At 43.0% G+C, this 131448-nt stretch overlaps 2 protein-coding genes across 2 annotated transcripts; one reads left to right on the top strand and one right to left on the bottom strand.

The window, feature by feature from the left end:
* The first annotated feature begins 1886 nt into the window (after positions 1 to 1886).
* LOC134519803 (amine oxidase [flavin-containing] A-like) lies at positions 1887 to 42789 on the top strand. Its single transcript, XM_063344448.1, has 15 exons — positions 1887 to 2028; positions 14896 to 14990; positions 17629 to 17766; positions 24532 to 24636; positions 25894 to 25985; positions 29015 to 29156; positions 30981 to 31130; positions 33254 to 33413; positions 34652 to 34748; positions 36313 to 36366; positions 37285 to 37342; positions 37755 to 37852; positions 39319 to 39430; positions 40904 to 40966; positions 41429 to 42789. Exons 1-15 carry the CDS (start codon positions 1950 to 1952, stop codon positions 41582 to 41584), a joined length of 1599 nt encoding a protein of 532 aa, XP_063200518.1. The 5' UTR covers positions 1887 to 1949; the 3' UTR covers positions 41585 to 42789.
* Positions 42790 to 51079: 8290 nt separating this feature from the next.
* On the bottom strand, positions 51080 to 109796 carry LOC134519724 (amine oxidase [flavin-containing] B-like). Its single transcript, XM_063344253.1, has 16 exons — positions 109666 to 109796; positions 89517 to 89611; positions 88428 to 88565; positions 72757 to 72861; positions 71897 to 71988; positions 68887 to 69028; positions 67532 to 67681; positions 66721 to 66880; positions 65208 to 65304; positions 64405 to 64458; positions 60135 to 60192; positions 59050 to 59147; positions 57850 to 57961; positions 56140 to 56202; positions 55563 to 55723; positions 51080 to 52565 (listed from the first exon to the last, which is right to left on the bottom strand). Exons 1-15 carry the CDS (start codon positions 109709 to 109711, stop codon positions 55568 to 55570), a joined length of 1566 nt encoding a protein of 521 aa, XP_063200323.1. The 5' UTR covers positions 109712 to 109796; the 3' UTR covers positions 51080 to 52565; positions 55563 to 55567.
* Positions 109797 to 131448: the final 21652 nt, after the last annotated feature.

A 131448-nucleotide genomic window follows, 5' to 3' on the forward strand; every position in this document is an offset into this window, starting at 1 on the left:
ACTGGGGCCAGCAGAGCTGTGAGAGCGGGTACCCCTATCACCGTCAAGAAGCAAAGACTTTTTTCCCCAATAAGCGCAGATGGCTGTTAGCACATTGCATTTTTCCATTTCGGAATACATATCACTCTCACAGTCTCAGACTGTCTCCTTTTTGCTCACTTTACTCTGGTACGCAAGCAGCAGCAATCCTGGTGATAATGAGCTTCTGTGTCAGCAGACAATCCCTCAGAGCAGTAGGGATCCTCCTGTTCCTCTTATTTGCTATAGCACCTGGTACTTTTGTGTGTGCAGCCAGTCCGCACACTTAATTAGCACTGCAAGTCTACTTTACTTTTTTAAGTACCTGATTTTACTTTGAATGAAGATTCATTATTCTGTCTCTTGTATTGTCAATCCACGTGGATCCTGATGATTTCAGAGATGTTTCTGCCTTCAGTCACTGTTGTCATAGAATCATAGAATGGTTTGGGTTGAAGGGACCTTTAAATATCACCTAGTCCAACCCCCCTGCAATAAGCAGGGACATCTTCAACTAGATCAAATTGCCCAGAGCCCCGTCCCCAGGGATGGGACACCTCTCTGGGCAACCTGTGCTGGTGTTTCACCACCTTCATTGTAAAACAATTCTACCTCGTATCTAGTCTGAATCTGACCTCCTTTAGTTTAAAACCATTACCCCATGTCCTATCACTACAGGCCCTATTAAAAAGTCTTTCCCCATTTTTCTTATAAGACCCCTTTAAGTACTGAAAGGCCGCAGTAAGTTCTCCCTGGAGCCTTCTCTTCTCCAGGCTGAACAACCCCAGCTCTCCCAGCCTGGCCTCATAGCATAGGTGCTCCAGCCCCCTCATATCTTTTGTGTCGCTCCTCTGGACCTGCTCCAACAGGTCCACATCTTGCTCATTCGGCACGATTAGCACAACGCAAAAGTCCTACTTTTTCCTCACTGTAAGAAAGCCAAGGCATTTCTGAGGACACCAACTGTGTAGTGTTGCACTTTTATTCACTTTGGTCATACTCAGATATGGCATATGATTGCAGAACTGGGCAACTCTCAGAACTTATCTCAACATTTAACATAAAGTGGCATTAGGATTTTCTGTAATTCTATGAATTGTAAAGGTCTTCTGTGCTTACTTGTAAAGGGATGGACAGACTCTCTATTTTTTCTACTTAGTTTCACAGAAGTGACATTTACACTTTGGCAATAAAAATTGTACGAGCTGTAAAACGCACAAAAAAAAAAAAAATCACAACCATCATGTATTTCAGAGCCGTAACAGTAGAAGTACAAACAAAACTGGTATTTTGGCAACCCGTTATTATTTCAGGCATTGTCTTTGGGAAGCTACTTTCATGCAAAGATTAACCCATCATTCCCTGGCTCACGGATGGAGTGCTGTTCGATTCCGGGACATAGTGAGGCTTGTATACTGCTGTAACCTGTGACACTGTAGCTCCGTGGATCTCCTCCCCTTCTCCCACACTCACTGCTGGCATACTTTATAAATTTTAGTAAATAAAAAGGACTTGGTGGGTGCAAGCAGCCAGAGCTGTTGCATCCCGCAGCAGGGATGCTGTAGCCTATCAGCCTCCCATCCTTTCTGGTGGACCCGGGAGGGGCTGGCGGGAAACCCAGCCGGCACCGAGACTTTCCCAGGCAAAACCTACACCGGCAGGCAGCGTTTGGCGCCGGTCTTCTCCGAGCTGGCACCGTCGCACTCCCGCTCCTCCGGGACCCCGCACCGCCCCGTCGGGCCGGGCGGAGGGCGAGCACCCGGGGAGGGGGCGTGACTACGTTAGACCCCGCCCCTGAGTGATGCCCATTGGTGGAGGCAGCTTGGAGCCCCGCCCAGGGGGCGTGTCCGGGGCGGGCGGGACGGCGCGGCGCTGCCCGCCCGTCCGCCACAGCCGGATCGGAGCCGCCGCCGCCGCCGCGGGAGGGCGGGATGGAGACAGCGGCCAGGACGGGGGGCAGCGCCATGACCGAGAAATACGACGTGGTGGTGGTCGGGGGCGGCATCTCAGGTGGGTCCGGAGCGGGTGGTGCGGCTACCGCGCATCCGCCGGCCTCCCCCGTGGCATCCCAGCCACCGGGAGCGGTCCCAGAGCCCGCCCTGCCCCGGGGGGCACCGGCGCTCGGGGCCGGGGTGCTCCCGGCTGGGCAGCGCGGGAGGGCCTGGGGGCGGCGGGGCCCGGGGGTGGCTGGTCCCCATGGCTGGCTTGAAGGCTTGGGCGATGGTTAGAGAGGTGTCGGGTCCTCAGGGGTTTCGGGTACACTTTGGGGGGGGAACAGGAAAAAATAATCCAGGTCGCTTTTTTAGGAGGTAATTGCTGTTTCTTGCATTGTTTTGTACTTCGTGCTCATCGGAAGAGAGTCTGTAGAAAAACTGACTTTATAATGTCCACAGGTGCAGGAGGATGCAGGGATACGGGCTGGGATTTTTGCATCCCGAGAAAGATGGTATTTTGAAGTTGTGGGGTTTTAGGCAGGTCTTGCAGGGATAACAGTTGTATTATTTTGATAAATGCTTTAGAAAGACGTCTGGGAATATCTATAAAAACAGTTTGGGTTTTGTTACTGTGAGAAGAGTTGAACTCCGTAGACAGCCAAGTTCTCCTGATGTAATGGACTAGGAAAAGTACTTCCCAAAATACTGTTCAGATTCAGATCTACTTTAATGCTAGCAAGTGCACTGTGGCCCCTGATCCACCTTCTTGAAAAACAGAAGACGTTTTTCTTATGGCACCTGATGGTACCTAAGATGATAATGTTGCTACATTGGAGAAAATCTGTCTTTGGTTTGTCTGTCAGATAAATACTGTGTTAGCAGCTTTGGCCAGGTTTCAGTTTTCAGGGAGTCTTTACTTTACTAATGGTTCAGAAAAGGTGAATTATGTGACTGAGTGACTTCAGTGATACTCCAACCATTTAAAATTATTTTTTATTAGAATTGAGAAGGAGTCAGAGGCTTTCCTTTCTTTAATCTGCAATGAATTAATGCACAAAACAACAAATCATTTACTTCATTACATTGTTTCATTTCCTAAAATAACAGTAATTGTTTAAGTATTTTTTGTGACAACGTAATTATATAAATAATCCATAGTATCACTGAACAGAAGGAAAGAGTTTGGACTTAGTTTTGTTTGGATTTTAAATTTTACCAGATACCTGTGTATTTTCCCGCTAGCACAAGTCATTTGGTCTTCATCCTTAAAGTTTCTGTAATGCACAGAGTGCCCTTAGGGAATTAACCACCCGTACCATGTGCAGGTGATGGCGATGTGATCTTAACGTGGCTTTTAGGATTCTGAGAAGCTCCTCTTATTGCGAGTCCCTTGCTTCTCCGGCTTTCCAAACTGTAGCAGTGTTTTGGAAACCACATCGAGCATTTCCAAGTGGTATCTTGCCTCACTAGTGCAAGAATCAGTAAGTTACTTCAGAACGCTTATGCCTTGGATTAAAGCCTGTTGTGGAGTCTGAAATGGAGCCAAGCAGGAAATTTCAAGGTGTTACAGCCCCTGAAAATTTGTCAGTGGCATTAGGAAGACAAATAAACATGTCACAGCACTCTTGGGGTGCAGGAATATTGTTCTTGCCAGTGGCAACGCTTATGTCATGCCAGTGGCATAGAAATGGGTGTTAGCCTGTTATGAATTAGAGCAGGCATCGTTTTAAGAAAGCAGCCTTAGAAAAATGGACAATAAATGCCTTATTTCATAATCAATCCATCTTGAATATACAATACCTTTCATAGCTGGGCACTATAATTCCTATCAGCTCCTGGTTTGTTTTGCTTTTCACACAGCTTCTCTGTCGCTGCTGTTCCTGTACCAATAGACCTACACCTCAGTTCTGTAAGAGTTTAGACAGGGCTGCTTTCTGGTCTTAAAAAAAGTAATCTGTATCTGGAATTTTGGTTCTGGTGAGAAAAACAGTAAAACACGCTCCATTCAGACAGGGTTTCCCCTCCACGTCTTTCTGACTCCAGTCTTGACTTGCTGCTGCTTATTTCTCTGAAGATATATTTGCAGTTGCCTCGTCTGGTGAGATTACTGTCTTCTCTCCTTCTGCTGTATTTTAGATACTAGTTATCTGATGCTTGCAAGAAAGGATGGGAAACTCTCGGGTGAACTCGTTCTTTACTAGAAATATATTAAATGTATATCAGGTATAAGCAAGCTGCTTATTATATTAGGTTTGAGCTTCCCAGCAGTGAGATTGTGGCTTTTTCAATTATTTGTACAATATTTGCAAAATGAAGCTCAAATCCTGTCTGGCACCTCTGGAGCTATCTGTTCCTCAAAGCGAAGCATGGTCTTGAGAGCCAGCTTCTGTACAACCTGACAGGCTCTTCTCGTCCGTGCTCCTGGCCTCTGTGTGCACACACACGTCTGTACGTGGTCATTCACAGGGACACAGAATCGACTCTGCCTGGTAGGAAGCTGGAATCCAGGGAGCTTCTGCAAAGGGTGCTTCACGGTGGGGAAGCTCTTGGAAGACGAACTCAGCCCTGGTGGCCTCCACCGCTGAGACTTTCCTGCTGTACCCTGTGGAATCGTGTTCGAACTGTTCAGATTGCATCCGCAAGTGTGACTGGACACCCTACGGAGAGGGAGCTGCAGATCTTGAGCTAGATTCCTCTTTTCACATGGGCATACATGTTAAAAATGTGGATGGTGGCCAGGAAAGGCCCCAGGCACATGTTTGTATCATTCTTAATAAATAGTGTCCCTCGTAATACAGTTAATATTAATTATAATATTTTATACTCAAGCATATTAAACAAATGGATGCCTGAAGTTAAAGACTTTCCCCATACCCACAGGAAGTCCTTGTTTTTATGCCTTGAATATTGCTCCCATTTTCTATTTATAGGGTTTTTCTACTGGACTGAAGCGGGTGTTCTAGTTTGGATTGATAGTGATCTTTTGCCTGTGCGTTTTGGTTTAGGCTATGTAATCTCCTCATTTGTTAAACACAGCAAGCTGACAGCACGTGACGTGCCATGGATGCATGTCTGATTAATCGGCAGGATCGTAACCCTGACATCCTGTCAGAGGGTCTTCTGACACTTGAGTTAAGCGGCTACACTAGTTGAGGACTAGGAGATTGTTATCCTCTCCGTGGACAAACTACTGTATTGATGGCTTCCAGAAGTTGTCTCTTTTATGCACCAAGTTGCTGCCATACTTCTTTTGACACGTTGTCCCCATCTCAGCTCCATTAGCTGCTCTGCAAGCTAAGCCCACAATTACAGGGAAATTTAGGTTTTCACAGACTGACAGGGGTTGGAAGGGACCTCTGGAGATCATCTAGTCCAACCCCCTGCCAGAGCAGGGTCACCTACAGCAGGTTGCACAGGAACGCATCCAGGCGGGTTTGGAATGTCTCCAGAGTTGGAGACTCCGCCACCTCTCTGGGCAGCCTGTGCCAGTGCTCTGCCACCCTCAAAGTAAAGAAGTTCCTCCTCATATTTAGATGGAACTTCCTACGTTCAAGTTTGTGTCCATTACCTCTTGTCCTGTCACTGGGCACCACTGAAAAGAGCCTGGCCCCATCCTCCTGACACCCACCCTCTAAGCATTTATAAGTGTTGATATGATCCCCCCTCAGCCATCTTTTTTCCAGGCTGAAGAGACCCAAATCCCTCAGCCTTTCTTCATAAGAGAGGTGTTCCAGTCCCTTCATCATCTTGGTAGCCCCCACCATCTCCAGCACTTCCCTGTCCTTGTTGAACCGGGGAGCCCAGAACTGGACACAGTTCTGGTTCCATAGCCCTAGGATGCAATGTGCACTGGTGCTCTGAGATACGAAATGGGTTGTAAGGAGGTCCAGGGTGTCTCAGTCACTCCTTAGGGACTGCTTGTTAATGACTGGACAGCATGAAGTCCTCAGAGAGTTTTGACAGGAACCTCAGCTATTTCAGCTTTTCAGATCTAGAAAATGGCTGCTGCCTACACGTGACCTGTAATTCCTCAGAACTTTCTAACTGACCTTATTGGGGCATATTTTCACATGGATAACAAAATGCACTATGTTGACTCAAAGGCTACTTCCTTGCCAAATTTCAAGTGGCTGCTAAAACTTCCAAAATAGGAAAGGAAAAAAAAAAAAAAACCATCATCAATCGAAGAAGAATGTTTCCTGAAGGTTTGGAAACAGCCAGACAATTTTGACCAAGATTTTCCAGCAAAAAATAATCAGCCTGAAAAACACGCTCTGAAAATTCAAGCTTAAATAGTTCAAAATTTGGCAAAAAAGAGTGTAAACAAAACACCTCAACTTTTTCAGTGGGAAGTTTGGGGTACGTTTGTATGCCGGCCTGGCCTTAGACATGAATTTTGGACACCAGAAAGCCCAGTTTATCAGAAGAAGGCATGGAGGATTAAGACTGTTTGTCTACATAATGCAAGCCAGAGACATAACAGATACGGAGAACTATGTCCAGAAGCAGGCAAGTCCAAGAGAACTTGTACGCAAACATCTTTTGGAAGAAATTTCAGCACATCATGTTACAAGGACAAAGCACAAGGGAAACACAGCTATAATTGAAACTTGCACTGAAGATTAGCATTCCTTGACATGGATAGTTCTTATTTCCAAATAAACCCACATTTGTTCTTAGCTCGAAACAAGGAGATCTCATGGCTCAGTAAAACAGATGCTTAGGTTTGCCAGCAGTGTGCAGGAAACAGCAGTGTTTTCTATTGCACTTACGGAGGAGGCCAAGGGCCACAAATTGTAGGAGAAGCTGGCATGTAAAAATAGTAGTAATTAGTCTTTATATTGAAATAAAACATATGATACACTATTAACGCTTTTTTTTTTCCCCTCTTCATGGAAGAGCGCTATGCGTTGGCATCTCCTGCTCCGCGGTGTGTGATCGACAACCTTACCACTTGAGCTACCTACGCATTGGCTGTGCTCTCCGAGTGAAAGACTGAATAACGAGGAAATGCAGATTTTCCTTACTTGGTATTAACGGCAGCACAACTTATGTTGTATACTGCTCTGTTTGTTTTGACAGCGTGCCAAGCTGCTGGTGGGTGGTAGTGTCAGATAAACTGTCAAATACACAGTTACTGGTGGAAGATATTATCAGTCCCACCTGTGTAAATCTGGAGCAGTTTTCAGTAGATTTTTTTTCGAGTGTTACTTCTAAATTTACCCAGAATTTGACCTGTAGGAATGCAATAGCTGGTTCATAAAATGTACCCTGCGTTTATCTCTTTACATCTGCCCTGCTCTGGGCTCTGGCTACCTGTTTCCTTCATGCTTTATCATACAGTCGTAGAATCGCCTAGGTGGGAGGAGACCTTGAGATCATCGAGCCCAACCATCAACCTAACTCTTTCAAAAATCATCACTAAACCATATCTCTAAGCACTCTGTCTACCCGTCTTTTAAATACCTCCAGGGATGGTGACTCAATCACTTCCCTGGGCAGCCTTCTGATAAAAGGTGATAATATTGTCCCTTGGTACCAGAAATTCCTAAAGGCCATTTTTTGGGATGCAGAATTAAATAGCAATGTTTCATAGGGCTGTCAGTTCCCCATGTATTGCTAGCAAGCTGATTGTCATTATGACAAAAATTTACAGCCGGAACAAAACTATCAGACCCCCATATAAAGTGTAATAGATGTTTTATACAATACTTGCAAATAAGCAGAAATACCAGTTTCCATTTATCTCCTTCATAATGTGTTCTAAAGTTTTGCTACTAAAGATGCAAAACCTTATGATGTGGGGCATGGGTTTTGGTTAACAGGCTCCTTTGTGTTATGCTCACTGCCAGATATTTAGTTTTGGACAAAATATGGTTGTGATGTGATCATTATGTAACCAGATGTAGAAATAGTATTATTTTCTTCATCTTCCATTGTATTCTTCATGTGGTTTTCTATGATAAATGCATCATTTATAAACATTGTCTAACCCAGAGGGTGACCTCAGTAATCACAGCTCATTCTGCTCTGGAATGAAGAATGCGTCATGCTTGTTTCTGGCAAAAACCAAAATGTACACCAGCGTGATTCATAGGTTAGCAAATTCAAAACTTCTAGGAGAGTGCTGTAAACCTATGGTTTGTCCTTGAGGAATAGATTTTGCACCATGCTGAGGTGAAAGGTGTTGAAAGGTAGGAAAGAGTATTCCTGGTAGTAGGTAGGTCTGAAGTCTTAAGAGTGTTATTTACTCCAGGGAGCAAAAGAAATCGCTAAGTAGTTAGGACAGATCTCTATGCTAGCATAACAAAAACGGGCATGGGGCAGGCATTATGTCCTTCCTGGGAATACCAATGCTGACGTTCTTGATATTTGTGGCAATGACATTGACTGTAGTTTAGCAGCAACATTTTTTCACATACTTATTTCATTGAAGATCACCATTTAGCTAACAGGAATTTATTCTGCCTACTGACCAAAACAATTATCAATAGTTAGAAAATGTGCATAATTACCTTAGATGTTTCCATTAACTAGATGGTATCAAACCATCGTCATCTTAGCTGGGGCTACTCATTTTAATATGTAAAGGGAAGGAGGATGCTACATTTCTAACTCCATGATTATACTAGTTAACTTCTTTCCGCCTTTGTTTTGGGGGGTGGGCATTATTCTGGGGAAGAGATGTTTACTGCAATGGGCTTTGGACTTGAAATTCCCAGTGGGTGTGTACAGAGGAGTGGATTCATCCTCGTGATACAATTCCTTCTTCCTGCCCACTGCGTTTCTGTTAACACTGTCCATGAGAAACCGTCTTTGTCCCCTTCAGAACAAGGCTTGCATCTGTTGAAAGCATTTAGACAGTAGCACCATTGAAACCAGTTAGAGTGGCTTGGTCTCAGTTGGACAATGTACTCTGTAATAGAAAATATTTATTCTCTGATGGTTGAAATCTTTGCTGAATCAACTGGATTATTTTTGCTAGAGGGGAAAAAAAAGAATTGATGTAGATGAAAAACATTTACCCGAAAATGACAAAATAAATAAACACAACCTCATCCCCAGTATCAAGTATACTACAACAAGTGTTGTGAAAGAACGTAAGGGAAGATAAAATACAGTTTCTGACAAACAGAAAGTTAGTGATGTTATGTTATTAGGCAACATTGAAAGAAGAAATGAATGTAGACTTGCAATCAGCACTGCATATTCATGCTGTTTTGCGCAAATTTAAGGGGTTGTAATTGAATTAGTAAGTTCTTTTTTCATTTACAGTGGCAATTTTAAATCTTGAAAACCTTGCTCTGTGAAGGAGAACAGTTCTTTCATTCTTGACCTTATATATGTTGTTGTCCTTTAGGGAATTCACTGGAGTTAGTCTAATGTAACCGAGTACATTTTAACTGTATTTTAAAACTTCTTTAAATACCATGGTATGCACAAAAATTCAAATGAAAAGAAACTCCTGGGGGAGTAGAAGGAGAAAAAAGGTGAGGATGGGAGATTTTACCCTACAGTCATGGTGGAAATGTTTTGTGCCTCTTATTGACAGGTTCATGTTTACTTGGCAAAGAGACTTCTAGCTGAATAATGAGAGTTGATTCTAAGATGGCCATTGCCAGATTTAATTACTCAATTGTGTTAGGAAAAAGTTAGGTTTTCCATCGGTGAAACAGTAAAAATAAACACAGCATTAGCATGCTATTACAGTGGAACTTTAATGAGGATATATTGCCAATTGTCTTTACTGATGGATATTAGAATAATGAGCAAAAATGTTTTAAAACTATTCCCCTTCTTAAGATCAGATAAATGTAGAGATTTTTCCGGAAAGATTTTTTTCTGTGTGTTATTCAATTAAAGCCTGCTAGAACACTACAGTAATGGGGTAGTCGTCTTTCACACAATGTAATCATCCCACTCCATGTAGAGAAAGGTGGATTAGGAAGGATTTTGGGAAGGAATGTTTTATTAGGTTGGTTTTGATAACCTTTCAGCCTGGTGGCGGATGCATAAAAGGCAAATGCACTTTGTCAAAGAAGCTAGCAAGTGGGCAAATAATGCATCTAGGTAACCATCAGACAGTTAGCTTTTCAATAGTAACAGGTAACTTTCTCTGCCTTTGTTTTGGTGTGCTCAATATGGCACATACATAGTGGCCTTGGTTTGAAGGGTTAAAGAGTTAATGGTATCAGACTGTCATCACTCCACTGCCCTTTGTTACCCTGTATGGGCACTGCCCTTATATGTTCTGGAGGTGTTCAGCATACCTCATGTGAAAAGTTCTGTCTCTGTGAAAGATGCTGGTGATTTTTGCTTCTGATCATGGTGTATCAGTGAATCTGTTTGATGCTGTGGATTTACAGAGCCTGGATTTTGAAAAGTAGAGTTACTGTCACATTTCTGATAAAGTAATTTTTTAAAAACTGCCACCATTTGTGCTGCAGAACTCGTGTCTGCTCATACACCCTGTATCAAGCCCAGTACTGAGGCAACTTGGAATTCTTCATATAAATGCCACCCTTATAAATGCTTCCCTGTGAAACAGGGAAACATTTCCCACGTGACAGGGCTTTGTTGGGAATAAGCTCGGGTCTCTTAAATCCCAGTCTTGTGTACTACCAGTAGAGTTGAACCTTTCTCTCCTGTCAAGTAGGGACATGCTTTCTCTGTATTTTCCATCATGCTACATACAAAATTCAGTATTGTTCAGCATCTCTGTGCTTCAGCCATAGTGTAAGTCTGGTAGCCTGCAGATTGACATAAATTCATTTTACTTTCTTCTTTTTTTTTTTTTTTTTTTTTTTTAAACAGTGTATCCAGTGTTTTGATGCACTTGAAACTGCTTTGCTTGATAGGATTGTGGCAGTTTTCTGAAATGAAAGCAGAGGCAGTATGATCTGTAACAGCAGCAATTCTGAGTCCTTAATAGCGCTGCAGAATCGATAGGAACAGAGCTTTCCTGCATGGTGTCTTCAGACGGGGGGAGCTTGGTGTGAGATTGCCATAGAAACCCTTGTGGAGGATGTATAAGTCATCTTGCCTTGTTTATTCTCATCTAATAACAAGTGAATTTCTACAGCCAGATACTTCAAATGGGGCATGGTTTTGGCAGGCTCCTTTCATCTTCCTGACGCAAGTGGTATATTTCTCATTCCTAGAATTAGAGTGGTGTCTGTAAGGAGTGCGGCCGGTGATTTGGGATGGTTTGCAGCTTTATCTCTAGGCCACTCTTGCAGGAGGTGGAGGCGGCAATGGGGCACAGCAGCGGCCTCAGCTGCGACAGGCATGTCTGTGACACAGCCATGCCGGCATCCACAGGTGTCTTTTAAAATACCTCGCCTGCATCTTGGCTGCGGCCTAGGGGGTCACAGCCCAGTGCCCGGTTTGTTCCGGTGTGGCGTGCTCGCAGGACACTGTGGATATCCACAATATCCCAGGACATTGTGGCTGGTGCCAAAACCCAGGCATGGCGGAGGGCTATGGCTCTAGAGTAGTGCTCACGTTGCGGGAGGCCCTTGTGGTATGAAGGTCCTGCCCTCCCCCGTGACAGCTGTCACAGAATCGTAGAATGGTTAGAGTTGGAAGGGACCTTCAAGATCATCTAGCTCCAACCCCCCTGCCACGGGCAGGGACACCTCCCACTAGACCAGGCTGCTCAAAGCCCCATCCAGCCTGGCCTTGAACACTTCCAGGGATGGGTAGTCCTCTGGGGAAGGAGTGGAGATGTTGGAGAGGAGGCGGGAGGCCAGCTCCATGTGGCCTGAGGGGAGCTGAGCAGGCAGAGAGAGGGTAAGGAACTGGAAAGGAGAAGGTCTCATTCCTTCCTCTCTCTCATTCTCACCCCATTGATGAAACAGAAATAAATGGTCACTCTCTGGTGTCCAGTCCTGCGGAGGGTACTGGAACAGCAACAAAAGCATTGAAAATTCAAGTTATGGAGAAGATAAAGGGAAAATCATAGAATCATAGAATCATAGAATCATAGAATCATAGGGTTGGAAGGGACCTCTGGAGATCATCTAGTCCAACCCCCCTGCCAGAGCAGGGTCACCTAGAGCAGGTTACACAGGAACACGTCCAGGTGGGTTTTGAATGTCTCCAGAGATGGAGACTCCACCACCTCTCTAGGCAGCCTGTTCCAGTGCTCTGCCACCCTCAGGGTAAAGAAGTTCCTCCTCATGTTTAGGTGGAACTTCCTATGTTCCAGTTTGTGCCCATTGCCTCTTGTCCCGTCCCCGGGCACCACTGAAAAGAGCCTCGCCCCATCGTCCTGACACCCACCCTTTAAGTATTTATAAGCGTTGATAAGGTCACCCCTCAGACGTCTTTTTTCCAGACTGAAGAGACCCAAATCCCTCAGCCTTTCCTCATAAGAGAGGTGTTCCAGTCCCCTAATCATCCTCGTAGCCCTCCGCTGCACCCTTTCCAGCAGTTCCCTGTCCCTCTTGAACCGGGGAGCCCAGAACTGGACACAGTACTCCAGGTGCGGTCTCACCAAGGCAGAGTAGAGGGGGAGGATGTGCAATCTGTTTTGTGCAATCTGTTTTGAGATTAATTGTGTATCAAAGGCATGTAGGCTTCATGTCCTGTGGGATGCTTAAGACATACCTGTGGAAGCCCCTGTATCTGGTGCACTTCAGTCACACCAGAATGGAGCTAAAGAATTTGGTACAGTAGACAGCTACATAGAGAGATCCCGTGCGTCGGTGTTGTTGCTAGTCCTCCATTTGAAAAGGAAAATATTTCCATGCTTTAAACAAATAAACGTGTAGTAACAATCTTTAATCAACATATTTTGCATTGGTTTTATTTCTGCGTCAGACCCTCTCCCAGAAGCCAGTAAGCCACTGCTGTCCTGATATATCTCTTGCCTTTTCCCAATCTGTGTAGCTCTGAAGCCTTTTTTTTTTTTTTTATTAGTGTCTACAGTAACACTTGGGTTAACAATAATAAAACTAAAAATCTGTAAGGCTGGAGTGCGAGAAGTACAGTTTAACAAGAAAACAGATTAGAGAACCTCAGTCATATTACTGCATGTTCTTCACCCTTTAGCAGTCCTTCTTTATTTGGATATATCATATAATTAAGCTTTAAGCTTAATGTCCAACCCAGTACAGTGCAAACATTATTCTTCCTAAATAGCTATGACGTGAATATAGCTATGGAATACAGCAGGACATTATGGTCTTAGGAATGAGGATTTGCATACAATTTTTTTTTATACCTGGACAAGATTTTTCACTGCTGCATGTTCCATAGTGCAACACGTGAACACGCTATGTGTATTTTCAAGACTTGTATATCTACAGTAAAATTTCTTATAAAAGAATTACGCGCTCATGCCTGAATGTCCAGTGGTATTTGTGCAGAATAGAGAAATTCAACTTTTTATTTTTATATATGTAGGAAATCCACTTTTTTTGTGACAAAAAACACTGTATATTTTGAAAAATCATTTTTCTTCATAAAAAATAAAAGTATTTATAAGAAAATGCTGCATTTTGTGTTTCCAACATTATAGACTTGTGTCTTCTCTTTGTGTTGAGGAAGAAGAGAACATCACCACCAAAAGCGTTAAAGAATTAACTATATATATAAAAAAAAGTAAGATGTTCCCTGTAGTCTTTCACACAGGAAAAAGTAATCAAAAACTATCGAAAGAAATCAGATCAATTTATAAGATGTTTACTGTCAAATGGCTAGCATTTTTAAAAATTAGAATATTAAATAGGTGGAAGAATTAAGTATACTCCTGTTCCAGCACCGATCTAAAGAATATTGTGTGGCACAAGGCTGTGAAGTTATTCTTAGATGAGTATGGAAATCTTACATATAATTTTTGTCAATGTAAGACATTTGAACTTCCTCAGTTCTGGTTTCCAGTGAATGGTGTTCCGCTTCCCCATTAAAAGATTATGTGGCAGAAGCTTATGGGCTATTCTGTATTGTCCTCACAATAAATGAGTACACTTAATGCTGCCCAGAATGATTCCTCTCCTCTGGTCTTTTCAGATGTGCATTCTTTGTGGGATCACGAACAGTAGCTTTTAATCACATTTCAGGGTAGTGTAATAAACATGGGCATAATATTATTATGCCTTACTGCAGGGTATCTTGGAAGTTCTGATCAATAAGGCTGGCTTTCTTATACTTAAGGAGGGGAAACAACTCCAAAGAAACAATGCTTCAGTGCCAAATTGGCCCGCAGGGCAATAGGATAATCTGATTTCACAAACTCATAATTGCTTTTTACAATTTCAGCTTGCATTTGTCAAAAGCAAAGAGGACTTCTGTCCTATTGAATTTCCAGTTGTCTCTAGTGCCTCCATCACAAAGTCCGATAATTAGATGATTTTTGCTGAGACCATAATTCCTTTTATAAAGTATCTACATACAGCCTGTTTGATTGCCATGGTCAAACTCCATTGCTTAAAATGAATCTTGACAGAGAAGCAGACTTTCTGCGTGTCAATGGGGACAGCAGATAGCAATAGATTGGAGAGGTCATGAGTGAGATAAGAAGTTGGAAGCCTACCTCTCTGGAACATGCCTACTTAATATATTATTATTTCTATTAGTTTAGCATTGCAAGACCCACAAGCTGGGTTCTGCCTTTCTATGCACAGCACAAAGGAAGAGTAAGATTAGTGTCCCTTAATGATTGAGATTTTACTGATTTTAAAATGCCAAAATGCTAATCTGAAGGAGGAAACTTCAGTCTGTGAATGCTGCTTATGGAGATGGTTATAACGTGCAGCTAAGCTGCAGACACATAATTTCTGTGGTAAGATACCATGAAAAGTATCAGGAATTTTTGAAAACAAGGTCTGAAAGGGATTTGAAAACAAATCTCTGACCTTGAAGCTTTGGTTCAGTTGTTGACCATTAATGTGGCTGGTTGCTGCCATTTGCTTTAAAACTCTTTCTCTTATTCTGGTAGGTTTGTCAGCTGCCAAATTGCTGTCTGAGTCTGGGGTCAGCGTGGTAGTTCTTGAGGCCCGGAACAGAGTTGGAGGACGGACGTTCACTATCAGGGTAAGTGCTTTGTGAGATGCTGGACTCTCACTTGTGCTGCTCTACAACATGGCAAATGTCACTCCTATCTTCAAGAAGGGCAAGAAGGAGGACCCAGGGAGCTACAGGCAGGTCAGCCTCAACTCAGTCCCTGGGAAGGTGATAGAGGAACTAATCCTGGACACCATTTCCAGGCACATGAAGGACAAGAAAGTCATCAGTCAGCATGAATTCACCAAGAGGTGAAGTCGTGCTTGACCAACTTGATAACCTTCTATGATGAAATGAGACTTGGTAGATGATGGAAGAACAGTGGATATTGTCTACCTAGACTTCAATAATTCAACACTGTCTCCCATAAGATCCTCATAAACAAGCTGGTGTAGTGTGGGCTGGTTGAACAGACAGGGAGATGGACTAAAAACTGTCTGAACAGCCTGGTCCAGAGAATGGTGATCAGTGGTACAAAGTCTAGTTGGAGGCCAGTAACTTGTGGTGTGCCCCAGGGGTCAATACTGGGTCCAATCCTGTTCAACATCTTCATAAATGATCTGGATGATGGAGGGACTGGAGCATCTCTCCTGTGAGGAAAGGCTGAGAGAGCTGGGACTGTTTAGCCTGGAGAAGAGAAGGCTCGGGGGAATCTCATCAGTGTATAGAATGGAGGTAAGGAAGCGTGCAAAGAGGATGGAGGCAGGATCTTTTCAGTGGTGCCCAGTGGCAGGAGAAGAGGCAGTGGGCAAAACCTGAAACACAGGAGGTTTGAAGCATCTGAACATTAGGAAACACTTTTTTAGTGTGAGGGTGATTGAGCACTGGTACAGGCTGCCCAGGCATCTCCCTTCTTGGAGATATTCAAAAGCTGTCTGGACGTGGTCCTGGGCAACTGGCTCTAGGTGACCTTCCTAGAGCAGGAAGGGTTGGACCAGATGACCTCCAGAGGTCCCTTCCAACCTCAACCATTCTGTGATTCTGTTGGGTTTGACATCATTAGCTAGGGGGAAGACAGGGAGTAGAGTTCCCAAAGAAGACAGGTGTTTCAAATTGCCATCACTTTTGTCAAGTAATAGAGTTCTGTTTGGACAGGTTGCATTGCAATGCATGCCAGTGGGCACCTCTTGACTGGAGGTTCTTTAAAATTGGTCTGGAAGCAACTCTGAGAACACCAAATGGGAATTGGGTGCCTAACCAGAAGTGTGCAGTGCCATTTTAGCTGCCCTAGGACACCTTGCCTGGCCTCCAGCTGCAGTTCTTCCATATTTCATGAGTCAAATTTGTCAGCCTTGCACAGAAGTCTTGGATACCCTGGGCTGTCTAAATTGGTGTTAAACATCTGTATTAAGGTAATTAAATTCCACCCACATAGTTCGCACCCTTTGTCCACAGCAGGATCTGCCCTGCCTTTAACATTACAGAGGGAAACTATCATCTGAGACTGTGAGTGCCAAAGCATTTCTCCTCTCATTCCCATCTCACTTTGCATACTGTAACGGGCATGGTAACTGAAAGTCCTATAAGAAGCAGCTTGAGCAGGGCCAGACGTCATTACAGCTCAGATGTGCATTTTAACACGGCTTAAAATTATCTGAAATAGCACTCCTGCTTCTAAAAATGGACCATGTCTTGATTGCCATTAAAGAGAAAATGAAAGAAATGACGAGTCACCTGTGTCAAGGGGTAATATAATACAGATACTACCTCTGCTTCCCACCCTGGAAGTAAAGGAGGTTTAAATTATCTCAGATGCCATTGCTGGGGAACCAGAGATAAACAGTGGTGTTTCACCAGAAAACATTGTACATGAAGCATAAACACCATCCTTCTGTGACACTGAGAATGCCTAGCTTAAAATACTCACTATAAACAGTGTTAAAAAGAGTTACTATCTTGGGAAATCAGCCTTCTTGTAATAGTATGCGTCCCTGAAACTTTTTTGCTTTTTTCCTTCCTCCCAAGTGCTCTTGATGCTGGTCTGAGAGGTGTGTGGAGCACCTTCATAGACTCATAGAATGATAGAATGGTTTGGGTTGGAAGAGACCTTCAAGATCATCTAGTTCCAACCCCCTGCCATGGGCAGGGACACCTCCCACTAGACCAGATTGCTCGAAGCCCCATCCAGCCTGGCCTTCAGTGTCAGGATGCGCTGGGTTAGAGCCAAGGTGTGCCATGCTGGAAAGATTACTCTCTGAATAATGCAGTGCAGGGGTCAGCATCTACAGCATTAAGTCTAAGCAGATATCTACGGTGAGAAAACAAGCCTTTGGTGCTGGAGATGGTTTCAACTTGAGAAATGTTTTGCAATGACAAGAAAAGTTACATGAATTCTGAAAAAGTGGGGTTAGACTTAACCAAAGCATTGATTTGGTTGGATGTTTCTTCATTATCTTTTGTGAGACTGAAAAACCAATATTGAAAGCTATGGTGAAATGTAAACAAGAGTTAAACCCAATGGCACACATGGGTGCTACAGAGTAAAGGCACTGTGCTATGTGTGTCTGTCATTACACAGCTCAGCACTGCCTACTTTTAACTCAGTCAGTACAAGTTTTCTCCTGTGCATATTGTTGCAGTGATAGTATGGAATAATTATTTCTACTTCTAGAGGTTTGTGTTGAGCTTCCTGCTTGGCTTCTGATTCCTGTATTCTTTATTTTGACAGAACAATAAAGTTAATTACGTAGATGTTGGTGGATCGTATGTGGGACCTACTCAAAACCGGATTCTCCGATTGGCAAAAGAGCTGGGTGTTGAGACCTATAAAGTGAATGTTGAGGGCCATATGATCCATTATAAGGGGGTAAGTATCGTATCTTTCATGTTGAGATACCTAAAGGTACCATTGAGCTTTGGAAATTACTGACAGTCATTAAGGAGGTTTCATTTAAATCTTGCTTTTAATAATCCAGTAAGCACGTGTTTGAAGTGTTGTTATTCTATTTTAACTTACTGGGAATGGGATCAATCGTTCTTGTTTTCTTTTGAAAAGTGTTCAGAAAATGAGACTGACAGCAGTTAAAAAATTTGGGATACATTTGACACCTGATTATTTTTTAACATATCCTCTAAAGAGTTTTTGCCTGAAATTCAGGAAATACTTGTTCTGAAATGAAAGCCAAATTTAAATAAGAAAAAATAATAATAAAACTGTTGGATACTGTTGAATGACAATACTAGACAACAGTACTAAGGGACTAGTCTGGGAGCAGTATAACTTATTTGCCCCACCTATGTCACTAGATTCACATGATATCTCTCCCAGTCTGGTAGTGTGGGATTCACCTTACTTACAAATGGGCGTCTGGAAGTTGGGCGTCTAATCTGAGACTCATTGAGATTCCCTCTCTAGCTAACAGTAGGAAACAGGCGCCCTTCCCAAGGCTTGCCATAAATTTCATGTCTGAGACATGGGGCAGCGGGGATTCCTCTTGAGCAGGTGCTGGTGTCACTAAAGTGATCTGGAATGAAACTTGTCTTCAGAGGAGCCCTGGTCTTAGTCCTTTAGCTCACTGAATTTTTGCAGAGGTCCTAGTCAGGACCTACTGCCCAAACCAATGCAGAGGGAGAACTGTTGGGAGAGGGATGAAGAGAGGCCTAAGATCCATAGGTATGAGGTACAAGCGTCTATCTCCCTAACTCACAAACTGCTTTACTTTCCCAAGACAAGACCATCAGTTTCGTATTTTTTTTAATATCTTTTGGTTTTGGTACTTCCCAGACATCCACAGAACAAGGCTTGAAACCTATGTGCATCAGAGTTGACATATTTGATAAAAGGAACACAGTGTGATGGATCCTTAACTGGTTTCATTTTTATTATCTTCTCACTTTTTCTTCCTAGGATTAGAGCAATGCGTTCATACTGCAAAGTTTTACCATCTGGTTCTGTAACCTCTCCTGATTGGGCAGATTCATGTCATGCTCATAAAATAGTCACTCCATGATACTCAAAAAAATTATTTTATACCACCTGATGTAAAACTGGTGTAATTCTACAGCAGCTGGGCTGCACTGATTTGTACCAGCTGAATGTTTGTCCCACTCTATTTAATTTAAGCTCAGACATGTATCTCTTAGCATCCTAAAAGGCACTTTTCTTCCTTGTGTTAAATAAAAGGCTCTAATGGGTTACATGAATTTGAGCCCTTAATCCATTTTGACACTGAAGCTGCAGCTTTTTTTTTGTCCCACGTTACATTATGCATGTCCTTGCTAATGACCACGTAATTTTGTAAGTTTTCTTTGAAGTGGAAGCATGTTCCTAAGCAAGAGGCAGCATTACCAGCTATTCAGCTGGATCACAGGCTGTGGTTCAATTCTAGATTTGCTGAGCTAACAGGGTCCCCAGGAAATTGTAGTTGTTGGAACAGGGTGAGAGCAAAGGGGCTTTAAGGTCTCCCAGTGTGGATAGACTTAGGCACTGAATTAATGACAACGATGCTTTTCTTCCAGTAGGTATCATCCCTCCCACGTCCTCTTCCCATGAACTGCAGGCCTTTTGTTTTCTTTCCCTGAGGTTTTCCACTGCTTTTTCTCCTTACTCTTTCCTTGAGACACCATGTTGTCACCGTGTCCTGTGATTTAGGGATCTGTTGTTGAACCCTCTCTTACACCCCACGTCTACAAGAACTCTCTTGAAAACAAGCTGTGCAGTCCTGGCTATTGGGTGGGTTGGTGAGCACTCAGAGACCTTAGGGCTTGTACGTTTTCCCTACCTGCTACACACCGTTATCGTGCTGGGATGGTGAGTTGGCTGGGTAGGGATTTGTGCTCTCCTGGCTATAGACGCGTTCCTCATATTCATTAAAGATGCTGCAGGAGCCCGAGCATCTGTGGGATTTCCTAGATGATAGAAAATGTGTTCACAAAGGGATGATTTGATATTAAAGGATCATTGCCCCAGAAATTGAATATTAATCTGAAAGATGGATGTGTTCGGCTTCTTGGGTTAATACGCTGTCAGCCTTGGGCCAGCTGCTGCCTTTCAGGTTTGAAAAGTATGACTAAAACTTTTCACCTTGCATCTCATCTGCTATTTCTATCAGCTGATGGCTGCCGGGGAGCGTGTAGCTGGGGCCAGACAGGAAGGTCTCTTCCCAAGGGCATTTCTCCAAAGCCTGCAATGCCGTGCGGTTTTTGTCAGAGGCGAGAGGGAGAGTTGTTGGAGGAATGACTAAACGTGGTTTTAGATTTTCTTGTGACAGTCATTCAACTGTATATAATCCCCATCATCTTCAGATTAAGAGATTTTTTGACTTTTGTTTGCCATACTTATCAGTTAAATTTGGCTCATTCTGAAGGTTTCCAGGATACTGCTTGGATTGAGTTAGGGGAAAGCGGAAGCAGCCAAGGGAAAGTGGAAAACCCCGGAGGGATTTATTAGCTTCTTTGCTCTGAAAGGAATTTTTCCCATATGTGTGTGGAAAAATTCCATGTACCGCAAGCTTTAAAAACCATGTTGCGTCTTGTGGGCAGGTTTCCTTTGTAGTTACAGTTTATTTGAAAAATCCAAATGTGTAACTATTGTTTACCTTTTGTTTTATTTGTTCATTCTTTCCCATCAGTTAGCATGGTAACATGGACTGCTTTGATATTAGCCAGGAATTTATTTGTATCCTGTCATCGTAAATCTGTAACTTCAAGCTGTAGATTTTGTTACAAGCCCCAGACTTTCTTTACAGCCAAATTTGTCTGTGGCTACTATCCCGTAATTTATCAAGAATGCTTTAGGACTGAGAAAAGGCAGATGTGCTGGAGTTCTCCCTTCCCAGAAGGGGCAGATAGCTCTTTATTCTTACACAGGTCCTTTAAGGTCACGCTCTGCTCCTTTTTCGCCTTCTCTTTAGTAGAAGACCTCAGAAAGTAAAGGCGTTAGGACCTTGGTGTGTTATTAACCTTCTCATATAACTGTAGTCCTCCAATATCTGGCTGCAACACCCAGCTCGGGTATACGTAACATTAGTAAATAAGGACTGGTTTTGCTTATTTGTTTGCTTATGAATTTCAGAACAAGGTAACACTTGACAAAAGATGAACATTCGTATGCCATGCTTCACACTGGCCGTTGAGTCTTTCGTTTCCTTCATCTAGCTTTAAGATTAAGAGATTAGGGTGCAGCAAGTAAGTCTGTGACTAAATCTGTGCAAAGCGCTGTGTATCTGCAGTTTGGACACGGGAATCACAGGCAGTCCAAGGCACTGCAATGCTCGCGAGGCTAGACCTGCTGCAGAGGCTGAGCAGGGAAGGATGTTCACACCACAGAGATGCTCACACCGTCGGAAGCTACTGCTCTGGCTATGTGTGCTGTGCGTGGTCCGAGGGCAGGAGCAACGCCTGCCCTGGGGAGCAAGGAATGTGCCTCCTGTCAGTCCTGATGCGCAGCTCGTCCTCAGCACAGCGAGCAAGAGCCACACTTGCCTTTCTCAACACTGGCAAGATTGTCTGCTCCTCTGGCACAAACTGAAACTTGGAGCGGTGTCACAGCTGGGGCAGCTTGGGCTTAGTTCCTGTAGTTATGGCTATAAGCCACAGCGTAGCCCTGGGTAAAGACAGACCTCGCAGAGCACATCTCTCTGCTGCCTTCTTTCTAACCACCGAATTACGGTGCTTGGGGACATTGTTTCCTTTGGACTGGTGTGGGGTAACTAATCCAGGCAGGCAGCAGGACTCAAATCTGAGGTCTGCGAGAAAGCATTCGACCCACCAGGAAATGAAAAAAAAGTTAGATAAACTCTGTGGGTCAGTCAAGCAGCCTTGTGTTAGCATGGGAACAAAGCCAGTAGGTTATTTTCCTTTCAGTTAAGGAACAGTAGTTCTCAAAATAATACACCCAGAACTCTATAAACTTGTTTAAAAATGGAATATTTCAAGACCTTGCCTGCTTGCAGTGAGCTCCTCTGTGAAACATGCTGCCAGAGCTCCTCTGCCTAGTAGGGAGACAATATTAAAAACAAATGAATAACTCACCAGCCCCAGGTCATTTGGGCTAGATTTATTCCCTGCTGTGGAGATATTTGTGCAGAAGATGGAGTTGAAAAACGGATGTGGCTAAGGCTGTTTGGGTCATGCTCTCTGGTGGGCAATGGGAATTTGTCTCCTGGAATTTGTTAGAATTGGGCTTCACTCCGGTCAGCTCCCACCTCTTATAGGTCCGGCCCCCCTGCACAAGGAGTTAGTCCGTCTGTAAACTATTTCAGGCTCTCTGAATTCAGTCTCGGCCTCTTCCAGGTCTGCTAGCACTGTTGTATTTTTCCAGCTTTTCCTCACCTTGGTCTTCAGTCTTACTGAAATCATGGGGGTTTGAACGCAGAAGAGTGCAACAGGTAATGCAACTTTAGGCTGTTAGTTAGCAGTTGGCATTTCATAGTTCTCAGAGGATAAAATGTTTTCCCATTGATCTTCCTGGGCTATGCCATTGACCAAAGATGTGGGGATAATATTTTCAGATCAGTAATGAAAGGATAGTTCTTTTTTTCAAATAGCAGATAAATGAATACTAATTTACGATACGTGTCATTACGGTGGCTGAGGTCGTAAGATTTCTTGATCCGTTCTCAGCAGATTGTGATTATGGTGGTCTAAAGCTAGTATAGAGGTGGAAAATTTGGAGGAAAATATTAGGTAGCCAGGCAGTGGGCAAGTTCTCTCATAAATTGCCCTGTCTACAGCAAACAGGATAGTTTGGGAGCTCCTGAACCTGTAGCTGTTGAACACGGTAGAGTTAATACTGGGAGCTGGAAAAGCTGTTTTGATGCAAAGCTCGGCATGGAGTTACTGGGGGAGATTTTTCTGGGGCTGTTTTTTCCAGCAATATAAGTATTAGGTTTGGCTGAAAACAAGAGGAGGAGAAGACCCTTAGAAGAAGCTGCTTTTTTGGCTTTCTTTTTTATTTAAAAAGAAAGTCCTTCTTTTTTTTTTGAGTGAAGTTAGCCAAGGATAGGTATTTGCAAGTTACACCACTCAGTACAAGCACGGTCACTTGTCAAAAAGCTGCGTGAAAAGAGATGTTACTGGAACAGGGGGAAAAACTCTGGGAAGTTTTCCCTGCTACTCCTGAATAGCAGGCTTATGTTTTCCCTTTGTCCCCTTGGAATATTGACATGACAGAACTTCAGTAATAACTTATCTTCACCTGTTGTTGGGTGGCCTGACAGTACTGCACCTCATCTCTGCCTATAAGGGCAGGATTATTGGTGTTAAAGCTTGTCAAGGAACACACATTGATGGCACCTGCATTCCTCACCGGAATAAAAAGTCTAGCAATAAATGAACGTTGAAGGAGCAGTATTTTATGATCTTTTTGAAAAACAAAATGTTATGCAATAAGAAGAAAATTATTAGCAATTTATTAGTGCTTTGTATCAGGATTTCCTTGTGTGATACAGCATCAGTTTATGGCAGTAAAAGCTCTAGCCATGCAGTGTATCGCTTTGCATGTGGTTTTTGGTCCTCTTTTCTGTGGTTGAACACACAGTGCTCCAAACTGGCAGCGAGAAATCATGCTCAAGGAAAAGGAAGAGGCAGTGTCCTGCAGAGCAGTCCTTTGCTGGTAGTTCACAGAAGCATTTTCTCTGCTCTTGCCATGGCAGCAGTGTGTTTGGCATACACGCATGCACCTGGAGAAGGCTGGAGCAGCATTCCTTACCCACCCTCCTCCAATGTAGCTCTCTAAAGCAGAATGAAGTGGGGATGCAAACTTTTAACACACCTGGAAGGGCAAACATTTAAGAGGCCTGATGAGAACTTTGCCATTGACTTACACGGGGGAAGGTTCAAAGCGATTTAATAAGAGAAAATATTGCCTGCTCATACAGTCCTCTTTCAGATTAAAGTTATCACAAAGAACCAGCTGCTGTTAGATTGTTCGCTTATCGTTATATCACAGGATTATCTGAAACGGTCTTTATTCCTGTTGCAGCTATGTGTCATGCACATTGTAAGTACTGATACCGTTTTTGCAAGTGTACAATTTTTTTTTTTTTCCTGCAGCCAAAAGCTTTCTTTTTGGCAATTTTTTTTTGTTTTTTAGCCTAGCTTTGTCCCAAGGTACCTGACATAATAAAGAGGTACGTTTGGTTTTTATAGGTGAGGTGTACCATAAAGGTGTTCAGACACTTTAAAATGCATGCAATTTTAGACCCATGCAAATTTTGGGATGCACATTTTAGCAAGCAGGCAAATATTAGATTCATTCATATGTAATAACAAAGAATGCTTAGGAACAAGGAATATTATCCGCTTTGCCATTGCCTGAGTCTCCTTAGCCCAGAATTTGACAAGCTGCTTAGAACCTATGTACCTCTCACCATCCCTGTCGACTAAAAAAAAAGTGTTATTGTCCTTTTTAATGTCAGCCCAACTGCCTTTTCCCCTCATACTTAGCTTCATGCATTCCATTGCTTACATGCATATGCCAGGATGGGGGGGGGTGGGGTGGAAGGGAAAAATAATAGGTCTTTTGTGGCAAAAGATCAACCATGTGACGACTTTGAGAATTTTGTGTTCTTGAGTAATGAAGATATGCTTTGTGGTGTTTCAGTTACTTATATTCTTATGCGTATTTTAGGGAAAGTCACGCTATTTCACGGGTATTTCCCCTTCAACATGGAATCCCTTGGTTTATCTGGATTACAATAACTTCTGGAGGACCATGGACAAGCTGGGAAAAGAGGTAGGCTGTGTAAATTGCATCTGTTTCATACAGTGCTCATGTCACCGTGAGTAAATCTGAGTTTGGTTTGGTTTTGGCAGGCTTTTTTATGGCTTCTTTAACGTAAGAAAAAAGAAACTTTCATCAGGAAAGATATCTCTGTTGCCCAGGAATAACGGGACTTCCTCACTGAGAGGGGGTTGGACTAGATGACCTTTGAAGGTCCCTTCCAACCCAAACCGTTCTATGATTCTATGGGAGGATACAAAAAGATCTGGAGGTGTCTGAGATATCTGAATAAATGAGGTCGAACCTCAGTGTATGTACTTTCTCATGCCAGGGAAAACCATTCCACAAGAAGGGTTTTACCCCTTCCCCAGTGGCAGCGTTTTTGAGTAAGGATGATTCTTTTCTGTAGCTGCCTAAGCTGGGCTCCAATTTGGCTTCATAGTAATTTTGTTTCTAAAATTTTATTTCTAAAATTCTGAAACCATAAATGCCTTCAAAATTCAAGGAGCACAACAGCAGATCTTCCTGTGAGCAAAAAGTAGCCCCTGAAGCATCATGCTGTCTTTCAAATATTTATCAGTTGCCTTATAATCTGGCTGTAAGTAGGAAGAAGTCCTACCTTACAATAAATTTCAAGCATAACTAATTGTATTCCTGCAAAGTTCATGGCGTTTGTGTGGTTTTGCAGAATCCAATTTGTATATGATACTACACATTTTTTTTGTCAAATAATAATATTTTTTTTTAAGGTTCAAATATATGATAGTGTCCTCACATGTCACGGTACTTACATGCAATGGATTATAATTGAGTATTTAACTGTTTAAAATAATTTAATGGTATTGAGACATTTTTCCTCCCTCTGTAGTTAACAGAGAGACATATAAGCCTTTAGATACCCATCTGGTAATTGACTGAATCCCTGACTGGAGAAAGAATTTTTTCCCTCAGTTGTTAGAGGACACCAAGACAACTTAATTAGAATAGACACCTCAATTCTGGACGACTAAAGGCGAGGTGAACTATACCCATACGCTGGGACTCACCGGTCAGACAAAGACAGATTTGGTGGTCATGGTACAATTCATGCCCAAAGGTGTGAGTGAAAAGTATTCCGTTTAGTGAATTTATTCCAAATTTAAAGCTATTTGCAGGGGACAAGAGCAACTCCTGGCCAACATATCAATCAACTCTGTGCTACTAACTAGCTATGACCAGGCAATGACATAGTACTGAATAATTTCTTGAATATTTTCCCTCTGTCTCCAGATTCCTCTTGAAGCACCATGGGACGCTCCGCATGCTGAAGAATGGGACAAAATGACCATGAAAGAGCTGATAAATAAGATTTGCTGGACCAAGTACGTGACACTCTATTCATTTTGAAATCCAGCCACAGAATGATAGTGGCTTCCTGGCAAATTCTGGGGTACAGCTGAGGACAGCTGGGGTACAGGCGGTGAGAACACAGGAGGTGTTTGAAATGAGGCTGGTCTTTGTGATGGGCTGTTGTCAGGCGATGGATGAGGGCCTGTGGAGGATAAGGCAGTACGCAGAGCTTGGGCTGGCTGGCAGGTGGGATTAAAGGTGCTGGGGAAACCTTGGGTAAGCTTCAGCAGGCCCATGCACACAGGAGTGACAACGTGCGCTCTTCCCACCACGCTTTCACTTCACTCAGTTGGAGAACATGTACCTTTGTCTTTAGGAAAAGCAACATGCAAATAAAGCTCCGCTTGGCAGGCATGAATAAAGGTCAGTTGCAGGCACAGGCACAGAAATGGAGGCAGAAGGGGGTGAGGGGGCTTCCCCAGCCCCATGGCAGGCTAGGAGCTGTGAAGTGATGTCCTCTTCTGTGCAGTTATCATACGTGTCTGCTTTTACGGAGTGAGCTGTGTCGCATGTACCACGGAGCAGGCAAGTGCAGCTGGCACATCGGAGGGCAGCACGCCATGACAGAGGGCAGCTGCTTTCCAGTGGTCACTTGATGGATGGGGCAGCGTGAGACCCGAGGAAGGGGGAAGTGAGCAGCTGTCGACTCTGGAAACTCTGGAGAAAGTTCAAATGCTGCTCCTTGTTTCAGCAGTAGTGCCTGCTGGGCCTCCAAAACCCTTGGAGAGAAACAAGGCAGCGGAGGCAGACTTTCTTGTTGCCTTTCACCTCCCTGGCTGGTTTGTGCCCGCTCGAGAGGTCCGTGTTCGTCCCAGCAAGCCGGGTGCTGTGTTTGCTCAGCTCTGCCCATTGCAGTGCACCCTCCCTCTGCTCCGGGGAAGCTGCCCTTGAAAGCCAGCCAGCTCTCCTGGGCCTCTTTGCCCAGCAGGGTAGTTTCTCATGAGACGCTGCCAAGCAGATCCTTGAGGAGGATAAAATCTGCTTTTCCAAAATCCAGGGTTGCAATTCTGCTGGTTTTCTTACTCCTGTCGGGATTTTAAACTCCACAGTGTCGTGGCCACTGCAGCCAAAGGCTGCCCTTTACCTTTGCATCATCTGACAGGTCTTCCTTGTTTGTGAGTAGCAGGCCCAACAGAGCATCAACCTTAGTGCGTAGGAAGAGGGCCCAAGGTGATGTATCGCCTAGAAAATGGCCATTGTGTTTTATATGTCGATGAGGGACCACACTGTATGAATGAAAAAAAGGAACGATGCTCAACGTGAGGTGACGACAACTGGAAATACTCTTCTCTGCCTTTCCTTTTTCAATTAATTCTCTTTATGAGGCAAAGAGAAGTGTGCTCATATGAGCACTTGTGTCCCCGCTTGCTGTGCCAGCCCCTGTGCTATTCTCTAACGCTCTCCTCCCTTGTATTCACCATCTTTTATTTGTGCGGCTGCGCTCTGCTTGCCCTTTCATTTTGACTGTGGTTTAGCACTGTGCCTGCAGCTTCCTGACCACAACTTTCCATTTGAAATTTATTTTGCTGGCTTAAACTTTGTTCCAGCTCCATGTGATACGAGGTACGGCCATTTGGACTTTCTCTTGCTCTCTGTGGCATTGTAGTTTTCTTTACAATTAGTTTCATGAGCCATTTGCCTGCAAACTCAGTTATTTTGAACTACTCTTTCTGCTGCAAGTGCACTGTCTCTTCCTCTTCCAGTTTTTACTGTTCCTCTTAGTCAGGGAGCTGGTGGAGTATAAGCAGAACTGGGTTTATAGTGATCTCTCCTGTAACATGCTTCTCTGCAAGACTGCTTCTACTGCCGATGGCTTTGTGGCATTCCAGTTTTAATGGATCTGCTCGGCTGAAATACATTGAAAAACTCAGTAAAAAGCCCTTTCAGATCTTCAAGGCGAGCCCGATTTTTCTACACATAGTTAAAAACTGTAGTGCCCTAAACAGAAAAGCTCTTCCGCAGCATTTTCTATGTGACTTGGGTCAAGATTATAAAAGAAGATTTGTTTGTCATGTGTCATAGATCAGCATCTAATGATTCTGGAGACTCTCTTCACATTTCTCAGGTCTGAACCTACTACAACTGTTTAGCGTCTTGGTGCGTTCAGAATTGTGGCAGAGGGTTCTTGCTTGCAGGATGTTTTCATATCCTGGCTAATGAAATAGAGGTGGCTGGACTTCATACTCAGGGAAATGAGGTTATGAAAGTTTATGTGTTACATATTTTAGCCCAGATAACTTGCAAAGTTCCTTCCTTTAGCAGATGATTATAAATTCATGTTGTTTTATGAAAGTTCACCCAAGTCAAAGACCTTTCACCTTCTTCGCAAAATGATCTCAATTCTCTTAGCAATCTGTAGCCACAAATAAAAGAAATGTGAATAGCCAGGTCCTCGTTTCCTGCTGCTGTAACTCTGTTTATGTTCAGAGGACTTATTGTAGTAGACAGCTGACCCTTTCCTGATATTTATGGCAACGATTGCCAATTTGGCTCCTCTGGGTTATTTGCTGTGTCTGATTCTTGGTTTCACAAAAGGTCTGTGCAGCAGTGTTACATGGGCGATGGGGAATGTCTCGGCCGCATGGCTAGTTGAGTCCCGCGGGACCCATCAGACCTTGGAAATGATGTGCCCGATGAAATCCCCATGGAGGAGAAATGCAGAAGAGTTTCACTAACTGGTTACCAAATGCATTCTCCTGTTGAGAAAAATATTAGCTGTGACGAAAGGAATAGAAGCTGGGAAACCATTTAAAGCAATAACTAAGGTGAAATCAGTGGGATTTCAAACTGAATGGGTAAATGCTGTTGGAGGGAGGGACGTGCGGATAGAAACCCATTGAAACAGTCTTGCTACAGGCTAAAAAATGAGATGGATATAAATCATCTTGGCTTTTCTGACATTGGGAAGGCAGCCCTTATTGAGAATAAAAAAGACAATCCTGACAGCAGTCAGGGAGTCGCATTTACTCAGTGCCTGTTTCTGCTCCTGTGTCTCATGCAGAGCTGCTAAAGAATTTGCCACCTTCTTTGTGAATGTCAACGTCACATCTGAGCCTCATGAGGTCTCCGCTCTCTGGTTCCTGTGGTACGTGAGGCAGTGTGGGGGCACAGCCAGGATTTTCTCTATCACCAATGGGGGCCAGGTACAAAACATCTCATATTCTTCCTCCTCTCTTGAAACCAGAAAGAGCAAGTGGAGTGTCGTACCCATCAAAGGCCCTGCAATTAATGAAAAGAGGTTGAAACACCAAGTTCATGTGGCATGGGAGACAACTGTGTTCTCACGGGATGGAACAGCCCTCTCGGCTAACTTTGTACAATGGGGACTTTTATTAGCTAGGCTTTGGGATAAATGGGGGCAATTTAGTCAATTGTTTTTTCCTGCATTCACTTCAGCACAGTCCTTTTGTTTTGTTGCTTTTTTGCCAATTTGTTTTTATGGGTTACTTAGCACATCTGAATGTTTTCAGGAGTTCAAAGCAAGGGTACTTCAGGGTGAAATGTGTTTTTTTGGCATTGAAGCCTCTTATGGCAAGAGTTGGAAGTAGATAGTAAAAGGCCCTTCCTTCCTGGGAGAGCTCACGTGGCAGCATGTTTTATGAGCTACTTCAGACTGTTTCTCGCCTTGGCCATGGCAGATGCCTGGTTGCCTGCAGAACATCATGGTTTTCATGTGATCATTCTGGATGAAGCTTCAGAAATGGGGAGAGGGAGCTGTCAAAGTAATCTGGATGTGGTATGTCAGCACCCTTTACTAGCCTCTTATCTCAGTTAACGCGGCCTCAGAAAGCACACACAGTATTTCAGACTTAAGCTACCAACAGCAAAAGTGGAAATAGCACCACACCCTTCCAAGTGTGCCGGGAAGGGAGACATTACAAGAAGTTGCCTGGAGAGATGTCTGTTGGGGTAAGACTAGACAACGATGTGTCAAGAAAGATGTAAGTAGAGCTAATGCTGCTCTGAGGTAGGAGCAAGACCTAAGAGCCTTCCACCTCAGGAGCCCCTCAGCTGCATTTGCTGTCCCACATCAGCAGCTGCTAGACATCGCAGCTAGAATTAAAAGTAAAATTAATCCCAAGACACTCGTAGCTAAACAAGACACGTGGAGAGGGGAAAGCTAGACTGGGAAGAGCACTTCTTTTTCTTTGTGCTTGGATAGGGCAAGCTGTCTTGGTTTCTACCATCCTTCCCTCTCCCCTCACCCCAATCAGTATCAGTTGCGCAAAAACGCTAAGCGTTTCTGACGTAGCGGCCACGATGAGTCTTATAAAACTTCTTCAGACAGCCATTTCAGTCTTGCAGCACAAGGCTTTGTGAATCCTTTCCTCCCTGCCAGTACCAGCATCTTATATGTAAAAGTGAGCTGCTTGATATAACGCTGGTGGCTGGTAGATAAAAGAGGGTTAATGCTTCCCCTGAGCCTCTGCACAGACATCACAAGGAAATATATGTCACAGACTGTGCTTTTTTCCAGACAGCAATGTCTTTGTGTCTTCCCAGGGACAGATAAAGCTCATTGCCTGCTGCAGTCGAGGCCAAACCCAGTTAGAGATCTGTCTTGCTTCTGGTGCAGCCTTTCGCTGTACAGATGCGAGTTGCTGCCTGTGTCACACATCACAGTTTTTGTAGTACGGTGATGGGTAAAATACTCAAAACCTCTTTTTAATGAAGTGATATGCTTAGCCTAGCTAGAATACCTGCATTATATGTGTTTGTTCTCTAAGCTTCAAGAGTCTTTAAGCCAGCTAAATTGAGGAAGCCATTGCAAAAGTGGTTTAGGCAGCAATCTCCATTGAGGCTCAGGTTTATGCCTTTGCTCTTCTGAAAGTCTGGGCCTCTTTATGCACCCTTAAGACTTGCAGATTTGGCCTGGAGTTTCTTTATTATGAGCATGTCATATTCAATGTCATTGTGATTAATGCTGGTAATCTTTTGTTTGTGTTTCTTTTCTGTTTGTTTTTTAGGAGAGGAAGTTTAAAGGGGGTTCTGGTCAGATATCAGAGAAAATAATGGAACGCCTCAAAGGCAGAGTTAAACTGGAGAGACCTGTGGTCCGTATTGATCAGACAGGTGATAATGTCATTGTGGAGACTCTAAACCATGAGATATATGAGGTAATTTGATCAGAATAAAAGTAGAGTATGCATTTAGTGGAGGAATACATCTGCTGTAGCTCTTAGCCAGATGTAATCAGGAAGTATCCATTTGTGTTCGTCTATTTCCCAGACTACACTGACACTCTGTGAAACCTGCTTTGCAGATTTATTTATGACTGGGTCTCTTCTTGGTGTTCTGCTAGTTGGTTTCTGTCATTACTGTGCCTTTTCTGCCTTTTTCTGTGATTATATATTTTTACATAGAATCATAGAATGGCTGAGGTTGGAAGGGACCTTTAAGATCAAGTCCAACCTTTAACCTACCCTGACAAAAGCCACTTCTAAACCGTGTCCCTAAGTGCCCCATCTACCCTTTTTTTAAACACCTCCAGGGATGGTGAATCCACCACCTCCCTGGGCAGCCTATTCCAATGTTTAATAACCCTTTCAGTGAAAAAATGTCTCCTAATATCCAATCTAAACCTCCCCTGACGTAACTTGAACCCGTTTCCTCTCGTCCTATCACTTGTCACCAGGGAGAAGAGGTCAGCCCCCATCTCTCTACAACCTCCTTTCAGGTAGTTGTAGAGGGTGATAAGGTCTCCCCTCAGCCTCCTCTTCTCCAGGCTAAACAACCCCAGCTCCCTCAGTCGTTCTTCATAAGGTTTGTCCTCCAGACCCCTCACCAGCTTTGTAGCCCTTCTCTGGACACGCTCCAACACCTCAATGTCCCTCTTGTAGCGAGGGGCCCAAAACTGAACGCAGTACTCGAGGTGGGGCCTCACCAGTGCCGAGTACAGGGGGATGATCACTTCCCTAGTCCGGCTCACCACACTATTCCTGATACAGGCTAGGATGCTGTTGGCCTTCTTGGCCACCTGGGCACACTGCTGGCTCATATTCAGCCGGCTGTCAACCAACACCCCCAGGTCCTTTTCTGATGGGCTGCTTTCGTGCCACTCTGCCCCAATCCTGTAGTGCTGCATGGGGTTGTTGTGACCCAAGTGCAGGACCCGGCACTTGGCCTTGTTGAACCTCATTCCATTGGTCTCAGCCCATTGGTCCAGCCTGTCCAGATCCCTCTGCAGAGCCATTTTAGTTCTGCATTGAGACTATTTCAAAGAAAGGAAGAATAACGTTCCTGTTCATATCCAAGTTTGTGGTTTGGAGAAGAAAAAAAAAAAAAAGACATTTCAAACGCCTTTAGTAAGACGTGAAATGCTCCGTCAGTATGTGATTACCCACAGTGGCACCCACGGGGCGGCAGCTCCCTTCTGCACACAGGGCCCAGCCTGCCACGGGGGTTTGCACAGTGTTTGCGAGTGGCAGACCCAGTGATGGTCTCACCAGTCTCGCCAGCAGCAGTGTTTGGAGGAGAAAGGGAAAGGGCTGTTTGGCAGAGAAGCCGGTCTAAGGATGTTCTGGAGGAGGGACTCCCTCCCTCCTCCAGGCGTGTCTAAACCCTGGAGTTAAAGCCCATGCTTCTCCCTCTGTGCTGGCTGAGCAGCAGCCAAGTCAGAGGAGACAGGCTTCATGCACTCAGTGGCCCCACCAGCGTCAGAGCGCCTGAGAGCAGCAGCGTCTGTTGTGATATAGTGTCACCCTGAGTCCCAAAGCAGAGCGTCCATTGCTCCAGTCAGACACAGGACCTGCAAGAGGGATGGAGCGCGTTCAGGAAAGCTGAAAACACCATCAGTGTCGCTTTTTCTGAATTAGTATTCTGTGAACATGCACAAAAGTTTTTTGGGGTTTTTTTTTGACAGCTTATAATTTCGACAAATGTGTTTCACCTTTTCCTGGGGGTGGTGAAAGGCACTCTTACCTGTGCCGTGAGATCTATCTATCTTGTCCCATTCCCCACCTGTCTCCAGACAAGTTTCGTCTCTAGTCCTGTAGTGTCTGGAAAGCTGTCAAGAATCATCTAACCACAAAACAACATTTTTTTTCCCAGCTTTTTAATCTGAAATGGCAGAATTATTTGGGTCACCTAGAAATATCGGTGTGGGACAGCTAAGCAGCAAAGTCAGGTGTGGGAAAGTTGTTAACAACTGATAAGAGCATCTTCGAAAGGTGTCCTGTGGGCTGAGCTCAACGAGAGGCAGGCAGTGCCTTGTCTGTACTGACTGTGTTTTACGTTTCAGGGCAAGTATGTGATCAGTGCTATCCCTCCCATCCTGACAACGAAGATTCATTACAAACCAGAACTGCCGACAAAGAGAAACCAGTTAATTCATCGTTTGCCTATGGGGTGTGTCATAAAATGCATGATGTACTACAGGGAAGCCTTCTGGGAGAGGAAGGGTATGTGGGGAAAGCGAAGGGCTGGGGAGCCCCATGCTACACTAGTTTTGAAGCTCTGCTGTCTCTCAGGGAATAAATCCGAGGCAGGGTTACATGTGCAAAACCCCCAAACCAAACACACAGATAAGAGAAAGGTGAAGCTCCTTAGAAAGAAAGGAGAGCTCTTCCTCCAAGCCTGAGTGCTCACCTTTTCCCGCAATGAGTTCAGACCCGAATATGATCCCGAATCTCACTGTTGCTAGTGAGGAGGAACGACTGAAAGAACAAGCAAGGTTTCCGCAGGAAGCGTTGCTGAAACCCGCAATGCACGGAAGCGGTGACCCTGCCGCAGTAAGTCCATGCTTCTCCCTGCCAGGGGCAGAGTAAGGGTAGCCAAAGAGAACTTACAGGAGATGACAAGGAGAGCTTAAGGTGTAAGCAAGACTTTTCCCTGTTCTTAATTCTGTTCTACAGACTTGAAAAACTGGAAAAACTGGAAAAAGTAGGTTAGCTTTTTGTTTAAATCAGGATATTTTTTCCATTACTGCAACATCATGTGTTCTGCAGCTTTAATTGATACTGTTTCCAGAGCTACTTGTAGGACCAGATTAGTTTCCACCTCCTATGTAATGATACTGAGAGTTGCACTGGGTGAGACTATTTTTTCACCATAAGAATATAATTTTCACGTTTCAGGGCAAAAACTGGGATTAGAAAGAAATGTAGGCAGATTTATACATCCTTGTCTATATGGGGGGTTTTGTGTGTTCGTCTGAAACATGTACTGATGTGATACTAGATTAGATGGCCCATGTTTCTGCTGCATTACGATTATGGGACACCATTTCTGACAGCCTTATCGTCAGCAAAATCAGTGACCAGATGTAATTCCACTGGGTTTTCTTGCTGCTGTTGTTGTTTTGGCCAAAGTTATTCATAGAATGAATCATCATAGCTCTTGCTAGATTATTTTTAATGTTTATTGCCCCCCAATATAGAAAGGCAAAGGGACTTGCAACAATCCACAGAAATTCCTTGCTAAGTAATAATGGAATTTAAATGTGACTTTTATAAGTCTGTGTACAAAATTTCCTAGAGTCATAGGGAAGCAAAGAGAGTGAGTTACAAAAACACTTCAGACAAGTAGGTATTATTGTACAATTCCTTTTATGGATAATTTCCCTTGCTCGTTACTATCAGAAACAATGACCATCAACAAGTTTCTCTGACAAACATTTCGGTTTCTTTTCCCCTCTTAGGTTATTGTGGTTCCCTCGTCATTGAGGATGAAGAGTCTCCAATTGGAATAACCATAGATGACACGAAACCTGATGGATCTTTCCCTGCCATTATGGGGTTAGGAGCTTCTAGCCCATACTTACAGATGTGTATTTCTTTTTGTATGAAGGAGTAGGAGAAGGAGGGAGAGGGGAAATGGCCAGGTTACATCAGGGGTGCCCACTCCCACAGTCCTCGTAGATGGAGGAGAGCACTTCTGACAAGTCTCTTGTGCTTCTCTAGTTCGTATAAGCTTTTAGGAGAAGCTTCTGCTACAAATAGCCTGATACAAAGGAGATGGCTGGGAAGGAGTTGCTGAATTCAGCTGTAGTTTATTTTAAGCATTCAGTTAATGTTTTTTTGCTGTGGAGTAGATTTAGAAATAAATCCCTTTCTTACCTAGCTTTGTGAACCCGTGTTCGGCTTATGTTGGGCCTTGCATTTAGCTCCTGGGCCAAAATGAAAATCCAGTTGTCCAAGAAATCCTCGTTTGCCTCCTCTTCCCATTGATCTGAGGCGGGACAACAAGCATCAGCTGGTGGTTGAGCAGGGCAGCAGCTGTGCAGTGAAGAAATCAGGATTCTGAAGAAACTGCCAAGTAAAAAAGTTATAGTTGGACAAACAGATGGGAAAATATGTAAAAGCATTGACTGGCTTTTAAAATGGGTTAAGCCAATATGAAAAAACAATATCTACAAATGTTTCCACTGTAATCTGAGGTGAGACTGACAAAAAAAGGCCAATATAAATGTCAAGCAACTACTCCTTAAGTATCTGGCAAGGAAAGCTTGCCACTTCTACTGAGCTACACATGTTTATGGGCATGTCCAAGGCTTAAAAACTTCCGTGACCTGAGAGCAATAAGCTGCCTCCAAACCCCATATGGCAAACAGTTTCCTGCTTTCTCCTGGTGGATTTATGCAACTTTCTAAAACAGCACAGGAACATACTTCATCCCCCAGGTATCTCCACTAAGGTCAGATGACCTAATCACCAAATCTGTTTCCTTCAAGCTAAATAAATATTAATGCAAGTTCTTACAGGACTGGTCCGTGACACTGTGTGGTGCTTGTCGGGGCAGCAGGCTCCCGTCGCTTATTACCACCTAATGACACAGGCAGTGGTACGGCCAGCTGTCTTCGAGACTTCAAAGGCTCAAGAAAACTTAGGGTCTCAGTCCTTTTGGATAAGACTTAGGTATAAAAGGGTTGGCAGTGCAGGCTAATTTGCTGGACACTGTTGTCTCTCTGCCCACTTTGGGTATTACTTTGCTTTCCCTTGTCAGTGGGGATGGGGAGTTCATTCCCACAGAGCGAAGTGAGGCCTGTGCTGGCAGCTTTGAAAACACACTTGCAATCTGCAACTTTCTCATCTGGTAGCTGCCAGGCAGTCCTCTGCGCCTGCCCCTGGGAATGCCTGCTCTCCCTTTCAATTAACTCCACAGGGTGCCCTGCACAGGCCTTCTCACCCGTGTGACTTGTAATTATTAAGTGATGAGGTATGATGATAAAATGTCAAGCCCATTACGTACCGGTAAAGTGCTTTGCTTGTCTTTTTTTTAGAGTAATTTCAAGCAAGAGCTTGCGAATCAGCCGGGGTGCTGACACTGCATGATATTTATATGCCATATTTTTCTTTTTAGTTTCATCCTTACCAGAAAGGCTGTTAAACTGGCCCATCTCAGTAAGGAAGAGAGGTAAGAGTTCAGAAACTGTAAATGTTTCAGAAGTCAGTCAGTTCTCTGGGATGCTTCCCCACAGAAATGTGTGTGAAAACACGTGTGCATCTGCACGTATACACGTGCTCAGTGCAACTACCAGTACTAGAAACTGGGGCAAAAATTGAGCTTTTGGCACAAACAAGCCAAGACACTAATAGTAATATCCATCCAGTTATGGATATTTCTCAGTTTCCAAGTCCTGCCCACTCTTCCATGTTATGACTTATCAGCTCTGTATCTCTGTGTGAACTGAGAAGATTTTTTCCAAAGACGTTTCCTGACTGCATCCTCACTGAATGATGCTCCACCCCAGGGATATAGGGAGCTGACATACGTAGTTTTGGGTGTCCTTCACGTTCAGACTGAGTGATAAAATTTTTAAACCTCCGTGTTTACAACAGTATGGTTCCTTCATTAGTCTGTGAAATGAACAAACGGTACTTTCTAAATGCGATTTTTGGTACACATGCGAGGAGTTCTACTTAGGAACGTGAGTAGTATTCTCCAGCTGATATTTTGTTCTTAGCTATAGTAAATCTGTAGGGATTTCATTGATTTATATTGCTTCTCTTCTGGTCTTACACCAGTGAATGTGAGAATGAATTGGTTCTGCATCCTAAAATAACTGTACAAAGATTTATTTTTTTAGGGATCATTGCCAAAATCAACCTACATTTCCCATTCCCTGGGTCCACTTTGGATGTCACATTTAGGCATCAGCATTTGAAATATGTATGTTAGGATAAGAACTTGAAATCAGACGCAAAAACAAAGCCAAACCCACTTTCTTTCCAATGTATTCCAATAAATGTGATTATTTTTTTTAAGAGCAATAACCAAGAGGATTTTTTCCACCGTTTTTTTTTTTCTGACTCTGATTTTATTTTCATCTAGGAAGAAGAAGATCTGTGAGGCATATGCCAAGGCAATGGGGATGGAAGAGGCTTTACATGTAAGAAATTAGTGCCTGTTTTCACCTCTGTTGTACAGATGTTGTACATCTGGAGGAGGAAGCCAAAATTCCTGCTACCTAAAATTGCATGTTGTGCCATACAATCTGTACTCTCAAGGGAAGGACAGCAGCATCTAGTACAGGAAGAAAAGAGCTGCCAGTCTCACTCTTTACAAGAAAAGAGAAGGCAGTGTATGCTTTTATTTGTCCTGTCATTTCCCCATGGGAGGCTAGTGCTTCTGTAAAAATGCAAAGATGTGTTTTGTGCGGATGAATGACATTAGCCAGGTGACACGGCATTCCTTTGACACATATCCTTAGCCTGTTTTTCCCCTTCTTCAAAGGAAATCGGTTTTTTATTTCCAGTTTCTCTGCCACTGTTTCACTCTCTAATATTTGCTAATTCTTGCAGCCTGTGCATTATGAAGAAAAGAACTGGAGCATGGAGCAATATTCAGGGGGTTGTTACACAGCCTACTTCCCACCAGGCATAATGTATTCTTACGGAAGGTAAAACAGAGAATGCTTTACTTTCTAATTTACATTTCTTAGCTCGTGTACAGTGATATACCTTATGCAACAAACTTACGGCATATGTAGCATACTGGGGGAACTCCAACCCTCTTTCTGTTCCCTTGCTCCCCAGCTAACAAGGATCTTGCTATTGACTTTAGTAAGAGCAGAGTTTCTTTTGTGACTTTCAACAAAATAAATGCATAGTCACAAAGGGACCTGCTAGAGCCAGGAAACCTTTCCCCACGAGGTTACTTACAGTATTCGTTGCTACGCAGTATTTGCAGTAGATCCCTTTAAGGCTTTCTAAGACCTTGAGGGCGCATATCTTGAACAGATGAAGAGTCTCCACTGACTGCTTAGGAGGAGCGCCGGGTTCTGGTGAAGCCCATTGAGTCACATCACAAGGGGAAGACACAAAACCCTTACATGAAACCTCATTCGCTCCTCCCACTCAGCAAAGCCTCCCATACCCTCCCCACGCAGAATTGCTACATTCCTAAAGGCAAGTATTAGATAATACTGATTAATACTTGGTATATCACTGAAAAGCGTGTGGAAGGCACGGTTCAGCACATAATAGGAACAACCAGACAAATCTTGTATCCGTAGCCAAAGACCAGACAAACCGTGTGGCACATTGCAGCGTGAGCTCCTTAGCGTGTCCATCACGGAGTTACACCCTGCCTCTGTGCCAAGATGCGAGTGGGAAGAAGCCATCCCGTGCCCAGCCTCTGCAGTTGTAATTTATCTGAACACTTGGTAGTGATGGGTGAGGCCTCTGACCTGGGGAAGCTCGTGTCAGGCAGACAGGGAAAACCTAATTGGGGTTAGATGGGAGCCCTTAGAGGAAGCAAATCTCTCTATGGGAAAGGGAGCTTATTACCTATGGCTGGGTTGACTGGGATGTTTGTGCAGCTTGGCACGGCTGAAGGGCTGGCTTATATGACCTTACGGGGCGAATACAACTCTCTGAATGCTGAGGCCTTCAGCTGCTGTCCTCTTTTGGCAGGACCTGCAGCCAGGCAAGTCCAGCCTCCAAACAGAAGCTGGTATTAGTGACCCATCACTGCAAAAACATCATTCACGTCCCATTGTAACGGCAGGATAACAACAAAGCTGCCATGCAGAAGACATAAATCTGTCAGCTGCCACGCATTTCTGGAGGCTGTTAGGATTATCCCTTATCCCAGCGCTAAAATAAGGCTCCTATTACTTTGCAGAGAAACTGGGCACACTGATTTATGCCTTAGATTTTTTTCTTTCCCAGATCTCGAGTTTTGTGTACAGAAGCAAGTAGGTGGTCATGCAGAGACAGCTTAGTGCACCATGCTCTCCAGCCCAGGTCTGCAGGAATTCTGAAGAACTGAAGTTGAGCACTCCATCAAAGCCCATAAATTGCTTTTAGAAGGATCATCACCTTGCTGCTACTTGTCATCTGACATTCTCCATTTGTTTTGAAGGATCATTCGCCAGCCTGTTGACAGAATCTACTTTGCTGGCACAGAGACAGCTACCCAATGGAGTGGATACATGGAGGGGGCCGTACAGGCAGGAGAGAGAGCAGCCAGAGAGGTACAGACTTTTGGTTTGCTTTCAGCATCTCTAGTGGAAGGTTAAAAAGGATTAAGTACAGCTTGGAGGCTCTGATTTTGTGCATCACACTCTGTAGTTGTGCAGAGCCTCCTAGAATTGATGGGAAAGAATCCCAGAAAAGGATGTGAACCAAAGCCTTTTTTTTTTTTTTAACTTTACTAAGTTTGTTATTGAATAACATGAAGCCAAGAATCTTACCCAAATCAGAACATTACACAGTGTGTTGCTGCACTGGAGACTTAAAACGAAGCTCATGTCTAGATGCCTCATGTCTAGAGGAAAAAACCCTCCAACCTGATGCTGCCCTTAGATATACTACCTCAATTTCTAACAAATTAATCACTGTATGTTTTAAAAGTAATTTAAGTCATTACAAATGCTCACAGCCATTTCCTGTGTAGCAATCTGGAAATCTGAGCATTGTTCTCATTTTTCATCTATCCCTTCTGCTTCTCCTTTTATGAGAGAGTACCATTAGCTCAGCTTTATGAATTCACAATGGGCGGCTCTGATAATGTCTAAATCTCCTCAGAATGACACGCATTGGGCTGGGTTCCCAGTCACAGTGAGATCCCTTTACAACAGTCTGGAGGGAGGGGAAAAAAAACATTAAAGGGCGTACGTTAGAGTTACAACTGCTGTATGACAGAGCCATGGAGCTGTTATTTAAGGGAAAATCAGCCCTTTGCTTCCATTTGATAGAAAGTCATATTCACCTTATAATCCTCATCACTTGCTGTTTCAAGTCACCTAATTTCTCTTTTCTCCATGACCGTGAGCAGTAGTTACAGAGACGGTTCGCTGTCTCTTCTGGAGACATTAATTTGCCACTGAGAACGTCCATGATTATTAACATCAGTTTATTCTCAAGAAAAATCCTCTAACAGCTTTGTACTGCCTGAATAGCCAAGAGAGAACTTCATAATTGTGTACTTGGAAAGCCCCAGAGTTGTATCTCTCCTCTTTCTAGTTGGTGATCCAAGCAGCATCACTTCTAACAGGCTTTGAGTCCCAAGTGTGTGGCAGTAACCTCACCTTGCTATTTCTCAAACAGTCATGTGAAAAAGCATTTTTACTTGTACTCAGGAAAAAATTTTAAGTAAACATCTGGAGAAGCTGTAGTTCGTGTGGATTTCTGAGTGAAGTCCTGCTTTTTACAAATGACTCTGTGAAACTGTCCTTTTATCCTTAAAACACTGATTAGGCCCACAATGGTTTGATGACCAGCTATCATATAGTTACACAAACAACCAAAACTGCTTCCTTCTTCTCTCTTTGCTGATATAAACAGAGAAACCACTATACAATTTCTGGTTCAAAGCACTTTCAGCTAGTCATAGTTATGCCTTTTATCAACGTCACTTTGCTCTGATTTGCTCTGCTTTTCCAAAACTGAAAGTAGTGTGGGTTTTCATTTCTTCTCGCGTGGTACAAATATCTTTTTTCTTCTAGATATTGCATAGTATGGGGAGGATCTCAGAGAATGAAATTTGGATGCCAGAGCCAGAGTCAAAGGTAAGCCAGACTTTCTCGTTGTCACCCAGTCAGGTGTGCACCCCTCAGGCTGCGGTCCCTGCTTCATCGAGGTTTCAGTTACCTCACATGCATCATCCTTTTTTTGACTCATCCAAGGACTGTTGTTACCCCTGTCTGAGGGGTGGATGGCCAAGACCCAGGGACAAGGATCTCAGAGCCCGGGGGACTGCAAAATGCGGGAAATCAGCCTAGTTCTGCTCAGTCCTAGGCCATGGTTTTAAGCCAAATATAACCTCCTTCCAGTCACAAGTCACTCCAGCTTTGCTGTCCCATGGATGACAGAAAATATGCATTTGACAGCCCTGACCCTCCTTCCCCGCCCCGCGACCTGGTCCTTGGGAAAAACCTGTGATCTGCCCAGCCTAGCAGGGGACGTTTGCCACGTCCCTGCTCCCGCGGTGAGGGAGACCCTGCTGTGGTACCATCTCCTCTCTCCCGCAGGATGTCCCAGCCCGACCGTTCACCACCAGCTTCTGGGAGAGGAACCTGCCGTCCGTGCCGGGACTGCTGTGCCTGCTTAGCTCCACCGTGTGTTTCACCTCTGTGGCTGCTGTGGGGCTGTTTGCCTATAAAAAGGGACTACTAATTAGAAACTAGTGGGGACCACACGTCCTGTGGAAGCCGCGTACTCCCTCCTCTTCCCTTTTACCAGATGAGTGTTATTTTTGGAGAGAAGTGGCATGGACAGCTGGAAAGGGCAAAAGTTGTTCTCCTTGTGATTTTTCTTTTTAGTACCATAATTAATGCATCAAATCTACTGCAGTTGCTACCAGCTAAAGAGAAATAAATCAATTGTGGGGGTGTTTTTCAAATTTGCCTTTTCCTGTCCATTTGTTTTGATGGGACATGATAATATCGATGTTATATTCCTAATACAGGCAAGGCAAAATGCAGTCACACCTTTCCTGAAAGGCAGAGAGACCTTGAAGAATGCATTCATTTCCACTTGCTGCTTTATTTTTTACCAGATGAGATAATAAATACCCTTATGTATTCACCTCGGTTAGCGGCTCAGAATATCTGAGACTATTCCCGTAACATCCCCGCTGCACAGAAGAGATTAGCATGCCAATCAGACATAGAATTGCCAAATTAATTTTCAAATGCATTTGATTAATTATTAATCATGGCAACATGAAACTGAACCGCGAGCTGGTTGAAAAGCGGTAATTAGCACGAAGCAGCTCGCTAAACGGTGAGAGAGGAAGCCCGAGTGGACTTTATTCTGCCCGCTACCCAGCAAACATCTGCGCTTATCTGTTTTGCAGGGTACCCGCATCGCTGCGGCACGGCCACAGCCACGGCGCGGCTCTCGGTTGCTTCCTGGCCCGAGAGCATCCAATCCAACCGAGCCGTTCGCTGTTAAAGCGGAGTGAAAGGAATTAGCAAAGTTAAAGCCCCTCCAACTTGCAGCAGGTGCTGGCTGTTATTTTCCGAATGGCAGCAGCTTCCTGGCTCCCTGTCAATTCCTCGTTTTGCTCGTAATCTGTACCGCCTTCCTCCAATAAGGAGAAATATATTTGGGGCTTGAATTACTGCCTTGTAAATTACAGTAATTGGATGCATCTGCCTGTTCCGCTGTTATTATGTACATGATACACTTAAAATAATCACTTTAGTGTTTAACTGAAGTCTGGAATATATGTTTCACAACGTACCATCATTATGCGGTCTTTTTGCCATGAAATGTGAGCGTTGTATGTGTCCATGAACTCAACTGTCATTCAACATGGGTAAAATGTGCCTTGCAGTAGCCCTGCAACCTTGGTAAGAGGAGCTCTTCTATAAACTTTTCTTCAGATTCTTTCTCGTGTTGTTTTTTTCTGAGTTTTTGGAAGGTGGTGTTCCTCTAGTGCATTAAATCACTCGGCACATCACATGCAGCAGCCACGAAATCCTTCCCCTGCTCGATATGATCCAGGTCTATATGCCAACAGAAATATCTGCCTACCTAAGATGACTTCACTCCTGGCCTCTGCTTCAACCACATTCATGTGTCCTCTTGTTTTTTTTCTACAAAAGCCTTGTAGACACCGTGAGTGCAGACCAATCTCAGCTGAGGTGCTGGTGGGTTCCAACCCAGAAGCTGTTTCCAGAGGGAAGGGATGCTTCAGGTGGCCCCTTGTCATCGGATGCGAGCAGGTGCCCACGGTGCCGGTGTTAAGCACCGCACAGAAAAGGTTGTGCAGACAGTACATGTCCCCTGAGCTACTTTGTTCATTGTTTGCAGGCATTCTGTGCGAGGATCAGCCAGCCGCTACCGGTTTCTCTGGGGGTAAAAAAAGCATGAACAGATTATTTATAAGACTATCTACATTTCCAGCTTCGGCTTTCCCGTCTACCTTGAACTTACACATGCACTTCGGGCTACACACGCTAGAGAGAATAGTCTCAGTAGGAAGCAGCAATGTTGAATTTTGAACACACTAAACTGTAATATTAAATGCTTGTTTAAAGGATTTTTGACAGGTCGTTTGACAGGTTGGTTTTGCATCCACTGTAGGAACATTTTAAAGGGCGGAAAAATGACTAACGTGAATTACTGTTCTCCCCGGCTCCAGCCGTTACTGACAAGGATTCCTGTGCTCCAGGACTACCCCTGCATGCAGCCTGGCACAGCCCCAGTGCCCGCCCCAGGGCTCGGGAAGGGAGCGCAGGCTCGCTCCTGACAAGCCTTTTGTGGTGTGCAAAGGTTCTGCACCGTTACACGCTTCCCCCCAGGGGCATATTTCCACCACCTGAAAAGCACTATCTGTATCTGTTCAAAAATATTCATCCATATGCGTATTTGCAGCAATTAGAGCCATTCATTACTTTCCCGACTTTAAGCTTGACATCTGAATTTCACAGCTTTTGTGTGCGCGTGCAAAAGGGACCCCAAATCATCTGGAATACACCCATGAGCCGACACCATCCAGCTTGGCTTTTCACCTTATCCACGATAAGGTGGATCACTCGATTTGGCTGAGCGAGTTTCAAACTGTTAAGCAGGGCCAGGTACTACAACGTTCCCCGCTTCGCAGGGAAAAAGCACGTCTCGCTGCTGTGGGAGTGGTAAGCGGCAAACTGAAATGAGAGAGGTTGATTAAAATTGGCATTTGTGAAACTCCTGCAGCTCCCAGGCACCACGCTGCTGCAGCAAAAGGGCAGCATTTGTCAGAGATTATAGACCAGTTTCCATCCTGCTTTAATGCCCTTTCTGACAATCAGAACAATTTCCCTGTTTAAACATTAAACATTTAGCTTAAATATTAAACAGCCAGGCATCTTTCTTAAACCAATTTTGAAACGGAATGGGACTGAGTTTATCACCGCTGACAACTCTCCAAGCGAGCTGCTGCTGTTATTAAAACCATGAGGCTGAAGCACCGTGGAAACGCCTCTTTCTTCTGGGGACCGAGCGGAGTCCTCACGCAGGCCGTGGGGTGGGAAAGCCTTTGGTGACCTTCCCTAACCAGGGGCGCTCAGCGTCCCAGTTTTTGGAGGGAGAACCTCCTTGGCGGAAGGAGGGAGATGCTCCGTCCTCCTAAAGTAAGGGGTGAGACGGGAGAGGCCAAGGTCCGCGCCAAGTCCATGAGCACCAGGGTGGGAACTGAATGGCCTGGGAAAACGGGAAAGCCTCAGGTGAAAAGGCTGCTGTTTGGTGCTTGGGAATAAAGCCAAGACCAGAGCGAGCACTGGCAGAAGGAGCAGCAGAGGGGAAAGAGAGAAAAATAATTTAAAAAGTACACTAATCCTCTGTACTAGCAGTGAAATAAGAAGTGCCACAGAGCAGATAGTTCAGGCGGTGCGAAATAAGCAAGTGGAGACGGTACATGTGAGAGAACCTGCCTGTTTTTTAATTAAATTGCAGGTTTTGCTTACAGATACCACAGCAGATGTGCCCCAGCCCCTGACAGCGTGTCACATAATTAGCCTTTCAACACCTCTGAGAGCCACCAGAAATTGGCACAGAAAAATACTCCTGTGAGACTCTTGTGCTTCCCACCTCCTTCCTGCCCTGCTCCCCTCGGCTGCCGCTCCTGCCTGTGCAGGGCAGCACGGCTGCCCCCTCCCCGCTGCCATCAACCAGCCCCGTGGGGAAGGAGACCTTGAAACAGGGCAGGCTGCTGGGCCACCAGGAGCTGGGTGGGCAGGAGGTGCAGGAGGGGAGCCGCTGTCTGGCTTTTTTTGCGTCATTGGTCCCGCAAGGCTTTCCTTCCTTCATCATCCACCCATCATGCAACCTCCAAAATGCCCAGTGTGGGAACTGACAACCTGAACCCCTCTGGCTGCAGACCTACTGTATGAGAGGTCTGGGAAGGGGCCACCATCACGAGGATGAAGCGCCCGGTGGCAGGGGCTGCATGCTTTGGTGCAGTGAACGTGAACCTCCCCCAGGTCAGGCAGCGTCCCTCCAGCCATGCCCCTCAGCTGGGGCAAAGGGGAGGTATGGCCAGACTCACCTGGGTGACAAAGGTCCATCCAGACTCAAATCCACCCTGGGCAAGGAAGTGGTTCCAGCCTGTGCTTGGTCTCTTCAATAGTCATTCACCAGCAATACTTTCCAGTCCATGTTTGATCCAGCCCCCAGCTTCATGCTTGATCTTTTTGCCCAGGATCAAACATACCCCCAGCCACTGGCACAAATTACCATTATATATTTGAATGAAAATACCACCTGGGGGATGTGCCAAGGTAGCACAGTCTGATGGGCCGGAACGTACAGGTTTCCCACCAGTCGGTTCCCACATCCCATTGACCAGGTTCTGCTGCCTAACAGCAGGAGCTTTCCCTGGCCAGAAACCACGCCGGGAACAAGCTGGGGCCTGGTCTGATGTTCTCTGCACAGAGCTCAGCTCCCAGTTCCTGACAGCAGCATCAGGACACAGAAAAATGGACACATCCAGAGAGTAGTCTTCTCTGGAAACATTATTTTAGTTGGTTCTTTTCCTTTTGGGTTGTTTCTCTTCCAGGGAGCAGTTGGAAACAAACAATTTTGTTATGTAAATGGTCCCTGCAACAGTTGCTTTCCACACACACAGCGAGAAAGCAAATTTCATCTTGGTGAAAATCCAGAAGGGGAAATTAAATGTGCTCTTTGTTAGTGAACTGTAACTTTTCTCACTCAGCTCCTGTGCTTGGCAATCAGTGTTTCAGGCTCTGGTTGCAATTCCTGTTCTGCTCTTTATTTGTAGTGCTTGGCTTACCAGTTTCTGTTCTCTATTTCTTGCTCTCTTTGGTGTTGCTTTTTTGTTTGTTTGTTTTTTGGGTTTTTTTTGACTCATCTTACGTAGCAGAGAGAATAACCCAGGACACAAAGGAGGAGCAGGGAGAAAAAGTTTCACAACTGAGCGTGCATTCCTTATGAGAGGGAAGGTTTAGCAGAGCGGTGCTGGTCACTTGCTGGGTGCCAGAGGAGTCAGCAGCGCCTCCAAGCTGCCCCTCTCCTCTTCCAGGGGTCCCAGGAGACGTGATGTACCCCAGCCTACACCCATGAACCGCTCAGACAGGGGTGGGAGTTTGCAGTGCCTGTGACCTTGCCAAGCACATGACGGTGTAAGGCAGAGGTCCTTTGCCATCTCTACCTGCCCACAGTTACTCTTTCTCTATGAAATATAACCGTGAGCTCTGCTGCCACTTACAGTACAAGAAGACAGCTTCCACTCGAGATGGTGTAGAAAATGAAGCAAAGGATGTAATTACTGCTTGTGTTGGCATTTGGACTTTCACGGCCAGACCGTCCACTTGAAAACTCCTTGGATTATAGCCTGAGCACCATCATTTTCATTAAGACGATGGTTAAATCCAGGATGTCCGGCTGAATTCCAAAAGGCAGAGCCTAGCACTGGGGGGGGGGTGGGACAGGGACATGGGAACACACACACTCTACTGTGAGTAGGCCCCAGCTGCAGACAGCTGTGCTGAAGCGTGGCCAGCCGCCCAGCTGCTGCAGAGCAGCATGGCACAGCGGGGCTCACGGCTGAAATAAAGGCTGCCATCTTCTGGCTACACAATAGCAGTATTTTATCACCTCGCAAACAAAAACGTGGCAAAAGCTCAACACTTTGACTCGCAGAAAGGTCTCCGTGGGTATTTCTGCACCGGTGCTTACTCTTCCTGTCGGGTACCCAAAATATCAAACTCTGGAATGGAAACACACTGAAGGGAAGGGATGCAAGTCCCTGGCATCAAGCCCCAGTTCTCACCATCTCCAAGCTCCGATACGCCACATTGGAGGAAGCAGAGAAAGGCAGGCGCCATCCCTGCAGCCTCTCCTTCCTGGCATTAGCCGGTCCCTGGCACAAATCAGGGCAACGACATGGCTGCGGCACCACCACTCTGCCGCCACGGCAAGACTTCCTCTGAAGGGCGGCTGAAGTCTTTTCTGCTGCTTGGCAGCATGAAGAAGCTGGGAGAAAAGTGTGAGCACAGACCCTAAACGCACCTGAACGCTCCCCTCCTCTGGCAAGGGGTTTTCTTTGGGGACAGTTTGCTTTAAGGGTATAGACAGAGGTGTTGACTCAAATACGCAGCCTCTGAAAAAGCACTCCGGCCAAGCTCCGGCTCATAAAAAAAATGATTGGGAAATAACATAGTTTCTAATTTAGTTTAATATTCTCATTCCACTTTGGGCTGAATTGGCAAGTGGGGGCTGGAATAACATCTCCCCTTGATTTTGATTAAGTGAAAGCATGCATTTCAATTGTTTAAGATAATGACTGCACAGCCCAATGGGACATCTCACTGCCTCAGACCTGGAATAGAAGTTTCCACATCTGAAATTATAATGTAATTTCTGCTAAATGCAACACTGCTGTGCAAAGTGTTTTCTTACAACTTGGAGCATATGCAAATTGGGAGCGAACAGCCTGAGAGCTGACAAGGATGCTTCGGTGCATTATTAATACACTTCCTTTTGTCCCCTCCTTCCCATGCAAGCGTTACAGCGTATTCGAGTGCAGCGTTGACTCCCATGAGACAGCGGTGCAGGCGGGAACCCAGCCATTTGACAAACCCAATCAGCCAAAGGCTGGTGTTTCTGCTGGGTACCGCTTCCTCGAGCGCTTCTTCAACAAGTCTCTGCTGCTGCAGGGAAACGGCACTCGATGAGACACCCCTCAAAGTTACTACTGGCGTTCAACGACTTTATGCCCTAGGGTAGATGAGGCTGGTCTGTATGTGCTCAGAGCCTTTCTGCTGCAGGTCAGACGAACGGATTGCTGGGCTTTTTTCCCCCCCTCAAAGTTGCGGGAATGCAGGGAGGGAGTCTACAGAGCCTGTAGAAGCCAGAGTAAATGGATCTGGATAGATACTGATTATTTTGTTAGGGCTGTTCCGCTAAGGAGGGATTGTAAAAATTGCTAACAGAAAATGCCCTGTGCACATAGCAAAAACCAGCCCTGGGTGAAAGCTAATAACCCTTTACTTCTAAACTAGAAAAGGTATCCCTCACACTCTGTCAAAACACAAAGGGAGACTGTCTTTGACCTACAATGGACATGAAACCTCAGAACAACTTGGTTTGCCTCTTTCAGCAAGGTCAGGAAGAATGGAAAACTGGGATGAGCCAGCACGGCCCTAGGTAAAGACCCAGCGGACAAGACTCTTAGTCTGTGTTTCACAGCTTATCACAGCTATTTAAAATTAATTTTTGAGCTTTTTCTAGCCTAGCTTCAGAATAGCTTATTGCTACTGACTGTCCTAATCATGCAAACTAAAATCAACTTACAAACCCTCTTACTCAGGTGTATTTTTTTACAGCTTAACTTGGCACTCAGCTGCTAACCGAAGGGTTTTCTAGTAAACACCACTAAATAACACTAATATTCTAACTGACTAGAGTATCATGCCTTTGTTTTTATTTCCAATGACCAACAAAATCATTGTGTAGCCTGCCTGTGTAAAGGACAGCTATGTACTAGCACACCACATGTGCAGCTGCCTATTAACATCCAATTTATTAATTTGCGTCACATTAGATTCACAGGGCCTGCATTATCCCTGTTTGCATTTCTCCAAAGCTAAATATCCCAAGGAAGCATTTAAGTACCTAATTGCCATCAGCAGTTGGTGGGAGGTAGAAGCTGCGTAGTTTGGTATCCAAAGAACACCTGTGCCACCTGCACAGGGCTTGTTTAGGACTCATGGCCTCTGGAAGAACATGCTGCCTTTCGGAGCAGCAGCTGGAGGCTGGACAAGGTGCCCTCGGATGTCCGAAAGGCACAAGGCAACTGTGTTTTGGTTCATGAATTACTCTCTTGGTCAGTAAATATCCTGTGTTCTTCAAAAACATCTAACCTTGTAATTAATATCTTTGCAGAGCAAGCGAAACGCATGCATTACATTCAAAATCTCTTCTCCTAACCTGAGTTCATCCCATGGATTTGAAGCACATAACTGAGATACCAAAGTTAGAAACCCCATCTATTTAGGTATCCTCCTACACGGAGAGTGAGAGAGAAGGAGGTGTCCGTAGGACTCCTCCAGTCCTGCATGGGCTGAACCACCAGGCGAAGAGCCCCTCTCTCCCCGCACCGAGGAGGACCAGCCAGACAACAACTGTGTCTTGGGAGCCCTGTTGATGGAAGCACGTCCAACAAGGTGGCAAAAACTTGGACATTAATGCATTGGTCTAAATTAAACAGAAAGCCTCCACCCGTTTACAGTAGATACCAAACTGTGTCTTGGTTCTGTACAACCCAAGGCCTGTTTTGCCTTTCATTCTTGGATGTTTTTTTTCTGAGGCTACTCTACAGGCCCAAGGGGAATTTATGCTGCCATGAGCCAGAAGGCAAAACTCGTCAGTCCCTCAAACATTTTGGGATTTGCTTCAGATGAGTAGACTGGTATAATTATCCAGGGGAGAGGGAAAAATGATCTTCAGTTCTCCTGCTAGAAGTGAGTTTGGTATGATTTAGCCAAATCATTTGCAAATACGTCCTATCCTCTCCTAAACAATGAGTGGGATTTCTAATTGGTTTCTCAGGAAATCATGTTAGCATCTTCTATAGATGTTACACAAAGCATATTCTTCCTGTGTTAATCTGTCTAAATTAATTTTCCGTACACTGGACTGCTGGAAATACCGAAGTGCCCCCTGGCTGACTTAGTGCCTTTGACAGGCACACGGAAAGCTTTTAAAATAAATTAATAAATACTACTACTACCATCTCAGTACCTCCTCTGGGATGCCACAGGATATGTCTGAACACAGGGTTAAAGAGGTAGTTCACATCTGACTCAAGGCAGCAATGTTTAAGAGTCATAACCATTTGAGAGCTGCTTTGAGGGCCTGTGAAATGCATTGCTGGTTCTGATACGTTTCTTGGGGGACGGATGCTTTATAGAGCATGCAAAGGATTAGTTGAGGATATTTGCTTTCATGGTATTTATGCCTCTTTATAACTTGTAAGTAATCCTGAAAGTTAAGCCTGTACAAATAGCACCGTATGCTTTTGATGTGTTTTTCACATGGATGGTTACGCTTTTTCCAGTATTGACAGACTACGTTTTTGTGAAACACAGATCCCTACCCAAGGCTGAATTTGTTCTTCAGATACATTATCTCTCTAGCACTGACACTGAGCTGCTGGATTAAATTAAACCAGTGATTTCTGTCTCTCCTTCTAGGTTTTTTATGTTTACACCATACAGTACTCGGTACAAGGTCTGTTTCTTCCCATGTTCAGCCACCCTTGACTCTTATGAGCAGCTATAAAGAGTGTCCCTGCCCACATGTGTTCTGGTAAAAAAGGTGAGAGAGGTAGGTTCATGACAGGGACACTCCAAATCCACCTACAGCAATAAAAATTACTTCTTAAGTGTAAGACAGTAGGCCGCCTATATGTTAGGATGAATTATTACCAAATGTAGTTTGATTTTTTTGGTGTTTGTTTTTTGGGTGTGGGTTCTTTTTGGCTTTTTCAGAGTTTGTTGGTTTGGTTTTTCTTTTTATCCTCTCCCTCTTTACAGAGCTTTCTTTACTGAGAAAAGCTGAATATACCTCACTGGCTTCAGTATGAAATGCAAAATGTTGTGTTACTAAGCGATATGCACCATCACAACCAAGTCAAAAGGGGCTTCCACAAAAGAAAAGCCTCAAACAGTAAATGTGACATGACAATATTTATTGATTCTAATTAAGGTTAAAAAAAGTTCACAGCTGTCAGATAAAAATATCTGCAGAGCCTATTGAAAAAGGAACTTAAGAAGGAAACCAAGGGAGACAGTCACCACAGAGGCACTTGAGAAAATGCTACAGTTATAAAAGGCACAAATTCATCACACACACAGCATATATATTCCTGCAAAGTGAATTCACTCTTTTTTTTCCAAAACACAGAGGCAGGCACCACTGAACACTGACCTGTACATGACCAGAGAGGACACGCTATAAGCAGCAGTCTATGACAACGCCTAAACGACTTGACTGTAGAGATATTTTGAAAGCAAGAGTGCTTTGGCCATCTCGTTTTTATCTCTATCGAAGAACAGATTGCAAGATTAAGGTGGTGGAGATGGGAGAGGGAATGCTAGTCCATTTAAACACAGGTCAGGTTTATTTGGGGGCATTTGTAATCTGTGATTTAAGTGGTTTTGCTTCTTGTCTGAGAGCAGTGGCAGATCTGTTGCCATTTAATACTGGCTCCCTTTTGCATCCAAATAGTTTCGGAGGGAATACAATTCCTTCCTCCTCAAAAATATTTTTCTTTCATGTCTCAAAAAAAAAAAAATTTTACATTTTCTGCACTTCTGTAAAGTCTACCTCAGTGAAACAATAGTCCCACTAAGGTCACAAGAAGATTATTTTAGTACAAGTCCCTAGCTTCTCCTCCAGCCCTTGGGTTTCAGTGATGGACATGCTCAGACATTCTTAATTGTCATTAATGTCTTTGTTGTATTGACAGCAGATGTGCTATTTGGAATCAAGATCTGCATTGAGAAAAAAAAATGCACTAGTTAAAGGAAAGACAAGGGGCTGTCTCAGATTGCTCACTTCATTGTTATTGTTGAGTAGTGTATACAATTAGCTTTCAAGTATTTTGGTTAACATGGATTTTCATGCCATGACCCGACATCCTCTGCAATATACAGTTGCTATCAGAACAGTGTACAAGCAAATAAACCTTTTTTTTTTTTTGCAAACTCTTAAGAGCCTTACAAAATATGCATGATAACACAAATCAGTTCATAAGAGACAAATACAATTATTTCCATGGTTGTTCCTATAATACATTTTACGAAGCTGGTAAACTGCTGGAACTTCCATGGTATCAGATTTCTCATCAAACATGTTAATAAATTAAGAATATAGCACAACTGGTTACCCGCTAAACCAGACTTCATTCCTCTCTTTGAAGGGTTGGCACGAAGGAAATTTAAAAACGTAAACCGGTGCTAACAGCTCCCTCTACCCGTGGGGAAACAACTTGATTCTCTACCTACATTTGTCAGTTTTCTCATCCCACTGGCATCCACATACACAAAGTGCCACATATTCCTTTTATGTGGAAGATGTTGAGAAACCAGCAGCAAATCCTTCTTTTTAATCCCATGGTGGTGATAAACTCCACAGCATAATCGCAGCAAGACACAGCTGTAAAGACAAAGAGCGCATTCCTAATGCTTTGGCAGTCTGGAAGGAAGACGACAGAGATTTTCAAGTGCTAATACAGATGTTGCAATTCAGACGTCCCACTTCTACCAGACTCAGCCAGAAATCACAGGGGATCCAAATTTAGTTTGAAATTTCAAGTCGCACCTACCTTTTAGTTGTGGCAGAATAAAACGAGGAATGCTTTGTGGTTGGTTTGGTTTTTTTTCCATTTTTGTTTCACTTTGAAACTAAGAATAAGAAAGATTTATAACTATATACACTTTTGTTTTAAATTTACCGATCCCATGAAAAGCTTCAGTTATGGTTCAGTTCGGTTCTAACTATACCGAACTTCTGTTTTCCTTCCTGATTTTCTGCCCCTGTGGCACACAACATTTTCTTATTAGTTTGGGAAAAACCTCTGCCAGATTCAGGAGCAAAGAAGAGAGAGACGCATTTTGGAAATGAATGAAACAAATTTATCCTCATTAGTCTCATGGATCTGCTCCCCTTCGGAGACCAGCAGAACACCTCTAGGGCAGAAGCAGGACTTGAATTCCAAACAGTTTTGGCAGAGAAATCATCTGCAAATGCAGCAGTTCTTAATATATTAAGTATGTATTCACCGTCTAGCACTTACAAATATTGGGCCAAGACTTTAAAAATGTCCTCCCAAATTTAGGTCCCTGTGTTTATTTCTGGCCTGAGAATTGTCTGAGTTGCAAAAGCTCTGAACTTGCACAGTTCCCATTCAGCTTTCTGTTCCTAATTCATTTAGTAAATAAATCACACAGAGACAAAGCCACGTAGAAGCACTCTGTGGCAGGCAAATGTCCCAGCCAATTAGTGCTCTATGGGATACAATGAGAAAGGCCATATGTACACTGCTGCACTGTTCTTCCGACTTAAAGATCTTTATGGCTGAAAAGTTCCCGTATGCATTTTAAGAGGCTGTTATGAGGATATTCATTTGTGATAAAATCCAAGCTGCCGCTACAAGAAGATCTTTAACTAGCACATCAAGTTAAAAAGAATGAAACCTACGGGCCAGAAACTTATGCACTGCTAACAAATATTACAGCTTTATAAGTAGTTCCATGGGACTATTTGGAGAATGAAGCACTACTCTGCACAAGCAAGATCAGATGCTATCCCAAAAAGTCTGCCTGAGACTGGTGATACAGTTCTTCCACCGTCTGCTCACACCAGTTGCTGAATATATCCTTATTACACTTCCCTCCATGGCTTTTTACTGCAATGTAATTTTTTTACATGCAAACCATCACAGGTTGAAGGGAGAAGTGCAGCAAAGGGGCTTGGGAAAATTCCAGACGTACAACTTTTCTCAAGCTTCATGGGCACCAAATCATGCTCTCAGTTATACCTGTGAGTTCCTGTTTTCTGTCAGGCAGATGTAAAGCAGCAGATATACCTAGAACAAGGTACCGTGATAATGACAGGTAGGCACCTAAGGTTTTGGTAGCTGCATTGGGGTTGTTTTGTTTTGGTTTTTTTACATTGTTTGAAAGGTACCAAGCTAGGGAGGGCAGAAGCACTTCCATGTGACGATTCTATTCACGGTTCCCTTGGATTTCTCTATCATTTAGATCCTTGATTAGTTACCAAAGGTGCACAGTCAGTCCAACACAGCACAGCAGGCAGAAGTGGAAGGGCTAATCCCATCAACAGGGTTAGGAAAAACTGAAGCTCTGAACCAGTTAAGCTGTGTTCAGCATGAAGCAAGTGTTGGGTGGCAGTTAAGTTGGGGTTTTTTTTTTGTTTGTTTGTTTGTTTTTGGTTGGGTTTTTTGATGTTGGGTTTTTTTTTTAATGCTAATGCTACATCTTCAAGCCCATTGTGCCCTACCAGGCAAGAGACAGCCTCAAGGTATTCAAAGTATAAATTTGAGTAAATGAAAAAAAGCAAGGAGATAAGAAAAAAAAAATATGCAAAAGAGTTTTTTATGGATGGCTTCACAACTTCCTGGCATAGACAGAGGTTAATTTGTTCTCTTGCTATCTTGCAGCAACTTAGGGAGCTAAAAGAGGACCCTGGAGTCAAAGAGATGTCAGACAGGGTGAAAAAGGTTTGAAAGGCTGTGTCTGTACATTAGCTCAAGGTTCTCCATCCACCCTCAGGTCCAACAGCTTGATCAGCCATACTGCTGCACACATCGGCTATAGTCTGCAGCCCGCCAGTTTCCTAGGCAGAGGAGATCTGATCCTGCGCAGGGACGGACTCGACTGGGGCACACGGGCTCTGCTGGTCCAGGCAGTGTGAACGCAGCTGGGGAGCCTGAATTCAACCACATTACCAAAGGCAGTAAAAGCATTGTCCTTTAACTCACTGTAGGACAAATATGCCGCTGGAAATGCTAACAACCTATTGGCCACACTTGCATAGTTCAGATGGATAAATTTAGACGCCCCACTTCAAAAGGCTGGCTGACTTGTCCCTTAGGTGCTGCCTGGGCTCTGGACATCTGGGTGAAAAATAAAAACACTAAAAAGACCCTCACCAGCAATTTGCATGAGCTAGTTAATTATTCTTGGATTTCTTTTGTCAGTCTACCACCCAGGAAGGCAGAAATCTTTTGTTTACAACTAGAGATGGAAGTGCTTGTGAAGACTTGGAGTTCAGGGTCTGGTTCAGATGTAAGTGTAAAAACAACTTGAAATCTCATCAGAACAGGCTTCATAGAGGTATTTTGTCATTTCTGTTCTGAGATCTGGATAAAAACCTCGAGGTGATAACGCTTGGCAAGGTATCCTAGAAATTCAACAACAAAAAGATTACTGCTAGAAGCAGGCCCAGATTCAAGGTGTTCTTTTTCAACATGGATCTCCTTCCTTTATCCCTCCCCTCCAGCCTCGTCTCTCTACTGTTTTCTCCTCTTCCCCAGTCCTGTCTGATTTTGGAGATAGGGAAGTACATGCCAAAAAAAAAAAACTCTGAAAAAAAGGAAAAACGCTCAAGTGTGAGGCTTTGCTTTGGCACCTTTTTCAGTTTCGAACCAGAAGTCCCTTTCTGTAGGCAAATAATCCTGCTGCAGCCACAGAAGTGAAGAAAGTGGAAAATCCAATCAGCTTTAGCAGTCCCGGCACAGACGGCAAATTCCTCTCCCAGAAGGTTGTAGTGATGGGCAAAGCTGGAACATCCTGTGGGGAGAGCATCCATTATCAACATGACACCTCCACTGTGAGAGGCAGGATGTACATCAAGAGATTCTTGCAGCAGAAATAAATCTGGGTTGAAGCAGTTCACGTTGTGAAGAAGTACAGTGTATTAAAATTTTCTGCTCAGTTAAAGGGAAGAGGGAGAGACGCACAGAAAGGATTCATAGCCGAGTTAAAAAGTGCAGTTCTTTCCAATCCTATGTTACCGCATTGTCAGATGGGTGCCTTTTGTGAATTTCTGTCATATTCTGGTTTAGGGAAGGGCAGTTTTGGTGACTAAGAGAAAGTTTATTGTGGCTTTGGTTTAATGAACTTAAATAAAAACAGCCAACAAATTATATCTCATCAGCCAAACAGCAAAAAAAAAATAAATCCTTTTAAACTATAGAAAGACTTACAATTGATTCAGGCTCTGGCTTCCAAATTTCACTGTCTGGGATTTTCCTCATAGCAAACAGTATCTGAAAATAAAAAACATTCTCCAGTAAGTACCATTCATTCTTTGAAAGGGAAAAAGAGCTGCCTTCAATTTTTGTTTTAAAATGGCATGATGAAGCTAACAATTCACCACATAAATCTCTGTGCATTCAAATTTTAAAAGAAAACTCAACCTTTGTACAACTCATTTCTGGGGTCCCTGATATTTAATAAGATACTCCTCCTAGTGGAAAACAGAAACAGTAATAGAAAAAAACCCAACACTCTATGCTTAGTTAATCTATGCGAGAAATCAGAATTTGACTAGTCCTGTGGGAACAGGGTAATGTGAATATGACTAAGAGTTAAGCGTACACTCATGGCAAAGTGAGGTGTGCATAAACCAGCTACTGCATAGGCAAGCTATATACCCAGGAGTAGCATGATTTGCAAATTTTGCCGTGATATAGGAAGAGAAACAGAATCATGTGAGTGATGACAGACCACCACGTTCAGCCAGAGAAAAGCAAGACTAAAAAGAAAACCTTCACAAAGGAAAAGTAACCATTCAAAGTGTCAAAGATACTAGAAATGAGCAGGATAGCAAAGATCATCAGAAATGACAGTCACGTAAGACAGCAAGATGAACTTCTTCCACAGTAAAATAAAATGGAGGTGGTGATATTAATGCTTTTCCTATTCCAAGCACTTGTAGATTTAACAAGATTTGCCAGCTTCTACTCTAGAGAAGATTCATGGACCCCATCAACTTTTTGATACAGGAGAGTAAGAAACAACCTTGCATTGGATTTTAAACGTATTTTCCTTTCACAAGTACATGATGAAAGGAAAACAACAAAATTTTTACCAGTCATGCTCACTTGCCAACTTCTCTGTTGAGGCCTGTGGAGGTTCTGCTGTAACGTCCTTACATTAGAGGGGTCATGAAGCACTACTTCTGGAGGCTTTCAGGAAGAGATTAGGTATAACCTTCACAAACGGGACAGTTTAGTGACAGTTGATCCCTGTCTTTTGGGGCAGGGGTAAGGGCTAGATGAACTCTCCAGATCCCTTCCAGGCCAATTTCTGTTCTATGACTGCAGTTTTCAGCCGCAAGGTTCGTTTCACCTCATAAAACAAAGACGAAATTTCTTTTGCTGCTCCATGAACCGTAATACTCATGAAAAGATTTGAGAAATTGGCATTTTCTCAGAAACAAAATATTTAAGTCGTTGTTTAATGACGTTATGTAAGGCTGTCTCAATGTTATAACAGTGTGTCAATGGTATTGTTGGAAACACTTGAGGAAGGGACTGGCTTGGTCTGCAGAGCTGCAGAACTGAGCTGTTCCTAGGGAGGCCAAACAGCCATCATCTCGCAGTACAATGACTAAACAAAGCGTGCATTTGTGGGGGAAAAATGACTGGGTGAGAACGTGTGGCTTCTGTTAAAGAAGAAAGGATTTCAACCCTGGAAACAGAGAAGGGTTTGATGAAATAGCCAGAGTCTGTCCTAAGCATTCCAAATCTAAGTGCAAAACCTTCATCCTTTTTGAAGTCTATCCCCTTCTCAGGGATTTGCATCAAGATTTCAAAATGCTTGAAAGCTGTCAACACTCAGTTCCCATTTCAACTCCAACCAAAAGATCTTCCACATTTTCCATAGGATATTTGACAGTCTTGCGTCTGTACCTCTCTGGCTGCTCTTTCCCCAGCCTGTACAGCCCCCTCCATGTATCCGCTCCACTCTGTGGCTGTCTCTGTGCCAGCAAAATAGATCCTGCCAACGGGCTGCCGAATAATCCTGGAGGGGGACAAGCAGTACGTCACATCAGCCATATGAGGAAAGATAATTGAAATCCTCAGGTTAATATCCAAATAAAAGTGTTTTAAATAACAGCGAGCACTTAAAGGTAGTAACTTTGGGTGCATTGAGTTGGAGGGGGTGGATCTGCACCACATTTAATTTCTTACAGTAAACACCCCAGTGTTCGTATTTTCTAAACGTTTACACTGGTCCTAGGAGTAAAGGACAATTAGTCTGACATGAGATTTATTCTATCTCACGATTTTAGCCAGTGTCATAACTACAAATGCTTAGGCATTACTGGCACACTGTAGCATCCTGAAATACATCACCATGATATCTAAAGTAACAAGCAAAAAGGATTTTTTTTACTCTATTTTTCACAGAATTAGCAATAATTATCATTAAAATACTTTAAATATTAAGGCCTCCATCTGCTATTCATTACAACTGCTTTATTGCTCTAAGTTCTTTTTAAATTGTGAAAACTTATACTTCAAAAGTAAGGCTATGCCACCACATTAAAGACTATGTATCTGAATCCAATCACAAGTCTGACCAGTAAGCCTTTTTGGTTTTGGTAAATCTTATTTTCATGCAAAAACTTATGTTGGAGAAGACTGTATACAATGACACACTGATGACTATATTAAGTCTTGACTGCTAAAACGAAATGAACAGTCCAAAGAAATCACTCATTGCTGTCAGCGATAGTAGGGATTAACTGTCTGCCAGTATTTATGAAAAACCAGCTAAAGATGTGCTGGAAATGGTAACACCGATCTCAAATACACAGTGCCAGTTTTCTAAAAAGATTGTGAAAACTTCCCAACTCCCTTCCAACAATGTAGTCAGCTGTATTCACCAAATAACAGAAGTGAATAAAACCCCTAATGATACTGTACTCATCCATCATAAAGCCCAACTGAGACAAGCGGAAGGTTATAATATCTGTTTAAAATATTCACCAGTGATCTTAAAGGTATGAAGTGAACAGTGACAGAGGATTTATGACCCTTTCTGAGGATATTTATTAACTTGGTCTTATCTTCTACTCCGAAGCCCACTATAAATAGACACTGTACCTTCCATACTGAGTCATTATGCCTGGTGGGAAGTAGGCTGTGTAGCAGCCCCCAGAATACTGCTCTTCACACCAGTTCTTCTCTTCATAATGCACTGGCTGTAAAACAGAGATTAATTCACTCAAGGAAAGGACAAAATCCTGAGGAAGCTAATAAAAGAACTGAGGAGACAGCAGAGAAGAATAGCTTATGATTTGTTGCATGTCAATGTCTGACAAGACAAGCACATTTAACAAGTCTCTTAATGCAATGTGGATCCGACACAATAAGCCTTAATTTTAGACACAGCTAGCTATTTTTTTTTTTTTTTTAAACTAGCTGATCTGGCCACTGTAGAACGTAATCCTCTCAACCTGTCAATGTAAATTTATGCTTTGAGCACGAATTTATGCTTTGAGCCATGTAAAGCAAAATTAACCTCTGGTGTACACAGATATACTACTTGTAATTTGTACATTGGATACAAATATATACCATTAAAAATGCAAAGTATGGCACTTGCATCGTTCTGCGGACAATATCAATGTGTTTAAAATGATGCCATCTCGAGATTGGTGTCTATAACACTTTACTCATGTAAAACTGCCCTTAAAGGATAAACGGCGTTGATCACATAAACGAAGTGTGAGATCACACATATCCTATCAGTTATTTACCATTACAGGGAAGAGAAGACAAGAGAAAGGCAAAAAAACCCCATATGCAGCAACAGATCTTAGCACCTAGTAAGAGCGAAGAAACATTATGCTCGGCATAGGCTGGGAGGTAAGGGCAAATCTGCCACATCTGAAAACAGTACTGTGGTAAGCACTGTGAATGCCACCCATGAAGCTGGACAAGAACTTACCTACCTTTTAACTGTTTCATAAGCTCATTCTTATCCTCAGTGTCATGCACAACCCAAGACTTGCCATAACCTTCTCTCCACTCCTCTACAGAGGGCAGCAAGTGCTCCCATAGGAGGTACCTTTTCCTCAACGCTACGCAAGGCTGTGCCGGAGCACTGCTGCCTGCCGGTTTCATTCTGCCCTTCCCCAGCTCAACAAGTCTGACAAGAGATGCCGTGGTTGAGATTGTGCGCTTACGTGTAAAGCCTCCTCTGATCCCAGAACCTTTGCATAGAGCTCACACAGCCTCGTCTTCCTGCAAGAGAGAAGCAACAGAAGATTTCTGTGTAAGGAAAGCGGAAACAAAGCACCTCTACTATGTCCTAGTTTCAAGAGAACAAGAATTAATATTTGCTTGAACTTGAGGTTCCAGCTTTTGGGGATTTACCTTAGCCGCTCAGCCTCTGGATCACTAGAAATAACTCACTCAGACTCCTGTGCTGCATAAGGGCCGGTTTCACCAGCAGTTATGCAAGCTGTTCCCTTAAGATACCTCTAGCAGCCCAAATCCATACATTATCCAAAGGTTCTCAAGGCTGTCAGGAAAAGAAAGTAGTAAGGCATTGCACTTTTTTGTCTTGGCATGTAGTCTAACTTATGGTTTGTTCCTACAAAGATGCAGGTATTGATAGCCTGAGGCTCTCAGGGAATCAGTACTTTATTTCTCTGTCTATAAAATCTCCTCCTGTTTTAGTTTATGAGTCTATAAATCCATGAATATGCTTCGTTCTGTAGCAAACCCCAGGTGCAATTAAGTTTGTTCCTATAAGCTTTTGGGTCTTAATCTTTACTGCTAGCCGCACTGCACCAACTCCCAAACACAAGAAGATCAAGATGAAATAATAGTTAGCAATTATGAAAAACAAACACACAAACACAATACGGGAAAGACATTTACTTCTGGAAGCAAATCCTGTGCTTCATAGACAGACGTGCCAGGCACAGAAATACAGCAGTCCCAGCTCTGTAACAGTATGGGCTACACTTGCAGCTATATAAGCATATGAGGAAACTATATAGTGTTGTACGAAGCAACCCAGTTATACAGGAGACCAACTATATCCAGGAGCAGCTGAACTCAAAGAACGCTATAGAAAGCAGATGAGGAGGAAAAAAAAAAAAAACAACCCAGAAAGCCTTTGAAGAAGGTGTCCTCCTGTGCCGGATGGGGCTTGGAGCAGGAAAGTGAGGGCTGCTACAGTTCAGGAAGAGCGGTGGCCCTGGGGTGGTTTTGCTGCTGGCAGAGGGGAAGGAAGCAGCCTCTTCCTTGTGTCCCGGGGCAGAGGACAAGGGTCATCCTGCTCCAGTAGCAGAAATGCATGGTGACACAGTGACTGGCCAGGAGGGCTCCGAAGAGCTGCAGCATCGATATATGAACATCCCTCTGCAGTCAGGGGGTGACATGAATCCAGCAAGAGCCATAACAAAGGGGATCATTTCCTCCATCTCTCTTCATCTTTCCCTAAGTGAGGTGACCATCGCGCCCTGCAGACCACCAGCACCCACCCAGTGTCTGAACAGAATAAAGCCATTTTAACAGCATGATCCAGTGAAGCCTCTGCTGAGGTCTGCCCGCCACTTCTCACAAATGCCCGCCAGCTCCTGCTTTCAGGGCAGGTCAGTAACACCACGAGGCTCCACAGGAAAGCAAGTTATGACCTTGTGACCCATCTGCTTCTGTTCCTCCCAGCACCGTGACTGGGATGAGAAGGGCACCTCTCGATCTGTCTGTGCCTTGCCCTTTTTCCCCATGTGACTTGCAGACCCTCCAGGGAGCCTGGAAATGGCCCACCAGAAGCTGGCAGGGATTCTCACATACAGCCAAGTGCAGAGCTCCAAGAAGGCCCAAGCTCACTGCTGTTTGCTAACTGCATTGCAAATACAGATAAAAATTAGTTTAAGATAGACACGCAAAATAAAATATTGAGCTTCAGATCAAGGGCATCTTGAGATTCTTAAGAAATTTTGACCTTGGAAGGAATTATTCATCATTAATAAGGTATTATTTTACAGGGAAAAAAAAAAACCCATAGAAAAGCAGTTTCTAAAGGAGTGAATTGTACCAGCAGTAATCTATCACTGAGGACATTCCCCTTAATAAGAGCAATCTTTGCAGATGCGCTGGTCTCTCTGCAACATCTGCACTTTTTGTCCTAGAACAGTTTAAATAAATACTTATTTAGGGATTTATGGTTAATGCTAACATGGAACATACAGGATGTGCAGTGAGTAAAATCCTTATTTCTTGGCTTTGGACTCAGCTGTGAAATTGCCACCAGCACTAAATAAGAGGATTCTTATGCCTGGAGCTAGCCAGGTAGCGTCCTGTTGAGAGTTACACCGAGCCCGGTGACGCAGCAGTGAGAGGTAGGGCACAATCTAACCACTGTAATTACTCATTGGCACCAGGCCTGGGAAGACCAGCTGGAAGGCAGTGGTGAGTTTTACTCCCTACAGTCTGGCTTAGGCTGTAAAACGGTTTCCATCTCCTCCCACAACTGCTGTTCCCAGCCATGCTTTAGGATGGCTGCCACGGACTCTACATCCTACTCTTCATATCCAAGGATTACCAAAAACCTTACCCTGTCATCAACATGATAAATGGAGAGCCCAGCTTGTGTTGACAGGCGAGCACAGCATCTCAGCAAGATGCATCCTCTGTAGGGTGCCACAAGAAGCCTGTCCTCAGAAGAGACAGACACCGTAGACACCCCATAGTCCCATCTAAACATCACAAACTGGTTGTACCCTGACTGTACACTGCAAGAAGGACCAGGTTCACACTCTGCCTTCTCCTGGACCCTGATTTCCACTGGAGGGACACTCGTGCTCCTGTGCAGGAGAGGAGCTGCAGTGCAGTGCAGCCCAGCGGGTTCCTGCCTCGGCTGGCTGTGGCCAGGACTGCAGGAGCCAGAGGGGTACCCCTGCACCAGGGTACATCTATCCGGTACCAACCCAAGCATATTTCACAACCATTCTTTAGCAAAGCAAAGTCCTTCCCCGTCTCGAGGTTTATTCCTCAAAAGACAAGAATTCAAAATCCTTTTGTTTAAAACTTGGCGGTAGGCAGCAGCAGAGTGAGATAATTTGCTAATGCTTTCAACGCCCAGGGGAAAGCAACCTTTCCTTAATGGTGCCTTGCAAACAGCCAGGACAACCCTTCACTTCACAGAAAGAGAAGCTGTTCTCAAATACTGCAAATGCTCAGCTGTATCTAGTTTATTGACACGCAGCGTAAGACACCATTTGGTGTTTATGATGGCTTAAATGCTGGGCATGCTGTATTTCAGAATACTGAAATATTCTTTTTATCTACACTACTTTTATCATCACACACCTGCTGGGGGTCTATCTCAAAGCCTGAGTGCTGAGGAAAAGGCTGCCTTGTCCAATCCTGCCAAAATTAAAAGTGCTCTGTGGTACCAGGCTGCCATTTGAAAAGACTGGGACCTTAACAGCCCCATTTAGACCCTTTATCTACAGACGGCTAGACTACCTCCGAAGCTAATCTGAGATTACTACATCTTCTCTAGTTAGACTAACTATTACTGTAAAAATGTTTACTTGGACACGGTATTCCTTGTGGCATGCTTGAAAAACAAATGTATTTTCTCCATGCGAAAATAAGGCTTCCCTCATATCCAAACTCTCTACTTGTAGCTTTAATTTGATCAGATACCGAGAATCAGTGTGATGGAAAAACCTCATTACTTTGTAAATTCTATTTCAGTAATAAACGAAAGAGCACTACTGAATGCAGAGATTTGTTTCAAGAAGACAGTAAAAAAAAAAAAAAAAAACAAACACACACCTTCATCTGTGCCTAAAGGGCATTTTTTCCCCCCATAACTGAGGGTGGAGAGCTGGAGGCAGCTTTCTGACCCTTTCATGATGCTGAGGTATTGTTCATGGCAGCTATGGCAGCCTCAAGGTTGCACCAAGTTACAGACACTGAAAGCACCCTCCAGGGTGATTAGAAAAAAAAAAAAAAAAAAAAAAAAAAAAATCAAGCACAGTGGCCCAACCTGCCCCTTCTGACAAGCTTTCAAAAAGCCCAGCACACTTGCAGAGATCCAGAGAGGTAGCAGTGTGGGGCAATGAAGCTGGCCCTCAACCCTTTCCAGTGAGAGCAGCAGAATATCTACACTACTTTCATATTCAGCAGCTTAAAGCAGTTCTTTTGTTAGAGTCACATAAGCACAGCAGCCCTGATGGAAAATGAGAACCAGGACCAGAGAGTTTCCAAAGGGCAGGAGCTAGCTACCTCATTTGCTGCCAGTTTGTAGGAATTCTGTGGGGCCTTCACCCAAAACCAAGTAAAATATCTTCTTCCTTCAAGTGACGTCTGCCTACTGTCACAAGGTTACAGACAACTTCCTTCAAACTGGGGGCATTTTTTTCCTGCTCTGGTCATTTATAAAAAAAAATTGACTCAGATTCCACGCAGATCTCCAGTGTTTGTACTTACCTTTCTTCTTTAGTGAGACCTGTCAGTCTTCTACACTTCCGAGCAAGAATGAAACTGCAAAAAGACCACAAACAATTTACTTCCATTATGTTACTTCATTTCCTGCATTATTTAAAATGTCAATACTTTATGATGGGATGCTGTGATTCAGAGTAATAGCTTTTGGGTCTCTATCCAAAATGTCCATTTCACCTCTCTGCATAGTGTTACATGCCCTGCCTGCCGCTTGCAGGATTCACTGTGGAAGGAACCACTCTGAAGTTTGGGATAGAATATTTGTAAGAGGTGTTTCCCAATGACCTTAACTTTATACGGCAGTGGGTGCAGGCATATAGCAACAAGAGGTGAAGCCTAGGACTGAACTGGAAATTATTGTTTAATAAACTTGCTAAGATTGATCATACTCTGTCTGTTAAAAAAAAAAAAAAAACAAAAAAACAAAACAAACAGAACAAACCAAAGTATAATTCTAGAAAACAAATTTTCATTTAAATATCTGGAACCTTTTTTCTTCTCCTTCCTTTCCTCTTCCCCAGTTTTGTATTTTGCCACACAAAAAGGCAAAAGATGACGGTGAGGAAAAAACAGGAAAAACAGAACTTCATTTTTTTTAAATTAGCTATTAAGTCATAGAGAATTTCTTATGAAATAAAAAAATCATAGAACATATTCACCACACACTGAGAAACTCAATCCTTTTACTATTTTAAAGTACTTCCCTTCAAGAGTAGCAGGTTTTCTGTTTCAGTTATTGCCAAGACAAAACAAAAATGCATTAACTAGACACTTTCTTTGTCTCTTACCCTATTATGGCAGGAAAGCTGCCATCAGGCTTAGTATCGTCAAGTGTTAAACCAATTGCAGCATCCTCATCTTCAATGATCATGGTACCACAATACCCTGTTAAGCACAAGGTGGAAAAGAAGTTAGGATCTATGTACCCAAATGCACGAACAAGCTTCCAAGAAGTTGTGAAATACTCAGAACTTGACTGGAAAAAGCCCTAAACAACCAGATCTAAATTCATCCTGTTTTGAGCAAGGCATGGGACTAGATGACATCCAGATGTCCCTCCCAATCTCTATCATCCTCTGATTCTATGATTCTGATACAGGGAGATATGAAAACAAAGGAAAAGAGAATAAAAAAAAAAAAAAGTAAAGTGACCCCCATTAAGTGACAAAGATTAGCACACAGCTCCCTTGATGATCTGCAAGGCAGTGTAGTGTTGCCTTCAGTCAGAAGTGCTAGATCCTCTCTAGAAAAGTTTAGATCTTAGATGTGCTGACAATTAACAATCCTTTTCAAGCATCTTAAAAACAGAAAGTCAATACAGGAATCTCCTAGTGTTGAATTTATGATAGAAAAATAAATTATTCTGCAACCTGGTTAGCAACGTAATTATTAATTGCAGAGAAACAGATTGCTCTCAGATACTGAAGATAGTCAAGTGCCTCTGCCACAGTTGTTCCATATATCACATTTATGTCAGACGTAGGAGATATTCCTACATTGTTTTGAAAATACAATTGTTCTTAAAAGGAAGGTTTGAAGAAAAATAAATTGTTCTTAGAAGAAGAACAATGGTGCTAGCAAAATACAGTATGCAAACTATGGGTTCTATCAGGAAATGGGAGTCACCTCTTGCCAATCCATTCCAAACCTAACAGCCAGAATATGCCAGGATCCATAACTCTTAAAATCATTCACAAAGATGAAGGGCAAATGACAACTGTAGACAAACACAAATGTGGACTCATTATAATCAGTCATGAGAAACGGGTGCTATTCCATTGCAGTTTGTCTTAGATTCAGTAAGTTCTAAATGAGAGCTGAGGAATCATGATGGAAGTATTCAACATGTAAAGGGAGTCCAGGATGACTAGCCCAGCTGGGGACGTCTATGTGAGGACACTTTAAATAAATCGCGCCCAGTACATCCAGAAGGCAGAATTTTTGCAGGCTGATAATTGATAGGATAAAACCTCTTTCCATCACACATTACTTGTACCTTTACATTACTGTACAAGTGGGAGGGACTCATCTCATACTTAGGAGACACTGAAGGAGAGGACAACAAAGAACAACCAAGGTAATAAACAACAGGCATGAGTTCTCCTTTCATGCCTACCTCCTTTTTATTCCCCATCCACCCTCGCTTCCCAACAGATCTCTCAAGTTTTTCAAACAGGGGAAGGTAAAAATGGCATAGAAGTGTATGAGTCTCCTTCTAAGGTCCTGCATCCTCTAAACACAAAGTCTACTCCATTACCATGTACCTCTCTCCGTCACTACTATTCAATTAAAACACAATACCCTTCTTCCTCCAGAAGGTTTCCTTATAGTACACGATGCACTTGATGACTGAGCCCATGGGGATTCGGTTGATGAGCTGGTTTCTCATTGGGGGCAAAGGCGGGTTGAAATGAATCTTCAAGCCGAGAGCTGGGGGAATGGCACTGATCACATATTTGCACTGGAAAAGAAATTATACATAAGCCAAATACATTCTCCACTACTCCATCCTAAGTATATTGCTCTAATGATCTTGGCAGGCATCTGGGGAGGCTGCAGGGTGTTTCTTCTGAAGCAATTTTGGCATTTAGCATAAGAATTGCAAAACTGAACCCTTGCAAAATCCTGCTTGTTAAACAACAAACAAGCATTATATAAACAGCCATCTGTTTGAATGATGGGCAGCTGCTCTTTCTCCAGTGCTTAAAAAAAACACGCTGTGTTATAAGAGTCCGTTGGTCTCCCTTCCACCTGGACTCCTCTGTTGCAACTTGGAAGCAAAGCCTGCAATGTTTTCTACAGAAAGTTTATTACTAAGCTACGGTTTTGTGTTCACCTTACAATTATCCTTTAATTCGGAAGGTAACTGAACACAAAGAAGAGATGCTAGCAAAGGAAGAGTTCGAATATACACTTTGCTTTTCAGGCATCACTTTAAAGCTCTATCATTGCTATTACTTCGGGATAATCAGAGAGTGTGACATTCTGTCGTAGTCACTTAAATCTCTGCTACATTTTTGTAGAGGATCTTGGAGAAGTCAAAAAGGAAAAGCAAAAGGTTTTCTAGCCATCCCAGCACAAATGGTTGCTTAACTGTTAGAGGTTTCATTACCTCATATAATTCATGATCTAAGGTTTCCACTATGACATTTTCACCCGACTGGTCGATGCGGACAACCGGCTTCCTCAGCTTCACCCGGCCTCCCAGGCGCTCCATTATTTTCTCACTGATCTGGCCAGAGCCTCCAACAAACTTCCTCTCCTGAAACACAGAAAACAACAACTCGGCAAAGAGGACTCAGCAGAGCGGTGCTTGTGAAGTATGTATCACGGCAAACATTTTGCTTGGCATTCAAAACACACCCCTTTCTTCTGTTGTTATCAAAACATTTTTGGGAAGTTTGTCAGTCTCACCCGGAAAATGCATCCATGTTACTTTCTCTTTCAGTGAACTCCTCAAATACTTCCCATATTTGACCACCAGCCAAAGCCAGAAGTATAAGTAACTTTTAAACCTTTCTTCGAGTTCATTCTTATCCCTGCAGAGGTCTGTGTATCAGAAGTAGGAACCCTGATACTCATAATAAATAACAAGTTATAAGAAGTGACATAGCTCACACCAAAAATATCTCCTGCAGTATATAATCTAACCTAACTTAAACTCAAATCACTTCTAACATCATACAGAATTCAAATATTTTACTCAATGCATTGACATTTAAATTATCTATAGTTATTGTGTATCTATGCATATTTATACATTTTAACATGTTTTAATGTATCTGTATTTTTAGTTATTTATTTATGATTAAATAATTTGCATTTCTAAAAATATAATTATTTCTAATACTATTCGTAAAATTTGCTTTTCTCAAGTAGAAGATCATTAACAGAGTCCTTTCTTGAAATGCAGAAGCACCAATAATGTACCATATTTCAAGTATTTTAGAACAATAGCATATTTAAGGAGGAGTGTTCATTTTCTTCAGACTGATTTTAAAATGTTAATAGTTTTAATCCTTGGAAGCTTGCATGTTTAGGAACCCAGCTCCGGGCAACACTTTCAGTATTAATTTGGAGCGCTCTACACGCTCACGCAGGTAGCATTGCCACTTCCATTAAGTGCTTCCGAAGTGGTAAGGTTTGCTTCAGCCTCATGATAGAAATACACGTAAGTGAAACTTCTTTTTTTCAATATGGATAAGCAAAGTACACGTAAGAACCAGAGCCAGGAACAGATAGAAATCTACTGATCCCTGGGCCAATGCCTTCAGCACAGGAACAGCCTTCAACACTAGTTTTGCAAGATCCGGATTAATGTGTAAATGAAGAGAAACAGTTATCAACGTGCTACTGTCTCAAAATCATGGACGGCCCACTTGGCCCTCTCAACTAAAATAAACAAGCAAAAGAATGAACTTAAAATAGAGCCCGTAACAAGCAACAGAAGGTGATGGCTGACAATACCTGTCCTCCATTGCTCGTTGAGAATATCCTTGTCGTCCCCCCACACTGCTTCACGTACCACAAAAACCAAAGGGCAGAGACCTCGTGGGGTTCAGAAGTGACATCAACATTCACAAACAGAGTTGCAAAACTCTTGGCAGCTCTGCAACAAAGACAAGAAAGTGAATTAATTCAAAAACTGGAGAAGGGTGACAAGATCGTTCTTTAGTAGGGGAGAGACTGACTTTGGCAACCTCTTCTTTCTTTCACTGCGGATAAAGGATTCCTTAATTTCAGTTGAAGTAAGAAACTACCAATTCCTTTTATGCGACATTTTTCAAGCAACCCTGCAAAAACATGTTAATCAAACACTGCTGTATTCCAGCCAAATTAGGGCACCAGGAAACACAGGAGCCCATGAAAGCTTATGTCACTTTATGCCACTAAGGCAAAGTTAGCTTGTCAACCTAGACTCAGGATTAAGGGAAGCAAGCCCTCCTGTCTTCACTGGATTCTAAAAACACACCATGTCCTCCCGTGGTTCCTGGGTTACACAGAAGATCTGCAGCTCTGTTTGCACCTGCTGAATGCAGTCACTCACGCATACAGCATAGAGATTATTCAACACTCGTCACAAAAAAGGTTAAGGATCTCGTCTAAGCTAATTATCTCAGCTCTCTGGATTAGCCAGCAACCCCTCACTGCCCACTCCTCTGCTGTGCTCAGGGAGGGTGCTGCAGCTGGAACACAACAAGGAAAGATGTGTTAAGTAGGAAGCCGTAAATGAAGAGACAGAGTATTCATGCAAAAGTCTGGCAAGAAAAGGGAAAGGATACTTTTGGTTGCTCAACTCAAGTATTTTAAACAGTGGTCTGGTAGTCAGTGCTGATGAACACAGAAGTGGAAAAGCGACTTGTGTCTGAAAAAGGATCACTACTTTATGTCCTCCAGCTGGTGCTTTCATAACAGCTCTACTGAAAACTACTGTATAAACCCATATAAGATTTTGGGGTGCACTAAGACAGAGTTAATTAAGGCTCAGGGAAACATTCCTCCTGTTAGAAGAAAATACTTCCTCTGCTCTCGCTCTCAGGAGGAGTTTAAAGGGACATGGACAGGACCGGGAGATGCTCAACTTAACTGCATTGTGATTGACAGGGACTGAGATTCAGGTATTTCATATGCCAGGCATCAGGCAATCAATAACTTCCAAAGCCAGTATAGAATCCACTTTTATTTGTCTCTTTCTTTTTTCAGTGTTCGAACTTTCAAAAAAAAAAAAAAGTGATAAGCGTAACTCAACCATACTATTACAAAGAGCTGTAGATCTACAGAGGAAAAAAAAGCATCTTCTGCCCTTTCTAAATATGCAGAGTGCCAGTAAGCTAAAAAGCTGAAGCATTTTCTGAAATACGGGTGCATTCTGGCTTCATTCTTGACAGCCAAAAATGATAAAGAAAAAATTTATCCATTTTTGTCTGTATCAACATATACTGTAAACTATGATCAACTCTGAAATATATGGAAGAATTAGTATATGTATTTATTAATATTTGTTAAGCAGAAGCTATTTCATGGTGGTTAAAGTCTCCTAGTTTCTGCTGCCTTCTTCCATTGCTTTTCATCATTTCAGCTCCCCAGTTTCTCCTAGTGTTTTACCTAGAAATGGCAGTATGATTTCAATCAAGAGCACTCAGGGTATTTCCAGCATGCAACTCTAGCCAAAAGCAAATCTGTACAGGCTGACAGATGAGAGAAAACAGTAGAAGATTACCATTCTGGATCATTACCTTCCAGGGCAGGAAGTTTCTACAGCATGTTACCTAGATCTTGAACAAACTGGGCAAATCAAACTGAGATGCACAAATAAAACCTGAAAAGCATCTTGGAATTAAAGAAGCCTGACAGTTACGCCAATATTCAGGTAAAATGTCAAGTCTTATTCCATCACAGTTTGAAAAAATATGACTGTAATCACCTGAGATATTGGACATTGAGTGACTGACTACCGGTGCATGGCGTTTTGCTTACTTGTATAGTTCCTTACCAAAGCAGAGGTTCAGATGGCCAGCAGAACTGCCAGTGTACGTTTCTACTTCGTTCTACTAAATATAGATGGTGACACAAACTAGAAAGGCTTTCTATATGCTTTTGAGCAATTGTCACTCTTGTTAAAGCAAAACAACCAGAAGATTAAAAGTTTTTGGATAAGAGCCTCCTGCCCGCTAAGAATGATCACGTTGCTCTCCAGAGGTTGGCCAAAGCTGTAGAAATGCCCCCGTTCGACGACAGTGTCAGCTTGAGTGGGTGCTAGAAGGCTTCTGCACCACGCTCCTGCAGGCTCACTGCAGCCGCGCGTTGGGTGCTTAGCAATTCTGAAGAGGTTGCCGTAGAAATCAATCTGCTTTACAGCAAGGCGGAATTAACTTTTTTTTTTTTTTTTGCTTCAGTGTGAAGAAAAATCAATCAAACTATTGTTGCAAGTAAAGAGAAATTGCTTTGATGTATACATAAAAACAGGAAGCATTTTCAGTTTTCCTGGGTGGTATATAGTGCAGCAGTTAAACAACAGAATGACGGGTGTTAAAGTGATTTAGTGCTATTTCAAGACAAATGTTATTTTTATAGCACTTTGGTAAAATCAGCTGAATGTTGTTGTTCCATCAAAAGTTTGATTCAAAAACCTGCTGTAGCCAGACCATTTTTCTCTTAAAAGTTAAAAACACAGTAAAGAGAGGGCATGGGCATATAACAGATGGAGGCACTACCTATGTCTTCAGAAGTAACTCTCCCCAAATACATTTTCCTTTTATCTTTATTTTAGGCTAAAAACTTATAGAAATATAACATAATCTACTGTGTGTGCTAACAGGTGCGTTGGTCCACTGTTACAAGATTTTCTCACCGCATTTCTTTAAAAAGGCTCTATTCTAGTGGTAGTTGTATCTGTCTGCAAAGCAGTAACGCCTGTTTGGAGGCCTTAAGGTATATAAATATAAGCTATTATATTTCGTATTAAAGAGTTTCTTACTTTGTCCAGCATATTTTATCTATGAAATCTTGCATAGTCATTTTATCCCATTCTTCTGCATGTGGAGCCTTCCATGGGGCTTCACTGGGAATCTAAGGAGACATAGAAGAGCATTCATCAGCAAATGAACGAGTGGCATAAGAAAGAGACAACAAACATAAAATCACAAACAATCTCATCTTTACATGGTAATTCAACCAGCAAATTCCTGCCAGGTAATACAGTGAACTTAACAGAGGATACCTTTAGGTTTTTGTTGTTTGTTTGTTTTAAGATTTTATTTTTCAGATTTAAGAATAGTGAATAACGTTAAAAACTTTGCCTAGAAAGGCAAAGTTCAGTGCTGGGGAATGTCTCTGAGTTATTCCATATCTCTCTCATTCATCTGTGCAAGTAAAAACATAGATGTTCTCTGTGATTCTTCTCAAAGCCTTATAGATCAGTCAATGGAAAACATACGTTACTGGTAACAAACTAAAATGGTTGCGTTGAATTTGAGGGTGGAAAAGGACATTTGAGGTCTACAAGCCTCTTAAAATATTACTTACCCAATTGTCAGGCAAAGTGCTAAAACTCACATGCATAAGCCCTAATGTTCATAAACACAGAGAAATGAAGGTATGCCTGCAGACAGTCTCAGCAGCATGGCCTTCAGAAAAGCTTGCTAGGATGCCACTTATAGCATGTGCTCTGACCATCAGTATGTACCAAAATGCATGGCACGATGCTGCTCTTGCCAGCACCAGGTTTGTTGAAGCTCGAGCAGCTTGGCCTATCTGCATCCTAGTCCCACCTTCACTCTGCCCCTCCTGGAGACAAAGCTGAGCTGAGACGTTCAGCTGCAATTCCTCATGCCATACCTCCTTTCCCATTTCATCCATGGTCCTCCATAGGTTGTTGTAGTCCAGGTAGGCCAATGGATTCCACATAGGAGGGAATGGACCTTTAAAGGGGTAAGACTTACCCTACAAGATGAAAAGCAAACAAAAACATCATAAAAACTAAACACATAATCATGGCTTCTAGGTGTGGGAAGCTGCACCAAATGGTTAAGTGTTCACTGGAATAAAGCACAAACTTAATACCTTGCAGCAGAGTCACTAAGACCAGACCAAAAAAACCGAGATGGATCAGCATTGCTCAAGTGAGGTGAAAAATTGGCTATTTGCTACTGGAAAAGAGAAAAATACATTTTTTTCTCCTAAATGCTCATGCAAAGACCGAACTGTTAATTGTATTTAGTGGAAGTTTTTTTCTTTCAAAATCAGACAAAAGCAGCTGTGAAGAGCTTTATTATACACTAAAATCAGAGCTCAGATACCTTCCTTGAAAAAAACCAGTTTCAGCTAACCTAAAAATCCCAAGCCCTACAAAAAATGTAGCATTTACTAATAATGATTCATTCTTCCAATCCAACACCTCTGACCATAAATTCCAGACAGTGACAGTGTGGCCAATAAGAATGTTCTAATTACTTCATTATCTATTTAATAGGTAGATTTTATATATCTACCTCTCCGCTACCAGAAAGTCAGAAAGTTTATCTGAACTGAGAGTGGAAGACGACAGGTAATTTGTACAGCTATTTTATTTACATGAGATTTCCCTGACTAACTATATGGATGGCAGCATAACGGCTTTAAAAATTCACAAAGAAATGCTCATTAGCATTATGTGGTTACTCATTTTTTTCACAATGCATTCTGGACTCCATAATATAGATAAACAATAAAGGCCATATTGTGTGACACAGCTGATTTTTCAAACCTTATATTAAATTACGTATTTAAGTGGGCACTGCATCAGCTTGAATGTCAATTGGTAGAAGTGCTAACTTTTAATAGTGATTTGATGCAGCGCCACACCAACCCATCACTAAAAAAAAACAACCAAACTTTTCCACTGGCTTCAAAAGAAATACTGCATCAAGATTTAATATTTAGAACCAAGTAACACCACCACCACTGGGTCTTGTTGATGAGAAGTATCCAAAGACCACTTACTTGAAGAAGTGTCAAGCTTGATGTGATTTAGCCTCTTTATTAATAATGTGAAAGAAGGGACAGGGGGCACATTATTCAAACATGCAGGTGTTTGCAAGCACCAGAGGAGACAGTAAAAGGGCACAAAGGGACCCCAAAAGACTCAAAACTTGGTCCAGAAATAAAAAATGAGATGTAACCTTGAAAAATGCTGGCTAACAACTTTGAGGACTTCTAATTCAAAGCAAGAGACAGTTAGAAAGCAGTAAGGCCAAAAATCAAACCTAAGGGTAAGAATAAGAGAAAATTAGTTTACAAAAAAAAAAACCCCAACAGGTTAGAGAAAGTAAAGAAGAAACTTTTTTCACCTAGTCTTTATACAGATGCAGGACTAACGGAATCCTTGTCAGAAACACGAAGGTAACAAAAGTTAGGAAGAAAGCAAAGTGTGGGAGGAAAGGAATTAATTCTTTGGTACATGGACACACAAAGAAGTAGGTGCAAAACAACAATTTCACTTTGCAGTGCTTTTGAGGAAAGATTATGGTTTATAAAATGCCAAACCATCAAATTCTAAAAAGTTTTCAATCAGAAGTTTTGTCATAGCCAGAGTAGATCTCCAGTCACTTCATGAGCCAGAGGTACCAAGGTTGAAAACTCAGTGTTTCCAATTTGAGAATGGACGTTACAGCACATTTACAAGTACTCCAGAAAACTGAGTTGTTTTGTTGGGGTTTTTTTTCATTCAACATGGCACAAAAAGCGCACTTCTACAGCTCTTGTTCTCAATCATATGAAAATACGTTTAATTGGAATCAGGAAAACATATCCTGAGTTTGTTTCATCAGAAGCGTTTGGTACTGACATGGGCATCTGTGTACTATTATGGAATCTCTTAACATGAAATTAATTTGAATTGGGGCACACCTTCATATTCTGCTGCCAAAGGGCTGTGAAAGAGCAGCAAAAGCTCTCAGATGGAGTACCTTCCTGTCCCAGCTAGTAACATCTGAACCATGTTGGTAATTACCTTTTAGCCATTTTGGGCATATTAAAATTCCATAACTAACTGCTATGACGGCAAGAAGTCAGTTTTACCATGCCTTCTTCCGAACACTGAAGCCACCCTTCACTAGTGTAAACATCCTGTAGGTATTTCAAAGACAGAGCATATCAGTTTAGTTTTAAGTACCTAGCATTTCCCAGATTTACATTTATGAAACACGTATACTGCTGTGCTAAAGAAAACCAGGGTAGCATCAGAATGGACTATTCCAATTATTGATTTTGTTCTGAGCTTTCTTCTCTGCCAGAGGCAATCCTAACTGAATTATCCCCTCTGAGTTAACTCGAGTCTTACGAATTCCCTGTGGGGCTTCCTCATGAGCGCACAGCTAAGAGACACACAAAAGGTATCTTTGTTTTAGTATTCTATTTCACTGCATTTGAACTGCTTAAAGGGCAATCTTGGGTATGTCTCTTGTGCAGAAATTTGGTGTGAGGAGTCTCATAAAGCACAAGACCAAACTTCAACCTGGAAAAATAAAAACAATCACAAAAGCGATGGAGTCCCCTGCGAAAGTTACTTTCAAGAGCTTGTAAGACGTTACCTAAGGCCTGATCCTTATTTCCTACAAAGACAAAACTCCAGGAGCTGTCAATCAGAATTTTGTTTGAGAAGAAACTGCAAGACTAGGCTCTACACAAAAACAAAAATAGCAGCACCAAAGAAAGACTACACATAGCTCTGAGTAGTTTCCAAAAAACTGAAATATTTCATCTCTATTTCTAATGAATTTGCACTTTTGCGAAAACAACCTTATTGATATTTAGGGAAATTATGCCTAGCATATTGCTGGGAATAGCATTCACCATACCTCCTGGTGCTGCATAATCTTTAAAGAAAAACAAGGCAAGATGAAAAATATGCCCCAAGATGCACAGAACATTTCCTTTTCAAATATTTTTATACCTAAATCAGAGCAGTATAAAACCAGCAATAATAACCACCCCTTCTGATCATTTGACATATTTCAACACCAGTACTATAATGCTCAGAAGTATTTCTTACCTTTTTTTTTTTTTTAGAGCTTAGTAGCATTTAATACAGGCATATATATATTTTTAGAAACTATTTCGTGATGCCGCTTGCAATGCTTTCAAAAGCAGAACACCAGCATCAGCAGTTGGAGGTCTACCTGCTATTGCATGGGTCACTTGCCGCTTACAAAAACTTTTCCTGCAGGATGGGCTAAAGCATACTGAAGAAGCTGAAACTATAGGGAGGAAATTCATGCAACCCAGCTGTCTCAGGAATAAACAAACAGGGAAATGAGAAATCCAGTGCTTGTCACAAATATTACAATTCCCAACAGATTTTCTCATCCATCTGTTTCACATCAACCAACATTTGGCTTAGTTATACTGGACCCATGTAATATAATTAGCACAGAAATAAACTTTCTGCATACATCAACTCTGTTTCAGGTCAAATAGCTGACACAAGAAGTGGGTTATTACAGGGGGAGAAAAACACAACATGGCAACTGAGTATCAGCAACCCCTTTAATATCAGCCCCAGCAGCTGGGAGGGCACAGGGACAGGATCCCACACACTTTCTCCTGGGAGGGTGAGACTGAGTGAATGGTTGGCTAAGAAGGAATGCGCTCTGCCAGGAAACATCAGCATCTCAACGCAGAGTGGGATCTCAGGAGGAAGTCTGCTTTTGCAGTCACAAGACAACTTCATGCTCTCCTAAATGTTATGTACCCAGGTGGCGCCCGAGTAGGATGCAGTATCGTGAATTAAAGCCCCTGGTGCCAATGATCCATGTGTTTTTTACAGCACAGTATAAACATCTTATATAGTCAGCTTTCATTGGAAGAAACGAGATGGTGCGGTGCATTCTCTGGATCACTGACTGAGCACAGATATTCCCTCAGCTAAATCGTCTAAACCTTGGAGTAACTGTTGCTAACTTCACCAAGATGTCACTCTGCATGTTAATTCGCAGTTGCACAGGTTTATAGGCACGTAGTGCCCTCTGCTGATTCACAGCACTGGTACATCACACACACCTTGTTCTCTCAACTTAAAATCCTAGTTAACGTCATTCATATAAAGCACAGAAACATGCAAAGTTGTGAGAAGGAAAACGAGAAAAAGCACAGCATCACTTCAGGCTGTAACTCTCTACCTGTCTCAGATACTCAGTTTCTCATCTACCGCCCTGTGGAAAACTATCCTTTGGGTTTGGTTTGTGGGGGGTGTTCTTTGGTGTTTTTTTTAATCCATAACATCTAACAATGTGTGTCTTTGTGACTAAGACTCTTGTGTGATTATAATTCACAACAGAACATGTCAACTAGGTGGACCAAGCCGAGAGAAGTATACAGGCCTACTTAGAAGCCTGTTACAGTGTTGACCTTCATTGAAGTTCCCTTCTTTGAAAAACTGTTCAGGAGCTCATACACTCAGCTGGTTACTGTACTGACAGATCTCCTAAAGCTAAAGAGATATAAAGGTTAGAAAATAGAAATGCAGCACAAGAAAATCTGGATACTATTGTAGCTTTGTACCATTGGCTAAGGCACACCAAAATATCCTCCAAATATCTTTCAATATCTAATTTGAGATCATCAGCTGTGGATGCCAGTGTTTTGTGAAACTTGGTCAGCAAAAGTAATTCCATTTTGAGTGTAGCATAGCCAGACACATTGGCTTGAAACATGCATCCTGAAAAAGAAACAAGCTAATTGGGAACAATTTGTTTCTGCCATATCATAGAAATAAAGTCCATCTTCATTCTGCCACCACATCCGTCATACAATTGCTGGAATACTTGTCTTATCTGCAAAAAGGCAGAATAAGAAAAACAACACTGAAGTGATTTAGAAAGGGAAATTGAGGTTCTGCTCTGAATTTAAAAGCAAATACAACTTACTGTTCTAATCAGCTAAGAGGAGAGTTAACTAAGCCTCCTTCCTACTAGAATGGAATTTTTTGTTTTCAGACACTAAAAAACACCTTTACAGAAAGCATTCAGGTGTCTTATGAAGCACAGATCTACAGGGAGTGTGGTCCTAATAGTCTTTGAAACAGGGCCTACGTGTGACTTTCAACACCTGAATTAAACCTGCCAACAAAGTGGATAAAATCGATAGAAACCTTCTCCATATTGCTAGAATCAGTCTTTAAAAAACCCTCCCTCCCCTCCCAAAAGCAGATAAATGGGCAAAACCAAACGAAAACAGGAGAAAAGAAGAGTTTCATTTTGAAGAAAGCCATCAAATGAACTCTGCCCACAGATAACATAACCAAGCATGCAGGGCACACACGCTCTCTCACAACTGTAACTGTCTTTAAAGTAGAAGCTAATGTTAAGCTCACTAGTTTTGTTTCTGAGACACTCCAAGTTACTAAATTTCATACCAAAAAAAAAAAAAAAAGAAACCTTACATAAAATTTTACAAATGTGTCAAACTCGGTATGCTCAGCCAGCTGTTCCTCTATGAAATACACAGTTCTCTGTTTTTCTGCAGACCTCAGTCAGCTCCTCAAGGGAAAAAAAAAAAAAAATAAAAAAAAATCGGTTCTTACAATCAGATGCAACTGAAGCCTTTCTCCCAGCAGCCTGAATTAAATAAGCTAGGTGGGAGCACAGCTCCTTTTCCTTATCTCCTAGGGAACAGACCCTGGGGTCTGTGAGAGCTAAGACCGAGGAAGTTTCTTTCCATTCGGATTTAATTAAGAAATGCATGCTTGATTTCCAGTTCATTTTTCTTACTACTTTCATCCTCATACTACGATTAGGTCACAGCTGCCAGTCTTCCAGTCAATCTTCCTGATCAATAAACATCCCTTGCGAGACCTTGCTCTACAGTCCCCTCTGACAGAGATCACTTTGCAGATTTGCCGTACACACTCTTCCTTCTTTTAGGCTGCCGTAATACAAAAATATTATCTATTTTTTAATTTAAAAGGCCTAATTATGAACTTCCTGCTTGCAATTACTGCCCAGGTGGCTGGCACCAAAAAAGGCCACTTCCTTTACAGGTCCAATGAGATTGAAACACAACCAGCCTTTCCTATACTCCTGCCAAATACTGATCTTCTTTCACAGCGTGGAGGATATCCCTTGTGGGAGTCCGGGAGATGGTTTCACCAACCTCAGCCTATTCAGTTCTCAGAGGCTGATGATTTTGAGGTTAACCTCGCTTTTGACGTTACCAGTGAGTGTGATTAATGACAGCATCTTGTGACAGGAAAGCCCGCATCCTCCCATCTAGTGAAGAGTTAAAATAACCTAGATCTGCATTCCAATAATGACATGTGAAACTACCAAGGCCGAGTAGTAATTTAAGCATCTTTGAATTTACTCGGCTTCCTTTTCAAGACACCAGATGCCCAGCTCCTTAAAGATGCAGATGTATTCTTCTCAGTTCCCTGAGTTCTTGCTTACAAATTGTCGGCAAAAAGGGGAAAAAAACCCAAAAGATGCTATGCCATTCTGTCACGCTTAAATTGATGGCAACTGAGAGTCTCACAGACTTTTCATTCTCTGACTGCACTCTAATTAAGATATACAAAGAAAAATGAAAGCACTTTTATCTAGTCATTCAAAAATCCATTTAAGCTGTTACGCTCTATACTACAGACTATGCCAGGAGATACTGCCCTTAGATTTGTAGAGAAGCAGGTCAAAAGCTTAAATAAATCATATTGCTTAGCTTCAGTGCATATGTCACTGATATCACAGCAGAAACACCACTAAACTCTATAATTTTAGATACAGCAGTCACTTACCCAGCTGCTAATTAAATCCCAATACAACAGGACCATTGCATTTTTTATTCATGAACAAGACCACAGCAAACTGCATTTTAATAAGCACAATAGTACTGAAAATGAATGACACCCAAGAGGGCTATAAAATTTTTTTTCTGCAGATCTATTGTAGATCAGTATGTAACCCACTAGCATTAGTGCAGATTTGTGGTCCTAGTTAAAAATATTGCACATATAAGACTAAATATTCACCTTCTGTGATGAGCTGCAGACTGGGTTCACCTTATCATTCTCCCCAGAGATGTCGATTGTATATACAATATTTCAACGAGCCTGGCTCATTGAAAGAGCTTTAAACTAGAGTTGAAGGGGGAAAGGGATAAAACCAGGCTCGCTAGAGATAAGCCTAGGGTCAGCACACCAATGTTTGAGGAATGGTGTCCTAGAGAGGTCCTTCAGTCTGCCGTCTCAGTGGAGGTAGGGGATGGAGAGCCAGGCAACAGCAAAGACACAAGGGTTATTGATGTGTTAGAAACCACAGAAGTGTCTGAGAATGGGTCACGTAGGAATTAGGGCTTCTCCCCCCAGAAAGGTGGCAGGATCAATAACCCAGCTGAAGTCCATCTATGCCAATGCACGCAGCATGGGCAACAGGAGGAGCTGGAAGCCATTGGGCAGCAGGAAAACTATGACATAGTTGCCATCACGGAAACATGACGGGATGACTCACACAACTGGAGTGCTGCAATGGCAGGCTGTAAACTCTTCAGAAGAAATAGGCAAGGAGGGAGAGGTGGTGGGGTAGCCCTGTATGTTAGAGAGTGTTTTGACTGCCCAGACCTTGATGATGGTGACAACAGAGTTCAGTGTTTATGGGTAAGAATCAGGGAGAAGGCCACCAAGGCAGATATCATAGCAGGGAGTCTGTTATAGACCACCCAGCCAGGATGAAGAGGCAGATGAAACACTCTATAAGCAGTTGGGAGAAGACTCACAATCGCTAGACCTTGTTTACATGGGAGACTTTAACTTACCAGACACCTGCTAGAAATACAATACAGTGTAGAGAAAACATTCTATGAGGTTCCTGGAGTGTGTCGAGGATAGCTTCCTGACACAGCTGGTGAGGGAGCCGACTAGGGAAGGTGCCCTGCTAGACCTGTTGTTTGTGAACAGAGAAGGACTGGTAGGTGATGCAATGGTTGGAGGCTGTCTTGGGCATAATGATCACAAAATAATCGAGTTTTTGATCGTCGGAGAAATAATGAGGTGGGTTAGCAAAACTACTACCTTGGTTTTTCAGAGGGCAGACTTTGGCCTGTTTAGGAGCCTGGCTGACAGAATCCCTTGGGAGGCATTCCTGAAGGGCAAAAGAGTCCAGGAAGACTGGACATTCTTCAAGAAGGATATCTTAAAGGTGCAGGAGCAGGCCATTCCCATGCATTGAAAAACAAACTGGCAGGGAAGAAGACACCTGGCTAAACAGAGAACTTTGGCTGGAACTCAGGGGGAAAAAAAAGAGACTTTATGACCTTTGAAAGAAGCGGCAGGCAACTCAGGAGGACTACAAGGATGTTGTGAGGTTATGCAGGGAGAAAATTAGAAAGGCCAAAGCCCAACTAGAATTTAATCTGGCTACTGCTGTAAAAGACAATAAAAAATGTTTCTATAAATACAGTAGCAAGAAAAGGAGGGCTAAAGAGAATATTCATCCTTTATTGGATGTGGGGGGAAACATACTGACAAAGGATGAGGAAAACACAGAAGTTCTTTGCCTCAGTCTTTAACAGGAAGACCAGTTGTTCTCGAGGTACCCAGCACCCTGAGCTGGAAGATAGGGATGGGGAGCAAAGTGAAGCCCCCATAATCTAAGGGGAAATGGTTAGCGACCTGCTACACCACTTAGACACTCACAAGTCTATGGGGCCAGATGGGATCCACCAAAGGGTACTGAGGGAGCTGGCGGAAGTGCTCGCAAAGCCACTTTCCATCATTTATCAGCAGTCCTGGCTAACTGAGGTGGTCCCAGTTGACTGGAGGTTAGCGAATGTGATGCCCATCTATAAGAAGGGCCAGAAGGAGGATCTGGGGAACCACAGGCCTGTCAGTCTCACGTCAGTGCTGGGGAATGTTATGAAGCAGAACATCTTGAGTGTCATCAAGTGGCACGTACAGAACAACCAAGTGATTAGTCCCAGTCAATATAGGTTTATGAAAGACAGGTCCTGCTTGACAAATCTGATCTTCTATGAGAAGATGATCCGCTTAGCGGACGAGGGAAAGGCTGTGATGTCATCTACCTAGATTTAGTAAAGCTTTTGACACCATTTCCCACATCATTCTCCTGGAGAAACTGGCTGCTCACGGCTTGGATGGACACACACTTCACTGGGTAAAAAACTTTCTGGATGGCCAAGCCCAAAGAGTGGTGCTGAATGGAGCTAAATCCAGTTGGCAGCTTGTCACAGTGGTGTTCCCCAGGGCTCAGTATAGGGACCAGTTCTATTTAATGTCTTTATCAATGATATGGACAAGGGGATCGAGCGCACCCTCAGTAAGTTTGCAGATAGCACCAAGCTGGGCATCTGCCTGAAGGTAGGAAGGCTCTGCAGAGGGATCTGGACAGGCTGGATCGATGGGCCGAGGCCAATTCGGTGAAGTTCAACAAGGCCAAGTGGTGGGTCCTGCACTTGGGTCACAACAACCCCACGCAACACTACAGGCTTGGGTAAGAGTGGCTGGAAAGCTGCCTGGTGGAAAAGGACCTGGGGGTATCGGTCGACAGCTGGCTAAATACGAGCCAGCAGTGTGCTCACGTGGCCAAGAAGGCCAATAGCGTCCTGGCTTGTATCAGAAATAGTGTGGCCAGCAGGACTAGGGAAGTGATCATCCCCCTGTACTCAGCACTGGTGAGACCACATCTCAAATACTGTGTTCAGTTTTGGGCCCCTCACTACAAGAAAGACATTGAGGTGCTGGAGCAAGTCCAAAGAAGAGCAACAAAGCTGGTGAAGGGTTTGGCGCACAAATGTTATGAGGAGCGGCTGAGGGAACTGGGGTTGTTTAGCCTGGAGAAAAGAAGGCTGAGGGGAGACCCGATCGCTCTCCACAACTACCTGAAAGGAGGTTGTAGTGAGGTGGGTGACAGTCTCTTCTCCCAAGTAGCAAGTGATAAGACGAGAGGAAAAGGCCTCAAATTGTGCCAGGTGAGGTTTAGATTGGGTATTAGGAAAAAAAAAGAAAAAATTCTCCACCAAAAGGGTTGTTAAGCACTGGAACAGGCTGCCCAGGGAAGTGGTTGACAGACCATCCCTGGAGGTATTTAAAAGCCGTGTAGATGTGGGGTTCAGGGACGTGGTTTAGTGGTGGACTTGGCAGTGCTAGGATAAAGGTTGGACTCAATGATCTTAAAGGTCCTTTCCAACCTCAATCATTCTATGATTCTATTTGTATCAAAGTTGTGCTAAACTTGAAGAGGGCATGATATGCATTTGGACACCTCTAGCCAGTGCTGCTGGCAGATGAATGGGTATGAGGAAACTCCATTCTTTTACAGGGAACTTAATTGAGGTAATGAGTTAATCTGCAACTCACTGTCACGAACCTGTCCAGTGAGTAGGGAGGGGATGCTTCGTGTTTCACCCAGCATTTTAACCTGAAAGACCCCCTTGGATGTGCACAATGCCAAGTCTGCCTTTTGGCACTAAGGAAACAACAAGCAGAACTTAATTAACACCACAGGAGGAAACTGGCTGTCAAAACTACTAAGCCAGCTGTTAACACTATCTACAGTCTGTTGTCTCTGTCAGAGACAACACAGAGATTAAAAGGAATAAATGTTACCAACCCTTTCTAGCGAAAATGCTGTAATTTGGTGAAATTCCAGGAAGGATCATGGCATCATCCCATAAAAAGTTCTGGTGGAAAAAATAGCTGGAAAAAAAATGTCAATGAGCATCAGTGGCAGTATCTACCACAGGCTAACAACTAGATTTTGAAAATCAAGCTTTGATGGTCTAATGTAGCCTATAAGAGGAATCTTGTTGCTAGTCTATGTTGTCAGGTTTTCATGCAAGCTCTCCGTCAGCGAAAATGAGAGGATGTTCAGCTGGCACCACAGCAGGACAAAGAGTAGATCATCCTTTCTGTATATAGAATCATAGAATCTTCATGGTTGGAAAGGACCTTTGAGATCATCGAGTCCAACCATACACACAGAAAAAACCACCCCTACAATCTCTGCCACTAGAGCATGCCCTGAAGTGCCAAATCTACACATTTCTTAAATACCTCTAGGGATGGTGACTCAACCACCTCCCTGGGCAGGCTGTTCCAGTGCCTGACCACTCTTTCAGTAAAGTAATTCTTCCTCATATCTAACCTAAACCTCCCCTGCCGCAACTTCAGACCATTTCCTCTGGTCCTGTCATTATTCACCTGGGAGAAGAGGCCAACACCCACCTCTCTCCAACCTCCTTTCAGGTAGTTGTAGAGGGCAATGAGGTCTCCCCTCAGCCTCCTCTTCTCCAGACTAAACATGCCCAGCTCCCTCAGCCTCTGCTCATATGACCTGGTCTCCAGACCCCTCACCAGCCTGGTAGCTCTCCTCTGGACACGCTCCAGCACTTCAATGTCCGTCTTGTACAGAGGGGCCCAGAACTGAACACAGCACTCGAGGTGAGGCCTCACCAGTGCCGAGTACAGAGGCACGATCGCTTCCCTGCTCCTGCTGGCCACACTATTCCTGATACAAGCCAGAATGCTGTTGACCTTCTTGGCCACCTGGGCACACTGCTGGGAGGAATCATGCAAGATGAATATGAAGGAATCAAGATCTAGAATGATTAGTTTGGCAAACCAGTCGTACAAAGAAGTGTTTCTTTAGACAGATTTACAGTAGCAGAGTAAACCAGTTCCACAGCTATCTTACTTAGCCAAGGAACCTGTGTTACATTTGATAACAATGGTAAATCTGTGTTTTAAAATGCAGGGAGTTTGCATGGCTATTGGGAATGCACAAAAGTGAAGTGCAATTTGAATTAACAAAAAAATATGTTGAAAATTAAACCCTCACAATAATTGACATGTTTTCATATTTCAATACTTCTTTACAGGGACTGTTACATGGCAAAGGTAAAAATTGCCTGGACTATATGTAGTTTGGTTTGTTTTTCTAAGACTGCCACCAGTCAAAAGCTGCAAATCTCCCTATCTAAGTTAGGCCCCTGAATCCTCCCTTGGGCAGCTAAGGAAAAGTTATCTTGTTTTAAGAAGTTTTACATCTGCCTACCAGTCCAATGGGAGGACTGTTAGGAGATGACGACTTCTCAGATAGTTCTGCTAAGCTTTTTAAATCTGGATTTATGAACCTAACTTCAGCTAGGCTATTGAAAAGCAGTGGTGTTCAGGCAGCAATTTGCCTACCGAATACTACTTGCAGAGCTATACTAATTTTCTCACTAAGGCTGATGAACCAGTATTTACACAAATGAAAAGAACATACTAATCTCTTTTCAAAGACCGTGAAAAAGGCTGCTTAACAAGCAGAGGGAATGAAAAAAAAAAATGTAGGGCAAGAAATATCATTTTTACTTTCGCTGAAGATATCACACACAATATAAGAAAGACCAAAAAATAATCTCACAACAGAACCTGACATTAAAAAAGATTAAAGGGGAAAAAAACCATACAACTCAATCAAGTCGGTAAAGCCTAATTAGCGGAGACCCACCCAGAGATCAACAAAATGCATTCTTTTCATTTTGTAGTACAAAGAAGCTGCATATATTACTTATATTAAAAAGCCCCTAAAACAAATTTAATTAACTATGAAAGGCTTGATTTTGCCTTTGGGTATATGTAAAAAAAGCATCTGATTTTACAAGATGCACTGTGATACCTGATTGCGTAGCGAGAGAAGAATTAAAACCTTTAGGTTTCATTGCCTCTCTGGGTTCAGAGAATTTTGTGGTCCAGAATTTAACTGTTTTTGGCCACAGTCACCAAGCTTGGGTGAGCATGTGAATCCAAACTCACACAGCGGCAACAGACCTTTGTATATTTCGGAATCTGGTTTGCAAGCTATGACTTGAGAGTCCTGCTTAGATTTCAGGGAGCACACGAGAGCATTGACCATTTGCAGGGAAAGCATGGGCAAGCCACATGGCTGAAAGTGTGACACCTGTAAGGAATATATTACAGATACACGAAATGCATAAGGCTGAAGATTATTACACTGATTTGGCCACGCAACAATGCATATGTCTACTATATAGTGCTCACGTTCCAATTATTTAACTCAGAGTAATTCTTGAACTATGTTAATACTTTTCCACAGTTGTGTAAACACAGAAGCAAAAGGGAAATAAAATATTTCAAATGAACAAAATTAGGAGATTCAAAGCGGGTGCTACTGACTGTGGAATATCTCCTTCTCTTTACTTCCTGCTTGGCTAACAGGGAGTCCTGGCACACACTTCTCTCCCTCCTCTCTTCAGGAGCTCCTCTACAGGCAGCCACATTGTGAGCCTGAGCCTACAAACTCTGTCTGAATCCCACCTGCAGGCTCTTAGCATGCCTTGGGAGCACCTCAGACAGCAGGTGGGATCTTTCTCCCTGGAGACTTTCAACACTTGACTGGGAATGGCCCCAGGCAACCTGACCTAATTATGAGGCAGGCGCTGCTCCAAGCCCAGGGTGGAGTAGGAATCTCCAAGGTTCCCTTCCAGGGCAGCTTTTTCCATGGCTCTGTGTAAGGCATAGTGCCAATCTCACATTTGCCAGCCAGCGTTCAGACCGAGCCACTTGCCTGCATCAAATTGCCATGGACGTTCCATCGTCCTGCCATATGTAAGGGCGTAAACTGTCATCTATGAGCATCTCAGTAGGTCTTAGCACAGACACACGAGTGCTGGAGCAATGCCAGGCCTTCAGCCTTCCTCACAGCTCCCCAGGATCTGTTTGCATGGATGCAGGCATTAGCCAAAGTAGCAAGGACCCCATATCTCCAGGCGTGGATGGCTTCAATGCTCCAGGAGCAGAGTGGCTTCCCCCACCTCTGGATTTCTGGATACAAGCCATACTACTGTATACATTCCCTGGACTTGTGTCCTAATGCTTTAGTGTCCCAATTCAAGGCCATTTCTATGCCCAACATCCAGACAAAGCCAAGGCATGCACCTCTTTGCCAGCCTGGAATACATCCCTGAATGCCAGCAAGTTCTATCAGTGCTGAGTAAAGAGAAAAGCTGAGAGCCTTGACTCACACCAGCACTCACCACCCTGAGCTAAAAGGCATTTACAGATGATGGTAAAAGGCTACGCACAACCTCTGGTAACTCATGCAATAACACACTTGTCTTCAAGGGAAAGACAGCCTGTCCTTGGCAAGAGCCCAAACATCTACTTTTGTGTGATTCTGTCTTCCTCACTCTAAAAGCCTGTTGGAAAACAAAAGGCTATTTCAATCAGCTTAGTAATACCAATATTCCTCCACAAGCTGGTTCCTAGAGATCCTAAAAGAAAATAGGGTGTGGCTTACCAAAGAAGCAGCCATGCTTGACTGGCTGCTGACAATAAATCAGGCCCACGTGTCATCTTCAGCTTTGGCTTCAGTGACTTCTGGCAGCATTTTGGAATGCCTCCGTGCTAGGACAGCAAAGCTGTCCTAAGAGCTGGTCATCCTGAGTGGCCACGTCAATTTTCTTCTACCATTAAGGTTTCCCCTCATGGGATGATCTCCTATTACTATTGAGGAGACTCTGAAGGCTAAATAGTGTGAACAAGCAGAAAATTTGGCTTTGAAGATGATTCCAGAGGCAGATGGAACATAACAGTGTGGAAGTACCCATGAGTTATACCACAGCAGAAGTAATTGTTGACAGTCACCATAGCAAATCACTTCAAGAACACGCTCCTTTTTTATAACAATTGAGTGGGGAAAACATTGGAAAACATATGGCAGAACACCTTTTTTCTATTGCTGTTTTTAAATCTGTCAATGTTTTCTTTAACCTTTGATCAAACATCAACAACTATCTGACAAATATTTTACCAGTCATTGCACAATGGCTTTTCATAAGCACATAATGAAACTCAATGTTAATTTCCTCAGGACTAACATAGAAAGTTTCCCTTCTGTGGGAGTGCAACACTGCTCTATATCAGGAAAGGAGAAAGGATGCTCTTTTGGAGCAAGTATAGTATGAATACGTGGGCTTTTTAACAGCTTTGCCATAGCTGTCTTGTTTAAGATCATGAACAGATCATTTAGATCTGCCTCCAAAACAACGTTTGACTCCCAGAGACTTTTCCAATTACTATTACAATGCCTTTTACTACTCCACATGTTAGTTTCCCCACCAGCAAAACCAGACTTAACCTCTCACATTTCTTTCAGTCAGGATAATAATTGTCACTGGTTTAGGAGAACCTTGAGAAACTTTCAGCCTGATTGAAGATACTTCTAGAGCTTCTCAACGGAACTTTCAGACACCTTGGGCAGCGTATATAAGAGCTGACCTGAAGTCAGACCTGAACCAAGGCAACAGCTAACAGGATGCGTCTACAGGGTGCACATGTAGATGTGCAGGCATATAGCAATTTGTATGAGTTTCTCATTATCAAAATACTTATTTTTCTCCAAGAAACTCAGATGATGCATGCTTAAACAGGTATACTCCACTGTAGCACGGATGGAAAACAGTAAGGAAGGAGATCACTACAACTTGCGTGTCTACAGCAGCATGTGAGAGCATCTTACCTTGACATGGTGTATCAGGTGCTCAACTTCATTCACTTTATACGTCTCTATTCCTAATTCTTTAGATAACCGCAGGACACGATTTTGTGTTGGCCCCACGTAAGCTCCTCCAAGGTCCACATATTTAACTTGTTTATTCTAGTTTATCACACACAACACACAAAAGGGGGAAAAAAAAAAGCATTTAAAAAAGATAAGCCCTTTGTAAATAGCATACAAGTTAAAAGAGCAATACAGAGGAATTCTTTAAATGAAATGCTCCCAGCGCATTTTGGCTAAGATTCCTCTCCCCACGGAAAACTTTCATTCTTTGGTAGAGTTCTGGTTTGGTGATTACAGAGGAACTCAGATAAGGAGTTCATTAGCAGCTGATCTGGCCCGTTGTTACATTACAGCCTTAGCAAACATGAGAGGAAAGAGCCTGACAGGCAGAGAGAAGACGACAGAGTCAGAGACATCTGTGCAGTTCTTGCTCAGTCAGGCATCTCGCCAATGACTAGATCAAAACAGACTGTACTAGGAAGTAGCACAGGCAAGATTTTCTACTGAGTAGTGTGGGATGGGGTCTCCCAGGTCAAGATAGGGCAGAAGGTAAAGGAGTGAAGGGAGACATACTGTTCTAGTCATGTTCTAATTCTAGACATGCTCTAGTTCCCAGCCACACCTGCCATTCCTCTAGCCTATGTGACTCCTCATGGGGCTTGTTATGGTTGTTTTTTCACAGAGCCTTCTCCAGGGTCTCTCCCTGCAAAATGATTTTGAAACTTAGCTAATCATGTTTTCCTTCCCAGAGGAATGGACTGATGACTCAAGAGTCTGCAGATCACACGGAAATATTCTGTCCCCACCATCGTGCCAGTCTTTCCCTACTCTTGCTGGTGTGATATCAGGAAATTCCCCACCTGCTAGTGCTCTAGAAATTTTCCCTTAAGTAGGTCCTCTAGCAGGAAAGATAAATAAATACAGTTATGTACAGTATTCATATAATATGCATATACAAACACCTGCACATGTATAATTATATGGATGTGTAGTATATACTGCATGTATGTATGTATATGTAGTATAAACTGGTTTGCAGATAATTACCCTTACGGTGAAAGTTCTTCCACCAACTCTGTCGTTGGCTTCCAGCAACACCACATTCAAGCCTGACTCAGTCAGCAGTTTGGCTGCCGAGAGACCTAAAAGATAAAAAGAACAATTAAAAAATATTTCTGTATATGCACCCCATGGTTTTTGTGAATTGACATGTAAACACTTACATCGCTATCCATCCAAATCCTGAATTTTTCATTCAAACACTTCGCCAGGGACACAAAATCGTGTCCTGCGGTTATCTAAAGAATTAGGAATAGAGACGTATAAAGTGAATGAAGTTGAGCACCTGACACACCATGTCAAGGAAAGATGCTCTTCGTTGGGCCGGCGGGATGCCGCACGGGCGGGGGGGCATTGGAAGCCACACCCTTTAGATAATTTTAAATATTTGCATGCTCTAGTAACAGAGATTGTAGGGGGGTTTTTTGTGTCTGTATGGTTGGACTCGATGATCTCAAAGGTCCTTTCCAACCATGAAGATTCTATGATTCTATGAAAAAAAAAAAAAACAAACCAATAACCGTGAAATGGAACTGAAGCTACATATTAAAACTGTGGTCAAATTTTCATGTGCTGAGCACCTTTTGCATCACATGCTCAGCTCTTCTGCTGCATAAGCCAGCACTTGTTACGACAGTGATCCAGCCATGCAGAGACACCCACAGGGGAGGACAGCTTTCTGTTTTCTAACATCAGCATGTCATTTTTTATAATCCCAACAAAAAAAGGAAGTGAAGTTTTATTAGGACTGTCCTAAATTTCAGAAGTTTTCCTGAAGCTTATTTGTGTAAGTGTCTGCTTTCCAGCTCTGAAAATTTTAAAGTACATTACAAAGTTCCCGCCATCAGGTCACAGGTTTCTTCTCCTGAAGAACACATGGTCTGAATCAGAAGAGACAGAATGTGCACTTTTGTGTGGCAACAAGAAGAAAAAATATGGGTAAGTGTACACAAAAAAATTGCTTCATTCCTTATCCATTTTCTTCATACATTTTTACTTCCATCTTGCAATTCTTGAAGCTGAGACACCAAGAGAGGGAACAATGGGAATCACAGAATGGTAGGGATTGGAAGGGACCTTTGGAGATCATCTAGTCCAATCCCCCTGCCAAAGCAGGGTCACCTAGGGCAGGTTGGACAGGAATACAAGAGAGAACATCTCATTTTAGCTCTGATGCCATAAATCCTCATAATTACAGAGGAAAATATTAGCATCGGGCCCTGCAGCATGTCAAGCCATGATGGGAACTAGAAAGGGTGCACAACATGGAGCAGATACAGCCTGCAACCTCTCAACTGCTTAAGATCATCTCTGCCTTTTACTTCAGCACACAAACTGAGATTTGTATAAACTGATGTTCTTACTTTGGCTGCATGTGAGCAAGCTTCTAGTGGGATGACAAGAGTTATATTCTAGAGGGTTCGCCATCCTCTTGAATTGATAGCATGTGTTGAATAAAGTTCAGCACAGGCCAGGCTACAAGCCACACTCATACACTGCAATTTAGCTAACCTTTCTGGCTCTCTGTCTTGTCACCATCAGAAGGCAATCACTTTCCTCTCTGTATCCTAGTACATGTAGTTTTTGAGGAGGAGTCATCCAGGCAGATTGTTCTAGGCATAAGACAGCCATGAAAGAAATGGCAAAAGAGCTGGCAGAAAGAACAGATGGCCAAAGCTAGCAAGGAAGGACTGAATGAAGTTATAATTAAGAAAATATAGCAGCCCTGGATAGAGAAAGAATATTACTAAGAGCTACTAAAGGTGTGACAGAACATCCTCGTTGTCAAGTAGTGGCTTACAAGTAGGAGAACCATGTCCTGTTCCCAGCACTGCAGTGAACCTGCTGCACTGTGCTGGTTAAATCACTGAAGCCCTTTGTTTCCCCATCTGTAAGAAAAAAAAAAAAAAAAAAAAAGACAATGGTACAGACCTATCTATCTAAAGGATTTGACATTTTCTGAAGAGAAGCAGCAGATGTTTCCATTAAAAGATCATACTGTCCTGCTTTTATTTCTAGCTTCATGGGCTTATTTATCTTGTGTTTTCACATAAGTGTTTGTGAGAAAACCAGTAATGACGCTGGTAAAGGTCTTTCCATACTTCCTTATTGAGGAAATTATATTGCAAAAACATCTGGCTGGATCAGTGGCCTTGACTACACTCACAAATATTTAACGATACCAAGGAAGAACAAAATACAGAAAACAGTCATGGTATGGAAACACAGACCACCCCTTCAAATAATTTGCAAAAAGAGATTGGCTCCTGAAGGAAAAATAGGCAACAAAACTCCTAAATAAATATAGCTTACCAGTTAAAGAAAAAAAAATTGCTCTTCAAAAAAGACAAATGTTTCATCAGTTGGGAGAGGATCAATAGTAGTTATTAATAATTTGTAGAAATAATACATAATCTGAAGGCTGTTGTCACTGCAGGTTTCTGTTGGCTTATCATGGTAACGGGCGTTGACTAATCAATTAATAATATTCAGTAACCAACACTGGTTAAGGAATATGAGATTTGACTTTCTGTATTAATATCTAATGCATAAACATTTCAGTACAGCCAGGAACAAAGGCAGTTTATTTCCAAGAGATGAATAGACAGACAAGCTTGTGAAAGGATAGCTCTCTAGATTCAGATGAAATGCATCCGATTTGCAGTGGTCAGCCCAGATGCCACCAGAAGGTCCTTACGCACCTTTCATCCAGCCTATTGCACCTACCTACTATTTACTCCCTACTGTTTATTCTGGGGCAAATGCCACCTTCTTTTTCTCCATACATCCACAGATGTATCTGTTAGAAATGGATGGCAATTTACTCTTTCCTGATGCAAATACAAAAAAAAAAAATAAACCAGTGTGGAAGAGAGGATTGGGCTCATTAGTATCTCACTGCCCCATGACCATCCTCCAGCAGATCAGATCTCTGTACAGGGAGGGATGTGTCCTTGGAGCTTGACTCCATAATGGAAGTTGCAGTCTACAGGGTTCCCAAACTAAGCACTTTTCTCTGACCTATGTGACAGCTCTATTCTGGCCCAAAGTTTGCCAGAGAAATTATGCAGATAATTGCTGACAAAGGCAGGGAACAAAACCAACCTCTAGCTCTTCCTCTTCCTCATCACAAATGTGTAACTGGGGAAAGAGTTGGAAGATGTGAAGGCAGAGGCCCAGAGCAAAGGACCATATTAGGTCTCAGAGCAAGCACAGCACAGGATAAGGCAAGACTGCTGTCGCAGATACCACATTACAGTGCAATATTGACAGCTGGGAATGCTGCTATTTTTGGTATCTCACACATTTGGAATCACAGTACTGCCACACCACCCTGTACCTGTTCCCTGGAGCTGGACACAAGACCCCAAAAGGGCTCTTGGGCTGCTACTACAATAACAGCGAGAGGACTGGATGCTGCAGAGGGAGAGCTCCGAGCCAAAGTGATACAAGGACAGATAAGGCACCAGGAACAGCAACAAAAACATATTAAAATGGAAATGAATACTAGCACAGGAATATTGGGGCACGAGGTTGAGGTTTGCTTTTCAGAAACTAAAAATTGCTGCAGGAAACTCCTACAAACCACAGTCTTTTCTCTGGGCAAGAGTCAGAGTGGCCTCTCTTGTGCTTAATATTCCAATTGCCACAAAAAAAGCATGCACAGAGCCTGTGAAGCAAAGCCTGGAAAAATCCATCACACATGATGTAAGATCTCCTCTTGAAGTGTTTAACCCTTCACAAGTTTCACATTTCAGCACTGCCTCTGGCTTACCTCTCACTCTTGCACATCACTAACCAAAGGCAGGTCTTTAATGTTTCCCCCACTCCTCGCAAGTGAAACAGCCATATCCAAATGTAAAGTTCATCCAAAAACCTGACTGATGTTGCTATTATTCCTATTTCATGCGCAATGTTTCATCACCCAGTGGCACCTTTCCCTCCTCCCCAGGAGCATTTCAAAAGAATCAGACCTGAATTGCAATATAAGGGCTCAACCACTTTTGCCCCCGCTTCGCAGAGGACAGTAATTGGGTTCAGGTTCCACTGCAAGTCAGCTTTCTTCAAAGGGCAACAAAGAGCCATATATATATGGCAGAAAAACATACAGTTAAGCAGCCTCACCTGCAGTTCTGCTCAGAGAACTGATAGGCAGATAATTAATGCAAACAACAAAGAAGCAAAGATGATAGGTCTTATTTGAAGCCCTAGACTGAAAAATACCACTGTGCTTAGAGGATGTTTAACCAGCCAAGCCTTCATCCGTTACCATAGCAACCTGGTACCCAACCGCAGCCACTCAGAGATACTGGTGAGAGATTGCCTCCCCCAGAATTTTATAATGCAAGTTCAAGCCACGAAAATCATTTCTCCATCACGCAGCACTCTGCATTCACACAGATCTTCCTCAAATGTAATAATCACAATAATTATTTCATCTTCAGTTCACACTTATTTCTTTCCTGTTTGATATCTGTGTACCTGCTAAACATCTTAAATTGCACCACTTGATTACACAGCTTCAAGCTTCATTATAACCTCACTTCCTAATATTAACACCTTTCTTATATTAAGATAACATCTAATTCAGTTTTTGCTTGGGGTTTTTTGTTTGGTTGGGTTTTTTTGTTTGTTTGTTTGTTTTAAAGATAAAAATTTAAATTCCTGTGCTAGGGCAGAATCCAAACTCACGTTTGGACTGACAAATGCTACAAGAGTCATGTTTTTCATCTGACTCCCACGTATTATGGACTAATATTTATATTTTATTTATATATTTATATTAAATAATATTTTACTTATATGGACTAAGTTTATTTCTGAAGGCATTCCTGCAGTTCCTGATGTACTTTCTCTCTATTATTCACCAATTTATCATATTGTCCCGTATTTATTATCTCCCTTCTAAGAAGGAAAAAAACCACCTCTTCTTTCATATATGTAATTATAAATATCATCTACAAATTCTAAATTTTAATTCATGTAGGGAGCAAGGAAAGAGCCTCTAAGCCACTGGCATTCGTTTAATAGCTTCCAAGATGGCTGTCAAAAAAACCTGTTTACTTTATAATCTTAAAAACGTGTCTCTCCAACTAAAATTGTAGGTTGAGCAGGAAGAAAGGCTGCCATCATACTTGGACTGCACTTACTTGCAGGTCTTTCTGCAGAACTTGCATGTCTCACACCTGGATTTCCTCAGATTCATGAAATTGGCTGATATTTCTCCCTCTCCTCCTCTTTATTTATTTATTTTGACATCAACGATATGTTCACAAAGTACTGCCCAAGGGAGTTTTAACTTTTGTAACAGATGCTAGACACTGGGGCTCTGCATCCAAACACAGGCTCTATAAGTAGAATAGAAACATCCAACACTTCGAAGAGGCAAGGAGCTGATTTTTACCTTTGTTGTGCCTCCACGACTTGGACATACACGTCTGAAGGAGGCCTACAAGCAGCTCGGTTAACTGCTGACAGCGTCCGCCTTGACATCGTGTGTTCGAGCAGGGGCTAACAACCAGTTTTCACAGTGTATTTGGAGGTGCAGCAGCTGCACTGCAAGTCATCCACCGAGCAGCCAGCTGAAAGCTCAAGCACATCTGCATGAGAAGCTGCTGCTGTAACGTACCTTGTACATAAAGGCAAAACTGACAAATTTCTTGAGGACTTTTTCCCTGCCCTCAACCTGTTCTGCCACATCTAAATCACCGTCTGCAAAGACGTCAGATGCCAGCTGCTCCTTCAGCCAGAGCCAGTGGGCAGAGCAGCCAGCAGCACCGGAGCCTGAGCACTTTGATGGGGTCCAGGGCATTACACAAACATAGCACGAGGCTCAACGTGAGGATCTGTCTCAAAACGCACCTTGGAAATGGCATAACGAGCACAGTCCTCTGCCCTGGGGATAATGGAGAAATTGGACATTTAACATCTTGAAGCTCTTATTTTAGAAATCTCAAGACTTGTATTCTTCTTCTTGATTTTGAGTCTAAGTCTCATGTTGACCAGAGGGGCCAGGAATTTAATGTCTTTTCTTAATGGAAGTGAGGAGTCTCACAAAAATCACGAAGCCTTAAGAAGCTGAAATGTTAAGTAAAATCAGCAAATCTGTCAAAACCTACAAAAAGTTACAGAAGCTGGTATTGCTGTGGGATCACATGGGAAACACAACTTCCCTCACTATTAGATGTCTTCACGCAGGAACCCTTACCTAACATCTCTGATGCTCAGAAAAACATACAAAACGCATACAGCAAATAAATGAGTTTGGCCGAAACTGCTGCATGGAACTCAGTGAAACAAAATCCATCTGTCTTAACACTGCAGAAGAACTTTTGAGCAGAACCCCTTTCTCCGTGGTCAACACAGTTGCAGTGTTTGACCTAGGGCAATGGGAAGAAATAAAGAGGACTATGCCCCAAGCAGTTGAGGTAAATTGTGGAGGAAGCAAAAAAACACTCCTTTGACCAGGAATCCCCGCTGGGTAAGTTCCTAGCATCGAAAAATTAGATCAGTTAATGGAAGAATCCTGTTTGCTGTTGCTTAGGCCCAATTACTCTAAAATTCAAACAAAACCCCTTCTTGTTTATACTCAGGGTTCTCTGACCTCCTTTTAAGAGATGACTCAAAAACACACTGTTAGTTCAGTGCCGTTAGCGTAATACAGTTTGCACACCGCTGCCATACTGAAGGGATGGAGGGCAGAAGCAGAGAAAAGGCATGTTCTCATCCACAGCTAAGCAGCCGTTTTCCACCAGTGGGTTTTCTCCTTTGAGTCTTCCACAGTTTCTTTATTGCATTACAGTGTTAGAAACTGCAATTTAATAGCATTGGTTTTGTTTGTGCTGACTGCTTTAATGAACACAATCCGATTACTGCTCTGCCACTGAAAGATTGAACCTGGCGCTGGTCATCTTTACCTCTGTCACTCATCATTAGCCAGCTAAAATGTTTTAATTGAAATAATGGCTTGAGACAATAATGCCTGTAAAGGCATTATAGATAAGGATTGTAAGCAAAATAAAAACCAAAACAACAACAGCAAAAAAAGCAAAGCCAATATTGGCCCAGGGTCTGGGTGAGTTTACGCGATACAGGCATTTTTTGTAACTTTTCTCACATTATGGAAAGGTCAAGGGATTTTGCTCTTGTGAAGAATACCATCCTCTTATGATTTTGAGCATGTCCCTTGAATTTATAATGGGAGCACTACAACAGAGACAGCTAAGAGCACACTGCCTGAAACTCAGTTCACATCAGACTGGCACATCGCTATCAAAAACGGTGAGCGTGAACAATAGTCAGTTTTCCCACTTCATTGCTTTTTTAGTCCTCTGCAAGACAAGGTACACAGCACCCAGATTGCTCCAAGAGTTGTCTAGGTGACAATACTTCTGAAAAGCAAAGGGCTACAAGGACAACAAGATACTGCACCCTGACAATACCTTTTATTAACTTAGCCCCTCACCTACACCCATATGCTTTCAGGGTGAAGGTAACATTTTAAGTTCTCTAATTACAAAGGCACTTTAGATATCTGACTCAATCTCATGGAAGAAAGATACAAAAATTGTAGCTCAGAGCTGAAAAAACATGGTAGAGCTCGGTCTCTGTAAATTGTTCCTCTTGGTTATTCTCAATGCCTTACCTTCACATGCTGAACAGTACAGTGAAAGGTATCAAAGCAACTCTTTTTTGATGCAAGTATTTTCACCAGGGGGGGAGATAAACTTTCTTCCTAAGCTGTATCACTGTGCAGCAATGAATGCCATTAAAATGAATATCACAACACCAAAGAACTTAAAAAATAATAAAATTACAGTTTCAGAAACCCCAAAGAGCAAAAAAAGACATTATCAATCTGCGTATCTGCTTAAAATGTACATTTACTTAAAATATTTGTACAAAGGACATAACATTTCTGCCTAGGATACGGCACTCTGAACAAATAAAATTTATTTCTGTTAGCATTTCATTGTCTAGCCGAGGCAATGAGTTTTGTTCTGTCTGAGCGCTGGTTCTGTAACCTTGTCACTGAGGTCAGTATGAGCATCCCTGTGAGTTAATGCGACTTTACGTGAGCATAAACTCTAGTCCCAGCTTTCTGTGATCTCTTCTCCCTGGAAGTGCTCCTAGATGATTCATCCAGTGCGCAGGGAACAGCATTTATTAAGCAGAGTTCTTAAAATCAACATTAAAAACATTCAGTCCACATTTCATAGAATGGTTCAGGTTAGAAGGGACCTTAAAGGTCACCTAGTTCCAACCCCCTTGCCATGGGCAGGGACACCTCCCACCAGACCAGGCTGCTCAAAGCCCCATCCAGCCTGGTCTTGAACACTTCCAGGGACGGGGCATCCACAACCTCCCTGGGCAAACCGTTCCAGTGTCTCACCATCCTCACAGTAAAGAATTTCTTCCTAATATCTAATCTAAATCTACCATTTTTCAGTTTAAAACTGTTACCCCTCGTCCTATCACTACACTCCCTGATAAAGAGTCCCTCCCCATCTCTCCTGTAGGCCCCCTTTAAGTACTGGAAGGCTACTACTAGGTCTCCCTGGAGTCTTCTCTTCTCCAGGCTGAACAACCCCAACTCTCTCAGCCTGTCCTCATAGCAGAGGTGCTCCAGCCCTCTGATCATCTTCATGGCCCTCCGCTGGACCCGTTCCAACAGGTCCATGTCCTTCTTATGTTGGTGGCCCCAGACCCGGACACAATAGTCCAGGTGGGGTCTCACCAGAGCAAAGTAGAGGGGGACAATCACCTCCCTCGACCTGCTGGCCATACTTCTTTTGATGCAGCTCAGGATGCGATTGGCTTTCTGGGCTGCTAGTGCACACATTCATTGCTGGCTCGTGTTGAGTTTCTCACTCACCAGCACCCCCAAGTCCTTCTCCTCAGTGCTGCTCTCAAGCCATTCTCCACCCAACCTGTATTTGTGCCTGGGATTGCCATTTGTCCCAGGCATCACACGCAGCTAAGTGATATAGAGCCTGGCTGGTTACCAGTGAGATGAGCAAAGTGGTGATACCTTAAGCTCAAGCCCTGCCAGCACAGCACAAAGAAAACTTGTTGCGTTCGGGTGGAAACCCAGTGCCTTCAGTCCTGTGGTGCCCAGGCTCAAGTGCTGAAGCCACAGCTGTTCTGCCCTTGCCCAGGGCTTCCCTTTAGTTTCCATTGAATTTTTACATTTGAAGCCTCCAGTGAAACTTTAGACTGATGAAACTGGGCACTCCAGCATTTCAAAGGATGAGTATTTCTAGTATCAATCATTTATTCAGTATTCTGTTCATTTCATTGTCACGTCTTACACATGGAGCAGTACAGTCATTCAATGCCCACCTCACACTTCAAAAGGAAGAGTGAGAGTTCTGTTTCTAAGCTCCAGTCAGGTTAAAAAAAACCAAACCAATCACATTCTGCATGCCCTTTGTTATGGCCCCAGGGTATACTGAAGAGTTAAAGTTAACGGCATTACTATTATTATCATCTTTACTGCAATATTATCTCACACCTTCAATCTCAGGGCCTCCTTTGGCTTAGGTCATCCCTTTCTGATAGTTTACAGTCTAGGCTGCCTCAAAACACAACAGACAGAGGGAATAAGTAGAGGAGATACAGAGAACTGAAAGACAAGGTAGCACTACAACAAACATACCGTAGCATTGGAACAAACAAAGCTTAGCACAATGAACCGGCTCAGGCGCTACACAGGTAGTTTTCTAAAAGCATCCTTTTAGGCATTACTATTAGAGGGAGACATACAAGCAAACAAAATGACAGCCAGATTTACTCTGAAGAAGAGTTTTGCCTTCCATACACAGCAACATGGGAAGAAAAGACTAAGCTACGTCTGGAAAATTTTGCAAAATTATGCCGCAGTTGCCTCTGAAGAGAAATGCTTATCCATTTTGCTAAATCTTGCATGTTCTCAAAGAAAGAATTCATTTTTTTTAATTCCCCGAGAAAAGTGCTTAAAATACATGATCAAATAGAAGATTTGAAGATTTGAACTTAAAAAATAAGCACACTGTCATTCTCATATCTTGACATTAAAGAGTAACATGTAATTTCCCAGATTTCTCAATGTCATAGGCATCCATCTAGACTCACAGGCATCCACCTAGAAAAGTCACTTCTCATGGCAGTTAGCAAAGCCCCCAGCAGGGCCACCATGCCCTCATTCCACAGTGATCCCTTTTGTTTCATGTTTTCCCTGGTCTTCACACAACTATTTTCACCCAGTTGCCCCTAATAATTATGGATTTATATTGAGCATATCTCAATGTCATTTTTAAATATCCACCAAGCCATGCTCCAGTGACTCCCTGGAAATTCCTATCATCACTATAGCACACATATAATATGTTAATGTGTGCACACACATTAACACTCAGGCTAGATACTACTCACCTGTAAAGCTTACAAGGATTTGTGAACATTTTATCTATTTGAATAACTGAAAAATGCAGACGAACCCCACCACTTCCCAGCATCGTGTATAATCACTTTACATGCCAGCCACCTCTTTGCTGATATGCCAAAAAGACCACTCCATTTCTTAACGGCCAGCTCAGGATGAACCAGGCTGAGATACCAAAGGCTGAGAACATGGATGTTATCCAGAGAAACCCAAAAAGGAACCACCAAATAAGATTTTCAAGTGACTCTCTTCCCTCCATCTCTAAGTGCAGGCAGGAAAAAGTTTGAGCCAAACAGGTCAGAAAAACATCACTATTATGAAAGAAAAAAATGCTACCATTAGTTTTGTCCCATTCTGATAATAATGCATGCCAGGGGGGAAAAAGGTGAAAGAAGCATAGAGGAAAAGAAAAGCGTCTAAGGTGTAAAATAAAAGAATTTACACTCTTTCCTTTCCTCATTTGTGCTCACTATCTAGCATAACTCACTGATTCAGCCTCTGGCCAAGTTAGCCTCATAAAAAAAATGACTCATATTGGAACAAAAGAGGTGTCTCGCTCCAATATTTAATGCATTCAAAGACAGATTTATCAACTCCAGCAAACAGGATGTGAGTTTATATGCAAGCTATCCAGGTAATCATGATGCATAGTATGAACTGGCTGTTTGAGCAGCTGTTGCTGTGTGTAGTCAACCAAAGAGACTGCATTCAATGTTTTACATATGAATTATACCATCTACATAAAGACCAGCCGGCTGGGGGGCAGGAGGCTACAAAGGCATCTTTCCTCCCCACCTCCCTCACTGCCAGCTGAGTTATATGGTAGAAACTGAAAAATAGTGAAGAAGTTGTATAGTACAAAGTAATGTTTGTAAGATGAACAGGTTTCGAATCAATTAAAACTTCATGGAACTCTTTTAACCACCTGAAACATGAAGTGCCAAACAGCAGTCACCACCATAACCTAATCCTTGTAACTACAAGCTGACAGAGGCTCTAATGAACCACAGCCAGACTCTTCACTGTTAAGCTAGTTTTAAAAACTACTAGCACATCTATGATGTATTTTGCCATATACACCAGTTATCAGAAGTAGCTCACCAGGTCGCAGACTTCCTAGACTGGACTACCTTTTCTTCCAGGGATGGTCTGCACTTTGTGTGCCCCCATCCTGTCCCCTGCCCCTCCTTCTTCTACACACACACAGACCACCTACAAAAAAACCTGAATGCCCATCATTTCCTAAGCAGTTCCCTGCTCTCCATCCATAGCTGCTAATGCTCCTGATGCCATCAAAAGCCCACTCGTCCTAACACTAAGTCCAGGCAGCAGAGTCCTTGTAGGGCTGTGGGTGACATGGGTACATCAGCCCCACATATTTGCTAGGGTGGTGGCAACACCTGCCTGATAGTGGGGGCAGCACAAAGAAGGAGAGGGGACAGAATAAGAGATGGGGGAGAAGAAAAAGATGGGTTGAATTCCCTTGAACACCTTTGTCCCTGAAAATATTTTACTTTCTTTCTCCTTGGAAGCCTCTTCTTCCCATAAATAATATTATCACTGTTTCTTGAGTAAGTCAATGCAACTCTTCTATGGCTTGACAGGCACTTTCCAGCACCTCCTTTTTTTCTAACTTATCCAGAACTCAGGGTCTCCACAACTGACTTATTGATGCCCATTCCTTTTTCTGTTCCCTTACACCACTCCAGCCCCCAGTACTGGTCATAATAATGGTTTATGGAGCAAATAAAGTTTCTAAGGGACTTCACACTGACATTACTTTTAAGCAAACTGTTTGAACAGAAAACTGACAGGACAGAAAAGGCTATGCAAAATACAGGTGCATGGGTGGGTTATTAAAAAGAATACTAGACATGCATGGTTTAAATACCAACGTGCTGTAGTGCACTCTCATTGACCACTGAAATCAGCAGAAAAAACTTTAAACAAGGATCACACAACGTTACAAAATTATAAACCTTAGACACAAATCAGTCCAGAAGGAAATAAAGCTAGTCAGTTAGATGTACGATCACATTTTGACAAACCACCTCAGAAGGCAGCAAGAAGCTTAATATCTGACATAAGTATACAAGGACAAAATAGGTTATCAGCCCAGAAGGACAATCATGTTAAGTTCAAAAATAGCTATATAAAAATTAAATGATTGAAACTGTAGTGAGATGAATGGAATTGCTCAAGAAATTGAAGCACAGCTGAAGCTCTGGAGTTCTCAGTACAGGAAAGACATGGACCTGTTGGAGCAAGTCCAGAGGAGGTCCACAAAAACGATCAAAGGGCTGGAGCACATCTCCTATGAAGACAGGCTGAGAGAGTTGAGGTTGTTCGGCCTGGAGAAGAGAAGGCTCCGGCGGAGACCTTATTATGGCCTTTCAGTACTTAAAGGGGGCCTACAGGAGAGATGGGAACTGCTTTTTTAGCAGGGCCTGTTGCAATAGGACAAGGGGTAATGGCTTTAAACTAAAAGAGAGTAGATTTAGATTACTTATAAGGAAGAAACTTTTTACAATGAGAGTGGTGAAACACTGGCACAGGTTGCCCAGAGAGGTGGTGGAGGCCCTATGCCGGGACGCATTCAAGGTCAGGCTGGTTGGGGCTCTGAGCCACCTGATCTAGTTGAAGATGCCCCTACTCACTGCAGGAGGGTTGGACTAAATGACCTTTATAGGTCCCTTCCAACCCAAACTATTCTATGAATGATGCCTAATTTCAGAATGGTAACTGAGAGCTTTGCAAGTGCATCAAGACACATTCTCTGTAAAGGAAAACCAAAGGAAGGACTTCGATCCACTATACCAATGTTCATCAAACTTTTATAACCACGGTAAACTTCTCCACTGTATCAGTGCACTCTGTGAAGTAGCTGCTATAGAACTAAGAAAAAACACAAAGGCAAGCGACTCCTCTTCTGGGAAGGGGCAGTGAGACAATATGGCTTCTTATCTTTAAGTAACAGAACTACTTAACTACAGCTGTCAGTTGTGCTATAGAGAAAGAAATTGTGCCAGTGGGAAATATGCCAAAATCACCCAGATTGTTTACATACAGAATAGTAACTTCTGAAGAAGAAAAGCCTTCTCAATTGACTAAATTATGCATAAGACCTAATTCATTGTCATTAGCTGCTGTGTAAGATACCTAAATATAAAGCAAATTCTCTGCTGGTTTATGATACTACAAGCAGCGCTGGAAGTTCACCTCTAGGACTATCAGGGCTGTGTAAGCCCACGTTGCTCAGGCTGCCTACTTAGGCAGGACAAACATGCCTACTTAGCTTTTTGCCACAGTTCTGCACCTTTTGATAAGACTACCTCCACTCACTAGCTGTCCTTAAGTCCTCGCATACTCCTGAGATCATGTCAGACAGCCTGAACACCCCCAGGATGGAGCCAGAGCAGTGGGCTGCTCCTCACAGCCTCAGGTACTGTGGACACCAGCCTTTGACCAAGACTCATATCACTGTGGTGACTGATGTCTTGCTATTCACTGCAGATTGACACTAGGGTCACTTGCTAGAGGGGGGGAAGCATGCTGAATCACATGTCTTTAAAATTACTCCTGTCTTTGATGGTGCCAAGGAGTAAAATGAGCAAATCAAAATTCACAAGTGGACAGAATGTGATCTTTTGGCAGTCTCTTGATGCTAATTAAATTAAAGATGTTAAGAAAATTAAAGAAAGAAAAAAAATAGACAAGGAGAAGACATAGAGGATGGAGACAGAGGATGCAGGTGCACATCTGTGGTCAGGATGACCAAGTAAATTTTTAACTGTGTCTTCATGTAAGAGCAGCACAAAATGGAAATTTTGTGCTTACTCTTCCCATGTTACTATCTTTGATCTGCAAAACTAGAAGTATCCCAAGACAGCAAGTTTGCAGTGTCTATGTTAGCAAATAGTGCAGAACCGCAGAAGATCTGCAGAGTAAAACAGTTGTATCCTGAATACCCAGTATTCATACTATATGTGTGAAAGGGGCTTTATTTCAGACTGGCTCTTGTGTGGTCCTACAGGCTGAACATTAGGGGTTGCAGCTCAAAAGGTGAGCTCCTAGAGCACATCTTCCCATTTGGTCTCATGGAAAAAGGAATCCAATGCATATGTTCTGAGCCTGCACACTGTAGAGCAATAAGTAGGGTCAATCAGGAGATTTGTTCAAGGCACACACTTGATCTGAAGCAATACACTAATGCAGATGAATACTACCACCACCTTCAGTGTGATTAAGTTCCAGTCGAGCACTAGGCTAGACTACGACAAATGTAACGAACTAAAAGCACCAGTGCAGGTGGTCGTCCAAGTAAACAATGCACTGAACCTTCTCACAAAGAACTTTCAGCCTCACCTGTGTTTGATCTTGTTTGCCAAAACAAACATGCAATTCAGCAGTATAGATAAGAACATCCTGTGGAGTCTACAGTTTGTAACTCTAACATCAACTGCTACACACAAAATTGAGTTCTCCACCAGTTATTTCCATAGTAGCTACCCAGGAATTCCTTGCCCAAAGCTTTGCCAGCCTAACTTACCTTTTTTGCCCCTTCCAGAATGGTTTTCACATTTTACTGAACAGACCAAATGAACTTTCCCTAATATCACCCTTTCATAACACTTAAATAAGCTAATGGAAAAGCTTTCCTTAATGATGCATTGCTCTGAGCCTTGGGAGATGAGATGGCTCCTGCAGGTAGGCTGGAAAGCTTCTTATCAAATCAACTTTCAGACTGATTAGGAGGTATCGGTCAGTGAATTACAAGTGTTGTCCCTGCTGCCTAGGCTACCAAACTATTTCACAACACTACGCAGCTGCTTTCTGTCCTGTTTACTGTGTACTGCCAAGTTTTTATTGCGAAGAATCTAGAAGTTAAATGGCAGGCTCCACCCAACTGCCTCATACTCCTTTGCAGTAGCCATGAGAGTAGTTGAATACAAAAGGAAGAACCCCCTGATGGCAGATGCAGAGACGGACGACTGAAAATGTGAACGAAGAGCTTCATCACGTCAACTGACAGAAAAATGTCCTGGATTCCCTTTTTCCGAGTGCATCTCGGAGAGGGTGGTATTCCTTGGAGAGGGTCACAGTCCTTCCACGGATGGATCCATTCAATTCGATCATGCACAGTTATTTCATTTTGGTTTGCCTGCATTTTTTTTTCGGTCTGGGATTTTTTTTTTTCCCCCCTCTCCAAATGGGCATCTAGTACAGGACTGCTAGACTAGTGATGTTCTCCAAAAATAGCATCTCCTTTGGCAAACGATCTTTTCAGAGGAAGAGTATTATGACACTGTAAATTACTACCAGAGAACAAAAAGAAGCAATAACTAGTGGAGGTTATGCATCTCATGTATACTTTTCTTACAACATGACCCAGTTTTGTTTTGAAAAAAAATTTTGTCCTCTGCTTCGGTCTATTTTAAAACAGATTGCACATCTTCAGATAATAGCCCCCAAAACACCTGATATGGTTTTGGGCGTTTTGGTTTGGTCTTTTAAGTAATTTGAAACTGACTCAACAGATGGTAGTGAGAGCTACTGTAATTATACAGCTTATTAGATCATCATACAAAGCAACACCTAAGAAGATGAGTATAGAGCAAAGTCATAGCTCAATAACACAATAATAGGTATCCAAATATTTTAAAAACCTGATGTTTCAATGGAAATATTTTATCTTACAGTAGGTTTTGGTTCTAAACTTACAGGAACATGACAGATTTCTTGTGAACGGGAAAACACTAAGCATACTTCAAATAACATTCACCATAATTTAAAAAAGGCTTCACCTTTCAGGAAAAAAAAATAAAAATCAGTTAACCTCACTTTGATTGTAAAATGTGTGCACCAGAAATTTAAGAGAAGCATTTTCTTAAGTAGGACTGGCATAACATTAGGATAAAATCTGATAACTTCTTTGAAAACAAAAAAAGGAAAGAGGTTCCCATGGCAAAACCAGGGACAGGAAGGCACTTTTGAAAACATGTGGAGGAAGTTTTTAAACGAAACCTCTGAACAGATTCCAAGATTTGATTTAAGAAAATTTCTGTCATCGGTGCCTCTACTAAGAAGATAAGCAAGTTTGATGACACAACCTCATAGTTTTCTCATAGTCGTTTCCATCCTCATGCTTGAGGAGCCCTTCAACAGAAAAGGCACGGCTCTGAGCAGACAGAAGAACCTGTCACGATGCAATTTCCAGCTTTATGAGGACCCTTTAGTTTTCTGATCTAAATATTCTTTAGTACCAGGCATACTATATACAGCGTGTGGCTAAGCATTTTCATATATGCATTTTTAAGTTGGGAATTTTTCTTTTAAAATATTCCTTTAAAATCTACACCTTTCATAAAAATTTCAAGGACTTCAGCAGAAGTTTTACCCATAAAACAGAATCTACTCCTTAGTAAACCCTCCTGTTCCTTAAAGGTCTTTGCTGTCATCAACTGTATTGAGATGATCTGAAATCTTCAGAGAAGCAACAAACCATTTTTTTAGACTTGAAAGAAATTAATGAAGAGTAATTTGGAGTAGATTTTCATTACATAACACTTAAATTAGCCATCTCTTTAGTTTTAGTCTCTGCTTTTCAACAAGCCTGTAGCAAAGGACACTGAAAACCATTCAGCAAAAGAACTGGTATCTTCAGATAAAACATCCCCTTCAAAGGAGAACAGTGATGGTCAAGTGTTGTGGAGGTCTCTGCACTGCTATTCCATCATCAGGTTTTTTACTCTTTAAATTTTAGACCCTACTGATTAAATCTGGATAAAAAGAACTGCTGCCAAAGAGGGTCAGAGCTCTCTGCAACATGTTTGTTCACATCCTCCTCAGATCGGCACGGCAACTCTGTTTCTTCTGTGATTACCTGCTTTGCTTACGGCTGTACCGGCTAACTCAAGCACACCTGAAGGTTACAAGAGCTTTCCGCTGTTTTACAGCTGTACCCTGACACATGCGTTCCTCACCTAAAGGCAGGAACAGTACAGTCCCCATCGGCTGCACCTCAAAACCAGTGACTTTCTGAAGGAACGCATATCAAGTCCGGAGCAAAAACAAACCGGATCTCCAAGGAGCGACCCATTTTAAAAATCATATACTTCATTCTCCAGTGGACAGGAGAAGATATCTCTGCAGAGGTTTGGCACATAGATTCACAGAATCTCCTAGGCTTGAAGGGACCTTTCAGATCATCTAGTGCAATCATCAACCTAACACTGACAAAAACCACCACTAAACCACATCGCTAAGCACTATGTCTACCTGTCTTTTAAATGCCTCCAGGGATGGTGCCTCAACCATTTCCCTGGGCAGCCTGTTCCACTGCTTTGATAACCCTTTCAGTGTAGAAATTTTTTCCTAATATCCAATTTAAACCTTCCCTGGTGCAACTTGAGGCCGTTTCCTCTTGTCCTATCACTTGTTGCTTGGGCGAAGAGACCAACCCCCACCTCTCTACAACCTCCTTTCAGGTAGTTGTAGAGAGCGATAAGGTCTCCCCTCAGCCTCCTTTTCTCCAGGCTAAACCACCCCAGTTCCCTCAGCCACTCCTCATAGGGCTTGTGCTCCAGAGCCCTCACCAGCTTCATTGCCCTTCTCCGGACATGCTCCAGCGCCTCAGTGTCTTTTTTGCTGACCCCTGTCAGCATGGGTTTTCTATCAGAGCAAGGAGACATAAAACCATAGTTTCATCACCTAGCTACAAGGTCAATGATTTACAGAGAAGCGAGTGGGCAGAAGACAGAGGTGAATCAGGAGCTGTACATCACAGCTAAAGGAAAGTGACTGAGTCATTAGTAATTTTTGTGCATGTGTATTTTTCCAGCCTCTGTGTGAGGAGAAAAGTTGCTACAGCATGAAACTAGAGTGCTTTGGAGAAGATTTGGTGTAAAAGGGAGTAAATAGAAAACTGGTTCCTTACACAAACCCCCGGCCACTTGATGCTGGCTGCAGATAGCCAAGAGCGAAGCACACGATTTAATATGGCATAGCACTGCTGCTCTGTTCCATCTGCACTTTCAGAAAAACATATGTGGGCTGTGCAGGCCTGCCATGAGAATATTCCCATGGCAACCATGAAAAACAAGGGTATATTAAAAGCTGTTACACTAACTCTTTCACTCCGACTCATTCAACACTGGGAACCTGTAGCACTACCGCTGCAGAAAAACACGCCACGGGAAACATTTTTGTTTAGAATGCATAAAGAGATAGTTACCACTGGTTAATTTCCTGTAATTGACTTTGTGAAACACGGTGTAAGTTAAAAATTAGCCACAACACTGTGTTCGGAATCAATCGTGCTTTACAGAAAAGCGATGGTTAGTTTTTGCTAATTGCAAAATCATACTTGAAACTTTCGATAATTATTCGGCAGTTTGTTATCAGAGAATCACCCTTAGGAAATAATGCCAATGCTTTTGCTCACTGCATTTTTTATATCATTCAAATTGCATGCTGCACACCTTAATATAATAGTTAAACAGACATCTAGAATTACATATAAATAAAAAGTGGAATTTAAAAGCTATGTAAAAAAAGGATGAATAAAATCATGTTTTGTAACACATCTTGAGTAATTTGTTTGCAATTTGGCAAGAGGTACTACTTGGATCTGTGGACGTCTGCATACTCATTATGCACCAAGGAGACTAACATGCAGCACAGGAGCTACCACACCGCTTACCTCCCAACGTTAACAGGCCAAAAAGCAACTGTTTGATATATCAAAAGCAGAGAAAAAAAATATAACCTACTGCACATACACAATTTATTTGGCACGTGTATCTCAGAACAAAACGCACAAGAGAGAGATTCGTTCTGGGCAAGCACAGAGGTCTTCTCGCCAGGCTTAGGTTAAAAACAGCAGATTGCTACTCAGCGCAGGAAGGCTTCCATGCCTGCTGTTCCATATCTGCCAGACCACCCGTGCTCTCAAATCCGCACCTGTGCTGAATGAGGAACTACAAACTTACTGAGCGATCCAGCTGATTTCTCCCTTATCTCCCTTTCTACCTGCTCTAAACAGAAGGCACCCCAAGATTTAAATTAATCATGCACGACCGAGCGCCTCTGCATAACATCCCCAGACTCGGTGCAGAGGATGCCGAGCGCCTATGGCCTCACCTGCCCGAAACTTCCAGGGGTTGTGGCAAGAATTACACAGGTTTGGGGGACAGCGGGGCTGGACAGTGGAAGAACCAGAAAAGTAAAATAAAAAATAAATAATGAAATGAAAAAAATAAAGAATGAAATAAAGAATAACAAGAATAATAAAATAAAGAATAATAAAATAAAAAATAAAGAATAAAATAATGAAAAAATAAAGAATAAAATAAAGAATAAAAAGAATAATAAAATAAAAAAGAATAGAATAAAAAATAAAACATAACACAAATAATAAAATAATTAAATGAAAATAACAAAATAGTAGAATAAAAAAATAACAACACACAGCCTGCACCCTGTGGCGTTCAGCCTGAGCCAGGGGCACTGCTCAGCCAGCCTTCCCCAGCCGCTCGGGATGCGCTGGCACCTGGGGCTCGCCGGAGGAGACCCGCTCAGGCCCAGGAGGTGGCGACCACCACCGCAGCCTCTCCCCTGTCGCCACCGCGATGCTCCGTCCGCCCGCCGGCACCGCCGCCTCCCTGCCTCCGGGAGGGCCGGCAGGACCCCCCCGCCCCTGCCCGCCGGACCCACCTGAGATACCGCCCCCGACCACCACCACGTCGTATCTCTCGGCCATAGCGCTGCCCCGGCACCGACCGCTCCCTCCCTCCCCACGGCGGCTGCGGCCCGGCTCTGGCGTTCCCCGGGCGGACACCGCCCCGCCCCGCCCCGCCCCGCCGGTGGGCGCCGCCTCCCGCCGCCCCGTGCGATGCCGAGGGCTGGCGACGACGGGCCCCGCCGTGTCCCCGGGGCTGTGCCGGGGCCCGCCGGTGAGGGAGCCCCCCCTCGGGGGGCGACAGGCCCGCCCGGGGGAAGGGCGAACAGGGTTCCTGCTGAGGGGCCGCCGACCCTCCAGATGATGGCCGACCCCTGGCACCGGCCCTGCTCACCCACGGCGAGAGCCATTGCTGTTTTCTCTCCTACCTCCCGGAGGGTTTGGGGAGAGAGCCACCCGTGGCCCTGGTTGAGGAGCGCAGCCCCCCCGAGCTTGCTGCCCTCCGCTCTCTGAAGGCTATGGAAATGTTGGAGTCTGCTTCTGCATCCTTTGCGGCGTCACTGGGGCCACCAAAGGGGACCTGTGGCAGCCACAGCTGGTGGTACAGACTCTGGAAGACCAGTTAGTGCTTTTCTTGAGCACGCCTCAAAATGAGCCAACCGCAATTTGTGCTGTGCGATGGTGGCATGGGTCAGTGCTCCTCCAGATCGGCCTCCACACTGAGAGTCGTCTGCTGAGACCCCCCAAGAGACTCCCCACCCGCGGGGAAAAGGACTGGCTCATCCAGAAACAACAGTGGCATCAAATTCACTTGGAGCCTTTAGGCTGGTCCCCTACACACCCAGCAGGGTTTCCCATCACTCGGGTTTCTACTTTACCACGAGGGTGGCTCCAGGAGAACTGGGTTTGTGAATGGTCAAAGCATGCAAACATGTCTCATGCACGCTGAATGACACTTCGTTCGTGGACACTAAGTTTAATGTCCAGTGCTAAGGCTCTAGCGTCTTCATGACACCCCTGGATGAAATACCCTTCATTTTACAAGTATACTGTCTAACAAGCATTCTCTGTCCCCGTATATTTTTCACAGAATCATAGAATGGTTTGGGTTGTAAGAAGATCATCGAGTACAACCCCCCCTGCCGTAGGCAGGGACATCTTTCACTAGACCAGGCTGCTCAAAGCCCCATCCAGCCTGGCCTTGAACACTTCCAGGGATGGGGGCATCCACAGCTTCTCCGGGCAACCTGTTCCAGTGTCTCACTACTCTCATCATAAAAATTTCTTCCATAAAAAAAAAATAAATCCATATGCTTCCACCTCACTTTCCTCCCCATTTCTGCTTCATCTCTCATACCCTAAAGATGTGCTCTCCATACTTCTCCTGCCCTTTTTCTAATGCCTTTTCCATCCCTCTTCACCTGGTTGCCTCTTCTCCTTGTCTCTTACCCACTCTTTCTCTGAGCTGCGTGCCAATTGACAGACAAAGTCCAGCCTTTAGGATGAAAGCCCCCCAAAACCTGAAGAAATAGTGAACTAAACACCATTTCAGCATAAGGGGACGTTTGCGTTAAAGGAAAGATTAAATTAAAAAAAAAAAAACCCAAACCTAGAGAAAGAGCAATATCTAGCTGAAACTAGTTTATCACAGTTCTCAATATCTGAAGTAGGAAATTTTCATTTGATTTACCTGATATCTTTATTACTTTGTGACCATTAGATTAATAATTGCAGCGGTGATACCCAGAGAACACATGCAGCAGTTATCTTTCATGGGAAGGCGAGTCCTCCAGGATCCAGTATTTTCTCTTTGGGCTGGGAGAGGCATGCCGGAGGGACAGGGGATGTGCTAGGGACTGAGCCATCATCTGGAGGGCCATGTCACCTCTTGGAATAAACAAGGAAATTCTTTAAAGACAAGGGACATGTGGTACTATTTCTTTTTATATGCTTAGCAGAATGCTACATTTATATCTCTGGAGTTCAGGCTGGTTGCTGGTAAGAGGAGAGATCAAGGTAGATAAGAGGAGAAGAAAAAGGAGTAAAAGAGGAAGAGGAGAGGGCAGTGGCCATAATTTATTTGCCTCTTGTCTGTGCACATTTTTTTTCATTCCCTTTTAATTTTCTGAACGTGAGAAATCCACCAGCATACTTCAGAACTCGAACTGGATTTCTTTCTGAGGTTGCTAGTCCTAAGAAATAGTTAGTGAGTACATATATTCCCTTTAATGGGGTCAGCAGAAAGCTGCATTGCCATACCTAATGTGTTTAATGTCTAGGATATTTTATTGTATGTGAGATTTGGGTCTCATTTCGTCACTGTAGTAAGGAATATCGTAACTGCAGTTAGGTGCTGTATCTGGAACTGCAGTTCCAGATGATTTTAGACATTCAATTGTTTTGTGCTGGTGAAGTCTGCTTTGATCAAACTCATCTTTTGCTTTAAAAAATTATGAAAATTTGTGAAAAAAAATGTATTGCTCCTCACCCCATTTTTCCCTATTGCTCTCATTCCTTATCCGAGATAAGAATGAACTTTGAAGTAGAACTTTGCCTAGCTGCTTGCTTACCCTTTTTGTGTACTTTTAGATATGATCTCTTCCTTATTAAGGCCATACACGTATCAACTTCTTACAAAAGAAAGTGGTCTAATGAGACCATCTACATTTTTACTTTTATTATTGCATTTCTACCTGGAAAATATGGAAGACAAGAACCTTTGTCTCATTAAAAGTGTCATAAATATCTCCCTCTCAAAACAGTTTTTCTGACTGATACTTGCCCTGCCTGAAGCAATGCTACATGATTGATCATTTACAGGGAGAAATTCCTTATCTCTAAGAGAAGTGGTTAATGGAGAAGAGAAAAAGAGGTCTCTCCAAACAACCTGAATAAAAAGTTATTGGGAGACTGGTGGGGCTGAATTAATAGAAGATGCCATTTTTCAATTCCTGCTCAGAAATACGTATTCTTACTCTGATTAAAAGGATCTGTCTGATTCAAGGATGGTTAAATAAACTCCAAGACCTCTTCATACTGAGAGATGCCCCTGAGAGGCATTCCTCAGGGGCTGGTACTGGGACCGCTGCTGTTTAACATCCTTGTCAGCAACGTGGGCAGTGGGATTGAGTGCACACTCAGCAAGTTTGCCGACAACACCAAGCTGTGTGGTGTGGTCACACACTGGAGGGAAGGGATACCATCCAGAGGGACCTGGAGAGGCTTGAGAGGTGGGCCCCTGCAAACTTAATGAAATTCAACAAGGCTAAGTGCAAGGTCCTGCAACTGGGTCAGGGCAATCCCAGGCACAAATACAGGCTGGGCAGAGAATGGCTTGAGAGCAGCACTGAGGAGAAGGACTTGGGGGTGCTGGTGAACGAGAAACTCAATGTGAGCCAGCAATGCACACTTGCAGCCCAGAAAGCCAACCGCATCCTGGGCTGCATCAAAAGAAGTATGTCCAGCAGGTCAAGGGAGGTGTTTCTGCCCCTCTACTCCGCTCTGGTGAGACTCCACCTGGAGTATTGTGTCCAGGTCTGGGGCCACCAACATAAGAAAGACATGGACCTGTTGGAGTGAGTCCAGAGGAGGGTCATGAAGATGATGAGAGGGCTGGAGCATGTCTCCTGTGAAGACAGGCTGAGAGAGTTGGGGTTGTTCAGCCTGGAGAAGAGAAGGCTCCAGGGAGACCTTATAGCAGCCTTCCAGTACTTAAAGGGGGCCTACAGGAGAGATGGGGATGGACTCTTTATCAGGGAGTGTAGTGATAGGACGAGGGGTAACAGTTTTAAACTGAAAGAGGGTAGATTTAGATTAGATATTAGGAAGAAATTCTTTCCTGTGAGGGTGGTGAGGCACTGGAACAGTTTGCCCAGAGAAGCTGTGGATGCCCCATCCCTGGAAGTGTTCAAGGCCAGGCTGGATGGGACTTTGAGCAACCTTAGTGGGAGGTGTCCCTGCCCATGGCAGGGGGGTTGTAACTAGGTGATCTTTAAGGTTCCTTCCAACTCTAACCATTCTATGATTCTATGATCAAATGGCTGTCAGAAATAATAGTTGTAGATATTATTTCAAACCCCATATAAAACACGAAAGGTAGGGGAGGCTATTCCAATAGCAGAAGTGGGTAATTTTATTTGGGCTATTGGCAAGGGTAGCTATGATTACATCTATGTACTTAATGCCAAGTGCCACAGATTCCCAATGTCCACAATAGGTAACACTTATTCCTGGGATTACTCTGGTCCCTCTCTTCCTCCTGTGGCTCTAAGGAATAATTTATTTTATTTTTTTTTAATGTGAGTGTTTGAAACAGAGGGCTGTATTGCCTGCAGTTGAGGGTATGTGGTGCATGCCCTAGAGTCATATGAAGGTCCCTGGGAGCGTTTGAGGGCACAAAGCCCTCAAAGTGTTGCTATTGAGATACAACAGAGCAAACATCTGTGTCATTAAGTCTTGTTTTCTGTCATCACGGACACATAATATAGTCCTAATGAGTAACATATTTACATTCACTCATCACTTTTACTAATGGGCTTCATCTTGTAGGTTTTACATTTAATGATCAGTCCTACTTTGAATGGAATCTGACTGATAAAATATTCAATTTTTGCTTATTAGCTCTAGATTAATGTCAGACTGTTGCATGTTGGATTAAAAATCTTGGCTATTAACATTTAGTCTCTCCAATTAACATTCGTTGCAGACCAAACCTCTCCCAAAGCTCAGCCAGTAGTTCTTCCCTTCTCTCTCCCACAATAAATATGTTTCAAAGGTTCATTTTTTTCATCTCGGTAGTTTCTTCTTCAAAAATGTTTGCACCATGATGCATTTAAACAGATATCATATTCCCCTTGCTCCTTTTCTGTTTGCAGTGTTGATGCTTGTCAAGCACTTTGGTGTCCTCACATACTGGGATACACATTTGCTGATTCTAATAGCTCTTTTATACACCTGTCTCAGTCCAAAAGTATCTGTCTTCAACAGGTATGACCAGAATGGTATACATAATCCTAAGAAAGCCTCTTTGATGGCATAAAGATTATTTTTTTTTGTCTGGAACCCTCTCTTCTAATCATATTAGGATTCTGGTTTTGGGTTTTATGGTCCCATTACTTCCCACATCCCATGTGGTTCTAACTAATGAAACAAGTAAAGAGACTTCTGCCTTGATTTTGGTGCATTATCCTTTGAATGCATAAAGTTAAAAGCAAAGTAAACTTTCTGAGAAAACAGCAACAGAGAGCATCCACATTTTCTCACCTTGGAAGAGAACTTGTCTGAAAGTATATTGTTTTCATAAATTTTGTTAGGCACTTAAACACTGTCGCAATGAGACAGCTTAAATATACTATGCTATGCTATGCTACAGCTATACTGTCTGGTAGAAAATGTACTGACAGCTCTGGACTAAATTTGGAGAAATTAGTGGAAAGTTGATGGAGTAGGGGTCAAAGAGAAAGATCTCCAAATTTACAAAGACTAAGAGGTAGAATTTAGGCACATGATTCATGACTGTCTGATCAGAGGCTGATAAAAACACAGTGCAGCATTTTAAATTATGCATCCTCTCAGCTTCTGCTCCTTAAATAGCAGTGTATTTAATAAGCCAGCTTTTTGCTCTTTGTTATGTGTTACAGTCTCTCTTCATCAGATTCAGTGGGAAAATCTCTGCTTCAGGACAAGACAGTTTTCACAGCTGAAAGTTCCTACCGGCAGGTAATACACGTTGACATCACCTTTAATCAAAGCATCAAAATGGATTCCTCCATTACCTGCAAGCTATATTAGCACCTGCATTGCTAGGGTGCTTCAGCGACAGTGATATGATCAGAGCCAGGAATTCTTCTAAATTCCTGGGTCTGGATGCAAACTCCCACTGCGCCGGGTCCATGTCAGCAAGCCCTGGGTGTTCATCCTGCCTCCCACCCTGCCCCACCACTGCCACCGTCCCCTACCACACAGGTAGGAAGCCTGGACACACAGGCTAGGTGGACACCATGGCACACCACAGTGGGTCCTAGACTTTTGTAACTCGGGTCAGGGCACAAGGGCCTGGCAGGTTTTAGGCTGTTTGATGGTCAGAGATTCAGGCTCAGGAGCACAGGTAAGTCTAGACACAACCTTAGGGCATTGCTGTCACATACAGAGAAACTGCGAGGAGAAAAATATCGAAGAGATTGGTTGTAAAGAGCAAGATTGCATGCATTTTCCATCAGCCATGAGCATATACATTTGAGACTTGGTGATTCCAGGCACCTACTGAATTTGGTACTTGTACTTCATCACTGGTTTGTGGTAAAGAATCCCTTGAACATGGCTTGCTACCTCTCTGGTCTGCAACCAGGTCTGCTGTTCTTCTGGTTAGTACCTTTGTGTCTGCTGAATACTGATGTTACAGAAGACAGGCAGGTTTAAATACATTTTTGAACATATATTTTACATAATTTCAAATTTCTCTAAAGCAATCAGTGCAGAAATTGTGAAAGCACATGTCAGTGCTTTTGAAATACTGTACAACTAAATGTGCATAAGCTCCATGCCAGGCTTTCCAATAAAGGAAAATGTTGCAAGGAGTCTCAGGAGGTCGTCTAGTCTGTCCCTTCGCCCTACGGCGGCATCAGCCATGACCAAAATGTATCTTGATTAGCAATGAATGTTAACTGCAGATGCTAAATGTTAATAGCCAAGATTTTTAATCCAACATGCAACAGTCTGACATTAATCTAGAGCTAATAAGCAAAAATTGAATATTTTATCAGTCAGATTCCATTCAAAGTAGGACTGATCGTTAAATGTAAAACCTACAAGATGAAGCCATTAGTAAAAGCGATGAGTGAATGTAAACATGTTACTCCTGCGCACACACAGCTATAGCGCAAGAACAGAACAAGTGCCATGGTGCAGCCAGGCCGGCAGATGCCTGGCGCTGGGGGCCGGGATTCTGGGATCCCCCCATGGGACGGCGGCAGGGCAGGACCTGGCAGCCCAGGCTTGTCCCACCCCCATCCCAGAGCAGCGAGGGGCACCATGTCAGCCCCAGTCCTGGGCATAGGGCACATCCCTGAGGATGGGGATGGCTGAGGCGAGGCAAGGCCATGGGCCTGCGGGTGGGCCCAGCTCAGGGGGGGCCATGGCCAGGCAGGACAGGGCTGTGAGGAACTGGAGACCAGCCCTAATGTGGTGTTGCTGGGGCAGGGGCTGATGGCCCCGGGGGGCTGACATGGGGTCCTGGGCCGTAAGCAGGTGGGGGGAGCTCTGGGGGACTGACATGGGGCAGTCAGGGCTGGTGGTGCCCTCAGGACCCTGAAGCCGATCAGATTAGTCAGAAAGACCAGCAAAGCTAGGTCCCTACTGATACAATAATCATTAAATACAAGCGCACAAGTTTCTAGACCACAGCATTATAACACCAAATAATTTTGGCTTTCTTCTTATTAGCTCTTTGTCTTTTTAGACTTAAGGATCCTCCTGGCCATAAGCATCTGCAGTGGGTATAGGGGTAGCCTCCCATTCAGCGGAGGGAGGCCATGCAGGCTCTAACACAACAAGGAGTCAATCACATGTCCCCTCGTTAGATCTCATGGAGAATCCATTCATCAAGACTGCTTGTGTAATGAAACCCCAAGAAGGAGTGGAGGAAAGTTGATGTGATGTCTCAAACATTCCAGCTCCTCCTACTCCATAGTCTCTAGTTTTCTTTCCCACTCTTTGTCCTGATGAGCCTGCTTTTACAAACCTGTGACTGATGTAACCACCATTCTGATACAAGGATTAGTAACAATTATGGTAATAATACAAGTATATACATAGTTACTAATATAGCCAACAAAGAAAAATGAGGGGAAAAAACTTAAACTAGCATAAATTATTTTCCCAACATCAAGCTCATCCTTGCACTATGCTAATCTTCTCCTGACCATTAGCTACAGTTCTGTTCTGGTGTGTCCAATTTCCTATTACTTTTCTCTTTTGCAAAATTTTTCTCCAAAAAAAATCCACTGTCAGGTTTGCCGTCATGTTCGCTATTGGTATTAATATTGGTATCTGGCAGAGGTGCCTGGTACTGTGGCACATCATCTGGCATCTGTGACATGGACTTCTACCAATTTCAAAAGACACTTTGCATTCATTCACAGGCAATGCCAGTTCCCACCATCCAGAAGTCCTAGCAGACAGATCCACAGGTGACCCATATAGACAAGGATAATGACAGAATGGAAAGCACTGTTTTAAGTACATGTAAAGGAGTTAGAAAAATCAAAGTCTCTTAGAAGGTAAAAATAAAATGGAAAAGAAAAAAAAAAATCTCAACATCAGCAGCTAAACCAAACTCCATGTGTGCATCACACTAAGGCAGAGCACTGGTTCCCCCATTGTCCATGTAGGAATGAGGTGCTCCTAAGCCCTCCAGTTCACCTATAGCCTAACTGCCACAAAAGAGACCACCGGGCAGGGCAGGACCTGGAATGGCAAAGACCAGTCCGAATGAGTATCTTCCTGCTTCAGACAGAGCCAGTTTGCAATCAAAGGGTATTGCTCCAAAAATAATCAGTGTTTTCTAAGCAGTGACCAGAAGGCATAAGTTCAGAACTGAAAATCAACACTTTGCTATGTAATGCCTGTTTTTTTCTTGTTTAGAGTCTGTTGGAGCTCTTCTTTTTTTTTCTTGAAGTAGATGAGCAAAAGCTAAAGATGCAAAGCGGATGATAGCAGTGAAGTTCCTCCTTATACCTCTAAACAGACAGTGCCTTGTATAACATGCATTGGCATACCTCAGAACACATGAGGAAGTTAAACACTTTTATCCTTTTAACAAAAATGACTGCCATGTCCTTTGCTAGTAACCTAATCTGAAGAGTTCCTGAAGAGACAGGTTACGCCTCTCACTTATGTCAAATGTTTTCTTAGTGAATAATGGCAGGTGACCTTTTACTTTTTCTTAATCAGGCTGGTCCTGCTGCTTCTCATCTACGGAAGTCACAGCACACCATTTCCATCTGTCACTTGAAAGATAGCTCCCTCTCAGTCTGGTCACTGCCAGCCTTCATTAATTCACTGCTAACCTATTTCACCTGAACTGGAGTCAAAAGGAATTCCTAGGTTTGCATTCCTCTGGTTCCTTATTCTCTAATTATGAATTTTCCCCCATGTTTCTTCTAATGCCTCATCCCCTAATTGTTAGCTGTGGTGAAACAGATCAGCACCGGTAGCAAACCTCATATTCTTCTGCAGGAAAAAGCAGACAGGAAGATACTCTGGAAGCTCCTACAGTACAAACTTAGGAAAGAACTGAAATAATGAACAACAGGCTATCATGTACTGATATGGAGGTTATTAGCACTGAGGAGGCTTTTATGCATGTATTATGTATTACTATGCCTGTATGTGGTAATGCTGCTGTGACTACTAGGGGGATGTTGTTTGCACTTCCGTGCACACTTCTATAGTCCAAGATGGCCCTGTATAAATTGAAGTGGCTTCAGTGAAGAGCCCTGAAAATAATTACCAGATTGGGAGATACACTTGCTGGTGAAAAAATCTAATTTTAAAGAGGAGAAGGTTAAGAGGTAATAGTTTTTCTAAGTGGGATTCATTTCATCTTATGTTGAATATCTGCACTGGCCAACAAGCTCCCTTCTCTGGTGAGAGAGTAGGTGTAGAGACTGAAGAGATAGTAGGTCTAGAGACTGACTTATACTATACTAGGATAGTTAATGAAGAGAGGTGGGACATGTTTCCTCCTGAGGTGCCTGGCTCTCTCCAAGGATACTAATTGACTTAGACTAGATAAACTTTCAGATGATTAAAACTCCAGGTATGGACTTAGGGAGCAAAGAGCTACTCATAGAGTTCTTTGGTGAAGGTGGCAGAAGTGCTAACTAATACTTCTAACCTTGAAGAAAAGGACAAATCAATACAAATTTTCTGAGGAAACTTACCAGTCGGGTTATTTTGTACAGACCATAGGATCTTGTCTTTGCTTCTGAGAAGCAGCAGGAGGTTGTGACTTCAAGATGAATTGGCTCCTTGCTCTGCAAAGGCCCGTGTTGTCCTGCTCATCCTCTGTGCCCTTCTTTAGTGCCCTTTAGTGCCCCGAAGCAAAGCTCCCTGAATGGGCATGGAGAACCCCTTTACATAAGACGAGTGGGGCCTTGCTAATTATTAATATCATAGCACAGACTTTGAAGCACCCACAGACACAAACAGCATTAGCTGTGTGCTGGACCAGAATCAAGTTTTTATCTTATAATTGCCCTTTGTACTCTGTGTTTTCTAAACATTCAAAATCTTGGCATTGCAAAGTGCTGAGTTTAATCCAAATCTTTCTGTGCTAAATCCTCTGGGGTCCGGACTTGATGCTATTCTTTGAGGCTTGGGTAGATTTTCCATACTGTTGTTATTTTTCCTTTCTATTGGATACATATTTTTCATTCTTTTCAGGCCTAAACTTTCTCTAAAATCTTTAATTTCCCTATAAATTCTCAAGCCTAGCTCCTCATCAACTTTTCCTTGTATGCTTCCTTTAACTCTTTTCCATAAAAGACAAACCTCCTCCAGAGAATTAAAAAAAAATACATATGTATCCACTTACGAGGTGTACCATAGTTTAAAATCTGTACAATCTGGGTCTAACAATAAGTAAGGCTTTTCATACTGTCTTCATGCTATTTTTTGTCTCTTTAAGTATTTAGGTCTGTCTTCACTTATTGTCTTCCATTTTATAGCCTGCTTCTTCTGAAACGCTTGGTTATTTTAATAAGCCTAACCGGCAGAAGTATTTTATTTATATTAGCACTCCTCTACAGTGCAGCTAGGATCAGTCATAAGTCTCTCTGTTTTCTGCAAAATGAGCCTGCTGCATTCACTTTATGTTTACAGATCTACGGAAGCCGATCTTCTAGTTCTGATGAAATAAAAATACATTGAGTTTAGATACATCAGAATTTTAACTTCTGTCACATACAGACACTGAACAATAGTTTTCATATAAAAATATCATTTGATCTCCTCTCACATTTCTTGTGGTCAGTATTTTGGTTTTATGAGGTAGCCAGCATGCAGTTAGTGTTACTGTGGGTTGTATTTCACAAAAGGTAGATTTTACAGGAGGTCAGTACTAGACAGGCTATTTTAAAATGCTGTTACTTTTATAGAGATGAGCAACCAGCCAGACAGCACCAGGGGACCTTGGTTCTTGTTCCATTCCTCAGCTCAAGGAAATCTAGTTTCTTGTTGCTGGTGACCGCATTGAATGGAGTTGTCAGGGCTGAGAACTATTTTACGTAAATACCTCACCTGGTCCTGGCTCTATCTTCATGAACTAGATTCTTGAATCAGAATATCATCTAGAGTCTAGAATATCATCAACCCATCTAGGTTGTGGTGTGAAAACAGAAGCTATTTCAAATATCTGACTCCACTGTCTGCATGCCTGGGAGAAGCGCTGCAGTGATCCTTCATATTCTGGCATTTATCATTTCACAGCAGATGGCAGAAAAAAAACCCAAGGTGAGCCTTCTGCATTTTCTCTGTTGGGATTAAAATTTTGGTCCTGAGCCGTCGCGTGCATTTGGCTGACTGCCTCCTTTCTGTGTCCACTGGCCATTGCTTTCTCTAATACCCTTCTGGGGGATGGTTGATACCTGATGGTGATGTGTCAGATGTTTGTAACTCATTGTAGGCAGGCACTTGCAGCAGAGTATTCTGCAACGCTATTTCCATTTGCTTTGCTTGTTCAGATAGGCATCCTTTTATTTTGAATGTTCTGTTTAGAACTCCAGATGATGCCCTGGGATCAGGCCATGCACTGATTTGAGCCTGTACTCTTTTTGAAGTCTTGCCTGCTTCCCTAACATCCTTTTGGTCTGTCTTGTTTTGCATTATTTTCTTCTGATTCCCCATTGTTGTCATTCTCTACCGTGGCTGAGTGAGCCTGAACTTCCTCAGTCTTTATTCCTGGTGCTTGCATGTATCTGCAATATAAGCATAATGGTCAGGGAAACTATTACGACGTCTTTCTGAATATAGTAGCACTGCTTACTGCTCTGGTTGATATTGTGCATATGACTAGTTCAGCTGTGGGTTGGTTCATCCGCTATGTGTCTCCGCCAGTTTGGAGGTAGGTCACAAAATAAGTTTCATTGTTTGGATTTTTTTTAGTATTGCAGACTGTGGTGTGAGGGGTTAGTTTATGGCCATCTGCAACTTCTGCCACATTTATTTGCTTGGCAAATAAATACCAATGTATTTTGTGATCTTGTTCCAGTGACTGTTGGAGTCGATGGAGAGATTCATACTGATGTCAGGGACTGTTTTCTGAGAGCCTGTCTTGTGGTTTTTATTGCTATTCAAAATTCCTGGGTATGAAAAAACTGATTCGCTTTTCATGTATGATTTTAGATGAAAAGAACATTAGCGTGTGCAAGGAGTTCAGAGAAGTTGGACACACAGGTTTCTGGAACTGGTACCTCTCCAGACAAAGGTACAAGAAGTATTTCATCCGGTAATTCTTCTGGCAAATAAATGTGACTTTTAAGTTATGTCAGTCAAGTGAAGCAATTGAAGCAATTCTGTCAGTCAGGTCCTATAAATTCACAGTAATAAATGCCTTAGCACCAATGTAAGATTTTGATAAACCAAGTATATTTGCATAATTTTGTACTTGGAGAATATGTATAGACAATACCAGAAAGAAATGGCCTTTTGAATATTGGTTAGTGATTTCAAATACCCTGAGTTCATTATAATAGTCAGCATTTTGTCTGGGATTGAATGACCAATAAAAATAGTAGAGATAAGCAAAGTAAACACGCTATGATTAATTAGCAAATATATGTGGTATTTCTGAAAAAAATGCTGACATTTGCATAGGAGACTCTGGGATTGTAAACATTATATAACCATGAGGCTTGCTTAATGAGGGAATGTATTCTGAAGCGAGATTCTTTGACGTACTTTTACTTTTTAAGCTGGCACTCAGTAGCCATATCCCCATGAACACTGCATTTTTACTGCATTATAAAGTGTCATTCCCTCGAGAAACAGGTATAGGTTTTCCTCTGAAGAAGGTGTTGCACAGCATGGATTACACTCCACTGCACAGCTCCGTAGATTTTGTCCCATGGCGAGTGGTGAGAGATCTTGCAGAAGCTGGCCAGTAGCCACTGAATTATATAGCTGGGAGTCAAACTCTTAAGACCCTCTGTTCCACCCTTGAGCTGTCTCCTGGGGAAAGCCAGCACCATTTTCACGCCCCTGGGAGATCACTATGCATAAAACTGTCTTCTAGGTTCAGTGCTACTGCAAACCGTGTTGCAGAGCTGGGCTGGGCAGTCGTGTCTGTATTTACTCGGGTTGATCAACAGGTCAGAGGTAAACTCACAGGTTTCACATGAGCTCCGTGTTGATGGAGGGCCAGAGAGGCCTCCTGAAGCTGAGGTGGCATTCTCTTCTTCACAGTAAATGTGACTTCAGGTGTTGCTGATACTGAACACATTGCTAATCCGTGTGAGGAAATAGTGAGACTTTGAGAAGGTGTAGAGGATAAGAGGGTGTAGAGGAACCCAGCAAAATAAGCAGTGCTGTTGTTCACTTGAACAGTCTTTCCGGCCACTCCGAATGGGAAGGAAGATGGCAGTCATGCCTTAAACCACAACAGACTCCTTACAGAGAATTCTGCTCTGTATAAAAGTTTATCTCTCCCAAGGGCATGCCCGGAATTTTCCATGTCATGTTTTCCTTTGCATAAGCCTTTGTAAAGTAAACAGTGTTTGTGCCTTCTAAACTGTGTTGTGAAATTTTGTGTCTAGTTCTCATCTTGTTGTGGTATGGCAGTGTCACTATACCTCCTTTCACATTGTTTTGCGGTGCTTGGAAAGGAGGTTGCAGATGTACAAGGCTTTGGCAATCAACAGTACACAGGGAAGTGCAGGTAAAGCTTAGATTCGTCTCCTTTATGGCGACAGGAGGTTAAGATAGCACAAATATTCACACATGTACTCCAGAGGAGTGAATGTAGTGACATTTAATTGATCCGGATATGGAATATGATCATGACAGCTGTTTGATGTTAATTGATTTCTTCATTAGGAATAGTTCTAATTTGTTTTTACCCCCCTCTGGAAAGTATTCCTGCTAACAGCCTATGCAAGGTGTCCTGAGCTCCAGATAAGCGTTGACCAATGACCGCAGAAACAGGTACAGCACCTGTGCATAGGACACGCTCTAATAAAGGTAAGCACAGGGATTCTGCAGAACCAGAGCACAGTTCCTCTCTGGATAATCTTGCAGGCGCACAGTAAGTCTTATGTGGCCAGGGCACTCGCTGTTGGATTTGACAATTTGGAACCTGGCCCTGGGGCTAATGTCTTAAGATGGCACTGTGCATTGAGAATAGTCTTTCCTCAAATGACTGAGGTTAGATAATATGATGTCATGAGCAGTAACTATGGAATTTCTTTAAAATGGTTTCCAACATTCATAGACAGCTGGTCTTCATCATTTGACCCACTGTAGCGCACATCCAGAACAAGGACCTGTTCCAGAGATAATGGCGTTGCTTATTAGCCACCAAATAATGTCATTCTGAATTTTAAAGGAAATTACTCTTTGTACCCTGTAAGTGAATCCTGAAGAACTGTTTGTCTTCAAAGCATGGAGTTCTGTAAGACTGTGGCAAGTCATCTGCAAATGATCATGGAGCTAACATCACCCTCACAGTATTTCCAGTTAGAACTGTGCTGAAGATGTATGGTTGCCTACAGAAATTCTGAGAGGTAACGCAGGCTGGAGGGATAAAAAATCTGGAGATCACCAAGCGAAGAACACCAGACTCTGTAACCTCTGGGTGTTATGGAGGAGTGAAGATAAAATAAAAATGAATACTAATGTCTGGGCACAGCTTAATGTTATGGCATAAAATTAAAATTATACCGTTCATTCCTAAGTATGGAACAATATTCTTTCTGAGTGGAATTGTTTTGATTATGATTAGAAATGTTTAAAAAAAGAAGGCTTTTCTGTTCATAAATGTCTGTCTTCTGGCTGATGTGAAGTGCATGCCACAGTTCTATCCACTAGAAATAGTCTAAGACTTGAATGTCTTACTGGGAAGAAATACTTCCAGCACTTCCAGATGCAAGCTATAGCTTAAAATTCAAGCATGCCACACACAGCATCAAACAGTTTATTTCAAAGGAGAGCTGTCACTGCATATATTCTGCAGTTTGCACTAGTCCTGTCCTACCCTACACTAATATTAGTCATAGATCGTAGCAATTTTAGTTGTATTTCAACAGTATTAGTGCTCTTCAAGAGGAATTCTTTGGAAACATTTGTAACAGAGATAAATACTGAAGAGGAATATCATAAAATTAACAATTTTATCACAGGCCTCATTATTTGATACTTATTTCATCTTAGCATTTTGATGTGTGTTCAGCATAAGACAAACTGTATTGTCACTATTTGCTTTTGAATAGGCAAGCAAAAAGGTGATGTGTCTCATCTGTATTATGAAGTACCTGTTTGTTCTCTTTCGTGTGAACAGTGTGGTCTTTTATTGCATTCTTTTGACATTGGTTCTGTTCTAGCAAGATTCCTCTTTTTTTTCCACTGGCTAATCATGCTCCCATCAAAGTACCAGTCCCTGAAGGAGAGGGAAGGTGGGGAGAAGCACATATGTTGCCTGCCAGGAGACAGAGAAGCTGTTTTTATTTATAATGAAAGTGATAGAACAACCTGGTTTAAATGTATGAAGCAGCAAAATGAAAAGTCTCGAGTTTTATCAATAATGAGGTTATTTTTTTCCTCTACACGTTGAGTTTTGGTAGGTTTGTCTGATACTCAGCCATGATTCATAATCCAGTAAAATCAGAATGATACCTCAGAATACAATTAAAAATTATGTTCTGGTTATTAATGTAGTCCTGTGAAGCCTCAGAGCCTGAACACATGTCCTATATTTATATCTCAGTAGAGAAAAATTTTCAGTGCTGGCATTTGAAAAGGCCGTGGCGATCAAATGAGAGAGGGGCAAAGCATTCTACTGGCTGGTGTATGCTTCTCCAGAAGGTTCATAACCTTAGTGATTTTCAAGACAGGTTAAAGATGAAGTAATCTTCAAATAAACAATGATAATGTCACCCTATCTCCTTGTTGACATTGGTCATATTCCAGATCATAGTTATTGTCCCAAATGGTCCATAGGTCATACACGTTCATGAGCTGTAAGAGGCATTTGCCTTCTCCAGCAGACTATGTAACTGTGGTGTCTGTGACTGAAGGATTTACACTTGGTATAAAAAAAGAGAAGAGCTCCCCACAATCATCCTCTTTCCATGCTGCCTCTCACACTCCAACCAGCCTGTAAAATACGGCTGCATGGTGCTAAACACCTGGCATCATGGAGCTGCTCATTGCCTCAGATGTTGAACGGTAGCAGAGGAGCCGGTGTCCAGCAGGCTCTTGCTGCTCTTTGTCAGTGCAGACAGGGGAAAGAAACGTTACAAACCCTAAAACCAGAAAAAGCATGGCGTGGCACGTCTTTACCTTGTATGATGAGGTACTCCGCTGAATCCAGAGAATGAGAAATTGGGCTTCGCTCCTTCCTGGTGCAACTGAAGATCTGTTTTTGTGGTTTGACTTTTTTCCCTGCTAGCTTGTCCTTGAATTTGGTTTAGTGTTGCTTTGGTTGAAATTCACCTGTTCCAGGAGCACAGAGAAGTAGGTAGGAAAGCAGGGAGTACACAAACATAACTCCCTCTTCAGCTGGGGTTGAGGGGTGAGGGTGGGGGGTGCAGGAGAGGAGGAAAGCATAATCAGCGCTTTTGCAAAGTGGAAGTGCTTGCTTTGATCAGTTCTAGTGAAAAAGAGGGGTTAGTAAATGACGATACTGCATTACAAGAAGTCCGTGTAACTACCCAGGAGCCTCCTGAATTGGTATCTCAGAGCTGTATTGCTTTAGCAGAGGCATATGCACAGCAAAGCTCATTCAGGGAAAGGCTGATGTTCCTCACACATCTTCACTTAACCTTTGCTCTTTGCCATTAGCAGAGACTCCCAGGAGACGACTGCCCAGACAGTCAGTGTAGCGCCGTGTGCCTGTTCTCTATGGAACAAGCATTTACATCTTTTTTTGCATCGTAGTTACAAGTCATATCCCTATGCCTCACCACTACCTTCTCCCCTCAAAATGTTTTCTCTTGGGCTGGTTTCTGAGGTTTCAAAACACCTTTTCCCCTGCCTTTTGGACATCCCCTGTCCTATATACCTTCATGGCTATAAAGTCTAAGCCTCTGTTCCTTTATTCAAAAACTAGCTCTCTTATTTCTTATGGTCTTGACACTGTACTTTAGACCAGTAGCATATCTGTTTATTGCTGGAGCATTATAGTAAAGAAGGATTAGTGTTGATTCTGGCTGTGTCAAGGACCTGACTTCAAGCCTCAAGAGACTTCCAAGCCTCCTGGCAATGTGACAAGTGTTTTAAAGTCATTGTACAAAGTATAAAAAAGAACAGGAGTAAAAAGGTAAACCAGGAGAAATAGAATCAAGTCAGTCTTGGAGAGAAAAAGTTGTGTGTGGGGGGGGGGGGAAGGGTAAAAGCAGATGCAGAGGTATGCTTTTAAGACTTTGGGTTAAACCTACCTCAGCTCTACCGGCATCTGCAGCGGGCACCAAGAGCTCAAGCTCACAGCTGCAAGCTAAAGCTAGATTTCCTCTTGCCAAAGAACAGTCAGGACAAAGAGGCTACCTTAGCCTACACTTTAACAAGCCAAATGTTGCCAGACCTCTGCAAGCTTCCCCATTATGTGTAATAAATTCACGGTATATTTACACTTTCAAACCATTGCAGCTCTGCTGTCTTTTTAGCTCGGTTTTAACAGCAGCTTGCAAGTGACTCTCCTTTTCTGCCTCCTGAAAAGAGAATCATTTCGACATAATTTTTTCTGCAGCAGCTCCTGCAACGAGGGCGTATGCCTTGACCTCGTCTGATTTGTTTACTGGCACAGTTTTTTTAACCTCTCCTCAGGAGTCATGCGTCATGATCTTTCCCAAGTGAAACATATTATGACAAAATGGTCGTGATGGGCTGTTACACACAGGGGGATGGAAAGAGACCTGAGGAAATCATCTAATTCACTGCACCACCCAGAGTTAGGATCAACTATACCTAAAATTTGTCTAAACTGTTCTTAAAGGCACCTAACTTAACAGCCATCTACTGTGATCTTCTCCAGCCCTTCATTGTCTTCTGCGTAAGAATGTTTTTTCATTATGGATATTAAGAATCTAATCCCTGCAGCTGCTTTTTGCATATTTTAATATTATCAGCAGATTTTCCTTCAGCCTTCTCTTCTACAGGCTATACAACAGACTTCCTTCAATTCTTTCTTATAGGTTGTGTTTTTGTGCTCTCTGACTGTTAGAATTTCTCTTGTCTGTACTTCCTCCATTTAGTGCTTTTTGAGCTCTAAACTGATCACGCTATTCCAGCTGAAGCTTCACTAACACTGAATAAAGTGGCAGGATTGCTTTGGCTACCTCATGCTGCCTCCCACTATCGCATTTAGCTTTCTCATAACGACGTGATGTTATTGACTTATGCTCTGCTGTGACCCTCCATATCCCCTGCATCTCCTCCTGGTGAAGGTTTATATTTATGCAACTGATTATTCTTTCCTGTCTGATGCATCCTTCAGGTCTCCCTTCCGTTTACTTTAGGCAGTACCTTCAATTTATCAGGATTGCTTAGAATACTAATCTGTATTTGCAGTCCCTCCTGCTTAATGCCATGTGTAAATAGAGTAAGCATCCTCCCTACTCCATCATCTCGATCATCAGTGAAAATATGAAAAGCCCCTGCTGATGTAAACTCCCATTTTGACAGTGTCTACCAGTAGCTACTCTCTGAGAGTAGTTGCTTATTTACCTCTCAGAAGTTCCATCTAGACCGTGTTTCCTCATTTTATTTGTGAGGCTATCACTAGAGAAACTATGTTAAGAGCATCCCTGTGACTCCTATTGATCTCCACAGCTGCTGTGCGATTATACCGGGATCTGCATTCTTTGAGTTAAAATTGTCCTTCTTTTTTTGTGTGTACAGTATATTGATCTATACCTGTGACTTTCTGCAATAAGAATAATAATAAAAGTAATAAATTACAGTAATGGAATTGTTCTTTTTTTTTTTTTGAGGAAAGAAATAGCAGGTTGATTCAGCTTGCAGATTAAGACTGGAGAGGACAGGTCTGCCTATGCAATAGGTGTCTAACCTCCTGTTATAATCCACTGGCATGTAGTCAGGACAGTCAGTTCAGTCTAAAAGGCTACGCAGCTCACCCAGAGGTATACACCAATGTCTAGTCAGGTGAGTTGACAGGAGACTCAGTAGTCTCCGGATCTCCACCGACTGCAACGGGACATTGGACATAGGCCTGATTCTGGGTGCCTTGATCTGTGAGCCAAATCCTGCCTGCCAAGTTCTGCGTGTCACACAGGATAATATGCTGTATTCAGTATATTCTAGTCATGGGTTTCGTGCACATTTTTAGGGTGCAGAAGAAAACCAGCAAGAAGGGTAATGTTTACAGTGCAAATAGCAGTAATGCTGCCATGCTGGAATTTGTTATTGCTGATCTCAGTAACTACTTACAGTAGTGGGTAGTGGTCTGGCATACGAAAGGGATAGTGAGTCTTCTAACCCTGACCTATGAGATCATCTTAAATTGCTAATGTTGCTTACATATTTATAGTAATTTGGCTTTTTCCTGTGAAAAAAACCCCAGGGGACTAAGAAGGAAAATAAAGTAATAACAAAATGAGAAGCATGCACCAATACCACTGTTAAAATTCGTTTCCCTTATAACCTGATTTCCTTTCAAAACTTCTTATAAAGTACATGAGAGGGAGGTTTGGATACTGGTAGGAGAGATCATAAAATGGGGAAGGATTTTTGGTACAGATGTAGTTTCAGCTGATGAAGTTTTGTCTGGAAAACAACTCACCAAACAATTTGCTGTTTTACAGATATTCAGAACCATCAGGATTTTTTCTTGCACAAGTAGAGAAAAAGACCAGGAATTTGTGAGAATCCCGCTGAAATAAAGTAAGAAAGAAGAGTAGCTCTGCAGGTTGCAGAATTACAAAGCCTATGTGGTTTGGATTTAGGCTTTGTTTTCGTTTGTTTTTTTTTTCAAAAATGCCTCTTGCCCTTCTGGACTCTCGTTTGTCTATGGCATGGTTGCAGACAGTTCTTCCCTGGAGGCATTACTTTACATCTCATCTTCTACCTGTCACTGATTCTCAGCTGTAAAGACTTAAATATCATTTAAGTATGAAGCTGAAGGCAGAAGACAAAATCCGCTCTTCAAAAGCCTTGGCTGCTAACTGAGTATCTGAACTTTGCCTCCCATTTAGTTGCCCCAGCTGCATAAACTTGGATGCTGTAAGACAGACTCTCCTGGCTGAAGTTGTTGTAGACTGGCAATATCAACCTTGTTTGTCCCTGACCAAACCTCGTGTCAACTTATGTTAAGTGCAAGAAGGAGCAAGAGCTCATAGTCATGGTATTTCACAAAATGTCATGAAAGAACAGGCGTGTTAGAGCAGCTCTGTTGTTAACACGCATCACCGCTCTAGCTGCAGTGTTGGGACAGGCCGTCTGCACCCTGACCCTGCAGCCCAGGCTCACTCTAACCACCAAACTTCTTAGTTCAGCCCTGGGGCAGCAAGCTGGGGACAGCTGATATAAATTTAACCTTCCCATTCGCTGCCAGGCCTTCAACAGGGCATTTGGCACCTCTGATCCCTCTTTGATATCCATGCAAGATCCTCAGCATCCTACAGCTGGCAGCTGGCCAGCTTCAGTGTAAAGTTGCTTTTTAAAAAGTTTGCTGTCCCAAACATCTGTTCATCCCAGGAGGCTTGGGAATATAAAAACATGGTGGACAAGATTTGAGATTATGTCAGTCCCTTCTGTGAGCATGGTATGATATTACTATCAGCTTTAGGTGTAATAAGAAAAGTGGAGTGCTGTATTTTGCCTTTTCATGTTTTATAGGTTTAAGGACCGTTCCCGTCCCCTTCTGCTGCATACTATCCTCTGGTGCTCTCCAGGACACCCACGTTCTTTATCCTCCTGAGCTGACACAGGCCTTGCTTGTCAAGCCTGGTATCACCTTTACAGTGTGAAACACAGGTTTTACTGTGTTAGATGAAATTGCAAGCCCTCACATGTGACTTAATTACAGTCCACTGATTCGCGATTTGCTGCTAGCATAAAGCTTTCTTCCACTTATTTCTGTCCATTTTCCAGCCTGCCAGATCTCACAGAAGGGATGGGAAAAACCGGGAAGGACACAATTAGCAGTAGCTGCAAGCCTGCCAAATTTCCTTTCCTGAGCACAAAACTTGCCCAGAAGCCTGCTTCTTCATGCTTTCCACTGCACTTCGCTCGTGCAACCGCCCCCCTCCCCATCACACAGCCCCCACGCCGCTCTCCCCATCCCACAGCCCAACACAGCCTTCTGCAGCCATGCAGCAAAATGTGCCAGATGCACCCGCCGTCCCGTGCTCCTCCCGGGCCATACGATGTCTCATTCTGGAGCTGAAAGTCCCTACGTCTCATTCTGGAGCTGAAAGTCCATGGGATCCTTTTAGACTGGGATGGGAAGTAGACCTGCAGGGAGCTTCCCTGGCTGTGTGGAGCTACACAGAGAGTCTCTGATGCCGTACTCATCCTGCACTGGCAGCCAGGTGCACACGCCACCTCCAGCCCCGGTAACGTAAGGTAGCCTAGCCAAGCTGCAGCCACTC

This window comes from Chroicocephalus ridibundus, chromosome 1, assembly GCF_963924245.1.
Source record: "Chroicocephalus ridibundus chromosome 1, bChrRid1.1, whole genome shotgun sequence".
NCBI classification, from domain to species: Eukaryota; Metazoa; Chordata; class Aves; order Charadriiformes; family Laridae; genus Chroicocephalus; species Chroicocephalus ridibundus.

Coding starts and splice junctions, on each gene's coding strand:
- LOC134519803 (XM_063344448.1), top strand. CDS start 1,950: ATGGAGACAGCGGCCAGGACGGGGGGCAGCGCCATGACCGAGAAATAC. Junction 29,157..30,980: donor CTATCACCAATGGGGGCCAG/GTACAAAACATC, acceptor TTTGTTTTTTAG/GAGAGGAAGTTTAAAGGGGG. Junction 31,131..33,253: donor TAAACCATGAGATATATGAG/GTAATTTGATCA, acceptor TTTACGTTTCAG/GGCAAGTATGTGATCAGTGC.
- LOC134519724 (XM_063344253.1), bottom strand. CDS start 109,711: ATGGCCGAGAGATACGACGTGGTGGTGGTCGGGGGCGGTATCTCAG. Junction 60,193..64,404: donor GGTCTCACTAAAGAAGAAAG/GTAAGTACAAAC, acceptor TCTCTCTTGCAG/GAAGACGAGGCTGTGTGAGC. Junction 57,962..59,049: donor ATAATGACTCAGTATGGAAG/GTACAGTGTCTA, acceptor GTCCCCCTCCAG/GATTATTCGGCAGCCCGTTG.